Below are 144179 nucleotides of genomic sequence, written 5' to 3'. Positions count from 1 at the left end.
AATAGGTATCATGTTTCTATGGGAACACTTATAAATTTTGCGTAGTTACTTCCCCCCATTTCACTTATTCTTTAAAACATTATATAATTAAAATGTTCCCATTCCTTCTTAATTCAATTCTCTCATATTTCATTTCATTTCTTTTGTTCAAAAAAAAGTTTTACTAAATTACATTGAACATTTTATCCCATTTTATAATCATATGTTGTTCCTATTTTCTAACATTATTTCTAATACAAATACAATACAGTCTTATGTACCTTTGCAGAATCTCTTTTTCAGTTATGTTTTTACCCATTATCTCTAAATAAGTCCTGTTTTTTACATCTTGTTTCAAACCTTTATAGCTTCTCTTCCCTTCCTTCCTCCCTTGCTTCTCCACTCTACCCTTTTTATGCCCTTGTCTCTTCATCTCCATTTCCCTCTTCTGTATTCCTCTTTTCTGTTGCTTTCTGACATTATATCCACTTCTCACCTTATTTTTCACTTTTTTGGTTGTTTTTTTAGGTCTTAAATTCTCCATTCTCTTTCCCCCACTTTCCCCTTTCTTCCCCAGATAAAGTTACTTGTTCATTAAAGATGGCTTCTTCTTTGTCCCAATCTTCTTGTTCTTGTAGTTTCTCATAAGTAGAGATCACCATTTCTAAAAAATGAAAAATGCTGCCAAAAGAGCCCTTCCCTTCTTGTTCCTCTTCTTTATATTTTTTGAATTCCATTTTCAGTTCATCCACAAGTGATGCCATTGTAAAAAAAATTTAAATAGCCACCCAAGTGTTTTTAATCATTCAAATATAATTTCCAAAAGTCCCAAAGTCACCAAGCAGTCCAAATACACACAAGCTGTTTCATTTAACATTTTCTCTTTTTTTCACTTTCTCTTCCTGGGGTTGCAATTCAGTTACAAAGTTCCAATTAAAATGTATCTTTTAGAAGTCTTGTTACAATTTAACTTTAGTCTTTTAAATTCCAAGCAATCTCCTCCAGCCAAATCTTACTCTTATTCTTTTCCTCTCCCTTCCCACTTACAGCAAAAAAAAGTTTTTTCAGTGTTCAGAAATCTTGGCTTTAATTTTCAGTTTGATTACCTGCTGATGCCAAAGCGGGTTTTTCCGATTTCTCATTCATCTGCTGTCACCGTAAGGAAGGAGTGTGAGAAAAAACCAACTTTCCCTTTTCGCTTTCATTCGCTGCTTCCGGATCTTCTTTGGGAACGATGTATCTTTTTAAAATTTAAATTCCAGGATATCTTGAATGTTGCTTCTTATCCTGGTCAGCCAAAACTTTCACTTCTTAGCTTCCTCCTGCACATTCTTTTCCGGATGAGTGCTTCTTTGTGGCAGCCATTTCTGACCACTGCTCTTTACCGCCTTCGGAAAAGGGAGTTAAGCCAGCTGAGGAGGGGAGGTGCGGCTCCCCTCGAACCCTCCCGGGTCTCCCCTGTCTTCAGCCACCTCTACGGGGTGGCTTTAGCCCCGAAGCCGGCTGGCTCGGGGCACTCCAGCGGCGAGCGCAAGCAGAAACCACGCATGATCGCGGATTCCTGCTGCCGCCAAAGTCCTGCAAACTGGAACTCTATAATAATAGAAAAATTTGATCTTTAATAAAGAAATAAGCAAAGAATTTAAGTCGGAGCTGCAAACTGTGAGAGGTATTTTAAAAGAAAGAATGAAATTGCTGAACACAATGATTAGTAAAGTAATGGCATTGCAGCTTGTAGAAGAACAAAGAAAGCTCAGAGATGACGGGTCAGAAGAGGGAAACAACAGCCCAGATGAATATGGAGAACAAGGATCATTGCCAAAGGATATAAAAGGACTTAAAATAGAGACATTGACAACAGAGACAACAAATAAAAGAGATAAGGCTCCCAATACCAAGAAGGAATTATATAAGAAGAAACCCCCAAAAAAGAGAACTGGAAGGGTGGAGGAAAACATGGCTGAAAGGCAGAGGGGAATAAAAATAGTATCAGAAGGAAAAAAAGAAGAAAGACTGGGGAAACTTAGAAAAGGGAAGGCTGGCTAAAATTAAAATAAATAATAAAGCCAAAACATTTAGAGATAAGGGTTAGGGATTCTATAAGGGGGATACCACATGGGAATGTATATTGGTATTTAGTCTAAAACTTGCTGGGAAATATTTTAGGATTTATCTATCTATCTATATATATCTTTGGTTGTTCGGGTTTTCTCCGCGTAAGATTGAGATATCTGAAGCAACGTTTCGATGAAGTCTCATTCATCATCTTCAGGCTTCTGTCTTGGCTCTGTGCTTCTCAGAGTGCGAAGCACACTCTGAGAAGCACAGAGCCAAGACAAGCCTGAAGATGATGAATGAGACTCATCAGCATTACTGTCCGAATCTTACTGAGCAGAAAACAAACAAACGAAGATCCACATACAAATACCCCGAGAACCTCAGAAAACAAACACACACACACACACACATATATGTATGTATGTATGTATGTATGTATATATATATGTTTTCTGAGTTTTTTGGAGTATTTGTATGTGGATCTTTGGTTGTTTGGGTTTTCTCCCACGTAAAATTGGAAGTATCTAGGCGACGTTTCGATGAAGTCTCATTCATCATCTTCAAGCTTGTGTCTTTGGCTTTGTGCTTCTCGGAGTACTCCGAGTACTACTTCAGAAGCCTGATGATGGCAGGTGAGATTCTGCCGAAACGTTGCTACAACTTCAAAAGCACAACTACAATGACGTGGGAAAATACCCGAACAAAGCTGAATATATATATATATATATATATATGATATATATATATATATATGTGTGTGTTTTCTGAGGTGTATGTTCTGAGGTATATATACACACACACACACACACACACACACACACATATATACATATATACATATATATATATATATACATACATACATACACACAGACATATTTGTTTTCTTAAGTTTTCGCGGGTACTTACATGTATGGCATTCAACTTTGTTCGGGTATTTTCCCACGTCATTGTAGTCAACTTTAAAAGCACAACTACAATGACGTGGGAAAATACCCGAACAAAGCTGAATGCCATATATATGTGTGTGTGTGTGTGTGTATCTTTGGTTATTCGGGTTTTCTCCCGCGTAAAATTGTACAATTTTACGCGGGAGAAAACCCGAATAACCAAAGATACACATACAAATACCCGTGAGAACCTCAGAAAACAAATACATACATACATACATACATACATACATACATACATAAATACGAATTGTGTATGAATTATGCTGTTATATGCTCTTTTTTGGGGGAGGATTAAGAACGGGAATGGAAATGAATTAAAATATATAAACTTTGGCAAAGTGGAAAGGAAGAAAAAATATGATTATTAATGATTATAAGTGAAGATAAAATGAGACATATAAGTTATTTTAGCAATTTACTGGGGGGATACTTTAAAATATATACATTTTAAAATATAGGGTCGATTATTTAATGGATATTAGAAGTGTACAATGAGAGTATTTTATTATGATTAAAGTAGGGGAATGGAAAATACCATGTGAATCCTAAATATATTGACTTTATTTTACTTTTACTCTTTTTAAATTGTTAATTATATATCGGCTTAGAGAAAATTAAGGATAATAATGCCGTGTAATGTAAAATAAAATAGGGGGTAAGCTGAAAAATGGAAATAATAGGGGATAAAAAATTGAAAACCTATGTGTGGATGAAATGATATTGATATTGAATTAATGAATTGAAATATGAAATGCAATTTTATTTAAAGATGAGTGAAATGGATAATGATATGAGATGATATTATATAAGATTAATGGAAATGAAAGTATGACTATGTACAAGTGTTATAATCTGGAATCATGTTGCTCACGTGAAGAGATGTGTAAAATTAAAAAATAAAATAAAAAACTTTTATAAAAAAAAGAATCTGCCATGCTGGCTGTGGCCGATCTAAACAAGAGATCAGAGCAAGCTGTAGAAGTAAATTTCAACGTAATGAAATTCAGTCACATCTGGACCTATCCACATCTGAGTAGGCCTGGGATGTGACTGGAACAAAGTTACATGGGCTTCATTTGACACCCCGGTGGGAGTGAATAATTTCTTACAGCAAAAGTTCTGTCATCAGTGGACAAGACCAATGTCTTACTTGCTCCTTTGGGCTGCCAGATGACATGTGTTCAATTTGGAAAGTGGTACATGCCTCTCTGGAAAGTACCAACTCCCTTAAAAGGAAGTGATGGCAAACCTACTCCTGAAGAGGCATGCTTTGATCTAATGATATTAGATACCCTCAACCACTCTCCATTTCCCCCTTTTTATGAAAGATTTGGGCCTACTGAACCTTACGTTCAATACTATAGAATGATAGCCCCCTGGACCAGGAGTCTCCAACCTTGGCAACTTTAAGTCTGGTGGACTTCCAACTCCCAGAGTTCTGGGAATTGAAGTTCTCCAGGCTTAAAGTTGCCAAGGTTGGAGACCCCTCTTCTGTACCATCTTCAGGGGCTGAAAGAAGATTAACTAGAGTACGGGGATCCTACTCCCCCCAAATGGTCTGTTCCTGTCAACAGTACTGAGAAAAGTTGATCAGACAACTGATTTCTCTTTTGTGAAGTGCCGTTGGATTCAGCTCTCCTGTTTTTCAAAAACACACCTACACTAATCCACCAGTTTGAAGTGAGATATCATTTGTCTGCTAATGTTACTAGACCTGGATGTCAATCATGGACCAAACTGGAGATATAGAAGTCTTGACTAAGGGTCTGATGTCTGGGGGGATAGAAGGGGGGGGGGAGACGACAATGTAAGCTGGACCCAGGCAAGATGGAATTATTGCTTGTCCAAAATCTGCCTGCATCTCTGTTAGCTCTTATGCTGGCCCTGAGTGTGTTATATAACTACTTCTTCAAGGTCTTCAACGTAGGCATTTCTTCGAATTTGTGGTTGCCGTTGCCAAGATTTGGTGGATGACCTGTGGCAATCCTGAGGCAGGAGGACTTGTGTTAAGCCTTCAAGGTCAGGAAACAGGAGTGTCAAACTTGATTTCATTGAGGGCCGCACCAGGGTTGTGTTTGACCTGTGGAGGGGAGGCGGAGGGGCGTAGCCAGCTCGACTTAACTCAAGGCTCCATTTTTGGCAGCGATGGCCTTCTGCAACCCTCTGAGTGAAAACGGAGCCCGGGAGAGTTGCAGGAGGCCGTCGCAGCCAAAAACGGAGCCTGGGAGGCCTGCACGTGGTCTTTGAGCTCTGTTTTCGCTGGCAGGGGCACCGCGGGCTGGTCCTTCGCTGATTCCAGGGTGGGCCCAGATCTAAGAACCCTGCGGGCTTTGAGTTTGACACTCCTGCTCTCTAAGGATTGCTGGAACTTTTAATTTATGGAAGCAATGATTGAGTCTTGAATGCCTGAGTTTCTCCCTTCCTCCCCCACTCTTATATCCAAGAGAGATCAAGGCAGAGTAATCCTGAATTTCTTTATCACCCCTCCCCCCTCTCTCTCCTAAGATGGTGTTTATGTATCTGCCTGTGCATTCCTTCTTCAAGGCTCTCTCCACAAGCTTCTACACTTTGCCAAGGGTGACTTGCGACTTTTATCGCCTTCAGGCTAGATGGCTGCAACATGGAGCTGTCTCAGAAGTCTATTTGAAAAAAACATTTATTTTATGTATTCAATTTTTGGAATGGCCCATCTTCGTTTTTGCATTTCAAAACTGCTTATCTTTTGAAACCCATAACTACCACAGAAAGCAGATGACCATATTCTGGCTGGCCAAGTAACAAATCGCCACAGCCATGTGATACAGGCAATCCTCAACTTACAACCATTCCCTTAGCTGTTGTTCAAAGTTACAACAGCACTGAAAAATGTGATTTATGATTGGTCCTCACACTTATGACCATCACAGCATCCTCGTGGTCATATGATAAAAATTCGTACACTTGGCAACTGGCATGTATTAACAACAGTTGTAGCGTCCTAGGAGCATGACTTTCCTAGCTGGCTTCTAATAAGCAAAGTCAATGGGGTAAACCAGATTCAGTTAATGATCACATGATTCACTTAACAAAAGTGATTTGCTTAACCACCATAACAAAAAAAAAAAAGGTTGCAAAATTGGGTGCAATTTACTTAAACATCCACCTTGGTAAATGACAGATATTCTGGTCTCAATTGAGGATATAAATTGAGGACTACTTTATCTAGTGTTGTGGGTGTTGAAGCTTTTAAATCAAATTCCAGGTATGAGAACTTTTGGATAGTTTTCTTAGATTGTGCTTCCATTTGGAAATTTAAAATTTATGGGCAAAAATTATCAGGCTCCTCTAATTTCAAGAAAGGAAAAGGATACGGAACAATTCTCAGATCCTCTTTTAAGTTTATCAAGATGCCAGAGAGCATTTGTTTGTCCACTTTAAAGGAAAAAGCAAGGCCAGAATCCCTAGTTAGTACAGTTACACATCTCAAGATAACATTCAAGATTATATTACAATGATTTTGAATGTGATAATGTGGTAATGCAATGATCTTGAGTACAAGTGGTATTCAAGATAGCAGTTCAAACTAATCAAGTGGATCTATTTGATTGCTTGATCACATTTCAAAACCACCCATCTTCCTCACAAAGGGACACTCGGTGGTATACAAATAAAATATTGAAACATAAAACATTAAACCTGTGTATATATAGTGAGAGTAGAGATTGGCCTCAGTTCTGAGGCGGGGGAGAACGTTCCGGAGAGCAGGGGCAACGGCAGACAAGTCAAAATTCTTGAACTGACGGGGTCCACAATATTCCTCCCCTGCCTAACTGGGTGGGGCAGGTTGATGTCATGGATCAAAGAAGCTGTGGCCCAAGCTGAATCAACTATTTTCCAGATAAACAGCACTGTTAAAAAGAAATTGTCTGCCTCCGATAGGTATTTGTTTGTTAATTCCCAGAGGGAAAAAATCCAATTCCCTAGAGGTAATTTTCAGTCAAGGTAAATTTTGTTGTTGTTCGGTTGCTAAGTTGTGTCGGACTCTTTACAACCCCATGGACCATAGCAAGCCAGGCCCCCACTGTCTTCCACTGTCTCCTGAAACTTCTCCTTTGCCTTCAGTCTTTCCCAACATCAGGGCCTTTTCCAATGACTTCTCTCTTCTCATCTGGTGACCAAAATATTTGAGTTTCAGCTTCAGGATCTGTCCTTCCAATGAACAGTCAGGGTTGGTTTCCTTTAGGATTGACTGAGTCCAGGTAAATTACCCAGTGGTATTAACGCAACTGCTATTGGCTAAACAGCAGTGACATCACCCCACAGACCCCTGTGATCCCTTCCTCGGTAGCAGCAACTATTGTCCACAATTAAATGAGGGTGGAAAACAGCTGCAACCAAAATCAAAGAAACAATAGGCCTCACAAGGACTCAGGAGGAAGAAGATAAATCAGGTGAATATTTACAGGATGATCATTATAATGTATGAGGTCCACTCTTTGCCAGAATCAAACCAATCAATCAAACTTCGGTTTTGATCCAAAGACCAAAACTTAGGGAATGGTTAGTAATCTCCTTTGCATTTATTTCTTTGTTAAATTTATTTGCTGTCCATCTCGCCATGGGGCTATACTCAGGGCAGCTTACTATATTATTAGCAGCTCCTGAACTGCTAATTGTTTTTCCAGATGTTCAACAAATTTTGAGGATATTTTAATGACAGACAGCAGTTTTTCCCCCAAGAGGGGGAAAAAAAAATCATTTGCAAACACCTTTTCAGCCGGCCAAAGTGCCGTGGAATGCATTCAGACAATAAAGGGAGAATGCAATGCAGCTAGTCCTTGACTTACAATTGAGCCCAACATTTCTGTTGGTAAACAAGACAGTTAAGTGAATTTTGCTCCAATTTACCTTTCTTGCCACAGCTAAGTGAATCTGCCTCCCGCACTGACTTGCTTGTCAGAAGATCGCAAAAGGTGATATGACCCCTGGGACACTGCAAACGCCACAAATGTGAGTCAGTTGCCAAGCATCCATATTTTGATCATGTGATCATGGAGATGCTGCAATGATCATACGTGTGAAGAACAACGGTCATAAGTCACTTCTTCCAGTGCCATTGTAACTTCAAACAATCACTAAATGAACAGTTGTAAGTTGAGGACTACCTGTGTAAGAAAGTTTTGCAATGCTTTCTACCTGGAGTTGCCTTTGAAGGGTGCTTAGAAACTACAGTTAATGACAAATACAGCCATTATTAATTGGAATGGGCTAGAGAGAGAATATTACACCAGTTTTGAAACAATTAAAGTTATAACTACATTATTTCATGGTCAACTCAACATAACAACATATTCACCCAGCCCTACAACTCCAATTTCAGCACACAGCTTTTCATGGTTAGGACTAATGTCCTTTTAAGGGCTACTTGCTCCTCATTCTTTAATTGTGGCATGTTTTCTGTGGTATTTCTCTTCCTGAGTCATCTGATGGCATCTTCATTTTATTTTCAGTTTCAGGTGAAAACTTGCGCTCTCTCCCTCCCTCTCTCTCTCTCTCATTCATACACACACACACACACACACACACACACACAACCTCCTAAAACAGGGTTTTCTGTTTTTGTTTTTGTTCTTGCTTTGCACTTTAATGTTTTTAATTTCACCCTCTACAATTTTGTCTTTTACCGATTGTAAGAACTAAATCATCTGGGAGACTGGAATGCTCCCTCCTTATCTGCTCCAGAAAGTCGAGGGACTGGATGGATTAGGGTTTAGAAGAGTAAACTCCTCTCCTTGCAAATGGAAATCTTCTTCACCGGGCATGAAACGTAGCCCACGACATTACATGAACGGCGTTTCCAAGTGTAAGCCACTCTCTAAGCCCTTAACTGAAAAGCGGCCATTGGATGACTAAGAATAATGAAATGGGATATGCTGGAGAATGCCATAGATTGGTGAAGCTCCCTGGACAACTGGTAGGAGTGACGTAGCCCTGAACACTAAATCTACTGTATGCGAAGAATCTGTCTCTCTCTTTACACTGCGCCATTTGTGCCAGCTCATTCCCCACTGCCTTCTTTAAGATCCAGATGTTAAAGTAAGTAAGCAAAGAGTTGGGAAAAGTACTAGGTGAGCTATCCAGGTTTGGGAAGTGTGCCAGACAAAAGCAGGTGCTGATGCAACAACACAGCTTTACTGTGCAACATCTTCCCTTTCTTCTTTGACCATTCCTCCACCTGGCAATGGAGATGCAAGAATGGGTAGCAAAAGAGATAAAAAGCACCTGTCCCAGCAAGTGCCTTAAGGGAAGATAGCTCGTTATTACTGGAAAGAAGATACTACAAGTTTCCATTCTACAGTACAGGTATTTCTCAATTTACGATTGAGCGCAATGTTTATGTTGCTAAGCAAGACATGGAGTTTTGCCCCCTTTTGCAGCCTTTCTTGCCATAGATGGTAAGTGAATCATAGCAGTTGTTAAGTTAGTTATGTGTTTGTTAGGTAAATCTGGTATGCCCATTGACATTGCTTGTCAGAAGGTTGCAAAAGGTGACCTTGGGACACTTCAACCGTCATAAATGTGAGTCAGTTGCCAACCGTCTGAATTGTGGACCATGGGGATGCTGCAACGGTGTGAAAAATGGTCATAAGTCACTTTTTTTTAGTAATGTTGTAACTCTGAACGGTCAGTAAATGAACTGTTGTAAGCTAAGAACCACACTTCCTTTTAATCTAAGAGGACATAATCTATTCCATAAGACACAAGTGAAATATGATCTTCAAAAACTTATGCAGTAATAAATGCTTGGGTACCATAAGGCTAGCTGCTGTTTTTGCTGCCAAAGATCTTATGAAAAATACCTCTCCACATATAATAAATGAGGACACAATGAACGAAGACAGTCCTAACATACCACCATTCGTGCGATGACCATTCAAAATTACAATGGCACTGAAACAAAATGACTTCGGACTGGTCCTTACACTTTTGACCACTGAAGCAGCCCACAGTCACATGATCAAACTTTGGCCCCCCTTGCTAACCAGCATATATTTATGACGGTTGCAGCATCCTGGGCTACAGCGCTCGCCATCTGCCACCTTCTCCGATGGCTTCTGACAAGCAACGTCAAAGGGGAAGCTTAATTCCCTGAATGATTCACTTAACAAATTTAGTGATCAGGCGCAACTCACTTAACAACCGTTTTGCTTAGCAACGGCTATTCTGGTCCCAACTGTGGTTATAAGTTGAAGACTACCTGTGAATGGAAGCACTTCAATCATTTGAGTTCTTTCAGGGAATTCTCTTCCCACCAGTCTTGCAACCAACCAATAAGAATTACAGATATTATCATCATGTTATAAGCTAGAGAGGACATTTCCCCCAGGAAGTAATGTTATCTGAGATCATCAAATTTCCATTTTAAGCCATTCTCTTTAGTGGTTAGGTACATTCTTCCAAATCTTACTGTTTGATCTTCCTTCTTTGCCTCTCTGCTAACAATGGTTGGAGAAGGAATTTATTTTGCAGTATTTATTTTGACTCTTCTTTGGTTATCTCTATCAAGCAATATACACCAGCTAAACGGAATAGTTCAGGTTTAAATTCACCACACATATAAAATTCACAGATGAAAAGCAAGAGGAAGCCCAGGAACTCAGAACCAAAAGCAAAACCAATACAAACGTGTTGCACGCAAGCTAGCTTTAATCCCCAAACTCTTGGCCTGCACATTTCACAAGTTAAATTTCATCAAAACCCAGAGTTTTCTTACACTGAAGAAAATGGCAATCAACAGTGAATTCTAAAAGTAAATAGGCTGTCCAGCTGCACCTCTGACATCAAACTCAGACTAAAAAAGTCCGCAAAGTGGTCAAAGAAATAGAAATAGTCTTGCTGTAGAAAAGCCTGCAGCAAGACTTCTCCCTTTTCTGTATTCCCAGCCCCTGGTGTTCAAAGATAGACAGCTTCTGAACACAGAAATTTATCATGGCTAATAAGTGACTTAATTTGCTTACTGCTGGCCTCTGCAAGTGGCCCCTGACATTTCCAGTAATACTGTAAAAGACTTGCTGGATTAGAGCAAAATTTCACTGACTTCAGAAACTCTGGCCAGTATGATGCTCGTCCAAAGTATACAAGCAAGACAAAAAGGCATCACTTTGCACCCAGCAATTGCTCTAATACTATATATTGTATTATGGCTAGAGAAAACCCTGGTCTTCAGCTTCTGTAGCTAATTAATAGGCCGCACATAAACATATACACTTCATTTTTTTTAAAGAAATCTAAATACTTACATTACCAACAAACCCTACAAACTATTTTGCTCGTCATCTCAGCCCACCCATAGGAAATCTGTATAATACAAGCAGTATGGGACACCCTGTGCCATTTATTTATTAAATTTACATGCTGTCCATCTCACTGTCAAGTGCCATCAAGACTTCATGTGTCACTGGGGGATTACTAAAGTCACTCAATTCGAAGTATCAACCCCCCCAGAAACATCCACAGCTTTCATACACACGTTGCTCATTCATTTTACATTGGGTTGGCTTAGCAACCATCTGTATTCACCTTTTTAGCATTGTCTAAAGTTGGGTTAATTTGGGAACAAATCCTGAAAATGATGATTAAAGAGGCTTCTAAACTGATTCAGAACAATGAATCTATGGTGCTAGGGAATAAAAATGAGCCCACTCAGACTTACTTCCAGTGAAATATTTACAGATGCACCGTCACTATCTATGCACGGATGTTCTATAATAACTGTCCACATTCTCTTCATGATTTTTCCCAGTCATCTAAATGGGGGTGTTTTTTTTTTTTGCTGTTTTGCTATGTCCTGCGAGAAAGTGGTGCCAATTCTTTCCTCAGTGTTCATTTGTTTTTGTTTTTTTTTTAATATAGGAAGGAGAGCATGTTGCCTTTGTCATTTTATAAAAAACTTAAAAGCAGGGGGAATTCCTCCTGACTGTGAAAAAAGATGTAGACGGACATGGCTGGGAATGGGAGTATCTGCCCTAGCCTAGAACGAGAGGAAAGTTTTGCCAGAGTGCCATCTCTAAAATACGTTGCAATTCTATTAACTTCCGTGGAACATAATTTCAAAAAAAAAAAAAAAAAAGCAAGGGGTTTTAGGAGAACACCCCACAACCGTCCTGGAAGGGAGGGAGGGAGGGAGGAGGGGTGGGGTAAAAAAGGGGGAACTACAAGGTCGACCAGACTCCTGGGTGGGGGAAGCTTGCAACAGCCCCCCCTTTACGCATGTTTAAAGCGAAGACAAAATAATTACGTGAACAGGAGTGGGGGAGGGGAGGAGAGAGGGGAAGACTTTTACTTTGACATCAGATTCTTTCCGGCTGCAAACCAGATTAAGGGCCAGAAGAAAACACCGATGTGTCCCCTTAAGGTTCCCGCCCCTCCCCCCCCCTCCGCTTTTAAGGCTGATTCTCTCCCCACCCCCCACCCTCACACACCCCAAACTCCCCGAGAGCTGCCTCCGCGATCTCTTCTTCTCAGGGCCATCATCTCTGGAACACAGGACCCCATTGTCCAAACTTGGAGCCCCCGTTCAGAGCCCTTCGCCGGCCTCCCCCAAACGAAGCGGCCCTAAAACTCACACCTGGTTTTGTTTTGTTTTGTTGTTGTTGTCGCAACGAAAGTAGCGGACGGGTCCCACGAGGGTTTGTTTCTGAAACAAGCTACTTTATATAGGGAAAAAAAGGGGTGGGGGGGATCCCCAGTCTTTTTCCCCTTCCCCCCATCTTAGCTCTACACTCGCTTCCCAAGCGTGTGTGATGGTGGAAGAGGAAGCAAGCACGGGCAGCAAAAGGGGGGGAGGGAGCAGCTATTACAACTTTCCGAAACAAATATTTCCCTCCCCTCCCGCATCCACAAAACAAACCAGGAAAAGGCCGGCGGGCTACAGATCAGCCTCACGCTATGCTGCTTTTGTTTTAGAATGATTTTTTTTAAAAAAAAATAACATTATTTCGAAGAGCGAGGAAGAGAGGACAGCCCACCTCCAGATCATCGCTTCTGCTCCCCTCCATTTAGTAAGCCCAGAATCAACTTCCTTGGGAGTCTTTAAAAAAAAAAAACCAAAAACATTTCGAAAGCCGCAGGGTTTACAAGAACGTATTTTATTTCGAGCTCTTCTTGGGGCGCCCGCAAACCTCGGCGACGACGTAGGGAGCCCCAGCGCCGCATTTCACCCCGCTCTTCCAACTTGTCGGGGGAGCTTTTAGGGTCGCGCCAACTACTACAAACCGAACTTGGGAGAGAGAGGCCTCTAAGCCAAGGCTTTTTGACGCAGGTTCCACACCGCCCTCTCCCCCCGCTGTTTCATTAAAGGGGAAAAAAAACTTTGAAAAGGATGCACTTACAAGGCTGCTGGCTCGCGATCCAGAGGAGATCCCGTCCTCTAGAATCCGCTTCCTTTTCTCCCTCTCCCCCCACGTCGTCTCCCAAAATCGTGGGGAAGGGGGGTGGGTGGGGGAAATGTAGAAAAGAAGCCTCCTCTTTTAAACCAGCCGGCTAGATTCCTCCTTCCTTCTGATCCTGCCGCTCCATCGCCCCCTCCTTTACCAAATGCGCTTCTTACACGTGCAGTCGGTCGGAAGAGCATGCGCGCACACGGTGCCTAATTCACTTGGGTTCTTCCCTCCTCCTCCTCCTCCTCCTCCCGGTTAAGCTATTAATTAGATTGCATTGGCAAAAATCCTCCTCCTCCTCCTCCTCTACCACCACCGCCTCCCCCCTCCCTTTTATTTAGCGTAAAATGGAAGAGTTGGAGGCGGAGAGAAAGAGAGGTAACAGTTGGTAGAGTTGGACCTGTAACTAGGCGAGGGTTAAAGAAATCGGCGTCGGAAGGCCGGCCCGGAGATTGGAGACCGGGGAGCTGATGATGCAGCAAAGCTCCCCCTTCTTTCTTTACGCGGCACTTTGGGGCCACGTGGAGAGGCCGGACTAATTGGGCTCACGCAACCAACGAAGGCCGCGGGTGTGTGGCCGGAGAGATTGGCGCTTCCTTCCACGTGCGTAGCTCCCACCGAGGAGAGAAGAGGTGGCGGTGGCGGATGATACGCTCGGCCCTGCTGAGCCTCCTGAAAGGAGGAGGAGGAGGAGGAGCGCCCGCCGTCAAGCCTGGGCAGGGCGGTGCTTCCGAGGGCGCTCCGATTGTGTCCAGGCTGGCCTCGTCGCGAGAAGAGCGAACCAGGGCTCGGAATAGCCCGCGCGGCCTAGTCACAGCCTAGTCGCCGTACCGAGGCGGCGTCGCTTCTCCGAGCGTTTCATAACAGGAGCGCGACGGACTTGCTCGGGGAAGATTTCTTGCCTCCGTCCGCGTTCATCGGATCACCGGCTGCAGAAACTTGAACACGGCAGCCTCTCCGGAACGACCCACCGACAAGCTGCAGAGTCGCGAACGAGCTTTGCCAATTCTTCCGTCAGGCTAGATGGCTCTCCAAGGGCTCTTCTCGGGTTGGGATCTTTGCTGTGTTATTATGCATGGTGGGAGGGCGGGGGGTTCCCGAGTTGTATGTTATTTTAATTTTCGAAGAACCTGGCGGTTTTATTCTAGGAATAGTAAGGACGGCAACCGACATAGACTTTTGTGTTGCTTATTTAACTCCATCGGTGCACGAATTTCACACAGTGAATGGTTAAGCCTGACGACGGATTCTCATAATTTGAAGGCTGTGACAGCGAATGCTGCCCGTGATTTGCATTCACATTTTATGAAATGCCCCCAAATCCCTTGAGCAGTATTCCAGTGAGTATAGAACTGTTTGTATGCCACATCTTTAAAAAAAATCCCTTAAGGCAGTGGTTCCCAACCTTTTTTTCACCCCGCACCCCTAAAGAAATTTCACTCGAACCTTGCACCCCCTGAAATTTAGACTTTAGGAATTACTGAACGCATTAAATATATGGTAGGATTAAATCTTTTCAGCTATGTATGTGACGGCCACTAAATGATACTTAACTCTAAAATGAAAACAAAGTTAATCCATTGCATTATAAATATAAAAATAAATAAAAATTATCTGGACTTTTCTCGCACCCCCTGGAATATCATCTCGCACCCCCAGGGGGTGTGAGCACCCCAGGTTGGGAACCCCTGCCTTAAGGTTAAAAATATTGCGTAAGCTTTATTTTGACCATAAGTAACAGTGTTGTCTCGTACACCTTCATTTGATGTATATATTCTTAAGTGGTGCTTCTGCATTAAAATGGCAAATAGCCTGGAACATTAGTGTTTCATAAGTAAATTTGAAGTAAAGATTCCTTCCAGATAATGGTGAGGAAAGAAAATGGAACATTATTAAAATGGGAATTTTTTTCCCCTCAGGTGGTTGGCATACAAGCGTCCTAACCTGCTTTCCATCACATTTTGTTTAGAACAGTCATTTGTAACATTTTCTGCCATTGTAAGATACCATTGTCCATCCAACTCATCAAAAAATAAACGCGAACTGTAGACCTTTCTAAGCAGAATGAAGTCCCAGTGATAAGAAACTCTGCCCTTAAATCTGTTGAGAGAAATTGTGCAAAACGTGGTCCTTCCAGGAAGAATTTGCCATGCCTTGCTTGACAGTTTTCTCCTTTGAAAGATGTTGGAAAGAGCAGGAATATTATGGAAGAGTCACTGTTAATGCTGGAGTTCTTGATTTGAAGCATACATCTTGGAATGTTAAGAACTGGATTTGTAGCTACTCCAAGTATTTATTAGATTCCGCATGAATCAGGTAACAGAAAAGGAAGATGAAGGTGGAGGAACATTTCTAATGGAGATTTTATTAAAATACAGTTGCAAAAAGTAAAATGGGTGGTTGGTGCTGGTAGTAGACTGTTGAAGAAGCCAGATTTTTTTTAAAAGGACATGTCAGAAAATGCAAGGATGCCAAGTCACAATATGTAGACAGGTAAAATAGAACTGCACAGCTTATGTAAATAAAAGTAAAAATGATCAGGATGTGCATTAGTAAAGGATGCTAAAAATAACACATTGTCATACCAACTCCTCAATAAAAGCAAAATGTTTTAACAGGTTAGAAAGAAATGACAAAAGCGAATCAGTCTTCCACCAAAAACTCTTTCATCATAAAATTGTGATAAACAAGGCCAGAACTGAAGTTTCCAACTGACAGAAACATAATCAGAAAATACTTGTTTACCTTAATGAATGTAATTATCTGGGATCAGAATTGCATCAGTTTTAATCACTATACAATGTCTTTAAAATGACATTAAAGGCAATTGGAGGAAAATATCCCAGCCTTCAAAAGTAAGATTCCCAGATTAAATCTTACCTTATCTTTGATTGAATAGCTTTCTTGATTGTGGGAATACTACAGATATATCTTGATTTCAACAAAGCCTTTGACAAAATGATATCTTGATTAACTAAGCACAGATAGTCTTTGGCTTACATCCATTTGTTCAGCTATTGTTTGAACTTGCAACAGTGTACTTGAATGAGTGGTACTTGGCACCAGTCCTCACAGTTCCAACTGTTGCAGTGTCCCTGTGGTCATGTGATTGTGATCTGAATGCATAGTGCCCGGTTTTCAGTTTATGATATTGCAGCTATTACATGACTGTGATTGCTGGTTTCCCATGAGCAAAATCAATGGGGAAGTGGCAGGAAGTTGAGTCACCTGAAGTCTTTGCTTAATAATGGTAAACTGGGACTGCTGGAGTTACAAGCAGCGTGGTCACATGATGTTGCATTTTATGACTGCATCAGTAATGGCAGTTTCAGTCCTAAATGTCATTAATGGAGGATAGCTTGGATACAGCATGATAGTTTAGGTCAGAGGTCTTCAAACTTGGAAAGCTTAAGACTTGTGGACTTCAACTCCCAGAATTCCTCCTCCAGTCATGTTAGCTCAGGAATTCTGGGAGTTGAAGTCCACAAGTCTTACCTTGCCAAGTTTGAAGATCCTTGGTTTAGGTGGATACAGAGCTGCTTGAAAATTGTATTTAAATAGTGCTCAATTAATGGAGCCTCATCAAGTTGGAGAAGTATTAAATACTACAGGACCAGAAACTGAATTTTCTCTATTTGTATTAATGATTTGAATGAAAAGGTGTGAATATGAAATGTATGGATGACAAGTATATATATACTTCTGTGAAGGAGATGGGTGGTTAAGCTTGAAATATAAACACGTTTAGGTGGGATAGCTACTACTTTTGAAGGCAGAAATAGAATTCCATACCTTGAAGAACTAGCTGGCATTATCAGAATGAAATTTAATAGGAACATGTGCAGCACTGAGTAGAAGTCAAAAGAGTGAAACCCCATTTTAATGAACCGATTGATGGAAGAGGGGTACCTTATTCAGGAATATCCACTGAATAATAGGGCATCTTGGGGATTTCTATCATGCAAATCAAGAAAGATTCTAATTGAAATTTAGAAAGAACTTTCTAACGGCAAGAACAATTCCATAGTGGAACCAATGATCCAGCAAAATGTTATTCAGGGGATGCTTTAATTTGTATTTCTCCACTGAGCGGAAGGTGGGAACTGATAGTCTAAATCAAAGGTAGGGAACTCTGGGAGTTGAAGTCCACAAGTCATAAAAGGGCCTCCTGGTCTAAATGATCCCAGCTTAGTGATTCTAATTAATGAAAATTAATTATTGAAGACAAATTTAACAAGAGACCTCTGTTGGAAGAGAATCCAGGTTCTGGCAGATGAAGAAACCGAAGCCTGCAGAGTAAATACGCTACTTAGCTCAGGATACAGAATGGATATTTTATATGGACTTAATCCAAGATTTTGTTCCTAATATCTCTAGTTTAAAGAAATGAGGAATTTGAAGAATTATTGTGACACATTGCATTGGACTAGATAAGGGCCTAACAGAAAATGAGGCTCTATTGGTGACGTGTAGTGTTTCAGCACTGGTTCTGGCTCACAATTAGTTATTTCCCTTTCTGAAAATATCAGTTGAGGTTTTAAGAATGGATGGGAAATATCACCTGAACTATATATATACAAAAGGCTTAAGTTCTGGACTTGAAAAGAAATTTCTAAATAAAGTATGTGTTCAAAAGCATTTTGTTGATAATTCTGTCCTTTCAAGACACTATTTTCTGTCTGGAACTGATTAATGGACCTGAGTGTTCAAATAAAAAAAATAAAAATTCATAATTGTGACAGTGCCCTCAAAGACTATAAATCCCAGTGATCCAACTTATTAAGACACCTTCTGAAATTCAAATTAGGTATGTTAACTTTTGCTGTTCAAATTACACTCAGAAAATCTTATGCTTTTTAAAAGGATTGAAATTTAGAAATTCCTTGCTCTCAGAAGAATCCATGGTGTTCTTGTCTGACAGCCTGATTGTGCTTTATAATAAAAGGCTCAAACTCAAGAGCACCAATTCAAGCAAAGAAACAAATGACAACTTCTGGGTGCCAGTGATTTCTGCTTTAGGAATGAGTGAATGCTGATGATTAGTTTAATACCAAGACGAGATCCCTGCATAAATTAATCAAAAGGAAATGAGTCTTGAACAGTTAATTATACAGAAGTGTAACAGATATTCTCTAATTACTACTCCGGATGTTTCACGGCAGTCTCTTTGTCCAATATTTTGTACATTAAGTTGGTCTGCCTCTGTCTTTCAGCTACAAGACCTTTCCCCGCTATCTTCATTGCCAGGACTTCAAGATGCTGGGAATAGCACATGAAACTTCTTGAATATCAAGCCAAAGCCAATCTTCAAAAGTGAATGCTGACCCTTTCTAGGTTTTCCATTGATAACTAACCTGAGCTTCCTGTATTGTATATTTTTCAATTATTTATTTAAAAAGTCTTTAATAACTTATTCCCTCCTCATCCCCACTATCTTAGTTTGTTAAATGATTTCCTTTCTAGCAACCAAAGCAAGAACAGTGCAGTACTAAAAACCAGAAATACATCCGATACCTTTTACTGAATGTACTAAATGAGATCCAAAATCATTATAAAGACATATAATTTAATTGCTCCTAAGCCTTGAAATGTCTGCCAGCATTCCAAGGTCCCTGAAGTGTCAAATCCTAGGGCATATTCCTAACATGACATCATATTTGAAGGTATAGGAGGGCATCAGCTGGGTTCTGTTAATCATACTCCCTTGTGGATCAGCAGTAGCAAGGCAGTTCTAGAGGGAAAAGGCTATCTATTTTCACCTAGGGAAAATGAAGAGAGATGGACTTGTTTTGTCCTTTAGTGTAGCAACTACACCAATTCCTTGAAAGTTAAATTCAATAGATGGATAAATAATATCATAGACATTTTCCAGTCTACTCATTTGGTGCAGTGCATAATATTTCAAATCCAAAATCCTTGAAAAAGGGAACGGAGCAGGGAATGAATCTCTTGCCATAATTTTTGCTGTTCCTGAATCTCATGAAACTGAACTCCTGCTCAGCTGGGTCATTTCAGATGTAGTTCCTAACCTAAATAGAATGACCTGGGCAAAAAAACAGTTGAGAGCGAAAGTGCTTTCCAATTTCTTGCCTGCTTCTTCCCCATTGAGTTTCCCTCTAGGAAACTGACAGGAAGAATTAGAAATCTTTCCTCCCTTTGTCTTCTCTCCCTTCTTGACTGCTCCCTCCCCTGCCCTCCCTCCCTCCCTGGTGGCTTCCCCATTTACTTTGCTAGTGGGAAGCTTGCAGAGAGAAAAAGGCAGTGGGGAAGCCAGCAGGAAGTTGCAACCTCAAGGCCAACAAGCAGGTAAATGGTTGCTGCCATGTAGGGGGAGGGAGCAAGGGGGGTGCAGGTTTTTTATTTTTATTTATTTTGATTTGTCAATAGCTTACAAGATAATAGGTATAAATATATACAGTTAGGAATACATGAAATGGGTACATATAAGAAAAATAAAAGAATAGGACAGGGACGGTAGGCACGTTGGTGCGCTTATGCAAGGACATGCTCAAGAGATGCTGCATAGTTGTGAAGGGAGCAGTGGTGTGGGTTAAAAAAGCTTCATGGATGTGTGAGTGTGCAATTGGGGCAGAGGAGGGTGTAAAGGAGGCACCGATAGAGTCCCTGGTGGTGCTTGGGAGCGTGTGTGAGTGGTGTGAATCACTGATGGCATGCTGGGGATAGGGGTGTACAGATGAGGAAGAGTGCATGGGGATGTACATGAGGTGCCATATGGGTTGGGGGGGGCTTACAGTGATGTGCCAGGAAGAATGCACAGGGGAACTTCTTCCCTTTTCCTCTTTCCCTTTCTTCTTTCCTTCCTTCCCTCTTTACTTCCCCACAGGCAAAGAGTGAGGGATTGTGACAGTAGCTGGGAACTGTCATGTCACCACAGCAGCAGCTTGAAGTAGCTACAACTTCCCCAGAATTCATTCCTTCAAGCATCATGAATCCTGGGTTTTTGATGGAATCTGTACATTAGCCCATTTGAGGTACCTTGGTTCAAAATGCTTTACTCTGGCACACCATTTTGCCTCATTAAAGGTTATAGAAATGAGACTTATTGGCTAATGCAAAAAAAAAAAAGTTAAATATAGGATATTTGATTAGCAACTGATTTTAACCTTTATTTGAAATGAAAGGACATCAACATGGATGATCAATATCTGCTGCAGCCACTCTGCATATACACCCTAGGATAAGCTAGCAAGCTAGTTTGTGCCTCAATACCTTATGCATAGCAACAGCACTTACTTCACGGTGCTTTACAGCACTATGTGGTTTACAGAGTCAGCATATTGCCCCCCAAAATCTGGGTCCTCATTTTAACAACCTCAGGATGAGAACCTGAGTTAATCTTGAGCAGGCTAGGATCAAATCCCTGGCAGCAGGCAGACTTAGCCTGCAATACTGCATTCTAACTAGTGCACTACTACGGCTCATCGCCAGATAACTTAGGCATATAGCCAAGTACTTAGATATTCCCCAATCCATCAAGAGAGGCATGCATCTTTAACTCCAGTTCTCAGGGCACACAACAAAACCTCTCTTTGAGATACTTATTTTAAAGCAAATTATCTGCAGAAGCTTTGTCAAGATTTTTGAGAAAGTTTTATTGCACATAATGCATACAGGTCTGTAGTCCTTTTGCTGAATTTGAGAACAGCCAATTACTAGGAGCACCTGAAGTAGATTTTATCTCAAAATTTACTCCTTTTCCCACATCAGTGAATGTATTCAGAGAACACATTAAATCATGGTTTGATTAATCAAGGTTTATTGACTTATATAATTGATCCATGCAGCAAACCAAGTCACAAACAAGCAAACCACATTTTAACATTTTATGTGAAGTTAATTACTGCCTCCTGCTTTCATTTGCTACAAGAAACAAAGTACTACAGAAAATCCTTCTGCGGTGGTACAAAATCACCTTCCCTTTAATTTAAAAATCTCCTGAGAGAAGCAGTTGTCTTGGAAAGCCACCACAATTTTCTGGAGCTACCTTGTTCAATGTTCAACCTTCAGAAAATGAGGGTCAAGCTCAGATAAAGCTAAGATATACTTCTAAAAAATAGAACTTGTGAAGATGCACCAAGATTTTTTGTCAGGAAAGTTCTAATATTCAGTTTTGAACCTAGAGGAGGATATTTTTCATTTTATTAAATTTATTTGCTATCCATTCCATAATAGAATGATTTAAAACCAGGCAACACAATTACTCAGGGTTAATTGAGGCATGGGTTTCCCAAAATCCAGTTCTGGTTTCATAGAGCTACTGAGCCATAAAATATTGCCATGGGCTAAGAGATGAAGAACCATATTAAGGAGATTCATGTGGAGAAAAGCTATCCAGGTTTGGCTACTAAGGGCTGACATTGATGTGATGGCACATAATTGAGCTTGCATAGCATATTAAGCCAAATGTCTCAACCCTGTCTATGAGCTGACAGGAATACAGGTAGTCCCAACATACAACCATAATTGGGACTGAAATTTCCATTGCTAAGTGATGTGGTTGTAAAGTGTGATGCCACGTGACCACAATGTTTAGCAATGGCAATCCATGCAGTTCCTTAAGTTAAGTGGGAAGTAGAGAGAGTCCCAAGTAAAAAGTGCTGGGGGCGGGGTACAGCACAAACTGAACAAGTTGGGGAGGAGGTTGCAATGCAAAGGGAATTTAGGAAGTGCAGGAAAAGCATAGTCTATACAGCTTAGGAATTTCTTGGTGTGCTCCAGCTCTGGGGCTGCAAGACGCCCCTGAGCTGCAATGAAGCAACACGGTGCAAAACAGCCACCCAGGAATCTCTAGCAGTGCAATGAAAGCAGCAGCTGCTGCTGCATAAAACAAGTACTCTGGGAAGCCCCAGCCATCCTGCATCCAGGTCCCTTGCCACCCTGCAGTCCACCATCCCAGCTGACCTTTGCCATCTTGTTCCTGCTGTGCCTGTCCTGGCTGCTGGCAACATGAGGCCATCTTTGCCAAGTCTCATGAGAACAGGCACACGATTTGGAGAATGGCGCAAACAGCCTCAGGAAGGCGGCCTGGCATGGCCAGCAGCCATAGGTCAGGCTGGGTGCACCTCACTAGCAATGGGAAGATGGTGAAAGCCAGCTGGGTGTGGTAGGAATTACGGAGCAGAGTCCCCAAGAGCAACTGCTGAATCCCTGGGCTGCTTCTTCAGCTCCAGCCCCACTACGGCCTCCAAGGAATACTGCCAAAAGGGCACAGATAGAGGGAGATAGGCAGAGGGGGGGAACTGAAGCACCCCTGTTTTAACCGTGAGCAAGGTACTGTAGCTTGATCACATAACTGTGGTGACACTTGTTACTTCAGGGAATGTCAAGAACCTTTTTTCAGTGCTGTCATATCTTCAAACAGTCATTGAAAGAATGGTCATAAGTCAAGAACTGCATGTTTATGAGCACCTTCTTCAACTATGAAGACAGATTGACTTGAAGCAGACTAACATTATGCAAATTCTGTCTATAATGATGAGCCATTGCCATAGTCACAAATTATGAGCATGCATTTTCAGAAAAAAAAATCAATTTTTATTATTCATATTTAAAGCTTTCAAAGGAACAGCCTGCCAAGTGGGGTACCTTAGTGGAATGCTAACAAAAAACCTCAGACTGGATTTTCCCTTTAGGTTATGTTAGAATAGAATAGAATAGAATAGAATAGAATAGAATAGAATAGAATAGCTTTATTGGCCAAGTGTGATTGGACACACAAGGAATTCGTCTTGGTATAAATACTCTCAGTATATATAAAAGAAAAGATACATTCATCAAGAGTTGAGAATCATCAGGTATGACATTTAATGATAGTCATAGGGTACAGTGACAGAAATAAGGACAGAAATAGCAAGGATCACATCACGTGCTTTCCTGAATTTTAATTAATGTGTCCAGAACACACATGCAGAAGTAATAAGTTCTCTAGACAAACTCTATGCTGTGATCACATTAATTTTTGGCAGCCAAGAAATAATACGTGTGTGTGTGTGTTTGTTTTCTGAGGTTTTCGCGGGTATTTGTATGTGGATCTTTGGTTGTTCGGGTTTTCTCCCGCGTAAGATTTCAAATCTTAAAGTATCTAGGCAACGTTTCGATGAAGTCTCATTCATCATCTTCAGGCTTCTGTCTTCGGCTCTGTGCTTCTCTGAGGAGCACAGAGCCGAAGACAGAAGCCTGAAGATGATGAATGAGGCTTCATTGAAACGCTGCCTAGATACTTCGAATCTTACGCGGGAGAAAACCCAAACAACCAAAGATCCATATTTGCTTTGTCCACAGTGGTTAAGTCTAGCCTCCCTTACATCTCAGAATACTTGGAAAATAGACCAGATATTGAATACTTGAATATTTTACCTCTGGTGTGTTAAAATAAAAGTAGCAACATCATACTTAAGGCTAGGGACACAAGTATGCATCAGGTCTTACCCTAAATCCTGTATTAAAAGTAGTAATTGAAACCTGGAACAAAATCTGGTGCTCTTTTAACTTATAACAGTGAGGCAGCTAACCATGGCCTTTCAGGAAGCTGTTATGTGCCACAGAGGTAGCTGCCAAGTATAAAACTTCTCTCCCTGCCCAAAACTGTTCCATTTTTCCCTCCTGACTTTCAATATCCCTCAAATCTTGGGAGGCATTGCACAAATCAACCTAGGTCTGTGTCTGACTTCCTTTCCAAAGGAAGTGTTCTAACTTCCTTTCCAAAAATTCTATTTTGATGTATTTCAAAATTTAAATCAGCAATCTACCTCAGCAGCTGTCAAATGTTTATAAGAAATCATGATACAGATAGTCCTCATCTTACAAGTTCATTTAGTGACATCATCACTGAAGTTACATCATCACTGAAAAAGTGACGACCGTTGCAACATTCTCCATGGTCACATGATCAAAATTTAAATGTTTGGCAAGTGGTTCATATTTATGACGGTTGCAATGTCCCAGGGTAAGGACATTGCTTTGTGATTGCTTTTCACAACCCTCTGACAAGCAAAGTTAATGGGGAAGGCAGATTCACTTAATCATATTACTAGCTTAACATCCACAGTGATTCACTTAACAAGTGTGGCAAGGAAGGTCATAAAAAGGGGCAAAACTCACTTAACCGATAGACTTGCTTAGCAACATGAATTTTAGGCTCAATTGAGGTAAATTGAGGACTACCTGTACTGAGATGCATGAAAATAAGCCTTTCAGAATCACTGTAGCATATCTCTAATACTCTAGAATACGCTAATCTACTAACTGTTTTTTAGATTATATGGACAACTGTGACTTGCTATATACAGTAATGTTAATTTAGTACATCTTTGATCTTTCTAATATAGTTAAAGGAAAGAACTGATGTGTGGAATCTTTTATTAGATTATTTTTAGAAATCTAAACATTTCAAATTTTAAAAAATATCTGCTTAATTATTGACATTCTTAACTAAAAGGGGACTTGCTTGAGAGGATTATTAAATGAACCTGCTTAATGTAATAAGTACAAGTGAATGCTGAGGCAGCAAAAAATGCACTGTGATTAAGAAGGAGCCAGTGACCTAATACAATTAGTACACGTGAGAGATGATGGAAGAGTGGAATAAGGGGGAAATGTTGAGCTCAAAGTCTCATATTAAGTGACAATTAAATTGTTAATTAAAAAGCCTAGTGAAAGACACATAAACAGAAGCATCCTAATAACCTGATTTTGGCCAAGGTTGGAAGTTCAACATGACCTAAATTAGGAGGCAAGAATTCCATCTCAGCCAACAAGTAGAATTAATCCTTGATGCAAATCAATATTTCAGTCTAATCTCCATTTCAAAAATAGGAAACATTATTTTAAAAATAATTTTTATAACATGTTTGTTATAGCAAGCAGCCTTTGTTGGATATGTTCACCGCCTTTTTTTCCTACCGTCTTGAACGTTATTTGTAAAAACAATGGTGAGATATAAATAAAATTGACATTCAAAAGAGCACATGATCCATATAAAGAAAAGAATCACTTCCTCAACTAGGCATATTTAGTTTCTCCTAAGCAACTAAACATGAGTTATTTTAAAGCTTGTTAAGATGCCTTTTGCAATATATACTTCTAAAATTGTTAATTTTGTATGAACACTGATTTCACAAATCCTAAGGGGAAAAAGGCCATAGAAAAGTGGCTCGCACTCAGTGGTATGCTAATAAATGCATAATTATCTCCATTGCTGCTGCCATGCCATGAGCCACCAGGTATCTGACCAGCATGCTAGGTATTGTGGCTCTGCTCTGCTCTAACAATTGGCTCGTGTGAACTAGTATAAGCCAGGTCGAGCATACCACTGCTTGTACCTCATGTTTTAGGAAAACAAAATTCAGAACAGTTATAGTAACTAAAGTAATTGGAACTGTGAAGAAGTTACACAATTAGACTGCCCTTTTTCTGTATTCCATTTTCCCCTCCTGTATGTTTTTAAATTTCATTCTAGCACCCAAATTTTATTTTCTGGATAAGAGTTAAACTGATGCATAGTTTATCAGTCATTAGGATTGAATAGTAAGATTGAGAAAGCAGTTTAACTAGATAATAGAAGGAACTTTGTCCTTGTTATTTCCAATCCTGTCAATTAAGTGTTCCATTGTATGTATGCATGCATGCATGTATGTATGTATGTGGTCAGATCCCAACTTAAGTATTGTGCGCAGTTCTGAGAATCTTATTTTTAAAAAGATTCAGAAAAACAGGAGAAAGGCACTATATAGATAGAAGAAAAAAATCTCTTGGAACTTAGTTTTAAGTTGACAGTGGTAAGACTATTAAAGGTGGAAAGATTTGACTTTACTCACAATTGAGGAATAGAGATGAAAATGATGGAGCTTGTTAAAATGGCCAAACCAATCGCTTTAATTAGAGACAAGGCAAGTTTAATGCTGATTGGAAATCCTTTATTGACTGTGTGAAATTAAACAACCTGAAATTATGTTTTAATGATTAGAAAAGATTATGGTTACATTACAGGTAGTCCTCAACTATAGATCCCAAAATTTCTGTTAAGTAAAACATTTAAGTGAAGTTTACCCATTTTACAACTTTTGTTGTAACAGTTACGTTAGTAATATGGTTAAGTGAATCTGGTTTCCCCACTGACTGCTTGTCAGAAGGTTCCAGAAGCTGATCACATGACCTCATGGCACTGTAAACATCATGAGTCAGTTGCCAAGCATCTGAATTTTGATTGTGTGGCTACAGGGATACTACAACAGTTGTAAACGTGAAAAATGGGCTGCTGTAACTTTTGAAGTCACTAAATGAACTGTTGTAAGTCAAGGACTACCTGTAATTTTTCCTATAGAGTAAGAGGCTATATGTTTAACTGCTGCAAAAGAAAATCAGATGTCATTTCTTTATATAATTTTTCTGCACTTTTGTTTTTTCTGTTTCCTTTTTTATTCTAATATTAGTTTGTAATTTTTCATTTTAAAGTTTTAATAAAATTACCTAAAACAATTTTAAAAAGCATAAAATGGTATAACTCTAGCATTGCTTAAGCCTTGGATCTCATTCAGAAAATCTTTGTCATAAGAACATTCCTTTAAGGTAATGGGTATGAAAATGAGTGAGAATTTCCTAATTTGGTGCCCCCAGAATGTCCCAGCTGAATAACCTGAAAAATAGGGCATTCTCATCACCTGAAGACCCATCCCTGTCATTGTATTTAACAGGAAGGAAATGTCTCACTTCCAGAGCTATTTTAGAAACAAATCAATGGGTGGGGATGTTGTTAACCATTCCATAGACAGGCCTTGGATTTTAGTTCTCATCCAGATGTGATCCAATGGTTATTTCATAGCCATTCATAGGAAAGATTTTATCCAGTAAATGAAGAACTTGAATTTTCAAAACTGGAATTATATTTTTTAAATCAAGAAAGTGTCTCTAAACTATTTTCTCCTGGAACCACTTAGGCTGATCTTTTAAATAAGTTTATTTTGTCCCTAAACATACTTCAGAAACAGGAAAAATGACTTTATAACTGCCTTTCCTTCTTTTAAAGATTTCCCATTGAAACACAAAGTTGTCTCCCCTCCCCCCAAAAAATTATTCATTGTGCCTAAGAAGTTACCAGAATTCAAGCTTGACTCAAGGTAAACCTTACTGTTTTACAAAGCTTATTTCTCAGTAACATGTTGTACAACAAATTCCTTGTATCTAGGATCCCTTCTTTTCCAAAGCATCTTTCAGTTCAGTCAACTGTCCAATTCCTTGTGTCTTAGTGTCCAAAATGCCCAGTAGCTACAATTTCTACACTTCACTGATGTGTACACTCAAGTTTACTCAACTGTTACTGTGTGCAAATGGAATACCTACCTTTCTTTCCCCCTGCATAGTTATCAGTGCTCCTGGCATTTCCATTCATGGTCCTGAATGTCATTTTGCTACCTGTGTTTTCTTCCAGGCAGATATACTTCATTCCATTTTTCATTCTAAATGCATGAAATATACCTAAATAGCCCTAATCCTTTCAAACTTTATTGCACTTGGAACACATTTACCATGAAAGCAGAGGCAATTACCTCCCAAAAGGCACTTTGCATTTAATGGCATCTCTTCCAACTGTTCCGATGAGGTTCTTAAACTAGCTCCCAAGGGAGTTCAGGAATAAGCCTGAAGATTAAATACAATTTTACCTTGCAAAAATACACTCAGATGCTCATTTACATAGTTTCCCCTAAACCTTGTATATTCTTACACAAAAGAAACAACCTGTTGTAATAAGCTTCTAACTATTCCCTGTGTTAAGAAATTAGATTTTGACTGAGATCAGCTAGCTTCCTCTTTTCTCCTCAAATTATGTCAAAGTCAACTTTCAAACATTAATTTCTTCACAGACTGCTGGCATATTTCTCCAAGGTCTTATCCACATTTTGTGCTAAAGTAGTTGTAAGGATAAAAAGTAATCTCAATTTTTCATTATTTAGCAGTCCTTATTTTTGCAATACATTTAATCCAATCAGATTTCCTTAATGGTGATTGCCCCAACATACAATTACCAGCTCAACCAGCTGAATCAAAAATTAGCATATGAGGAATACAACATTCTCATCCATCTTCAAGAAATGTTTATTATCTCATGAACTAAGACAATACTGGCAATTCTCCAGGCCATCACTAGCCCCTTCTTCATTGGTCAGGTAGGAAAAAGATGATTCATCATCACAGCCAATCAGTGTGTTTTGAATACTGCCAGGACTTACCACCAGAGTTCTGTAACAAAGCAGCCTGTTTTTTTTTCCCCAGTCACTCTTTCTCCCCAGCTCTTTTTCTTGGAGGACTAATTATGCAAAAACAGATCAAGGATTGGTTTTAGGTGTTGTCTTGCCTAGCTGAATTTATTCAGTATATTATTAGGTCTGATTTAAGTTAAGCTTGACTATTTATGGATTAGCTGACTGGATCAAATTCTTTTTTGATCCTACTACTTATTAACCCTCTCACTGACTCAAAAATGTGACTTTTTTCTTTATCTGGAATCTAGTGTTAACATGCAACACAATGGAATCAACAGTTATCAAAAATCCTTCAATCTGTATTTCCCCAATTTGGGCAGTCCTATAAATTCCCTTCATTCTGTATGAATACTCTAAGCAATAGGTGACAGTGTTTAAGTTTTAAACCACACATCCCAACAACTTTAAATTTCAGAGCTACAGTATTCTATTCTCTTTTTGGTAATATGTTCTTAACTTAAAAGTAGCAGACTACTACAACAGAACCAGTTGTTAGAAATAATCAGATATTTCTTTAAAATGCTTTTTACAAGCTGTCAAGAAAACAAGTATTAACAAGTAGTGTTTAAATACTATAATTATTAAAACTTGCCTCAAGTCCTTCCAGACCGAGGTGGGGATTGCATAAATAAAATTCCACCAATGTACCTTTTTTTCTTTCACAACACGCTTTTTAAACGTCAAGCAGAAAAGTTATTTCTCAACATATCCATCGCTGATTGAAGAGGGAACATTACAGTATATCGCCTTTTCCCTCTTCAAATAGGTGAGCAAGTTTAGTTGCACATCTTTGTGCAGCTAAAATCTCCCAACAGAAAACCCTTAAAAAAAAAAGTAAAGTAAAGTACTAACCAAACAAGCAACCACTCAAGAAACTTCTGGCATCTTAACTGTCATTCTCCCCCAGCCACCAGTGGTGATCAGATAAAAGAGTCACAGGCCAGACAGGTGTTCCAGATAGGTGTTTAAAAAAAGTTTTTTTCCCAACTTGAGCTTGACCCTCCTGGTGACTTGAGAGAGTCCGTGTAGTTTCTTGTCAACAATATGGAAGCAATTTGGCACCGCCTTATTCCACGATGGTTTTGGTTCCCCCCCACCCCCACATATTTTCCAGGCCAGCCGACGGCCCGAGTATTTCCTGATGGTCGCCCATCAAGTTGACTGTGTGGGCCGAGGCCCGATACGCGCCGCGCTTTAATTAGTACCCTCACCGAAACGTTTCCTCCATCCCAAAATGTGTCCCCCCACCAAAAAAACCAACCCAAGCCTCTTCCTCCCAGCTGAGACACCCCCAACTCTGTCAATCACACGGCTTTCTTTCCGATAACGCGGGACTGGAAGGGACCCGCGCGCCCTCGGTCTCTCTACACACCCGAGGGAAAACTCTTTCCGCCGCCCCCCCCGCCCCCTTTGACTCCGACGACAGTAAGAAAAACAAACCCCATTCCTTTCCCTCTCTTCCCCCCCCCTCAGCCCTATTCGGCGCTCCCCTTTCTCCCGCGCTACCTCAAGTCGTCGACGCCGCCACCTCCTTCTTCTCCAACTCACAGGGCCGGGCCGGGCCTGGGTGGGGGAGGAGAGCGCGGCTCCCTCAGGTGGCCACTGACAGGAGGAGGAGGAGGAGGAGGAGGAGGACGCGGACGACTACGGGGATGCCGTGGAGGGGAGGGGTCACGAGTGGAGTACGCACGCGCGAGGGGGAAAGCCGCGAGAAGGGGGAGCGTTCAAGACGGTAGGGGAAAAAAAAGGCGGGCGAGCCGCTTTCGTCTCGCGCCGAGCGACGCCCCGCCCCATCCCCCCTTCAGCGATCTCCTCAAGCGCTTCCCTTCGTTGGCTGCCAAACATCTGCGCACGCGCGGAGGCAGTGGACCGCCGGCACCTCTTTCTTTTTTTCCTTCCTCCTCCTCTTCTTCCTCGTCCTCGTCGTCGTCTTCCGCGCTCCCATTTTAAAGCCACGCCTCTTCAGAGGTTCGCTGCCCTCTTGGGGGCCACGCCTCTTCCTCCGCTGTCCTTGTGGGGAGACGCCTCCCCTCACGTCTCTTGAGGGCGCTCCGTCCGTCAAAACGCCTCCTTCCGTCTGAAACGCTCCTTCTACGTCAGCCGCCCACCGATCAAGCCACGCCCTCTGTCTCAGAGTTCGCCCTTTCCTGGGCCACGCCCATCCTCTCCTTCTGAGCGCCGCCTCCGCAACCGAGCGCCTCCATTTTCTGGTACAAGCAACGCCCGCTTGGCTCGCCTTCACTTTGATTCGCCAACTTGGTTGACAACCAAAGTTATTCCACCAATGAAAAGTTCCAGACGGCGACGAGGGGCCAATGAAAGGTAGCAGTAGCTATGGGCGAATAGGCGGCAATATCAATCCAATAATAAATAAATTAACAGACGAGATATCAGAGCTTCGCCATGGATTGCTATAATCTGAATTCACACCTTATTTCATTTTACCTCCCCTCCTTTGCCGTGTCATTCATTTCCACTAAAAGAAAACTATTCTTCCTTAAAACTATAACAAACAAACAAAAAACTCCAAATGAACTTTTCAAACGGGAAGGGAAAAATATAATTACCTCCAGTATAATACTTGCTTAAATTGAAGTGTCAAAAAGTGACATGTTGGAGGGGTTCATTTCATACTATTGGGACTGACTGTAAAAGATCTGTGTGCAAAAATAGTAATTTCCATCATAACTAAAATCATCTTATACAGGTAGTCCTCAACCTGCAACAGGTCATTTAATGACCAAAGTTACAGTAGCACCAAAAAGTGACTTATGACCATTTTTCACACTTACGACTGTTGGTCATGTGATTTACATTTGGATACTTGTCAGCTAACTCACATTTATGACTGTTGCAGTGTCCTGGAGTCATGATTCCCTTTTGCAAAATCTTCTGACAAGGAAAGTCAATGGGGAAGCCAGATTCATTTAACAACCTTGTTACTAATGTAAGAATTGCAGTGATTCCCTTAACAAAGATGAGAAAATGTGGCAAAACTCAATTAACAAATTTCTCACTTAGCAACAAATTTTAGCTCAATTGTGATCATAAGTTGAGGACTATCAGTATTCTCAAAATTGGAAGAAACTGATGAGAATTTGAAGCCAAAGAATTCCTGCTGAATTGTGGTGACAGAAAGATGTTTGGTCATAAAAAGAGATCAAACCGCTATAGCTTTATGCCATAGTTACTACAAAATTTACTCTCCAGGATGAAAGTACCAGACTTCTCCATGCATTTCTGGAAAATGAGCAGGCAGCTGGCATTCTATGAAAGAATCTGAGTTTATCAACACTGCAATGGTGGGTGAATATTTATGGAGACAAAGCAGCAACAAGAATAGAGAAAGAAGCCCAAAATCACAAGTTCCTTGTGCACCTTGTATCCTTTAAGTTCCCAACTGAAAATGGGAATAAGATTTTAAGGAAAACATAAACTTACTCACCCGAAAAGCTGCTGCTGTTCCCATAAAAAATTGGATAACAAAAGCCAAAAAACCCTATTACTGTATTCAAAGGAAATTTAAGTTGACCCATAAAGGGAAATTATTTGAGGAAGAAAAACTAGTCCTCCTTTCAGAACATAGTGTCTACTTCAGGTGAGCCTCACTTAATGACTGGTTGCTTAGTAACTGTTTGAAGTTATGATAGACCCACAAAAAAGATTAGGAAACACCCCCCCCCCAAAGGATTGAATTTCTGATTTCTGCCCTCCCCAGAAAATGATTGTGATTGCGTTGTGGGCATTTGGCAACTAGTCCGCTGCTTACAGCCACTTGCAGCATGCCAAAGTCACATGACTGCAATTTATTGGAGGGGGGGGTTCCTGTAACCTTGTGTTTATTTTCAGTTTCCAGCAAAAAAAAAAAAAATCCATTGCAGACGATGGATTTGTTTAATGCCTATGGCATTCCCTTAATGACTGTAGTGTTCCCTTAACAACTACAGCAAAAAAAAAAGTAAAGTAAAGTTGGGTCAATTATGTGACCAGCAAGATTTGCAACTGTAATTGCAGGCTGAAGTATGGGTGTAACTTGGTCAAGTGTTGGCATGAGATAATGGGAGCTGCACATCTGGGAGTACAAGGTTAGATAAGCCCAATCAAAATCATCGCCAGTAGTGGAAATCCAATTTTTTTCCTACCAAGTTCACACATGCTCAAAAACCTCCCTGTGTTAGTGCTGGTAAGCTGAGCTGTTTTTTAGCTCAGGTGGGGTGAGGCAATCCGCTCTTAAGTGATGGTGCTCCCACAACTTCAGAGGGCAAGGTATTCCATGGGTTGATTGTTTCTCCTTATTTCCAGGTTAAATCTCTCCTTGTTCAGTTTCCATCCATTATTCCTTGTCTGGCCTACAGGCGCTTTAGAAAACAGCTTGACCCCCTCCTCTCTGTGGCAGCCCCTCAAGTATTGGAAGACTGCTGTCATGTCTCTCCTGGTCCTTCTCTTCACTAGACTAGCCAAGCCCAGCTCCTGTAACCGTTCTTCGTATGTTTTAAGTCTCCAGTCTTCCTGGTTGCTCTTCTCTGTACTTTTTCTAGAGTCTGAACATCTTTTTTATAATGTGGTGAGCAAAACTGGATGCAGTACTCTAGGTGTGGTCTTACTAAGGCTTTATAGAGTAGTATTAGTGCTTCCCCTGATCTTGATTGTATCCCTCTGTTAACACAATTTAGGATTGCATTAGCCTTTTTTGGCTGCTGCTGCACACGGCTGGCTCATATTTAGCTGGTTGTCCACTAAGACTCCAAGATCCCTCTCAAAGTTACTGCTATTGAACCTGATTTCAACCAGTGCACTTTTGATTTTTCTTGCCTAAGTGTAGGACTTTTCTCTACATTGAATTTCATTTTTTTAGATACGGCCCAGTGTTCTAGTCTGTCAAGATCCATCTGGATCTTGAGCTCTGCCGTGCAAATCAGCTGAGCTAAAAAACAAGGATAGGAAAGGGCGGGGCCGGCCAGAGGTGGTTTTTTGCCAGTTCTCCAAACTACTCAAAATTTCTGCAACCGGTACACCAGAACCGGTCTGAATTGGTTGAATAGCACCTCTGATCATCTCCCATTGCAACCTCTTACATGATACAATATAGCAATAGCACTTCGCCTTATACACCACTTTCACAGTACTTTATAGCCCTCTCTAAGCAGTTTACATAACCAGCATATTGCCAACAATATAGATTACCCAAACAAGCTGTATTTTTTCAGACTTATTAAGATCTAGATCAATCTTGGCAATTTTAAGACCTATGGACTTCGACTCTTAACAATTCCCCAGCCAGCCAACCATGCTGGCTGAGGAATTCTGGGAGTTGAAGTCCACAAGCCTTAAGCCCTGGACTAGATTTTTTTCCAGTGATGGTACACGTAGTCCTTGACTTACAACAGTTCACTTAGTGACCACTCAAAATTATAATGGCAGTGAAAAAAGTGACTTATGACCATTTTTCATACTTATTTTTTGCAGCATCCCCATGGTCACATGATTAAAATTCAGGTGCTTGGCAACCGACTCCTATTTATGACAGTTGCAGTGTCCCGGGGTCACGTGATCACCTTTTGTGACCTTCTGACAAGGAAAGTCAGTGGGAAAGCTGGATTCACTTAAACAACTGTAATTTGGGAATACTTTTTTTTTTTCAACCACTTAAATATCAGGCCAAGTGATAAGGGAAAAAAAAACCCAAAAGCAAACTATGGGCACAAGATTAAGATTTTAGACCTATTCTAATTAGGGGTACATTTTTTTTCTTTCTTTCTCCTCCTCTTCTTTTGCATACCTGTACAACTAGATTGTAAAAATATTTTAAAGATGAAGTTCTACATAGCTCTTGCCTCTAGTGGCCTATATACAACTCTGGGTAGAATTGAAGATATGCTTCCCACAGATATTTTCTCACCCGGGATTAGGAAGAAAATTGAGCCTGAAAACAAGACAAAAACTCTACTTCTACTGTACATTTTTTTTTTAATGTTTACACATTGTTGTTAAGAAAGATTAAACACTTTTTGGAAAAAAGGCTAAAAGACAAAAACTGTACAAATTTACTAAAACACATTTTAAGTACATAAAAAGAACTGTTTCATAAAGAGTGTTAATGAACAGCTGCAGGTGTCTCAGAAGTGTGAACAGCAAGAACTCACACACGCGTTGGCAGACTCCACATTTCAACTGTGCAAAATCACAAGTTCAGTGATCTAAATCGCCCACCCTCTATGAGCTAAAATGCAGATTTCCAAGAAGATGGGACAGTGTATATCAAGGGGTATATTCTTTGGGAAGGGGCTGAGAAGGAAATGAGGTATGTGTATTTTAACAAAGACAGCCTGCCTTAGCATCCTGAAAGCTAGATTCAATCTATTGGGGCTATTTCAGATCAGGCCTCTTAGGTCCGCCCAGGTTTGTTAGTAAGGACGCACGTCTTGCGTCTTTACGGTAAGAAACATTTTTTTACTTTTTGGTTTATGCAGAAAAGGAAGTCTTTTCTAAATACGAATTTTGATTGCGTATGCATTAGTAATTCTTTTCTAGAGGCTGAACACTGCTTAGGAAGCGGGGTGGGTGGGGGGAGAATCTGTTAATTGGAAAATATATAGCTTCTGTCCCTCAACTATACATGGAGAAGAGAGCCTAGGAATATGGATAACAGACATCCCTGAATTACGAACTGGAGGAATAAATCAATTTTCACCCCAGACTTGTTTAAAAAAAACAAACAAACTTCTAGCCTTCTGACTTATTTACATCTAGTTTAAAGATGCCGTGGGAAAATTGGGAGAGTCAACTCAATTAAAAAGGTAAATCACTGTACGGATCCAACTGCTTCCCGACCACCTTCCCTACCAACCCAAGCCTATATTTTTGGCACTCCAGAGGGTTTTTAAAAAAAATCCTAAATAGAAGTGAGAGGGGCCCTTTGCAGGGTGTTTTTTTTTTTTTTAAAGATCCCAAACATGGAGCAAATCACACACAATGTATTTCTTCGGGAATAAGTAAACGTTCAGTCTATGAAATAATAAGCATTTGTTGCTATTTTCTGAAGGAAAGGGAAAAGGAAAAAGAGGGAGGGCAGGATTCCTTTTTTGCCAGGATCTGTTAAGGAATGTTATAAACAGACCTACATTCCAAATAATAGACAACATTAAAGTTTAAGAATACCAGCTCTTCCTCTTTCAGTTCTTTTAGTTGCTACCTATTTAGTTACTATTATCCTGAACTTTTCTTCCCCTATTTCTTTCCCGGCATATTGAAAACACCTTTGCTTTTTACACATCAACCTACTTCAGAAAGGAACTGGATTGCATTATTCCTGAAAATATCAAGAGTGCATGATTAGGGGATATTGGTTATAGCTTTTGGATGGTAAAATAATGTTAAAAAATCCATAATTAATAATTCATTGAACTAGTAACAAAATAAACTATCTCCTTTTAAAATTGATCCACCACACACCACACTAAAGCAGGGTTGTGTCCCTGCCTTCAAATAATATAATTTTAAAAAGTAATTGGAAAAGCTGGATTCTAGTGTAATATGATTTATGCAGTTACTTGCATAATGGTTTTGCATAATCATTCCAAATTAGGTACTTTGCATAATATATAATTTTGCTAACGACGGGAAGGCTAAGGGCACAGAATTCCTACCCCAATCATTGGAAAACTTGTTTAAGCTTCCCATTTTGAGTCGGGGATATGGGAAGTTATCTCCCATATCCTTTCAAAGGTATCTTTGCATCTATTAGAGGCTAAAAGATTAAAAGATCCTGAATGCCGAGATTCTCAGAAGCTGAATTCTGCACCAGATACAACTCTCTACATTCTAATTAAAAGTCTTGGAAGACCTGGCTACAGCCTAATCTCAAACAAACCACATAATTCCAGATCTGGCCAGCTGTTTTTCCAAGCCGCCATTTGTCCTTATTTCAGATCCAAGAGTTGAAAAGAGGTGAAGTCAAGTTGCTTTCCAAAAAGTATTTAAAAAATAATAATCATGATTTTTACCCAGATGGGTAATGTGTCTTGAGGAAAAACCAAAGGATTACCCTGGAGAAAAAGCATGCACCTTTTAAGGAACCAAACAGGCACTTAAAACACTGACAGCAGCTGATTACCATAAGCTTTGCTCAAATATGAATTATCTGAAGAATTATTCCGAAGAATGCAGAGCCCAAGTTCCCTAAAGTGACGTAAGGAAGGAAACACCTCCCACATTATTTAACCGATTTACTGAGGTTTTTTTTTCATGGAAAGGTAAGCAAATGGAGCAGTGTTTATCAAACTTAGTAATTTTATGATGTCTGGACTTCAATTCTCAGAATTCCCTGGCCAGCATAGCTTCTGCGAATTCTGGGAATGGAAGCCCACATATCTTGGGAGTCGCTAAGGTTGAAACACACTAAAATAGAGACAGAACATTTCCTGCCAGAGAATGGGGCCTATGCTATTTAGATACACCAACTACAGATACTTTAGAGCAAGTGTGCTCAAGAAGCAAATCTAGCAGCCTGGATAATACAAAGGGCAACAGAGCCTTCATAAAAATATAGGCATTTTCAGGGGCAGTTTTAATTAGCAAGGAAGCAGGCATGGCTTTCTCTATTCCATCTCAACCTCCCTATACCTTCATTATATGGGCTGATTTCTTTCTCTTTTAAATAAATCTTATTTGAAGGGGCCCTTGTTTTATCCACGTCATGTAATACCAAATTCTGAGAAATAGGAAGGGCTACCTCTTACAACCCTGTGTGTTTACTTACATTACACATCCCTGCAACCTAGGTGATCCACACACACACACACACACACACACGCACACGCACACGCACACAACCTTAAAAAAGAGCTCAGAATGGCCATGCCAAATTGTGGGTCTAGGAAAGGTAACCTCAATGCCATCTCCTAGAGGGCTTGGAGAAGTGTTTGCTACCCATCCTTTTCTTTTGTTGTTGTTAAAAAAAAAAAGAAAAAGGCGAGTGTACAAAATGGTTTCCATCTTCTTCCCAAGTGAAGACAGTAGGTTCACAATAGACTGGCCAGGCTGGTGGTAGGTCCATTTTGTGCCTGAAACTGTACTGGTGGAGGCCCATCTGTCCACTGCAGGCAGGAAAACGACAACAAAGAAATAGATGCAGTTTATTGACTGGTGCGTGGTGAGTCATCTGATGACGTAATGCTTTTAAAACAAACACCAAGTTTTAAAGATTCTATATTTCAGAAATATTTGCGCACAACTTTGAAACAGCAACAGGCGACATGCAAATGACTGCAATTTCCATGATTTCTTGTTATTGCTCTGCTGGCTAGGACTGACCAGATAAGCAGAGATTAACGCCCAGATTAATACCAGACCAACTGTCAAACAAGAAACAATACCCCAATCAAGAAACTACAGGAACACTCCCACCAACACTGGAAGGGCAAGCCACTTGTATATAAAATAGAGAGCAAACCTCACTCCCTCCTCACACTGATGATGTTTCCTAGGTGGATAATAAAATGTCTGCAAACAAGCAGACAACCATGTTCAGAGAGCACAAAGAATCCCACAGTTCAACCCTGAACTACAAATGTTAGTTTGTAGCTCTACTGAACAAGGTTAGATTTACTTACTTATTAGATTTATATGCCACCCATCTCATTAACAAGCTACTCTAGGCAGCTTAAAACATCATAGATACCTGGGTGACCATGTTGCCCGACCCAAATGTACTCTGGTACTACTTTACTCTTCTCAGCTGCTTAATAAACCAAAGAAGATTAAGATCTCTTACTTACTCAATTTGTGTACTACTTTTCAACTCTAGGCAGATTTCAGTCAACACCCCTCAAAAAACACGAACCAGAATCCCAAAATAATAAATCCTGGGATTTTGAAGCCTTCCCCCAAGTACTCCTAAAATCATTCATGTTTTGTGAATTTTGGAACTTTGCAATGTTTTGCTGCTTGTGAGCTATATATTAATTGACTCAATTACAATTATTGTAATGCTGGATTTCATTGTAGAAGTTACTCATTGTTTTTAAATATGGGTGTGCCCAGTTGCATAGTTTTTGGAGGATAGCAGCTAAACGTTGTTAAATAAGCCTGTGGTCAAGACCTTTCAATTAATAACACTAAATGGAGAAAAGAATAGGATGGTTTTGATACCCAGAAGAGAACATAAGATCTAGAGCAGAGGTCTGCAAAAGTGGCAATTTTAAGACTTATGGACTTCAACTCCCAGAATTCCTCAGTCCACAAGTCTTAAAGTTGCCAAGTTTGGGGACCCCTGATCTAGAGATTAAATCAACAGCTTTGGCTTGTTTTCTTAACAAAATTAAAAATTGTCAAGAGACATTGTTATTTCTATCAAAAGCCAAAAATATGAGGTTTAACTAACTGCCCACCCAGTCTTTTTCTGTAGTTTCAGCCCATTACTCTCCTAAAACAAGGCGCCCAGTGGAAAAATCAGGAAAAGAATGCCCACAATGTTCTATCTACTGTACAGGTTTCAATACGGGTAGTCCTCAAGTTATGACTGTAATGGAGCCTGCCCACCATGGTCATCAATGGGTCCATCCGCGTGACTGACTCAATTTTATGATCTTTTTCAGGCAGTTGTTAGTTGTTAAGTGACATTAATGGTTTTGCTATAAGCCAATTTTGTCGAAAATTCAGAAATAACTCCTGGATTTCAGCAAAAATGCTGTAAAACATGGTCACGATTGTGAGGTGCTGCAAACAAATGTAAATGAGACAGTTGTGTGGCTGAAGTGCTTAACAGTGGTTGGAGGGCAGCCACTGGAACTTCGGAAATGGGCAGTAAGTACCTTCTGAGAAGTCTGTCGTAACTCTGAATAATTACTAAGCGACCGGTCATAAGTGGAGGACTACCTGCCATATTGAACTTGAGCAGCTGGGGAACAGAGGATCTTTCTCCTGGGATCTTCTGTTTTTCCCACCCCCTTCCCCACGGCGCCCACTCAGGTTAGCATATAGCAGGTGTGGGAAATGATAGCCCCCCATTATGATTCTGGACTTCAACTCCCAGAATTCTTGAGGCGGCAGCAGGGCTGACTCAGGAATTCTGGGAGTTGAAGTCCACAAGTCATAAAAGGGCCATGGTTCCACCACCACTGGCATACAGAGAGCAAGGGCCAGAAGGAAAGAAAAAGTGGCCAACATACAGTGATGAGGTTGTGCTCTGGGAGGCTACAGGCCTCAATGTGATCCTGGAGCAGCTGCTGGGAAAAGTTCTGATGCATTTGCGCTGCTTCATGGGCGTCGATGGCATTCCCACAGGCTTTGTTTAGGTCTTCATTGGAAAGGAGGGAGAGAGAAACAGAGACATTAGATTGCGAATCCTTTCAGTCAAGGAACCCATCCTCTCCCTTTATGGAGCAAACTATCCACAAACAAACAAATTACCCACTGTATTAGATAATATTAAGTCAATGATAAATATTATTACAGGTAGTCCTTGACTTACAACAGTTCACTTAGTGACAGTTTGAAGTTACAAAGGCACTGAAAAAAGGGAGTCAAGCAAAGTCAATTGTAAGCCAGATTCATTTAACAACCATGTTACTAATTTAACAACTGCAGCGATTCACTTAACAAATGGGGCAAGAAAAGTCATAAAATGGGGCAAGACTCATTTAACAAATTTCTCACTTAGCAACAAAAATTTTGGACTCAATTGTGGTCGTAAGCTGAGGACTACCTGTATATTGTTATCATACCTTTTAAAAATGTAGCTACTGGGTCAACCTAAGGCTCCCACCTCCTGTTTTCCCCACCCACAACAATAAGCCTATAAATTTGGCTGGATTGAGTGAGAGAAGGACTGGCCCAAAGTCATCCAGTTGGCTTTCATGCAGTACGTAAGAAAAACCTAAGACCTCATTACTGGTTTCTAAGCTAGGTATATAACACGACTACATCAAACTGACTCTAATAAGAAGTAAATATTATTAAAAGCATTAGGAATTAGAAAAGTTGATACATAACTTTTTTAAAAGAAAGAAGTACCGGTAGAATCTAAATCTAGAATCTAAATCCATTTTATTTAATTACCTACACTTTCAATTTCTTTGAAAAGAATTCATGGCTTTCTAAAACATACAGGATGAAAAGGAAGAGCAAGCATCATAATCAAAGATCTTTATACCAGTGGTGGTATTCTACGGGTTCGGCCCAGTTCTGGTGTAGCACTGAAGATCAGTGGAGACCGAACTGGTACTCTCTAAGGAGCTGCTGTTGGGCCTACCTGCCCGCCTGGGCTCCCATACTGACCTTCATTCCCTACTTTTGAAGTGTAGCTGCTTTGCGCGGCACAGCAGATTGCCGCGTGTCAGCTGTTGAAGCGACAGGGAGAGTACAGGATTACAGGAGGTGAGTAGGAAAGCCTCTGTGTGTGCGTGCAAAGTGCGCATTTGGTGCACACACATGCAAAGTGTGTGTCCACGCACAAAGCGTGCTCGCCAAGCCACACCCACCGAACCAGTGGTAAACTATTTTGAAACACACCACTGCTTTATACTAAGCTGGGTTATGTTGAGATGGCAATGTAAGTTATGATTAAATTACTTTGAATAGCCAAGTTGACACAGGTAAGAGTGCTGAGTAACTTGCATCTAACAAAAATGATATTTAATAGAAAACAGACTGCAGGTGCCACTCATTCAGCGACCATTCGAAGTTACAGTGATGCTGAATGCGTGGTATTCACAAGTGGTCTTCTGTGTTCCCGCATTTCTGTGATCATGATCCAGGTATTTGGCAACTGGCTCACAATTGTGATGTCACAGCACTCTGGTCACGTGATCAACATTTGCAACCTTCACTGCCTGCTTCTGACAAGCAAAATCAATGACCTGTCTTAATGTAAGACAACTTGGCCAATGTGGTTTGCAAATGGTGGTTCATGTCTTAGCACGTTGTGCAACCCAACTCCCTATGGGAGTTATTTCAATCATTAAAGAAACCATAGTTTATCACAGCGTACAAATGCATCCTTTGAATTATGACCCATTGTCGTTAACTGACCTCTCAGGAGGGCCGATGACCACAACTGTACAGACATGTCGGGGATCTTGCTGGCCAGCTGCATGGCTGGGACTACCATGTTGTTACTCTCCTAGAGATAAAAGGGGTCTTGATCAAACAAAAATGGCAGCTGGACGTGGTTATTTCCCCTGAATTTACTGATTGGGAGCACCCACATATAAATCAAACATGGGTTTGCAGGGTATCACCTGTCACCATTCAACACAAATCTCTTGATAATCATATTATACTTAATATCTATGGAGATTCTCAAGTCATCCAGATCATGGTTGTCCCAAAGGTGTTTTTTCAAGAGGCAGGTGGACTTTCTTTGTTTTTTCCTTGAAGATGTTTCGCTTCTCACCCAAGAAGCTTCTTCAGAGAACTGAAGAAGCTTCTTGGATGAGAAGCGAGACGTCTTTAAGGAAAAACAAAGAAAATCCAGTTAGTTGACTCTTGAAAAAGCACCTTTGGGGCATTATACTTAATAGATCTCTCACTGAAGGTAAGGCCCATGTAACACCTTCATTGCATGAGCTCTGCACTGGCTTCCAATTTCTTTCAAGGTGCAATTCAAGGTGCCAGGTATTACCTTTAAAGCCCTACACAGCACAGGGCCAAGTTATCCATGGGACCCCCTTTCCCTAAGGCCATCTACACATCCAGCCAGGTTAGCTAGGCTAGGCACGCTCCAAGTCCCTTGCCCTAAATAGTGCCATGGCAGAGTCGCCCTGCAGCGAGATGGGCAGGCAAACGAATTTAATAACAATAATAATAATACGATGTGAGCTAGGAAGTGTGCTTTTTCTGTGGTAGCCCCTGCCCTGTGAAACATTTTGACCCCTGAAGCTCGGCAGGCCTAGCCTTCCATAAAGCTTTGAAGACCTGGCTTTTCCTGCAAGTCCTGGGATAGCATTAGATTCCTGCACATTAGAAGTTTGACTTGGCACCGGATTTCTGTTATTTTTAATGGTTTAATATGTTTAGTTTTAAAGTGTATATGTTGTTTTAACTTTTGATTGGGAGAGGCCGAGAGTTGCTTATACACTGAATGACTATATAAATGTTTTAAATAAAATAAAATAAAACGTGCCATCCAGATGGCTGCCTTCATTTCCCTTCTCCCCCACCAAAACAATAATGAATTTTTCCTTTCAATAAAGTTTCATCTAAATATGTAAATGAGTAAGAAACAGCCTCTTTCAGAAAAGTTTGTCTGATGTGAATCAATCGAGTCTGTTTCAAACATTTCTCTACTGTCTGTCTGAAAGAAACAAGACAGGGACACGATGGATAATCTCTTATTGAGTGTTCAGCTATGATTGCATTATTTCTTTGTCACCGCATAACATTCAAAGATGCAGCAAAAATCATTTAGAGACAAGGCTAACATCCCGAATCCTGCAGGCCATGTGCGGGGATAACAACTGCAACAAGGCTTAAATAATCTCATTGTAATTCTCCCGGCTTAACAACTGCCCTGTTTAATGACCATTTGAAGTTACAACAGTGCTGAAAAATTAACTTCACAACTACTGTCAAACTTAAAAATAGCTGCACCGTCCCTGCAGTTATGTAATTGCCATTTATTAGCTTCACAGCTTACATCCAGCAAGCAAAGTAAATGAAGGAAGTGGCAGTAGCATCGCAAAATCATGCAATGTCCCACTTAACAACCAAGGGTAATTTGCTTAATGAATAAAGGCAAGTATATGTGTTCCAGGCTGATGTTGCAGGATACAATCTGGGTCGGTCACCAGGACCAGAGGGTTAGTCTTCCGAGCTTTTGGATTCGTGCTGGAGCCCCTGACTGAATTTGTTTAATGACCACAGTGGAACTGATGTCAATTCGGTGCGATTATTTGATTTTTCCCTTAGTGACTATGTCTGGCTTAGTAATGGAATTTCTGGTCTCAACTGTGGTTGTTATAAGAGGATTATTTGCAATTAATTTCTCACTGCAAGTTCACACTTCACTTCAGGGCACCAATTTGACTATTTGCAATAAGCAGATAAATTGCAGTGTTTGTGGAATAATTTAGTGCGTAGCAAAAAAATATAGTAATTATCTTTCACATTTCCTGAGGAGGAAAAAATGGGAAGATTTGTAGTTACAAGTATTTTTCAGAAAGCGTCTGGAGTTTGTTTTTTGATATCTATATGTATGCGATTGCCGCACACGGTAACAAATAAATAAACCACAATTTGAACATTCGATTACTACAGATGCCCTCAAATTTTCCAGCACACCATATGACTATCATCACCACCTGTCAGCCCATTTATACACACATTGCGTTAAGATTAATTTCACACTCTTAATTTCATTGGCAAGAGAAAAAGGGAAGTATCATCAACACCACTAAAAAGGATTTATGACTTACCCTGTGATTCCCTAACACATAGAAGATGTGACCCAGAAGAACAAGAGAGCATGCTGTTAATCGGTTTAGATCTTCTGCATTTGACATTTTTAGTGTCTCTCGTAAAAAACGTCTACCAAAACAAAAGATTAAAAGAAAGAAAACATTTTGGGCAATGTAAGAGGTTTAACCAAAAACTGGCTCTTCCAGCAACTACTTCAGCACCTCATTTGCACATTCCCATAGTATCTATAACTCTGTTTGTTTTTTTTCTAAACATCCTATAGTATCTATGCTTTTTAAAGAAGCTTTAAGTAGCTGAATTACTGTAATTTGATTACAGGCCTTCAAACTCATCCAGTAGTGGCCTGGAGGCATTTTATCCCTTCAATCATGGACTTTTGATATCTCAACAGAATTCAGACAGTTTTACTAACGTTTAACGTTTATACTTATTCAGTTGCAATTAAGGGGGCTGTCTGCTAACCACAAAAATTACAGGTAGTCCTTGACTTACAACAGTTTAGTGACCGTTTGAAGTTACAACGGCACTGAAACAAATGACTTTGGATAGTTTTTCATGCTTATGACTGTCGCAGCATCCCCATGGTCATGCGGTCAAAATCCAGACACTTCGCAAACTAATTCATATTTACGACGCTGACGGTGTCCTGGGCTCACGTGATCTGCTTTTGCAACCTTCTCATAAGCAAAATCAATGGCGAAGGCAGATTCACTTAACAACCGCGTTACTAAACTGAACAACGGCAATGATTCACTTAACTGCGGCCAGAAAGGTCGCAAAATGGGACAAAACCGATTTAAGGGCTGTCTGGCTTAGTAACAGGAATTTGGGGCCCAGTTGTGGTCGTAAGTCGAGGACTACCTGTGCGCTGAGACTGGAATGGAACCAAGTAAGCTACTAAGATGATAAGAGTAGGGAAAGGGGCCCTTGCTGGCATCCATACACTAAACTTGGCCATGGGGCAGCGCTCATTCATAAAAAACGGCAGTTTCCTGCGGAGTCTTAACAGGGTATTTAGCTGTTATCAAACAGCAGTGCAACTGAGCAGAATCCCGCCTTTGACCTGCCTTTTCGCTAAAAAGAAGAAATGCTTTGTGACTCACTTGGCTTCATTGTACCTTCCTTGAAAGAAGGAGAACAGCCCTCGGATGTAGAAAGCGGCAGCTCGAAGACAGTGGGAGCTGGAAGAGACAGAGCAGGCACACAGACAAGTAAGCAAGCATTCATGGCCCAAGGGGGAAATCATGGGCTCCAACTGGCCAAATTGCATGTTACCAGGGAACCCCTATCAACCGATAGGTTAAGTGACGTATTTAGGCTTGATTTCAAGCCAATATTGTCAGACTTTGCCCACAAAGTTTGTGTCTCATTCTACAAAACACCTTTAAAGGGCTGGATTTAGGAATATAGATTCCTATTGAATTGATACGTGTAAAGAGAAGGCCAGACAAAAATTAGCCAGACAACTACACGTATCTGTTGGTTCAATGAGATCATCTTTACTGAATCTCTCCTATCAACACACAGATTACTACCACAACCTGCAGCTATCGACGTTACATCAAACCCTTCATGGCAACTAAGCTGGTTGAATCTTCACACAGCACCAGCCTAGACAAGGCAGGCTGCAGCCCATAAGCACTAAAGTAAATGTCTCTAGAGAAGGGGTGTCAAACTCAAGGCCCATGGGCTGGATAGAACTGGCCCATGCTGCTGCCCTGGAAAGAGCAAAGGACCAGCCCGCAGGGCCTCTGCCAGATAAAATGGAGTTTGGGAAGGCCGCATGCAGCCCTCTGAGGCTCCATTTTCAGCTGTGACAACATCCTGCTGCGCTCTGCCAGTGACAAGGGAGCTGGGGGCGGGAGGAGGGGCGCATGCGGTCTCCCTGAGCTCCATTTTCACTGGCAGAGCACGGCAAGAGGTAATCACGGCTGAAAATGGAGCTTGGGAGCCTGTTTTCACGGGCAGAGCGCTCGGGCCACCACAGATGCTGACATAAGTGACATCAAGCTGGCCATATCCACCTTGGCCAAGCCCCCACCCCCAGGTCAAACACAGTCTTGATGCGGCCCTCAGTGAAATTGAGTTTGACACCCCTTCTCAACCTTGGCAACTTTAAGACTTGCGGACTTCAACTCCCAGAATTCCTCAGCCACCTGGCTGAGGAATTCTGGGAGTTGAAGTCCACAAGCCTTAAAGTTGCCAAGGTTGGAGACCCCCTACTCTAGAGTGTCTCTTAGCCTCATAGCCCATTTCTAAAAGAGGCAACTGGCCCACTCTTGTTCCTGCCATCTATTCTTCTTCCTTATTTCCACTGCTTCTTTGTACCTTTTGCCACTGGCATTGCTTTTCTCAAGCTGAACGGAAATAGTAGCTGAAACCTGATTTCTATGCTTCTCCAGAGGGATTAGCCTCCACATCTTTATGCATATATGGAAAATATAGGATAAAACATCCCATGTGAAACATTTCAATCTCTAAGCAAATCATTTCAAGGGATGTTCTGTGCTGGAAGCGGAAGGGTTTTTTTTTTTAATGTTTACTGTTTTTATCATTTTGCTGAATGCCTCCCACAGTCACTTTTTATGAGATGCATGGATGACCGTATAAAATTGGACAATGAATGTATGTATGTACACATATATAATGGAGAATATTTGTAGCTCAGGGTTGGCATGAGGGATCCTTGGTGCTCTCTGAGCTTGCTGTGTTTTCTTGCAGACTTTTCATGACCCACTCTAGGTAACATCATCAGTGCTGCTAATGTTATCTAGTTTGGGTAATGAAACATCTGCAAGAAAATAAGCAAGTCGGGGAGCACCAAGGACCCTCATGTAAGTATGTATGTTATGTATGTATGAATGTATGTATGTATGGTATGGTATGTATGTTTTGAGGCCTGCTAAACGAGCTCAACCTTATAGAACTGTCCAGCAAATCGGAACAGGCTTTTTTTGAGGTGACAAGTTTTGAAAAACTTGGAATAGAGGCAAAAATTGGTGGGTTTCAAGGCCTGCAGCCTGATTATGATGTACATTTAACACAGGCAACCTCTATTACTTCTCTCTTTAAAGAGCAGAGGATGTGTAGATAGATGCAAATAATGAAGGGCAATTGTCACACAAATTACAAAAAGAGAGATGACAAGTCACTCGTCTCTCTTTTACTTTAGTGTGCCTTAAAAATCCGAAGCTATCCAAGCCCTAAGGTCAGTTTCAAAGGCCTATTCAGAAAGACTTCCACCAGGGAGAACCATTGGCAGAGTCTCTCGATTTTAAGTGGACTGTGAAACACCACATTTAAATACAACCTTTCAGACTAAGCACTCCATTATTCAGTTTTATTGTTTCAGGTTATTCAGGTTTCAGTTTTATTCTTTCCTTATTATGCCTTCATACCAGAATGTGTACGTCACTTCTATTCTTTGAAAAGCAGGATGTAAATGTAAATAACTAAACTAAAAAGAAGGAACAGGGATCGAAGTGCAGACTGACAAGGCATACTATACTGTTTTAAACGTCCACCGAGATTACTATTAGTTTACTGTTGTTGATCAAACTGCCTATCTAAATTCCTGGCATATAAAAATGTTGTGAAACAGAGAGTTCACCAGAGTCATACAACAGTTAAAAGCGCTGCTGGTGCCAAGGAATCATTACAAGCCATCCAATACAATGGCTTTATATTGTTTATATAACATTATATTGTAATGGGAATTACTGATTCACCTACCTCACTGGAAAATTGTGGTCTGGGTTTATCCTTTCCAACAAGCTATAAAGCTGGAGAGGAGGAACACACGAGGAAGTTAGTTAGTTTTTAAATCATGTTTACAGTTATACAGGACAAAGGCAGTTTGACCCAAGCAGTTTATCATGCGAATATTCTCCGAGGCTTCCTGGGCTGAGAGGTTGTCTGAGAAAGCCAAACATTCTCTTTCAGATACAGCTCAGCGTATTTTTTACAAACTGAAAGGATTTCCACATTTACAAATCAGCCTGCCTGGCTTTTGATGATTTCAAATGATTCCTATTTTACTCAAATAAAATAAAAAAAAATTGTATTCACAACTAGATAGTGAGCTAAATTCTGAGCCACACTAATGAAAATTTGGAATTGTTCTATGAGCTGTAGTTTAGAAAGAAGACAAAAGACATAAGACATAAGCTTAGAAGACAAAAGATGCTGTTTACAGAACATCTTGAAATGACTTTTTAAAAACAACATGGATAAAGTAAATGCTCCCCCCACCCCGCCCCCCGTTGTGCTTTATATGATGAAGCCAACTGTTCACATTTCATTTAAGGCCCAATACTTCAGCCAGGACATTTACCTCTTGATGCCGGTTTCCTTCCCTGATATAGACGCTTGCCAAGTTTGTCACGATAAAAGCCCACAATTCCTGATGGGTGGTGAGCTAGAGAACAGACAAGACACATATAACCAAAAAGAGGTTTAAAGCACTTTACCCTTCTTGCACGAAGTCCTCAACTTATGTCGTTGTAACAACCATTTGAAGTCACAAGGTTCTGGGAAAGGGGGTTTTATAGCCTGTAAAACACTACCAGCCATTGTGAAACACTGTGCTGCCCCCTAATGGTTTAGTTTAGTTTAATTTACTTTATTGTCATTGCACCTCGTTTCATGACTACATTTTAAGGATTTGGCAACCAACTTGCATTTATGACCGGTTGCAGCTTCCCAGGGTCATGTGACATATATATGTATATGTATACGTATATGTACCGTGTTTCTCACAAAATAAGGCCGGGCCTTATTTTTTTTTTTGACCCCCGAAAAAACAGCTAGGCCGTCTTTTCAGGGGTGACTTAATTCCCCCCTCCCCCGCACCCTTGGGCTGGCGGGCGGCGACGGCTTGGATGTTGACCTCGGCGTTGGTGGGGAACTTCGTATTGGGAGACCTTCCGCCACCGTTGCTTTCCCTTCTCCCTGTGGTGCCGCAGCATTTAGAGCAACGCCACAGTGTTTGGCGCAGCCACACGCGGCCAGCCAGAGCCCGGGAGACAGGGACAGGGAGGCAAGGCGACAGCCTGCGCCACGTCCTCCTCCGAGCTGAGACCTGCCGAGTGAGAGCCTCTGCCCAATGCCCGTGCCGCTGCAGCATTTGGAGCTCCTGGCGCATTTGGAGATGACTGGGGATGGGGACAGGCTGGCCGAGGGGTGGAAAGGACGGGCAGCTTCAGGCTCTCTCCGCCAGAGCTGCCGGCCAGGGAAACAGCGCTGCCATCACGTTGCCTCCCTGTCCACGGACAGGTGGGCGCTATCACTGCCTCAGGCAGCCTTTCCCAGTGGCCCCTTCAGGTTCGGGCTGGAGGGACTTGGGAAGGAAGCCAAGCTTGGGTCCGCCCGGCTCTTTCGCTTGGCAGGCAGGCGCGTACCCGCAGCTCACTTTCCCGGCTCTGCCCAGCCAGCACGGCTCTGGCAGGATGAGCGGAGGGCCTGGCGGGGAGGCACTCGCTGCCTTGGCGAGAGCTCTGCTGCCGGTTAGGAGGGCCCGCCTGTCAGCTGCGCTGGGCGCCCCAGGTGAAGCTCTTCGCGCTCTGCCAGGCACCAGGCAGGGATGGCGGCTGGGCGCTTCTCCCGGGGTGGGTCGATCCTGTGCTGCAGCCCCAGGAGATTTGCCTCCCCATGTGGGGTTGGGCTGCCCTCTCAGGCAGGGGAGTCTTTGTCATACCGGTAGTAGGGCGTTGGTTTTAAAAGAATTGGCTTTGCCTTTGAAGGTGAAGGGAAGGTGGTGACAGGAGCGCCTGAAGCCGAGTGTCTCCGCCGGGCTCCGGTTGCAGGAAGGAGACCTGGCTGGCCGCGCCAAAGAGTGCGGCGTTGCTCTAAACGCTGCGGCAGCACGGGGAGAAGGGAAAGCAACGGTGGCGGAAGGTCTCCTGATACGAAGTGTCCCACCAACGCCGAAGTCAACGCAGGCAGCACCATATCCGGGTATGCAACAAAAGTACTTCCTAACGGCAAGCCACACCCCCCGCCATTCCTTTCCATTTCCCATATTTAATATAGGCCTTAATTTGGGGGGAGGGGCTTAATTTGATTTTATGCCTATAAAGCATGCTGGGACTTCCTATTGGGGGAGGCCGTATTGTTGGAGAAACATGGTATACGTATATGCATATGTATATGTATATATGTACATATACACTGCTCAAAAAAAATAAAGGGAACACTTAAACAACACAATATAACTCCAAGTCAATCACACTTCTGTGAAATCAAACTGTTCACTTAGGTAGCAACACTGACTGACAATCAATTTCACATGCTGTTGTGCAAATGGAATAGACAACAGGTGGAAAGCATAGGCAGTTAGCAAGACACCCCCAATAAAGGAGTGGTTCTGCAGGTGGTGGCCACAGACCACTTCTCAGTTCCTATGCTTTCTGGCTGATGGTTTGGTCACTTTTGAAAGCTGGCGGTGCTTTCACTCTAGTGGTAGCATGAGACGGAGTCTACAACCCACACAAATGGCTCAGGTAGTGCAGCTCATCCAGGATGGCACATCAATGCGAGCTGTGGCAAGAAGGGTTGCTGTGTCTGTCAGCGTAGTGTCCAGAGCATGGAGGCGCTACCAGGAGACAGGCCAGTACATCAGGAGACGTGGAGGAGGCCGTAGGAGGACAACAACCCAGCATCAGGACCGCTACCTCTGCCTTTGTGCAAGGAGGGACAGGAGGAGCACTGCCAGAGCCCTGCAAAATGACCTCCAGTGGGCCACAAATGTGCATGTGGGTGCTCATACGGTCATGAGGGTGGTATGAGGGCCCTATGTCCACAGGTGGGGGTTGTGCTTACAGCCCAACACCGTGCAGGACGTTTGGCATTTGCCAGAGAACACCAAGTTCGGCACATTCGCCACTGGCACCCTGTGCTCTTCACAGATGAAAGCAGGTTCACACTGAGCACATGTGACAGACGTGACAGGGTCTGGAGACGCCGTGGAGAACATTCTGCTGCCTGCAATATCCTCCGGCATGACTGGTTTGGCAGTGGGTCAGTAATGGTGTGGGGTGGCATTTCTTTAGAGGGCCGCACAGCCCTCCATGTGCTCGCCAGCAGTAGCCTGACTGCGATTAGGTACCGAGATGAGATCCTCAGACCCCTTGTGAGACCATATGCTGGTGCGGTTGGCCCTGGGTTTCTCCTAATTCAAGACAATGCTAGACCTCATGTGGCTGGAGTGTGTCAGCAGTTCCTGTAAGACGAAGGCATTGATGCTATGGACTGGCCCGCCCATTCCCCAGACCTGAATCCAATTGAGCACATCTGGGACATCATGTCTCGCTCCATCCACCAACGCCACCTTGCACCATAGACTGTCCAGGAGTTGGGGGATGCTTTAGTCCAGGTGTGGGAGGAGATTCCTCAGGAGACCATCCACCACCTCATCAGGAGCGTGCCCAGGCGTTGTAGGGAGGTCACACAGGCACGTGGAGGCCACACACACGACTGAGCCTCATTTTGACTTGTTTTAAGGACATTACATCAAAGTTGGATCAGCCTGTCGTGTTTTTTTCCACTTTAATTTTGAGTGTAACTCCAAATCCAGACCTCCATGGGTTGCTAAATTTGATTTCCATTGATAATTTTTGTGTGATTTTGTTGTCAGCACATTCAACTATGTAACAAACGAAATATTTAATAAGAATATTTCATTCATTCAGATCTAGGATGTCTTATTTTTGTGTTCCCTTTATTTTTTTGAGCTGTGTGTGTGTGTTTGTGTGTGTGTGTGTGTGTGTATTATGGTATTCAGCTTTGTTTGGGTATTTTCCCACATCATTATAGTTGGGCTTTTAAAGTTGTAGCAATGTTTGGGCAGAATCTCATCTGCCATCATCAGGCTCGTGTATTGTGTTCGTCTGTGAGTCAGACTTTAAAACAGAAACGGCTGTGAAAGTCTGACTCACAGACGAACACAATACAGAAGCCTGATGATGGCAGATGAGATTCTGCTGAAACGTTGGTACAACTTTAAAAGCACAACTATAATGACGTGGGAAAATACCCGAACAAAGCTGAATACCATACATACATATATACGTGCCTGCTGGTTTCTGGCAAACAACGTCCACTCAGAATGCATTTGTTTAACAGTTGCAGAATTCAACTTACAACCATGTGATTCGCTTAATGAGTGCCATGAAAACAGTGGCGAAATCAGGACTGGTCACATGGATGCCTCAATTTAACAATACTAATAGCAGGGGTGGGTTTCTAGCGGTTCTGTCCACCTCTGTAGAACCGGTTGCTCCGAAGAGCAGCAGACATAGAACCGGTTCTATGTCTGCTGCTGTTTTGGCCCACCTACCCGCCCAGGCTCTTACCTGACCTTTAGTTCCCGCTTTTTCAAGTGCAGCTGCTTTGCGTGATACAGCTGCAGTTGAAAAAGCAGGAAAAGAGGGCTTTTCCAACCGCTGGCAATTGCACGCAGTGCTGCTCAGCTGTCCGGGCAGCTCAGCAGATTATAAATTGCACTCCCGCAACTCGTGCATGTGCACGTGACGCTAATAGACAGACCCGGTAGTTATACCGGTCGGATCCCATCCCTGAGCAATAGCATTTATATATCGCTTCCTAGTGCTTTTACAGCCCTCTCTAAGCGGTTTACATAGCCAGCGTGTTGCCCCCAACAATCTCAGTCCTCATTTTAGAGACCTGGGAAGGCTTGAAGGCTGAGTCAACCTTGAACTGCTGAGGCTCCAACTGCTGAACTGCAGCCAGCCAGCAATCAGCAGAATTAGCCTGCAGTACTGCAACGTGCCACCACAGCGCAACAACCGCAATGACTTACAAACAAAATTCCAGTCCCCGTTATGGTCTTAAGCCAAGGACTGCTGTATCAGCCTTCCAAGTTATTTAATTAATTAGATTATTTGAAGAGGAGACTTACACCCAGAAGCACAAAACAAAAGAAACTTACCCGAAGTGCTGTGGTAAACTGTGCTTCCGCGTTGTCCATGCAGTTCACAGAAATGCAATATAGCCCCTTCAATGGAAAACAGCAGGGAAAGTTCAAGGAAAGGTACTTTGGGTTTTAGGAATGAAGACTTAGCGGAGGAAGTTGAACAACAGTGCAGTGTAGATCTATGTTTCCAGTGTGGATCTATGTTCCTAGTATAGATCTATGTTCCTAGTGTAGATCTATGTTCACATTCCGTTTGCTTTAATAGTTATGAATCTAACTTCTCTTCCCACCTAAGAACCTAGAAGAAATTCCAGTAGGGAAATACAGGTAGTCCTTGATTTACAACAGTTCGTTTAGTGACTGTTTGAAGTTACAAACACATGGTCATGTGATCAAAATTTAGATCTTTGGCAACTGACTCGTGTTTATGATGGTTGCAATGTCCCGGGGTCATGTAATCACCTTTTGTGGCCTTCTGACAAGCAAAGTCAATGGGAAAATCCAGATTCACTTAACAACCACGTAACTATGTTAAGAACCGCAGTGATTCACTTAACAAGTGTGTCAGGAAAAGTCGGAAAACGAGGCAAAGCTCACTTAACAAATTTCTCACTTAGCAACAGAAATTTTGGGCTTAATTGGTGTCATAATTCGAGGACTACCTGTAAACATATTCCTTAACTTTGTAACATGGCATTAAGCTTTGGAAATGATTTTGCCCTGCTTTTTTTTCTCCACACAAATAACTCATTTAAATCCTACTGTGGTCAGTGTTGCTCCCCAATAGAGTTAATCGCAGCAATTCATATTCTGCTTCTTCTTCTTCTTTCCATAGCTTCAATGGACATTCATGATATTAGATCCAAATTTTCCTATTCCTGGCCTTTTAAACTTACCCCCAATTTGACCTCAAGGTTATCTACTTGTCTTGAGGGGAAACTCAATAGAAATGCTACTTTTGGGTGTACACACAGCACAGGTAACCGGGGGAAACCGTACACATCAATTCCTGCTGACGAGAATTAAGGAGGATTTATTGAAGGCCACTTCATCTATAAATCAGGGCTGGGGAATCGTGGCCATTTTATGACAGCGGACTTCGACTCCCAGAATTCCTGAACTGGTTGACTCCGGAATTCTGGGAGTTGGAAGTCCACCAGTCATAAAAATGCCGCGGTTTCCCACCCCCCATCTATAGGCACTGAAAGAATTTCAACAAATTCACAGCAAGGCCAAACCCTTACAAAATGGGAGGAATAGCCAAGCTAGAGAGCTATTCCTCCTGTGTTTATGCAGGGGTAACTGAGTTGTACAGGTGGCCTTTGACTTACAAGAATTTGTTTTAGTGACCGTTCAAAGTTACAACGGCACTGAAAAAAGCGACTTACCTACCACCCATCCTCACACATACAACCATTGCAGCATCCCCGCAGTCACACGATCAAAATTCAAGCACATGGCAATCAACATGTCCTTACAATGCTGCGACATCCCGGGATCATGTGATTGCCATTTGAAAATCTTCCAACAAGCAAAGCCAATGAGGAAAGCCAGATTCGCTTAACAACGGCATGATTAACTGCAGTGATTTGCTTAACGACCATGGCAAAAAAAAAAAGTCTGTAAAAGGGTACAGCTCCCTAAGCAGTTGCCTTGCTTAGCAATGGAAATTCTGGTCCCAGTTGTGACTGTACATCAAGGACTACCTGGCCTTGTTACCAAAGCCTTGTGGGGCTCCATTTGTTTGAAAACTGACAGCTTTCCAAGGAATGGACCTCCGGTTTCCCACAGTGAATAAAATTCCACAGGTTCATGAAAACCTAGATGCACATGCATCACAGAACGCTTCGGGGACTGGGAAGTGATACTCACCAGAAGAGCATGTAGCTGGGCAGCATGATTAGAAAAGAGCCTGGGTGACTGCTGACAGAGCTGGCATACCTGTGAAATCTTGGTGCAAACGGAAGAGAACATGACTTAATATCCCAGGGTGATTCACAGCGATTCTTCTGACTTTACCCAGCCTAGCAGGGTTCGCTTCCTTTTTTTTGCCTTCCTCTTTTCTGACACAACCGCTGATTCCAGCTGCACTTTGGGGATTGCTTCATTATTTTGTAAAATCACTTTTGTGTTGCTGCAACACCCCCCTCCTACTTTAGTATAGAAAAATATCAGGTAAAAGTTTCACTGGGGAACTTTGGCCAGCTTTCATTTCATTTCACTTCACCATACTTTTCAAATAATCTGCAATGCTGGAAATGGCCAGAATAAGCCCACTCGTGACTCTTGGGTGCCCTCAGAATGACAGAGTTGGAAGGGACCTTGAAGATCTTCTAGTCCAACCCAGGAGAACCTATACTATTTCAGACAAAGGGTTGCCCAGTCTCTTCTTCAAAACTTCCAGTGTTGGAGCACCCACAACTTCTGGGGGCAAGTCGTTCCACTGATTAATTGTCCTTAATTGTTTCTCCTTAATTCCAGGTTGCTTCTCTCCTTAATTAGTTTCCATCCATTGTTTCTTGTCCTGCCTTCTGATGCTTAGGAGAATAGCTTGGCCCCGTCTTCCTTACATAATTGAAAACATTGCTCTCACGTCACCACCTCTAGACCTAATAGCAGTCGTCCAATATTTGAGGAGCTGCCCCAAAGAAGAGGGGGACCAACCTATTCTCCAAAACACCAGAAGGCAGGACAAGAAGCAACGGATGGAAACTAATCAAGGAGAGGAGCAACGGAGAACTAATGAGAAATTCCCTGACAGTTAGAACAATTATGGCAGTGACAGTCCGAGGTCTTCCAAGACTGTCTCCTTTTCAACAACCACAAAGAGTGGTGATTTCAGTTAAGCCTCCACACATCTGTTCCCCATCACCACCCGCAGTTCCAAAGGACACCGAATGCCCTAAAGCAGCGCTTCTCAATCGTGCCTGGCTGGGGAATTCTGCCCACAGGCCTTCAAATGGCCAAGGTTGAGAAACCCTGCCCCTAAAGCAATGCGAGTCTTTACCTCTTGCAGGGCTGTAGCTTTGTGCCCTGTGACTAGCCGGCACATGATGATATGTTCCAACAAGATGACTTGGAAAGATGATAAGATAGGGCTGCAATCAAGCACTGGAAGGAAAGAAATGATGCGGTTTAGGGAAAAGAAAAAAAGAGAAAGGGAACAGACAGCTCTACATTTGGTGGAGTGACCATGCTGAATGTACTCGACTTAGGACCAGTTCCGTAGCGACTGTTCGGTGTTATCATGATGGACCCTCTCCAAAGGTACTTACAACCTGGTTCTGAAGTTTCTAATCTCCCCCCCACACACAATTATGTGACCAATTTTGGGTACTCAGCAACAGGCCTAAATTTGTGGTCCGTGGTTGCGCGACTGTAATTTATATCTTTTTAGACCAAAAATCAGCTGTTTATTTCTGGGATTTGCTCAAGAAGCACCACAAAAAGGGTTGTAAAATCAGGTCGTGAATGTGATGATCCACTTTATGACTGTTGTGACTTGCAACCATAATGGGCAAGTTGAGTTAAGAACTACCTTTAATTGTTTTTCTGAAGCAGGCAGTAATATTTTAGGTTTTATAAAAGCAACCGTTCAAATATCTTGGGAGACATGCGACATCAGGCTGGCAAAAACACCAGTCTATCCAATTCTTCCCTCCGTGTGAAGAAAAGAAATATGTCAAAAAAATTCCACCATAAGAATCAAGTGATTCTTTCTGGCACTGCTAAAGTGAAAAGCAAAGTAATATTGGTTCCTTTCCTTAAGTTCAGAAAAGATCTTGGCTGACCATGCAACTCTGATGCTTAGGAGAGTTTTCTGGTGCTTAGGAGAGGACCCATCAGTAGCCCTGAAAAAGGACACTGGTGTCCTGAAAAGGCAACATGTAAAAGGGAGAATGGAGATAAATGTAAAAGGGAGAATGGAGATAAATGGAGCATGCAAGTCAGACATTCAAGAACAGAATCTGTGTGAAGACACACACCAAAGAAGTTTACTCTGCTCACTTTTGAGTTTTTCTAGCTGCATCAAGGCTTTGTCGGTGTATTTCTGGGCCTTCTCCAAATATCCGGCTTGCATCGAATGCATCACAGTCACCTGGCAAAAAATAAAAAATAAAAAAAAAATACCATGTTTGTTTGGCAGACTATTTTGCAACCCTGAAACGAATTGCTTCAATGTTCTCCCTGCTGCAAATTAACGTGGCTCGTTTTACATGAAAAACAAAGACAGGGTAGAAGTTCTAAATGAGAATGCATGCAGTTAGCAACACTGTGAACGCCCATGCTGGCACGCCACCTGTGCAATTAAAAACAGGCACATTCATCTTCCTCACAGCAGGGCACAAGGCACTGCCAAATTGTCCTCATTGGGAAAGCCTTGTGGCCAACAATGCAATTAATGTACAAAAAACACAGAAAGCCTCTCTGCCTTTAGTTTCTAATGCTTTTTGTTAAGGAAACAAAATAGAACTTTTATCAAATTTCAAAAGAACACGGGAGGAGGAAGGGATGGGGGGAAAGCAGGAAAAGGGGGGAAAAGGGGAAAGCAGGAAAAACACAAAATTGGGTGGTGCAGAGAGAAAACAAAATGTAACTCCCGACTCTCTGATATACAGATACAAGCATGAAATGCAAGTAGATTAAACCAAATCACAAACTATTTCTTTAGTTAAAAACAGTTCTACTCATCAAATCCCAAGATTACATTTTCATTTCTTTGGGTTTCAAGCTAAAGTCCAAAAATTGTTTCTAAATTACTGTTTCAGAATTCCTGACACCTAAAGGTTAGACCATTAAAACCATCTAGCCCAGGAGTGTCCAATCTTGGCAACTTTAAGACTTACGAACTTCAACTCCCAGAATACTGGCTGGCTGGGGAATTCTGGGATTTGCAGTACGCAAGTCCTAAAAGTTGCCACAGTTGGACACCCCCAATCAAGCCAATGCTGACAATACCTGATTATAACAATTCCCCAAAGTCTCCAGAAGAAAAACCTCTCTGCTACTAGACATTCTGCTAGCTGAAAGTCCAGCGACTATAACTGGGACATTTCTGCAAGCAAAGAAAGGACTCTATCAATGAGCTATGATGCCCTCAGGAAACCTTGTCATCTTCTGAACCCACTGAGCTCAGTATTGTCCATTAACATGAATGGTGGTTTTCCAAAGCCACATACTGATGTCTTTCTTACCACCTGCTGCCTAGGAATGTTGGTAATTAAACAAAAGACATTAATTCTTTGGAATATATTGTAAACAAAAGCAAAAATTACGCAGAGGCAATTTAAAGGAAAGCCAGTAATGCCCCCCCGCTAACTGCTGCAATTGTAAATTGGGACACTGCTGCAATTGTAAATTGGGACACTAGAGGAGCACTGTGGCTCACGTGGCTAGGGGCGCTCAGTTGGAAGTTAGTAAGCCTGGTGTTCGAGACAGGAGTGCTGCTGTGGGGCAGGGTGAGCTCCCATCCTTTGCTCCAGCTGGGGACATGAATGTCGCCTGGGCAACGGCAATGTCACCAGCTCATCCTTTCAAACGCAAAAGAGGATATTGCCATGATGATGTTAAAGGGGAAGTAGAGAGCTCCTTCTTTATGTGAAAAACACTAGGCCTCTGATCCTAGAAAGCCCCTCTTGGAAGGGTCACTGCAACCAAGTTTGCACAACTTATTTTGGCAAGATCAGATGCAGCATCTCACCAGGTAAACCAGCACACACATGTGCTCCTTGGGCAGCCAATGGAAGAGGTCTGCAGGGTTGCTGGGCAGGATCTCATCATCATGAAGAGTTGAGATGGTCTGGATGCACTGCTGCAGCTGCTTTAGACATGGCTTGACACTCTTCACCTGAGGAAAAGAGAAGCTGCCTCAACAAAGTCAAAACCAAACATGAGGCCCAAATCAAAGGCACCCCACGTCCTAGGTCAACCACCCATTATCTTGATGGCTGTTGTCCTCTTCTCAGTTCATCTTCTCTAAAGATGGAACATTAAATATCTCTGAAGGTTCCTGTCAAGCTTACGTTTTTATCTTCTTCCACTCATTGTTCCTTCATATATTTGCTCTGCAGTTCTATTCTGGAGTAGTCTTTGAGTTATGACTTGTCGTTTTACAACTGTTCAGTGTTACGATGCTTTGTGGCCCATAAAGTACCTCCAACCCTCGTAAAATAGCAATAAACTTAGACTTCTATCCTCACTTCACAGTGCTTCTATAGCCCTCTCTTAAGCAGTTTACAGAGTCAGCCTATTGCCCCCAACAATACAGATCCTCATTTTACCCACCTCAGAAGGATGGAAGGCTGAGTCAACCTTGAGCCTGGTGGGATTCGAACTGCCAAACTGCTGGCAGCAGGTGATCGGAAGTAGCCTGCAGTACTGCATTCTAACCACTGTGCCACTGCAGCTCAGGTGTCCCCATAGCAATCAAGTGATCGCATTTTGAGTGCTTGGCAACCCGCTTACCTTTATGACCGGATGTATCTTCCTGTGGTCACAAGATACCAATTTGGGATTTATTTATTTATTTATTGCTGTTTTCCGGCGAAAAACACTCACTAGGAATAATGGGTTCACTTAACAACCATACCTTTGATTTGTTTAGTGATGGCCGTGAAAAAGGTCAAAGATTTAAAAAGGTCTAGTCACATTGGTGCCTCGATTTACAATTACAAGTAACAACCAGACTTCTGGGCCTGATAGTGGTTGTGACTCATTTCCTTCATGAGGTCACGTTACAACCACCTCAAAAAGATCCTAAAGCTGGATCGATCGCATGGGGGATCCACTCTGCACCTATCGCGGACTTAGGAGTGTAAAGGAGAGGCTTTTAAGTCATAATGAAGCTCCTGTTCTTATATTGCGAGCAACCACATTGTTCTGTACTAGGCTTTCTCGAAAAGCACTAAGCAGGCTCTTTGTCCCGACCAAACACCTTTTATTAAACAAATGTGAATTTCTTGCATTCACATTCAGCTAACGGCCTGGCAAACAGTCTTTCAAGGGTATAATTAGGAGCTCAAACCTTATCTAACTTGGAAAGCTGCCCAATAAATATTTTCCAAACACAGTGCTGACAAGGAAGGACTCAGCACTGAGTCTCTGCGATGCACAGACAGATCTTCACAATGATGGAACAAACGAACGAATTGTTTTCTGCAAAAGCCCCTTCCTCTTTTAATCCTTATGGGAGGGGCCATACATTGTCCACCTGTGGCCTTACTTCCACGTGGACCCTGAGTTTGTAATTGTTCTTTCCTTTTGACAGCTCTGCGCATGCGCAGGCTGGGAACCGGTTCCAGCTGCTCCCCCGCCTCACTGCTGTCTGAGCCCGAAGGCAACTGAAGACTGCCAGCCTGCCCTGGCCCCATCTCGGCTTCTGACACAGAGCCCTCGTCCGAGCCTTCCTCAGCCTCCAGGACTGGCTCAGGTTCCTCCCCAACCTCCTCACTGTCCGACTCTGCTGCCAACTCCGCCAGCCGCCAGCAGGCCACAATACACTTTTTGTCATAAAAGGTCACTGGAACTGCTTCAACTCACCTGACCAGCGTCCAGGTAATGCGTCACCTGCAGTACCAAGAAGAAGACGCGCAATGACTCTTTCTGGATGGGATTCCCCTGCCAGTTCTCAACGATCTGCCCACAAAGCGTAAGCAGCGGGTGCACCTCCTGCAGTTTCCTCTCCATGAGGAGCAGCTAGGAAGAAGGAAGGGAGGAGAAAAGAAATGAGGAAAAGTTTCAGAACGCTTAATAAGCGCCTCTTCCTTAGTCTTGGATTGATTTCCTCAAATAAAGAAGGAAAACAAAAAACAGTACGGTAATCCTCGACTTATGTCCGAAATTTCTGTTGCTAAGCGAGAGCACTGTTATATTTGTTTTACCCCATTTTGCAACCTTTCTCACCACGTACTTGTTAAGTGAATCATAACAGTTGTCAGGTTAGTAACATGGTCGTTAAGTGAGTCTGGCTTCCCCGTTGACTTTGCTTGTCCTAAGTTCATGAAAGTAACATGGTCGTTAAGTGAGTCTGGCTTCCCCGTTGACTTTGCTTGTCCTAAGTTCATGAAAGACGATTACATGACCCCAGGACTTTGCAGCTGTCAAAAATGTGAATCAGCCGCCAACCACCCGAATTTAGATCGTGTGACCATGGGGATGCTGCAACAGTTGTCGAGTTGTGAGAAATGGTCCTTAATCACTTTTTTCAGAGCCATTGTAACTCTGAATGGTCACTAAGCAAATGGCTGTAAGTTGAGGACGACCTGTATTAAGTGTGGGAAGGAGAGTTATCTCTAAGTCCTCAGTTCTGTGATTAATTTTGCTTCTCATCATTTCAACATAATCCCAAAGAACATACAAAAAAACGACATCAAAAATAAGGTAGCAAATTACAACAGGAATAAGTAAAAATTCAACTACAAGTTCAAAGGAGGTGTTTTCTCTCAGTGGTTTTTCTGTATGTACTGCGTTTCCCTGAAAATAACACCCTGTCTTATTATTTTTGCCATCAAAGAAGGCACCAGGTCTTATTTTCAGGGGATGCCATCCACCGAATAACCTCACATGTGTGCGTCGCTCCCGGCCTCCTTTTCACTGTCAGAGGCCTTCAGGAACTACTACTTCTGCGGCCAGCAAGGCTTTCCTGAAGACCTCTGCAGCCAATAACAGAACTCCAGATTGACCCAGAGCTTTGTTATCAGCTACAGAGGCCTTCAGGAAAGCCTTGCCAGCCTTGTGGGCTGCAGAAGAAATAGGCCGGCAAGGCAGGAATCAGGGTGTGCAAGACCTGGCTACAACTATCCAAAGGTAAGTAGTAGGGCAGCTCCACCCCTCCCATCCCCACCCTAGCTTAATTTTGACCTGTGCAGGGTAGGTCGTATTTTCGGGGAAACAGGGTACACCAACTTACAATTTATACCTTCCATGCCAATCGCTTGGAATACATACAGTGGTATTATGCAAATTTCAGAGTTTTAAATGACACTTTCTAACACTGATTCAATCCTTGGAGGTCTATCTCTAGCTATTCTCAGGATCATTTGAGATGTGAAAAGACAATCTACACATTTTGTTGGGGCTCCCAGAGATTTCTCTGACTGCACTGTTAAAAACACACAGCAGTTGCTCCAAACCAGCTGTGTGACTTCCTATCATTCTGAAGCAGAATGTATATGAACTGTCTGAAAATTTTAAAGATGTCCCCTCCAAAAAAAACAAATATTTTCAAAGTTATATGCACAGTGTCAGCTCCCGATCCATCTTGATTCACAGATTTAGGGCTGCCACAGAGGGGGAGAGGCATGCTATGGGAACGGGAGAGAAGTGAGAAGGACGATAGCCACAACAACATTCTTTCGCTAGAGCTCAAGGCCGAGTGGCTGGAATTTGGAGGGGAGTGGCTGGACTTGGCGGGAGTTCAGAATTGAGGTGGATTGGAGAGAGTGACTTGAGGGTCATCAATAGGGGCAGGGTGTAAGTTTTAGGGTAGAGGGGGAAAAACATAGGAATTCGGGTTTTCCCCAGATGTGCCAACATGAATACATTCTTACTTGGATGGAATTAGTCCCGGAGTGCTGAATTCGGAATAGAGAGTTTGGTTGGAATGCTGACACACAGTGGAGTCCCACACATTTTATCCCATTACTTCACCTACCAGTCATAGGTTTTCTGAAGCAATTAAATGCAGCCCAAAACTGCCCACCCTTTGTTTAACAGATGCAAACCTAATTAATCCACACAATATAAAACGTATTTGCTAAATTAATCTGAGATCAGCTTAGTCTAGCATATATATACATATATATACATATATATACATAAATGTATGTGTGTATGTGTGTATGTATATTTGTATGCATGTATGGCATTCAGCTTTGTTTGGGTATTTTCCCACGTCATGGTAGTTGTGCGTTTAAAGTTGTAGCAACGTTTCGGCAGAATCTCATCTGCCATCATCGGGCTTCTGTATACATATATATATATACAAATATATATATATATATATATATATATATTTGTTGTTTTCTGAGGTTCTCGCGGGTATTCGTATGTGGATCTTTGGTTGTTCGGATTTTCTCCTGCGTAAGATTCGAAGTATCTAGGCAACGTTTCGATGAAGTCTCATTCATCATCTTCAGGCTTCTGTCTTCGACTCTTGCTTCTCAGAGTGATGTGAGATTGCAGCTGCTTCTTCCTTTTAACTGCTAGTGGGGTGGGACTTGATTGGGTGGGGGCTTGGCTGTGTTCTGATTGGGTGGGGGTGTGTTCTCATTGGTAGGGGTTTGGCTGTGTTCTGATTGGTTGGGGGTTAGCCGTGTTCTGATTGGTTGGAGGCGTGTTCTGTTCAGGTGGGGGCTTGGTTGTGCTCAGGTTAGTCTTAGTTGCTGGGGATTTGAGCTGGTGAGTTGTGATCTAGCTGTTTGGCTTCTAGTTCGTGGTCCTGCTGCATCTTCATAGTGGGTGTCGGTTTGCTTCATGTATGGCTCGGAGGGGTTTGAAGTGGGTAGTGATGCAGCTGCAGTGCAGCTTCTGGTCCATGGTCGTGTCTCATCTTCTGAGTGGGTGTGAGTCTGTTTTCTACATGGAAGTGTGGTGGTGGCATCTTGTGTGGCTCTCATGGGTGTGGGTCCGGTGTCCTTCTTCATGTTAGGTACTCGTCTGTTCATGAGGGCGGGTTTCCAAATGGCTGGAAGGCGGGAGGTGTCTGCACTGCCTGCCCTACCACATACATTGGACAAACTAACAGAAGAATAAGTGCACGCATTGAAGAACATAAGAACTCAATCAAAAAAGAAGAAACGACCTCTTCCCTGGTCCAACACCTCAAAGCCACAGGACATGAAATTGATTTTAAAAATACCAGAACTATCGCCAAAACCGAACACTTCAACAGCAGAATAATCAGAGAAGCCATAGAGATAGAAGAACGCCCACACAGCATGAACAAACGAGATGACACCTCCCGCCTTCCAGCCATTTGGAAACCCGCCATCATGAACAGACGAGTACCTAACATGAAGAAGGACACCGGACCCACACTCATGAGAGCCACACAAGATGCCACCACCACACTTCCATGTAGAAAACAGACTCCCACCCATTCAGAAAATGAGAAACGACCATGGACCAGAAGCTGCACTGCAGCTGCATCACTACCCACTTCAAACCCCTCTGAGCCATACATGAAGCAAACCGACACCCACTATGAAGATGCAGCAGGACCACGAACTAGAAGCCAAACAGCAAGATCACAACTCTCCAGCTCAAATCCCCAGCAACTAAGACTAACCTGAGCACAACCAAGCCCCCACCTGAACAGAACACGCTCCAACCAATCAGAACACGGCTAACCCCCAACCAATCAGAACACAGCCAAACCCCTACCAATGAGAACACACCCCCACCCAATCAGAACACAGCCAAGCCCCCACCCAATCAAGTCCCACCCCCACTGGCAGTTAAAAGGAGGAAGCAGCTGCAATCTCCATTACTCTGAGAAGCACAGAGCCGGAGACAGAAGCCTGAAGATGATGAATGAGACTTCATCGAAACGTTGCCTAGATACTTCGAATCATACGCGGGAGAAAACCCGAACAACCAAAGATCCACATATATATATATATATATATATATATATATATGTTTGTTTTCATAGATTGGGACCTCGCCGAAACGTCGCCAAGATACTCTTAATCTTACATGGGAAAAGACCCGAACACACCTAGACCTACATACCTGTACCCGTGAAAATCTACAAAAACAAATATCGTACCTCTACAGGGAGGAAACCTTCCGGCTAACCAGGACCTATGAGAAACTCGAAGTCCGAAGAGCCACCATCTTGTGTGATCTCACATTCTGAGGATGGCAAGTGGGACCTCGCCAAGACATCGCCAAGATAGTTTTAATCTTTCACGGGAAAAGACCCGAACACACCTAGACCTACATATATGTTTTCTTAAGTTTTCGCGGGTACTTACATGTATGGTATTCGGCTTTGTTCGGGTATTTTCCCACGTCATTATAGTTGTGCTTTTAAAGTTGTAGCAACATTTCGGCAGAATCTCATTTGCCATCATCAGGCTTCTCTATTGTGTTCGTCTGTGAGTCAGACTTTTACAGTTGTTTCAGTTTTAAATTTGGGGCTGCCAGAATCGTTTTTTCTTCATCCTGATTGGTTGGGAGTCTTGGTCTGTGTTTATTGGTCATGGAGTTTGCTGTGTTCTGCTTGATTGGTGTTTCTAATATCTTCTGTCTGTTTTGTGGCTTTTTTTTGTGTCTTGATTGGCTGGCAACATTGTGTTCCTGTATTGGAGGCTTTTAGTGCAGCTTGGCTCCGAGTGAATGGACGGCTATCATTTGTTAGGAAGCTAGGTTTCATCTGGGTGCCTGATTGGGGTGTGTTTGAGCTGGAGGTATCGGGGGGGATCTGTTGTGCCCAGGTGTTTGCCTGGCTAGTGGTGTGGAGATTTTTTTGTTTGTGAGTGCAGGCTTCCAAATAATTGACAGTCTGGTGGAGTCATCTCTTCTATTCATGCTTTCAGGTCTTTTTTCAATCTCTATGGCTTCTCTGATAATTCTGTGGCTAGGGTTTTCTATAGGGGCTAGGGTTTGGGTGCCATTGAAGTTGATGCTATGACCTGTGGCTTTCATGTGTTGGACTAGTAAGGAAGTGTGTTCCAGCTTTTTTACTGCATTTTTGTGTTCATCCAGGCGGGTACTTATTCTTCTATTGGTCTGTCCAATGTATGTGGCCGGGCATGATGCACAGGGGACTTCATATATGCCTTGGTTTTCCAGGTCAATTTTATCTTTGGGGTTTCTAAGGATGGCTGCTATTTTTCTGTCTGTTTTGAAGGCAGTCTTGATGTGATGCCTGTGTAGTATCTTACTGATTTTGTCTGTAGTACCTCTTATGTAGGGCAGGACAGCTGTTCCATAGGTCTGTTCATCTTCTAGGTCTCCATTATGTTTCAGTGTGTTTTTGTGGATCAAGCCGGTGATTTTGCTTTGTGGAAGCCTTTGGCTGTCAGTACTTTAGTAAGGGTGCATAGTTCAGTCTTTGTGTGTGTCTTGTCTGCCAGGAGTTTGGTTCTAGCACTTAGTGTTTTGGCCACAGAGTTTATCTGTGCTGGGTGGTGGTGGGATTGGGCGTTGAGGTAGCGGTTGGTGTGTGTTTTCTTCTGGTATATGGTGTGTCCTGCCCTACATAAGAGGTCCTACAGACAAAATTAGTAAGATACTACACAGGCATCACATCAAGACTGCCTTCAAAACAGACAGAAAAATAACAGCCATCCTTAGAAACCCCAAAGATAAAATTGACCTGGAAAACCAAGGCATATACGAAATCCCCTGAGATTATTCCACCAAACTGTCAATTATTTGGAAGCCTGCACTCACAAACAAAAAAATCTCCACACCACTAGCCAGGCAAACACCTGGGCACAAACAGATCCCCCCTGATATCTCCAGCTCAAACATACCCCAACCAGGCACCCAGATGAAACCTAGCTTCCTAACAAATGATAGCCACCCATTTACTCCGAGCCAAGCTGCACTAAAAGCCTCCAATACAGGAACACAATGTTGCCAGCCAATCAAGACACACAAAAAAAGCCACAAAACAGACAGAAGATATTAGAAACACCAATCAAGCAGAACACAGCAAACTCCAAGACCAATAAACACAGACCAAGACTCCCAACCAATCAGGATGAAAGAAAAAACCATTCTGGCACAGCAGTAGGCTAGCCCCAAATTTAAAACTGAAACAACTGTAAAAGTCTGACTCACAGACGAAACAATACAGAAGCCTGATGATGGCAGATGAGATTCTGCCAAAACTCGTTTCAACAGACGTCTAGACCAATGATTCTCAATCTCAGCAACTTTAAAATATGTAGATTTCAACTCCCAGAATTCCCCAGCCAGCATGCCAAATAAAGGATTCTGGGAGTTGAAGTCCACACATCTTAAAAGTTGTCAAGTTTGAGAAACACGGCTCTACAAGACCAAAATCTACTTACCATCTATTGCTTCTATATCCAAATAAGGAAAACAAACCAAGACTACAGATTTTAAAGTAATATAAGTAAAATATTATTTTGTCTAAGCCCCAGAAAACTTACCATGCCTTTGCTTAGTAGAAACAGTGCTCTGAAAAAGAAAAGGAAAGTTATTAAGATTCCAACACTGTAGAGATCTCCCTGAAATACAATGTATTCTCACCCTAACCCTAAAACTGCATCCAAAAAATATTTCAGAAAAAAACGAAACTGTAACTTTTCATGATTAGTTATTGTTATTATAGAAATGACCAAGTTTTCTGATGATATGAAACTAAAAAGTTGAGACTGTAACTTTACTTTGTAATGTCTGTACCAGAAAAGGTGGAAGTCAGCTGCTTTTCTTTTTCCTTCACGTCTTTTCCCCTTCTTTTTCTTTTCCCATTTTTCCTATTGTCTTTACTTTCATTTGTATTTTACATTAAGACAGACTTCAATAAAATACTTTAAAAATATTGCAATCTGCAAAAGAGTACAGAACATATTTCATAACTCTTGTCTGTTCAATGTCTCCCTGTGAGAAAAAAAAGCCACCCACCTTGTATATTCTGATCCTACTACGCGGGCATATTCTGCTCCAACTCCCAAAAGGTCGCAGGCGGAGACCAAATCTTTTTCAAGCGTATGAAGTTGCTAATGAGGAATACATAGAGAAACACACTTAAGGTTGAAAAAGCTCTGAAACGGTCCAGATTTATTTATTTTGATTTTGAGAATCAAATTGGGCTGATTAAGGCACCAGGTTAGAAACTAGCAGAGATGCATTCAAAGTCAGTAGCGTGGCCTTGGCCTAGTCACTCTCTCTCAGTCCAACTCATCCCATAGGATTGTCTACGGCAGTGGTGGCTAACCTTTTTGGGATTCTGTGCCCAAAATTGCACGCGTGCACTCACGTGCCAGCACCTAGAAGGCAATGCGTGCGGCCCCCCACACCTCCTGCGCATGCATGCACGATTCCCCCCCTTGCCTGCACTGCACCTCCCAGCTGATTTTCGGCCAGTTTGAGACCTTTTTGAGCCTCCTAGAGGCTCAAGGGAAGCCTCTGCAGCCTTTGAAAGCTGAAAAATGGGCCCGTTTCGTCACTTCCGGTATTTCTGTAAATATAGGAAGTGATGAAACAGGCCTTTTTTTCGGCCTACAAAGGCTACAGAGGCTTCCCTCGAGCCTCTGGGAAGTTGAAAAAAGCCTCAAAGTGGCCGAGAATCAGCTGGGAGGCGCGCACATGCACAGTGAGGTTAAGTTTGCCTGGGGCTCACATGCCCACACAAATGGATCTGCGTGCCACCTGTGGCACGTGTGCCATAGGTTCGCCATCACGGGTTTATGGTGATTCTCAGTCATCCAAGTCATGGTTTGTTTATTTATTTATTGAATTTACATTTCCGCCTATTCACCCATGGCGACTCGAGGCGGCTTACAGAATGCAAAACCATATTTAAAACAAAAAAAATCAATAAAAACTAATATAAAAAAATCAAATAAATTAATAAAGTACAATAGAACAAAATCTGGAAAAAAAAATATCAACCCCAACTCCCACCTTCCGCCCCGATGACAGCAGATCACACGAGCCATTTGATGGGCTCCATCAAATCTGATTGTCAAAAAGGTGCTCTTTTTTGGGGGGGGGGGGGGGACTTTCTTTGTTTACCTTGAAGACATTAGCTTCTCATCCAAGAAATGAAGAAGCTTCTTGGATGAGAAACGAAATGTCTTCAAGGAAAAACAAAGAAAAGTCCAGCTGCTTTTGAAAAAAAGCACCTTTGGGACATTCCATAGTTAGTTAGTTAGTTTACTTTATTGTCATTGCACCTTGCACAACAAAATTAAATGCCATTTTCAGTGTACATTATACATAAAAAACCACACACACACACACACACACACACACACACACATTCACATTCTGTACCACTGAATTGAAAACCTATTTTCAAGTTCAATTTCAAGTTTCAATTTCAAGTTTTCAAACTGAATTGAAAATCTCCTTTCTATTTCATGTTCAATAGGACTGTTGTGGGGAAAATAGGAGAAGGAAGGTGTATTGGATATGTTCACTCCCTTTGTTTGTAAAAACAATAAAAATGGGATTCAAATAAATTTTCAAACAAGACTTTCCAAGCTCAAAATTTTTTTAAGGTTCTGCAAACCTCTAAGGTGATGTTGATGCCACAAACCCATTTATTTTCTGTTAAGCACTGGTACCACAAAGCAAAAAGTTACTAATGTAACTGACCTCTTCCAGAATTCCCCACTTACATTTTTCTCGTAGAACCAAATCTGTAAGGTGGGCGGATGTCAAGACCGGCAGAATGGTGGTCACAGCACAGTAATAAAACTTCCTCCCCTATTGTCTGTTATGCTGACACTACCTACACAGACAAAGGGATTGGGGGTTTGGTTGCAATGCTGCAACCGTGATTTTGTTTCTCTGGACCCACTATGAGGGTGCCATTACTGCTTCGATACTTAGAACTGAGCATATGAACCACCACTCACCTGCTCACCTATACAACTTTGTACCAAAGGACAAGAAGTGCCCCAGTTACAAAACTCTTTCCTAAGGATCAATTCAGAAGGTCTCCGTACTATCTTTTTTCCGAAGAGAAAAGAAGACATGGCTAGGCATTTGTGGAATAGCTACTTCAGGAGCAGACTCTCTTTTAAATTCTCTTATGCTGCTTTTTTGCCTCCGTTCTATTCATACGCCTGCCACTGAGTCTTGTTTCACTTTTTTGTATTTATTATTTTTAAACAGTGCTGGATTTCTTGCACCTTTCTTGAAGGCTTTCTTTATTACTTTATTATAAACAACTTTGGGCTCCCCCAGAAGGAGGAATGCTACAGAAATAAAAGCAATAATAATAATAATAGTAATTTACACAGCTAAGTGCATTCCCGCTTGCTTTATCTCCTGCTGTGGGCAGATACTTGGGGTTGTTTTGTCTCTACTGCAAGGACATTCTGTCTCAGTGGTAAGGTCAACCCTGCAGCCATGTGTTTCCCTCTCGGATGTAAGTACTGTAGAATCCCCCCAAGCTCTATACTGTTTTTCATACAAGTAGTCCTCGCTTAACAACCACTGGTTCAGCGACCATTCGAAGTTACCACTGAACAAATGGTAGTTACATCCAATCCTCAAAAGTTACAGCCATTGCCGCATCTGCATGGTCCTATCATCAAAGTTTGGATACCTGGCGATCTGTCCACATTTGCAGCCACAACATGCACTGGCGGTTCCCGTGGCAAGGTGCATCATCAGCCATGGGAAGAAGAAGGTAATAAAGGTCAGCTGAGAGTGGTGGAGGACAACAGGAGGGAGGGAGTGGGTGGGTGGGTGTGTCAGTGGACAGCAGGGTGACCAAAAAAGCAGAAATGGGGAGAGATAAGTGGGTGAGGGGAGTTGAAGCAGAGGCCATCGCAGCAGAGCAGAAGTGTAAAGTCCTCACTGCAACAAGACTACCATAAACTTCTGTCATTAAATAGTGGAATCACACAATGTTTCACCTAATAACCACTTCACTTAAGTGATGGAAATTCCATTCCACGTAAATTTGTTAAGCGAGGACTAGCTATAACTTAAACCATTGGAGAACAGTGAAATTGAGCTTACCGCAAGCTGAAAAAGAAGGCGACAGTGCCAGTAAGGAGTCTGTTGTGAAATCTGGATGGCTTTACGCAGCAGTGGCTTTGCTGTGTCAACAGAATTCTGAAAAGTATGGACAATAAAAAATCAAATTATCATACAGAGATGGAGGAGGAGGAAGAGGACTCAAACGCAAAATCAACTGGAAAAAGTCACGCTTCGTAAAGCAAGTGGAATACCATTCTATTAATTGGAGAGTGAACAATTTTGCAAAAATGACACATCACTTTTCCCAAAGATACATTTTAGCAAATATATTTGTGTAAAAGCTGTGTGAGGAGGTCCAAAGATCAGGAGCAAAGCAAGCACAGGGATTCCGTTCATGGCATCTATAGTTACAATGCATCCCAGATGGATGTACTGGGCAGATTTTTTTACCTTTCTAGAGAAGGACAGTCAGAATAGATGACTGGAAATTCTGTGAGAGATATTCTGCATTCACCCAAAATTACATCTGCTTCTGAACACCTAACACCTAGAAGCTCCCAAAAAGGGGCATCAAGATGTTAACTCTACTTGTTAGGAGTTAGGAGCCTGGTGGTGTGGTGGTTAGAATGCAGCATTGCAGGCTAACTCTGCCCACAGTCAGGAGTTTGATCCTGACAGATTCAAGCCTTCCGTCCTTCTGAGGTTGGTAAAATGAAGACTTCGATTGTTGTGGGCAATATGCTGACATCGTAAACCACCCAGCGAGTGCTGTAAAAGCACAACAGGGCGTTATATAAATTGCTGTTGGTATTGATTGCATCATCTTACATATCAAAATAATAAAACATAAACAAACTGAACAAACACCCAGTTCCTTTTAACGGAAGTGCTACTGACATGCAAGTAAGTCAGGTAACAAAGATGGATAAAGGGTCTTAGCTCTTTTCTATTTTGTATGGAAGAAAGTCTTAAACATCTTTTGTGTATCGAACCCATTAAATATTAACATTTGAAGAACTGCATAGGAAAGATGCTCTTCTTCTTACCTCTTGACAGTACAACTCAGACAAGAGGCTGGCAGCTTCAAATTTGACATCCTCAAACTGTGGAATCTGGTAGTGTCCGAGTTAAGCTAATATCACTTTCTGTTAAAAGTTAAAACAATAGACCTTCTTGGTTGGAAAAATTCCAATGCTATGTTTAATGTAGAATATGCCAAGTACTGAACTACACTCTTTATAACTACCCAGTGCTCCTCTCTGTAATATATTTAACTGGACATCCCTTTTCCAGGCTGCTTCAATAATTTCAGCAAAGTTAGGCCCTAATATTTTAAAATCAGGGTTCCCCAACCCCTGGGCCTCAGCCCATTACCAGGCCTTGAGCCATTCAGAACCAGACTGTGGAAGTGGTGGACGAACGCATGTGTAATGTAACCCATGGTGTAGAGTTTCCTGCCTAAGCAGAAGGTTGGACTAGAAGACCTCCAAGGTTCCCTCCAACTCTGTTATTCTGTTCTGCCATCTTCTGTATGCCCATCCCCATGTGCACTAGTGGCAAGAAATCAAGCCAAGTTGATGTTAACAACCTACAGAAGTTTAATTGAGAATTGAGAATTCCAGTTTTCATGAGATCAGCAAAAAAAGGATACTTGTTGTGATATCAGCCACTGAAAAAAGAAGAGAGAAAAAAAGTTAATGATACATTTCTGAAACACAATAGATGAACAAATAATTTTTATTATGGTTTATGGATAATCAAGACACAGTGAAGTGACAGTGCTGCACTGTCCTTTTCCTTCCTGCCAAACTGAATCTTCCTGCAGTCTCAAAACTTAGAAAAGACCAATTCTTCTTTAGCCAGACTTTACTCTCATGACCTTCTTGAAATGCTTATTCTGTTATTCCTTGAAATAGTCGCTTTTCATTTTTCCTACACCTCCTTAAGTTCACTCTTAAAATGTTGTATCTGATAAGCTCAGCAGAAGCCCCAAAATTCAAATTCCCAAGTTCCCAAGTTGGATGGACAGGCTTGACTCAGAAAGATCAGTGCTAATCAGTATAAACTATGAAAGGGAAATTAGCTGGCAGGCAAATATACATGTATTCATCTGGGTTTTCGCCTTATTTTCTCTCTTCCACCTGATTGCTGGGAAACAACTAAGAGACTGGAAGGTGGGAATACTGCTACAAACTGTTCTTGGAGGAGAGGCTATCACTGGTATTTCTGAGACTGATTCTGCCCACTGTTGGCACATGCCACCTTGGGCGATTATCCATAAAGGAACTGAGTCCCGAGGCCGAAATGGGATCCCTTTCCAATGTTAGTTTACAACGCAAGACAAAAGTCTGGTTTCATTACAGGTAGTCCTTGACTTATGACCACAATTGAGCCCAACATTTCTGTTAAGTGAGACATTTGTTAAGTGAGTTTTGCCCCATTGTATGACCTTTCTTGCTTACAGTTGTTTGGCAAATCACTGCAGTTGGTAAGTTGGCAACACGGTTAAGTTTCCCCACTGATTTCCCTCGTCAAAAGGTCGCAAAAGGTGATCGCATGATCTCAGAACGCAGCAACAGTCATAAGTATGAGTCACTTGCCAAGCATTTGATCACATGATCATGGGATGCTACAAAAGTCGTGTGAAAAATGGCCACAAGTCACTTTTTCAATGCCATTGTTACTTTGAACTTCACTAAATGAACTATTGTAAGTCGAGGACTACCTGTATAAATAAAGTTTCTATGTTCCTATTTATTTTCTCTTTTTATTCCTAGAAGAGATGTTTTCTTTTCTGTTCAACCCATTATTAACTTATTTAAAATGTCACAATTTAAGAGCTATGCATTTTACTCCACCAAGTTTTTGGCAAAGCGCCTGCCTCCTTTGCTAATACCTACAAATAATTTACCTATAGACTCTTTTTTGTGTATTGTATAACTGCTTTAAAAATCTATCCAGTTATACATGTAGAGAAAAAAAACAAAACCTCAAACTCGTTCATTTATAACAATGTAGCAATATGTGACACAATAGAGAGAAACTGTACAATCTTCCTTAGATTTTTTGCCAAGTTTATGTGCAAAAGCAGCAAACATTAAGCCAGATTCCTTTTGAACTATCTTGCACAACCTGATGTCTTCCAGATGTGCTGGTTTACAATCAACAACACTCCCAATTAAAATATGTCACTTTAATTCTCAAAGCCTCTTTATAGCTCGAATGCAGCACCAGCAAAAGTTTAGTCCACAACAGTAACATATTTGTCCTTCTATGGACAAGAAGGAGAAAGGAGTGCTAAATATACAACCTTGCACTCCTGATCAAAAGGCAAAGATAAGAATCTAATGAGAAAAGAAATATGTTTAAATATTTCAGGGACAGGGATAAAAAGAAAAATAGAACCAAAACATGGATGGAGCTAGCATCTTCACCTCCAGGGTGGAAGACCCAGGTGAAGAGAATAAGAAATGCTATAATGGGCACCCAATGAGTTTCAGGAGAAACTACTGCAGACTGCGTGGCCACCACTGAGAAGGCCCAGCATGTCTGGACAGCAGCAGTGTTGACTCTAAATGGTCTTCATAGTTAGAAGGGACCTTGGAGGTCTTCTAGTCCAAACCCCAGCTCATGCAGGAGACCCTATATCAGTGAAGACAAGTGGCTGTCCAGTCTCTTCTTAAAAGCCTCCAGTGATGGAGTACCCACAACTTCTGAAGGCAAGTCATTCCACTGATTGTTCTCACTGTCAGGAAATTACACAGGTCTGTCTACCTGGGTCTACAAATGCAGGAAGTCTTCTACTTACAACAGTTTGTTTAGTGACTATTTGAAGTTACAGTTCAACCCAAGTTACCGCATGACTTATGACTGTTATTCACCCTTACGACCATCGCAACATCTCCATGGGCACGTAGTCAAACTTCAGAGGCTCGGCAACTGACTTTTATTTACGACCCTTGCAGTGTCCCAGGGGGCTTCTTTTGTGACCCTCTGACCAGCAAAGTCAAGGGTTTCACTTCACAAACCCCTTGCTAAATTAACAACTGATGTGGTTCACCTAACAAATGTGGCATGAAAGATTCCTGATAAAAGGAGGCAAAATACATCACAAATACATCGCATAACAAACGTCTCAATTAGCAACCGAAATTTGGGGACTCCACTGTGGCCAGAAGCCGAGGACTACCCGTGTTTTCCCCTGTCTGGGGCCACACAGCCAAGGCACACGTGTACACAAGCACTGCAGCCCTCCTTCCCTCCCTCCCTCCCTGGAGCAATCTGAGGGGCGCCGCCGGTCACCCCGCTTCCCTTCCACGTCACCCCGGGACGCACCGCTTTCTCGAGGTGCCCGCGGGCCTGCTCTCCGTTGCGCGTGTGGTGGTAGAGGACGGAGCCGAGCTGGAGGTGGGTGCGGGCTTCGACCCGAGCGGGGGGCTTGCGGGGCAGCACGGCCTGGAGGCAGTGGACGCAGAGCCGCACCTTGGGCGGGCTAGAGGTGCGGAAGTGCTCGGCCAAGCCCAGCAGCGCCACGTACCACGACTCGGACGCCCCCGAAGACACCGGAGCGCCGCCGGCCCCGGACGCGGAGGACGTCGACGACGAGGAACCGGCGGAGCCGCCGCCGCCGCCGCCGCCTCCTCCTGCCGTGGTTTCAGCCCCGCCGGAGATCGCCGCCCCCGAGCCGGGCCCGGCGCTCCCTCCCACCGCGGGCTGGGGTGGTCCTGCTACGGACGAGGCGGCTGAAGCTGCTGCCGCCGCCGCCGCCGCTCCCGCGGCTGCGGAGGACGACGAAGGAGTGGAGGAAGAGGTTGGAGCCGTCGTGGTGGTGGCAGCGGTGGAGGAGGAGGAAACCTGCGCTCCGCCCCCGTTGCCCGCCGTCTCCGTCGAGCCGCCCGACGCCCCGACGGCGGCCATCTCGGCTTGGCCTCCGTAAGGACCGGGAGGCAACGGGAGGTCGCTGCGCGGCGGACTTCAGAGACTCACCGCGCAGGCGCAAGCGCCGCAACGCTTGATGGGAAAGTGAGTCCTGGAGACGGTGGCAGCTTATTTCATCCCCATCCCGCGTGAGGCTAAGTTGGGAGACAAAGAATCCTGCACTCCGGGGAAATCTGTATCCCCACTTCTCCCACCCGGGTCAGGAAACGGGTCCTCCTCCTAGAGAGGTTTAATGTCATCCCCTCCTCTTTCTAGACCTCTGTTCTTCCTTTGAAAAAAAATAATAATGTGCATCACATCAAAACAAAAGTACGCCTTCGCACCGCCATGAGATGCTTGTCCAATTCCATCCACTTCACCGGCCCTTATTTCCAAAAGTGTGTTGCAGATTTAAGACTTAATTTTAAAAAGATGTGCACAGCTTATTTTTAGAACTTTAGCAAATTATGAAGAGTTCGGTACTTATTTGCTTTATAATGCCTGCATTTTATTAAAGTCTTGGATCTTTGATTCTTATGGGAATGAAAAGCGATGTTTTTGATCATCAGAGTCATTTCGAAATCAGCCACCTGAAGGGGAGGCACACATTTCAAAACAAACATGCCGCACTCTTTAGTAATAGTGGCCTTTAACTCCTTTTGCATCATGGGAAATATAGTTCCCCCGTTCGTAGTCAGGACTAGAATAGCTGAGGGGAAGTTTTGCAGCCGGTAAACAAGTCTGGTAAAAACCACTATTTTTTCCTTCCCCGTTGCCACACAGCACCTGACGGAAATGTGTCAAGGAGAGAAGCAACCTGAAATTAAGGCGAAACCTTCTAATTTGGAGGCTTGCCTTCAGAAGGTGTGGGTGTTCCATCACTGAGGCTTTCAAAAAGGAGACTGGAGAATAATTTAAAATAGAATAGAATGAATTGAGCTGGAAGGGGCCTTGGAGGTCTTCTAGTCCTACCCCCTGCTCAAGCAGGAGACCCTATCATTCCAGACAAATTATTCTCCAAAGACAGAGTGCAGGACAAGAAACAATGGTTGGAAACTAATCAAAGAGAAAAGCAATGTGGAATTAAGAAACTTCCTAAAAGTGAGGACAATTAACCAGTGGAACAACCTGCCTTCAGAAATTGTGGGTGCTCCATCGCTGGATGTTTTTAAGAAGAGACAGGACAATCACTTGTCTGAAATGGTATAGGTTCTCCTGCTTGAGCAGGGGCTGGACTAGAAGACCTCCAAGTTCCCTTCTAGCTCATTTGTTCTATTCTACTCTAAATGAACCTCCTGTCTCTTTTTTGAAACCCTCCAGTGATGGAGCACCCACAACTTCTGAAGGCAAGCCTCCAAGTTAGGAGGTTTCACCTTAATTTCAGGTTGCTTCTCTCCTTGATTGGTTTCCATCCATTCTTTCTTGTCCTGCCCTTTGGTTCAGGATAGTGCTCTTACCTTTTTTTTGTCCCAGTGGACAAAACAAAACTAGAAATTTGAATGTAACAGTAGCATTACAAACTCCCAGACTTGTAAAACTCCCCCCCACAAATAGTTTTCCAGCCTCTGCAGGTCTACAGACTTGGGGGGGTGGCAGGTTGGACTAGATCAGGGGTCTCCAATCTTGGCAACTTTAAGACTTGTGGACTTCAACTCCCAGAATTCCTTAGCCAGCAAAGTTGGCTAAGGAATTATGGGAGTTGAAGCCCACAAGTCTTAAAGTTGCCAAGGTTGGAGACTCCTGGATTAGATGACCTTAGTCCTGGGTCCCTTCCAAATCTTCTAAAATTCTGTAGAGATTCTCAGTCATCCAGGTCGTGGTTGTCCCCAAGGTGCTTTTTCAGGAGGCAATTGGACTTTCTTGGGTTTTCTTTTGAAGACGTGAATGAGAGAAGCGAAACGTCTTCAAAAGCGGGAAAAAAAACCCCCCATGAAAGTCCAGTTGCCTCTTGAAAAAGCACCTTGGGGACTTCCAACGCTTGTTATCTCTGTTAAAACTACTATACCCGGCATCCTCTTTTTTTTGAGGGGGGGGCCGTCTTGCTCCCTCCTCTCCCACAATGCATCGCGCCGCGCCGCCTCCCGGCCCATCCGGGTGTGTACCCGCCCGCAGTGCATTGTGGGAAGCGCGATAGCGGCGGGGGGAGGGGGGCTCAACCTGCAGCCATGGAGAACAGCAAGGATGCGCCAGGTGAGTCTCGGCCCTCAGGTGGGGCGCCCCTTCCCCCCTCCCTCCCTCCCTCCGCCGCCTGGGAAGGGTTCCCTCCCCGCTCTTTTAAACAATGCCTAGTGACGACGCCCTTTGTCCGGTGGTGGTTGCTTTGTAGGCCTTCGGCCTGCTTTATGAATGGTGGCGAGGGACCATCATCCCCTCCCGAATGCTTTCCACAGGCGCGTCGGACTACAGTTCCCCTCCAGGCAGGCGAGCGACGGCAAAGGGCTTCGTCGTCTGCCTCGGTCTCTTGTGCTGGCGCGGTTGTTGTTTACTGCCGTGCCTGTTTTTTGGGGGGTTGACTAATTCTCTCCCTCCCTCCCGTCCCCGGATTTTAATTGTAAAAGATTGGAGGAGAAGAGAAGAAATGCAAAGATCCAGGAATTGGAACAGCTTCCCTGTGGGAATTATGATATTACGGTGGGGAGGGCAGGGAAGCAAGCCAGCAAGCAAACGGGGAAGAGGGACAGGATGGTTATGTCTCAGGGTGTGAATGTGATGGAGAACCATAGCTCTGGTGGTATTCAAACAATACATGCCATAAGGATGTTATCTTGTTGGGCCGAGTTGGAACAGGTCATTCACCAAAAAGGCAGCAATATGAATTTTCTAAATACATAAAATAAAAAGGTCCCCAAAGAAGCACTAGGTCGCCATGATATAAAAACGATGTTGGGACTCTAGAAGGAGGGCAGAGTACAGCAACAAAGATGATTAGGGGACTGGAGGCTAAAAGATTTGGCATAGACTCTCCTGCTGGAGCAGCGGGTTGGACTAGGTGACCTCGAAGGTCCCTTCCAACCCTGTTATTCTATGAGATGAAGAACAGTTGCTGGAATTGGGTATGTCTAGTTTGATGAAAAGACGGACTAGCGGTGACATGATAGCAGTGTTCAAATATCTGAGAGGTTTCCACAAAGAATATATTCTCCAAAGCACCTGAAGGCAGGACAAGAAGTAATGGGTGGAAACTGATCAAGGAGTGAAGCAACCTAAGAGGAAATTTCCTGACAGTTGGAACAATGAATCTGAGGAACAGCTTGTCTTGTTGTGGGTGCTCCAACATGATGTTTTAAAGAAGAGATTGGATAACCGCTTGTCTGAAATGGTATGGGGCCGTGATGGCAAACCTGTGGCACGCAGAGCCATTTGTGTAAGCACACGAGCTCCATGCAAATTTACCTGCACTGTGCAGGCATGAGCTTCCCAGCTGTTTTTCGGCCCGTTTGAGGCCTTTTTCTGCCTTCCAGAGGCTCAAGGGAAGCCTTTGGAAGCTGAAAAACAGGCTTGTTTCGTCACTTCTTGTATTTCCAGAAATCAAGCTGGGAGGTGCGTGCATGCGCAGTGCAGTAGGGGGGCAGCATGGGGGGGGATAGCGCATGCATGTGCAGGGGGCTTGAGGGGGGCGCATTGCCTTCTGGGCACACACAATTTTTGGCACAGGAGCCCAAAACGGTTAGCTACCACTGGTATAGGGTTTCCTGCCTAAGCAGTGGATTTGGACTAGAAGACCTCCGAAGTCCCTTCCAACTCTGTTATTCTGTTCTTCAAATACTTCTTGATTTAATACATTATAAGTCTTTGTGTAGTCATTTAACCTTTCCTTTGTTTACTGCAATTTCTGTGCTAGTTCAGTGGCTTCTAAGTAACCTGAAAAGCCATATACTGACAAGCACCGGAGGTACTATTGGCATTGCTCAGAACTAACAAAATATGTTGCAAGAGACTGCAGAGATACTCAAATTATTCTCAGATGTATATATTCACCGGGTTACTTCATGCCACTCATTCACTCTCAGATTAATCTACCTTAGAGAGGTGTTGTAAAAGGGGTCATATACTTCTATGGTAGGCAATAGGTAATTGTTGCTATCAGTACTCTTTTCCTCAATTGTCAGTGGCTAGGAAATTGACTTTTACTACACTGGGAAATTATCTCCTTTTAATTTTGTAACATTTTTGTTCTGATTGTTCTGGGGAAAAAATTAATAAAAGTACAGCAGTGCCAAAGATTTTTAGCTTATTGATTGCTGGAAGTGGATATTAGTGGTACAGGCTGCCTGCTAAATAACTGTTCATAAAGTTGCTGCAGCACAGTGCATGTGAACATAGAATGTTTTTAATCTTTAGTTGATGGAAGGTCTTTAGATGACTTGGGACGTCAAATCAATGCTGATTTTCCTTCAATTGTAAGAATAACATGGCATCTTTTTCATGCTCCACCTACATTTCATTATATTGCTAAGGTAAAGTATGCAATAACACCTTCCCCCCCATGAAGAGTGGGAAACCTGTTCATTTCTGACACAAATTTTGGCAAAATACTTAGATCAGATCTCAGTTTCTTAGATTGTTTTAAAGACATAAAATATATTTTATTAGCCTGAAGTCCAGTTATTATTCTTGGTTTACCTAATGGATTTTACACTGACTTTCATTTTAAGTTGTTTTACAGCGATTTATAATAGTATATAAGATTTGATGCAGTAAGATTAAAATGCTAAAGTTAATTGCGGCACAAGAAAAACACAATCCAGAAAAAAGCACATAGAAATTAGTACATTATTGACAGGTGCAACAACTTAAAGCAGGAAGGTGCTACATTCACACTTCAGCACTTTTTAATCATTAATTTTTGTGCTGACATTGCGTTTGTAGAGGGAAAGGGAAACTTGTCATTTTGGATCTCTCTTCCTTTGCAATTGTATCCTAGCAAATCCTCAGCTGCCAGCTTTTAGTAATTCTTGTGTCCCCACTTCTCGCTAACCAGGGAAGGCCAGCCGGTGGTTTGGAGTTGCGATGCCCAAATCGGTGAAGACCAACGTGAACATCCTCCATCAGGAGAAGCTGATTGCTCAGAAGAAGAGGGAAATTGAAGCCAAGATGGAACGGCAAGCCAAACGGAACCACTTGCCAACCCAGCAGGCTTCACAGGGGAGCGAGTATGTAGAATTGATTCTTAATTATCATTCTGATATAACTAACAAACAGGTGATGGTGGGGGCAGCAGCAGAAAAGAATGAATTGGTGATGGAAGACTTGTGTATTGGTAATTGCTTAGCCCTGGTGTGATTAGTACAAAAAAGGCTCAAGAGGATAAGGTGGTGAGAAAGAGTTTTATCTATAACTGGACAAATTTTCTCAGTCAGAACAATAACTAGACTATGTGGATGAGCCTTCAGATTGTAATAGACTATTTCCCATAGCCTCGTGCCATATAGGGCTTTAAAGATCATAACCAACACCTCAAAACACCTTCCCAATACTGGAAGAGGGAGTGGATGGGCTTATATAGAAGCATAAATAAACCCCAATACTGTGACTCTTGCAACTTTTAATACCTTTTCTCTTTTTCCCTTCAAGTGACGACAGTGGTGATGGTGAAAGTGGTGTTTCAAACAAATTTGCTAACGATGGCAGCTTCCTCCAGCAGTTCCTGAAGCTGCAGAAGGAAAAACAAGGTAGTAGCAAGAGGTTTACTTTTGTTTTACCACATTAACACTTGTTGATCAGAATTGTAGCTTCAGCAGAGTTTTTTCACACCACAGAATCTATTAAAAATTGCCCTGATTAGGAGGCAAGCACTTAGAACGGGCAACTAAAAAATAAACTGCTGAAAACGGGCTCCAGCACACGTCTGAAAGCTCACAAGACGAAACCTTTGGTCCCAGGGACCAGCCGAGTTTGGATCTGGCAACGGTATCCTGGGACACGTATATTCACTTCCGTTTGAAAAAGTAAACTTGTTTCTTGTGAATGAGAAATTAATATTCCCGATATATCTAGAATAAAATTTAATTGTCCTCTTGCCCACATTGGTAAATTTTAGGAATATAATTTGTTGAGTGCTACGTGGCTGCAGATTTTGAGCTTGATGGGTTTTTTTGGCCTGATCTAGCAGTGCCATCTTGCTCTCTAAGAAATGCCTCAATCTGCCCATGTTGTGGGATGGAAAGTGAATAAAATATTACTTGGCTAAGGCATCCTTGAGAAATCTGAGCAGGGATCTGGAGTAGCTGATGCTCCTAATGCTGTATCACATCAGTCTTTCCATCTGTTCTCCCCCGCTGCCTCCGCAACTCTTCAATTGTGCAGGTGCTTCTTCCAGTTCCTCAGAGAGATCCCATCTTCCCCCTGCAAGTACAGTGAAGAAACCCCCCTTGAGTGGGAAGCGTCCCAATCTTAGTGTGAGCAGCATGTTGAATCAAGTCAAAAACTACACCCATTCCAAGCAGACCCCAGTAACGAATCGCCTGAGTGTTTTCCAGTCGCCAGATGACGAGGAAGAAGAGGATTATGAGCAGTGGCTGGAAATCAAAAGTAAGTTTCTTGGCGGGATGTCATCTGTTTCTCTAATGCCATCTTAAAAATGTGATTCTTCTGCCCTGAGGTACTTTAGCAACTTTATTGTTTTTTTAAAAAATGTGTGGGAGAGAAGATGCTGAAAGTGCTTGAACGCCTTAAAAAAAAGAGGCCGGTTTTGTTTGCGAGCTAAAAACAAATGCTGAGTGAAATGTAGCATTCACATCCTGCTGGGGCAGTTTTTTGGGGAAGGATAGCAGGGAGAAAATGGAAGGAAATAAGAAAGTGGAATGGTTTCACTGTGATTCAGTAAGCAAGCCAAAAATAGGCTAAAAGGTCCTATAATCAATCACTGAATACGTTTACACAACATATTAAGCCACTGAATTGGTGCAGGACAAAATGACAAATCAGGGTTAGTTGTGGGCTCTTTATTAACTACCGCGTCAGCCAACATCCTATCAGAGGCTGTTCAGTTAAAAAATCCTCTTTGTTTTTTATAAAGTTGTTTCAATATTAAAACATTATACATCCAGAGGGATTTGAATATACACATCTTGCTTGTCATTTGGGGCAGCTCTTGTCTTCTGTCTATATAAAGGGTAGAACAGATCTTGTTTAGATTTCAGTAATGCTCTGGAATCTAGATTAATGTTTCTCACCCTTGGGCATTTTAAGATGGGGACTTCAACTCCCAGATAATGTACATTTATTTCAGACAATATTTTCAAATCATGATGAAGGTGCTCCTCCTTAAGTACCACTTAAATCCATATCCCAGGTTCAGATATCACACCAGGCTCAACCTCATCATGGTTAGCATGGCACATGAATCAAGCCATTGTCAGGAATTGTACATTATGGCAACGTATAAACTGTGTTTGCTAGTACAGTTTCTCAAAATAAATTCAACTATGGTTTACGCTAAGCTAAACCAGCTAGGTATGCTTGGCCTGTGCCACATGCTTAAACTGACTATCTTGTGGATATTCTGATTTTTTTTATGGCTTAATGTGGTACGACAGCAGTAACAAACCTCTTCCATATCATTGCTAAGAACGGAAGATATCCACTAGGTTACTGAGTGTCTTGCACAAGGGTCTTCAAACTTGGCAAGTTTAAGACTTGTGGACTTCAACTCCCAGAATTCCTGAGCTAACATGACTGGAGGAGGAATTCTGGGAGTTAAAGTCCACAAGTCTTAAAGCTGTCAAGTTTGGCACTTAGACTTATATACTGTTCCATAGAGCTTTACAGCCCTCTGAGCAGTTTACAAATATCACAATATTGCCCCCAACAATCTGAGTCCTGATGTTATTGAGCTTGGAAGGCTGAGTCAATCTTGAGCCAGTCAGGATTGAACTCATGGCTGTGGGCAGAATCAACCTACAATACTGCATTGTAACCACTGTACTACCACAGTTTCTAGGTCTAGGTCAACTAAGAAGTTATTTTTATGATATATGAGTCCATCCTTTTTTTGGTTTATTCAGATCATACCAAAAACAAATAAAGCTAGTTCTCAGTTTTTTCCCTTTGTAATGCTTAACAGAACAATCTGACATCATGGTGCAAGGGAATAGTGTATCTTGTAGCAGACAAGGTTACTTTCACAGCCATAACTGTATAGCTTTGATGAAGTTTACCCCAACCACTGATCTGCTTTGAAAACAGATTACAGTTTGAATATCTAGCGGCTTTCTCCCCTGTCCAAAACAATTACAAAATTTGCCAGATGGGTTCTTTTGAACAGCCAACTATGAGAGATATTCAGAATAGGAATACAGCAGGCAGCATTCAAGTATTACATTAAGATATAGTTAGGCTCCTTCCAAATCATAAATCTCATCTCCCTTACATATAACCAGGAGATTTGAACTGACCCTTATTTATCAGGTCATTCTGATTAACCGGTGTTACTTTTAAACAAGCTTTGTCTAATTTTGAAGCTGATATACTTAAACTAAGCTTAGTTTCCATCAGTCATAAATCCTGATTCAGATGGCACAGGAAACCTCAGTACTTAAAAGCAGACGCTAATTTCTTTTAATCCCTTCTTCCACAACCAGGCAGAAAAATGGGGCCGAAAGCCAGTTCTAGCTGAACTTCTGCCAGAAAAAGTGGGCCAGTTTAGGCTCTATCAAGGGGAGAAACAAGACTTCCCCACTTGATTTTTGTTCGCTTGACTAGAATCAAGAAAAGATTGCATTCTTTACTTAATCCGACAGCCGTTCCTGGATTTCAGAACAGGACTGTATAATCTCAAAAACAATTGCCTGAAATCAGAAGGTAGAAGGGTACCAGTAGCCTCAGCCAGCACATTCTGTTTTGGGGATGCTATGAGTTAATTATTTAGCAATAACTGGAGTTGCAGGTTTCCTCAACCTTGCCTTAATGCAGATAGCAAAGCTTCTATTTGGTAGTCTTATCTTTGGGACACTTGAGAAATGAAACTCCTTGTATAATTTTCACAGGTGTTCGAGGATGATGATACCACTAAAGGAGAATGTTTGTAGCTAAGGGTTGAAATGAGGGTTGTTTGTGTTCTTTGGGCTTGGTTATTTTCTTGCAAATGTTTCAGTACCCAAACTAGGCAACATCGATCAGTGCTAAGCACTGATTTCCCTGGTTTGGGTAATGAAACATCTGCAGGAAAACAACCAAGCTCAGAGAGCACCAAGGACCCCTCAAGGGTGATGAATTTCAGCCTTTCTTCCTGCAGGTTTTGGGGCCCTGGGTTCTAAGGTCCAGTCCTTTCACAAGCTCAGATCAAAGATCTGATTTGGTATCGGGTTCTATTGTTGCAGAAGCTGCCTCGGCCCCTGGGTGCATCTAGTAGCTATTACTCCAAACCTGAAGATATATGAACCTCAGCCCTACCACGTGTCTTTCCCACGCACCTTCCTTTTCTCCCCTCCTGGATTAAAAGCGCCCGGCTTACATTGCTGTCCACCATGTCTCCATTATTTCCTCCTCTTCTCACTCCCTACCCTGCCTTCTCCCTGCCAATCATGGCTCTTAGAAGTAATGTGCCTGTTGGGTGTGTGAGTAGAGAGCCCCCTGTACTGACAGCCTGCTTAAAGTTTGCCCCCCAGAGGACATCCGGACCCGCCGAATCGTTGAGAAGCTGGCCAGGGTGGTGGCCGAAGGGGGCCCAGAAATGGAGAAGGTCGCGCTGGAAGACTGCAAGGATAACCCAGTGTTTGCGTATGTTGTTTCCTGTTTCTCCACGCGCAGGGTGCCCTTGATAGGGGATTGGGTCCAAACTCATCACCAAAAGCCCTAAGGTCCTGTCAGTGGTTCCCCTCTCAGTGGTTCCATCCACGGGATCTTCCTTCTCCTCCCGGGGCATATCCAGGACCCCTTATATCATCCTACTTTGGGGACTGGAGATCCATTGGTCTGCAGCCCCCTGTTCCCATCCCCGCAAAACAGCCTTAAATACACCCCTTCGCCCTTCTTTCTTGCTTTCAGGTTCCTACATGATAAGAACAGCCCAGAATTTCTCTACTACAGAAAGAAACTGGCTGAGATGTGGAAGAAGAGCCAAGATGTAGAGGAGACCCCGCCTACTCAGAAAGGTGAGACTGTTTCACAGCTTCGTGAAGTCATTTGCTTTGCTCTACATCAGGGTTTCCCAATGTTGGCAACTTCGGGAGGTGTGTGGACCACAACTCCCAGAATTCCCCAGCCAGCACGGCTAGCTGAGGAGTTCCGGTAGTTGGAAGTCCACATGTCTTAAAGTTGCCACAGTTGAGAAACCCTGGCTTACAGCGTTGTGATCAGCCAGTCAGTCAGCTTAGACTAGGTAGTTAAAATGAATGTGATAGTGTTAACGAGATTGGGTGCGTTTTAATTGGTTCCCCAATTAAGCATGACTTTCACGTAGAATTCTGGGTTCAGTTACAGTCGTACGTCGAAGACTACTTGTACTTAAATTGTACCGGTTGTATTTGAAAGTTCAGAAGAATGGGGTTTTTTTTTCTTATTGTTATCTAAAGAAGAATTCTGTTATGTTCAACATTCATACCTTGCTGTGCCTGGTAGATTTCTTACTACAGTTAGAAAAATGGAAATCAGACCAGAAGTGAAGAATCAGGTCTTACTTCAGACACCTCAGACATATAGTTGCTTGTATTATAGTTTTTTTAAAAGTATTTCTAGGTTGGTTTCTAGGCAAAATATTTCCTTGCAAATTAACAATGTGGTTTGGATATCAAAAAGGAAATGTTTTGTGTTTAAAGTACATAGACTTTTAACTGATTACATTACCACCCTGCGTCCCTTAATATGTCCTGTGCACAATTCAGACCATTAAAGTAGTAGTCATTGCAAGGGAAAATGAGGATCTAGATCAGGGGTGTCAAACTCGCTGGCAAAGGGGTTTAACAAAGGGAGGGGAAGTTGTGATATGTCATGTGACAATGCGAGTTTGACACCCCTGATCTAGATCGAATGAAATAAAATATTTCCAAGCGCTGCACCTTCAAAATGTTGAAAGCTGTTGTTTTATCAAATTAATTCAGGGAAGAGATGTTGATAATTTTTGAATGACCATTAAATTGGAGAGTATCTTGTCACAATGAATATGTGCTGCTTCTGTAATCCAGATGGCATTCATCAGAATAGATTAATCCTTTGCACTGAGGTTTCATTACAGCTGTGCTCTCGATCTTGGCACCTTTAAGATATCTGGATTTCAGCTCCCAGAATTCCTCAGCCAGCCATGTTGGTTGGGGAATTGTGAGAGTTGAAATCCACATCTCTTAAAGGTCCCGCGATTGAGACATAATGTACTAGACTAAAGTATCATTCTTGGCCTTTGCAGCTATTTAAGGACATGCTTGAGAAGCATTTCCTTGGTTTAGCGATGTAATGGAAAACCTCCAAACCACTGCCACACTTCCAGGCTAGCCTTCTCCCGGTCTTTTTTAGAGCAATGTCAAAGGCTAGATCCATTTTTTTTTTCTAACTTGCATTTATAAAGAAAAAAAAAGGGAACAAAGCAAACATTTCAACCCTCCTCTTCCCACTTATTCCAACCCTTTGGGATCCTTAAAGCCAGATTAATCTTGTGACTGTTGGGTGTGTGAGTTGGGGACACCGTACTGACAGCCTGCTTAAAGTTTCACCCCCAGAGGATGAAGAGACCAAGGACTGTGCTGAGAAGCTGGCTCGGTTTGTGGCCGACGGGGGCCCCGTGGTGGAAATGGTTGCCCTGAAAAACCACCGAGAGAATCAGTCGTTCAGGTAAAGAGGGCTGGTGAGAAGGGAGACGCTGGCAAAGACGCCAGCTTTTTCGATTCCCAAATGATTTTTAAATGCTGAAAATCTCACAAAAAAAATTTTTTTTGATGATGATCTGTCTCAGGACTGGAGCTTTCTTCTTTGTGGGTTTCAGGGTAGGTGGGGCCAAAAACAGAGTCAGTTCCTGCCCCCCCCCCCAAATCTGGACATTTGACCAATGAAATCTTAGTTTGATTCAGGTTGAACATCCAAACCCATCCTTCTCTGTTTTTATGTGTACTTAGATGGGTAAATGATTTAAACTTGGATTTCTGAGCCTGATTTTGTATCCTGGTGTGTCAACTAAGTTTAAATCTGAGGGGATAATGATTTGATCAACTTTCTGTGGAGACCATGTGAAAGAGTTACTGAAAGCAAAGTCAAACCATAAACCTGTTTTCTGTGGGAAGGCCATACTCCTATTGCAGTTGCGTTTATCTTCCAAGATTTGAATTCAGAAAGAGCGTGGAGGTGGAGCTGTGTGTGTGTATTGCAGAATTGGCAATTCCTGTAATGGAAATAAAAATACACTCATGGGTTCACAAAACTCTCTTCATCAAGGGAGAGAGACAGCCAGGCCCTCCTGAAAATAGCTGGATAAGCTCTTTGGGTTTATTGTCTCTGTAAATGACAGCTTGCTGGATTTAGAGTGGCTGTGTGTCAGATTTTCCTCAGCTTGATCCTCTAAGGAAGAATGACCCTTAGCTCCATTTGTTGAGAAAGGTATAGTTTACTAGAAGTCAAGTGAATTACAGTAGTGCATAGCCAGAACTGAAAATCACTTGCCCAAATCCTTAAATCCCCTCCCTTAGTTGCCTCCCGTTACCGGGCCCCCTCCCAGGTCAAATCAAATTCGAACAAGATGTTTTTAGAACAATCACTTCAGGCATAGGTCTGGTATGCAGCCGTGTCCAGTTCCCAGCCAGTTAATTTTGAAGCCCACCCCGGAGAGATACCATGACCTTTCGTTTTCCCTTGAAGCGTCCCCCGTCCCATCCAGCCTACCCCCCCACCCCCACCCCCAAGGTTCATGGCAACTGATACTGAATGGTAGCCAGAGTGCAAGCATGAGGTGGCAGCTGACACTCTTGTTTTGTTTTGTGTACGCTTGCAGATTTCTGTACGAGCCCAATAGTTCTGGATACAAGTATTACCAACAGAAGCTGGAGGAATTCCGGAAAGCCAACAGTAACATCGAGGGCATTCCGCCAATATCAGAAGCCAACCTGAAGCGCAAGGCCTCTTCTGAGGGAGGACCTTCCTCTTCCATTTCTTCTTCCTCCTCCTCTTCCTCCTCCTTCTCCTCCTCCTCCTCCTCCTCTTCCTCCTCCTCCTCCTCAACAGCAGCACCCCCGGTTTCTCTGCCGAAGCAGGCGGCCTCATCCAGTGCGAAGAAAAAGCGGAAAAGCCGCTGGGGCCCAGAGGAGGAGAAGGTGGACTTGCCTCCTCCAGAGCTTGCGCAGCAGACGCAGGAGCCGTCGCCAACGCCCTTGTCTGGTTAGCGCTTGTTGTGTTTTAAAGCCAGTGCAGAGCTGGGGCTTGTGAGGGGGGGCTGTTGCGGGGGGTGAGTTTCCTCACCCAGCCAGCCAGTTTTCTTTCAAGCAGAGGGTAAAGTGCTAGAGGAGCGGCTTCAGTATACCGACACCTTTACGACGGGCCACTTACTGACCCTTCAGGGTTACGACGGACCTACCAGCCGCACTTGACTTACAACTACAACTGAGTTCCCCATTTCTGTCGCTTAGTGAGACAGCTGGGAAGCAAGTTTCGACCTGTTTTTATCACCTCCCTTACCACAGTTGTTAAGTGAATGACGGCAGTTATGTTAGTAGCACGGTCGTTAAGTGAATCTGCCTCCCCCCCCCATTGACTTTGCTTCCTCCCCCCCCCCCATTGACAGAGTTGGGGAGGCAGATTCACTTAACGACCGTGCTACTAACATAACAGCCGCCGTCATTGACTTAACTGTGGAAAGGGAGGCGATAAAACAGGTCGAAACTCGCTTCGCAGCTGTCTCACTAAGCGACAGAAATTGGGAGCTCAGTTGTAGTCGTAAGTCAGAAGGTCGCAAAAGGGGATCACATGACCCCAGGACACAGCAACGGTCATAAATGTGAGTCAGTTGCCAGGCATCTGGATTTTGATCACATGACCATGGAGATGCTGCAATGGTCACAAGTGTGAAAAATGGTCATAGGTCATTTTTTTCCCCAGTGACATTGTAACATTGAATGTTCACTAAATGAACTGTTGTAAGTTGAGGACTGCCTGTACCTTGAGGGAACTTACAACACAGATTTGAAGTTCCGATGGTTGGAGGGTCATGTGACCAAACTTCTGAGAACTGGGCAGTGTGGGCTCCTTTACAGCCATTTCCAGAATCCTATGAGCACATTTTGTCCCCCCAAACTGGGCACTTCCACTTTTCGACAAAATCATGCCCATAGCAAATCATCACTGCGAAGAAAGATCACATGACTGACCTGTCTTTACAACCTCCCGACTTATGACCATAATGGGCAGGCTCTATTAGAACAATAGAGTCTAAGGACTTATATGCCGCTTCATAGTGCTTGACAGCCCTCTCTAAGATGTTTACAGAGTCAGCCTATTGGCCCCAACAATCTGAGTCCTAATTAGTATTAGTATTAGCTTACTTAATTGTCAGTGCACCTCGTACAATGAAATTAAATACCATCTTCAGTGTATATATACATGTATGTATGTATGTATGTATGTAGGTCTAAGTGTGTTCGGGTCTTTTCCTGTGTAAGAGTAAGAGTATCTTGGCGACATTTCGGTGGGGTCCTACTCTCCATCCTTAGGCTGATGCATTCGGCTTCGTGCCAGTGCAAGCAGTGTGTGATCGGAGCTGCCGTCTCTCTATAAATACTGATGGTGGGGGCTGGTGTGCTGGCCTGGTTGGCTGCGCTGCTGCCTCTTGATTGGTTGATGGAGTTGATGTTGGTATAATGGGCTGTGTGATGGCCTTGTGAGTTTTGTTGTGGAGATATCCTGGATCCTGAGTCGTTTGTTTTGTAGTGATCTTTTTTCCATTAGCCTCTCGTGTTTTAACGGCTTGGGTAATGGGTTGTGTGATGGGCTTGCAAGTTCTTTTGTTGTGGTATCCTGGGTCCTGCGTTGTAATCTCCTGGGTTGTTTGTGTTTTGATCTCTTTTCCATTAGCCTCTTGTGTGCTTGGTAATGGGTTGTGTAATGACCTTGTGAAACTTATTGCTGTGGTATCCTTGGTCTTGTGCTGTGATATCCTGAGTCATTTGCTGTGTTGCAACTTCTTGAGTTCTTGAGTTCTTCTTGAGTTCTGTGTGATATCCTGAGCGGGTGGCTGTGATGTAGCATTCTGGGTTTTAGTCTGGCTTCGAGTTTGGGGTCTGGGTCTGTGTTCTTGGCGTGTGTCAGCTTGTTTGGTTTTGGGGTCGGGGTGTGTGACAGCTGGCGAGGCAGCCGTGGTCTGTTTTCTGGATGGTGGTTGTCCTTCGTTTATAGGCCCAGGCTTGGGCCTGGGTCTGATGAGGGGGATTGGCAGTGGTGTCCCGTGTTGTTTCGGGTCTGGTGTTGGTTTTCGTGGCTGGGATTCGTTTGTTGGTGAGGGCTAGCTTCCAGATGTCTGATAGGCGGGAGGTATCGTCCTGTCTATTCGTGTTATGGGGGTGTTTCTCTATCTCAACGGCTTCCCTGATTATTCTCTTGCTAGAGTGTTCAGTGTTGGATATTAATTTGGTTCCTTCGAAACTAATTTCATGTCCTGTGGCTTTAAGGTGCTGGAAGAGGAAGGAAGTATTTTCTTCTCTTCTGACTGAGTTTTTATGTTCTGCGATGCGTGCATTTATTCTCCTGTTGGTTTGTCCAATGTATGTGGCTGGGCACATGTATGTATGTATGTATATGTATATGTATATGTATATATTTGTTTTCTTAAGATTTCGCGGGTACTTACATGTATGGTATTCAGCTTTGTTCGGGTTTTTTCCCACATCATTATAGTTGTGCTTTTAAAGTTGTCGCAACGTTTTGGCAGAATCTCATCTGTCATTATCAGGCTTCTGTATTGTGTTCGTCTGTGAGTCAGACTTTCACAGCCGTTTCAGTTTTAAATTTGGGGCTAGCCTACTGCTGTGCCAGAATGGTTTTTTCTTCATCCTGATTGGTTGGGAGTCTTGGTCTGTGTTTATTGGTCTTGGAGTTTGCTGTGTTCTGCTTGATTGGTGTTTCTAATATCTTCTGTCTGTTTTGTGGCTTTTTTTGTCTTGATTGGCTGGCAACATTGTGTTCCTGTATTGGAGGCTTTTAGTGTATCTTGGCTCTGAGTGAATGGACGGCTATCATTTATTAGGAAGCTAGGTTTCATCTGGGTGCCTGGTTGGGGTGTGTTTGAGCTGGAGGTATCAGGGGGGATCTGTTTTTGCCCAGGTGTTTGCCTGGCTAGTGGTGTGGAGATTTTTTTGTTTGTAAGTGCAGGCTTCCAAATAATTGACAGTCTGGTGGAATCATCTCTTCTATTCATGCTTTCAGGTCTTTTTTCAATCTCTTTGGCTTCTCTGATAATTCTGTGGCTGGGGTTTTCTATAGTGGCTAGGATTTTGGTGCCATTGAAGTTGATGCTATGACCTGTGGCTTTCATGTGTTGGACTAGTGAGGAAGTGTGTTCCCAAATTTAAAACTGAAACAACTGTAAAAGTCTGACTCACAGACGAACACAATACAGAAGCCCGATGATGGCAGATGAGATTCTACCGAAACGTTGCTACAACTTTAAAAGCACAACTATAATGACGTGGGAAAATACCCGAACAAAGCTGAATACCATATATATATACATATACATATGTACATATACATATACATATACATACATACATACATACATACATGTATATATTTGGTTATTCGGGTTTCTCCCTAAATTGGAAGTATCTGACGAAATCTCATCATCTTCAGGCTTGTGTGTTCAGCTTTGTGCTTCTCAGAGTAATGTGAGCTTGCAGCTGCTTCTTCCTTTAACTGCTATGGGGTGACTTGATTGGGTGGGGCTTTGGCTGTGTTCTGATTGGGTGGGTGGGTGGGGTTTCTGTTCAGGTCAAAGCGGATACTTCCAATTTTACACGGGAGAAAACCCGAATAACCAAAGATCCACATACAAATACCCGCGAGAACCTCAGTGTGTGTGTGTGTCTGTGTGTGTCTGTGTGTGTCTGTGTGTGTATAGATATAGATATAGATAGATATAGATATAGATATATATGCACGAAATACCACTCAGGCATCATCATAGAATCTCCAGAACCATAAAACCTACAAACTTGACATTTGGCATGTATGTTTCTTTTGGCTTCTAGGTGCTCACTAAGAAAGGATTTTTTGAAATGACCATCAGAGCATTAGTATTAGGAATATCTTTTTAGTTGACCCCTATATTATTATTAACATACTCTGATGCTCTGGAATTCTAGTCCCCCTCCCTACCTGAAAAGAAATCTGTTCCAAATGCAAAACACAAGCAGAGGAGAGGAGGTTCAGTCTCAGTTTTAGTTTCACAGCACCAAGCAGCTTTAGTACAGAACAGTTGAGCTAAGCCACACCAGGCTCCTTGCTGTCTCTTGCTCACACAACAAATACTGTTTCAGTTTCCAAACAGCTTCCTCAACTCTAGCCAGATGAATACCGATGGCTGCTGGTAGGCAGAATTTCCCCCCCTTATTTTCCTCCCCAAAAACTAAGTCCGACCACATAGTTTCATAGCAGAGCACGGGTATTGGGCTACTTATACATAAAAACACACACACATCCTTCACATTCTATACAATTGAATTGAAAGCCCCTGATATTGCATTAATATTGCACTCACTGTACAGTATAATTCAATATAGTTACTGCCCTGGGATAGAAGCTGTTTTCCAGCCTATTTGTCCTTGTCTTTATTGTCCTGTACCGCCTGCCAGATGGTAATAGTTTTTTTAAAAAAGGTGCCCAAGATTAGATGGATCTTTAATAATATTTTGAACTTTCTTAAGGCAGCAGGAGCTATAAAGCTCTTCCAAAGAGGGGAGAGGGTAACCAATGATCTTCTGGGCAATGATGTTGTTAACCCTCTGGAGAGCTGTCCTGTCTGCCATTGTCATCATGGTCATAAGTTGGAGGACTGCTTGTAATAGGACCTTTCATCTGCTCCAGTGATGTTTTTTTAAGCCCCACCATGGCCGTGCCTCTGGCTGTTAAGAGCCTTAGCCTCAGAGCTATTGAGATTAATTCCCTTTATGGAGAGGGTTAACCCTGGCAAGGCACTCAGAGGCTAAATGTGCCACCTGGCTGGGAAAAAAAATAGTATGTTGTTCTACACGCAAACGTTTGTAGCTTTCAAAAACACAATCACGCACGTATCTTCCTAGAAATACTTCGCTCAGTGGGCTCGGTGGATTTTGCTTTTGAGTTGGCGTGTCCAATGTTTTATTCTTCCAGAAGGCTATGCCAATTGCCTCTTTAGGAAAACAAAAGAACTTACTTGATTCTCTTGAACACACCTTGTCAATAGCAGCTAGGTACCACTTTCAAGAACCACCAAAGAAGGAGTAAAATTGTTTTTCAAGAATGTTGAGGCTAAAATGTTGCTTGATGCATAGTAGCCTACCCTAGAGGATAGGGTGCTTTTAAGCCACAATAGTTGGGGAAAGGAGTCCAGTGGAGACTGAGTTAATTCTTCTAATCCTTGTTTCTTTCCAGTCCAGGACCTCAAGGGACTTGGCTACGAGAAGGGGAAGCCAGTTGGATTGGTGGGTGTGACAGAGCTGTCAGATGCGCAGAAAAAGCAGCTGAAGGAACAGCAAGAGGTAAATTAAGGTCACGTTATTTTGGTGTGTGCTTGTTGGGGCTACTGCATTCTTTGGCTTTTGTGTCTCTGCTGCCGCCGCCACTGCCATCCAGTTTTCTGTGTATTGGTCTAGTTCTTAAGACACAGACTTGAAGCCAGGAGTCTGAGTTCTAGGACTCTCTTAGGCATGAAAGCCCTCTGGAGGACTTTGGGCCAACCCCCAGGAGACTTGAGTTCTAGTGCCACCTTAGCCGTAAAAGTCAGCTCTCTCAGCCCAATTCACCTCACAGGGTTGTTGTGGGGAAGTAAGAGGTGGAAGGTATGTTGGATATATTCACTGCCCTGAGTTATTGTAAAAGTGATAAAAGCCGGAGGGAGGGAGAGAATTAGAATAGAATTAGGATAGGATAGGATAGGATAGGATAGGATAGGATAGGATAGGATTAGAATAGAATAGAATAGAATAGAATAGAATAGAATAGAATAGAATTAGAATTAGAATTAGAATTAGAATTAGAATTAGAATTAGAATTAGAATTAGAATAGAATAGAAAAAAAGAATTAGAATAGAATAGAAATAGAAATAGAATAGAAGATTAGAATTAGAATAGAATTAGAATAGAATAGAGTAGAAGAATAGAAGAGAATTAGAACGGAACAACAGAACAGAATTAGAAGAGAAGAATGGAATGGAATAGAATAGAATAGAATGGAATGGAATAGAAGAGAGGAGAAGAGAAGAGAAGAGAAGAGAATTAGAATGGAATGGAATGGAATGGAATGGAATGGAATGGAATGGAATGGAATAGGGCTGTCAAACTCCTGACCCGTGAGTTGGATGCATCATGTGCTGGCCATGCTCATACCTGTTTTAGCGAAGAGGGGGAAGTCCCAATACATCACGTATGAGTTTGACACCCCTGGTATAGAGAATGATCTTTGAAGGGCAGGAAGAGAATCCATTACCAAAGCATCAATCAGATAAAGTAGGTTTCAGCCCAGATCAAGGAAATAGTTTACCAAAATACCTCTGAAACACACACACACACACACATATATGAAAATAAAAAAGAGCGGAAGGGAAACACATTCAGACTTACAAGATCTATGTCAGTCTTCTAAGGTAGACCAGACTAAGAAACAGAAACAGAAACAGACACTGTGTAGACTTAAAGCTACTTTTATTAGAATAGCTATAGTAACAGAATCCTCCAAGCCAAAAACACACAGAAATTCTCTCTTATGGCCACGTTAGCCAGATACACCCCATTATTTCCTAGAGTCTTATAAAGTAGGTTTACAAATGTTTTGCCTTAGCATATTATGCAAACCTAGTGTTTTTGATGTGTAATACCATGCTTGTGACTTACTACATTGTACAAATGCAAGCAACTAATTTATTCAGCAAATGGCATATTATACAGTATGGATGAGACTGGAGCCTGTGTTTGAAAGATTTAAGCAGCTGCTTTCTGGTTTCTTCCTGGTTCTGCAAAGCAAAATTTGTGGAATGGAGCTAATTGGGACATCTACCTTCTAGTTGGGAAGGGTTTGAATGATGCAGAAGTAGAGGCATATGCTTCCTCGGGCTTTCTTCAAACATGGTTTGCCACAAGGCTCATATAAGCACCGATAAGTCTTCTCTGTGTTGAGGAAGAGATCCGATAAGGCACTGTTTCTCTACCTTGGCAACTTTTAAGATGTATAGACTTCAGCTCCCGAGAATTCCACAGAATTCTTGCTCAGAATTTTAAGAAAGCCAGTTATGCTTGCTGTGGAATTCTGGGAGTTGAAGTCCATACATGGTAAAGTTGCCAAGGTAAAGAAACATTGCAGTAATGGATAAGAAGTCCTTCCTGGAGCATCAGGATCCCCGTCCCTACAGAGGAAGTTGCCGGTTCAGGGCTTGTAGCTTCCACATCACCTTGCAGCATAAGGAGGCAGATAATTTTGCTGCCCTCTGCAGTCCAAACCTTCATTATAAATCGCTTCTCTTCTCAGCTTGCTTTCTGGTGGAAATGATAAAAAGGTGGAGAAATGGAAGGTTCTCCAAAGCAAAACACACCCTTTCAAGCCTTTCAGGTGGTCTATTAAAATAGGGTTTACCTCTCTTCCTGAAGTTTCCATCTTAGCCCATTCCTAGGGAAGCTGGTGAGCACTTTGCAGGACTGCACTGGTTTAAAGTTGCCAGTGATTGGCCGCTTGGGATTGGCCGCCATGGTTTTTTTTATGCAAGAATATGAAGGGACAACAAAGAATGTTCTTCCTGCATCAGCTAAGAAAGCTCAGATTGTCCAAGGTTCTGTTTGATAACAGTTCTACAGAGGAATTATTGCATTTGTACCTCAATAACTGTCCAGTTTGGCACAGCAACCAAACAGATTAGGTGCAGAGTTTAAAGGATAGTTAATCAGTCATCAACAGACAAATAGATGTTGACAACATCTATATAGACTATGCAGAAGAGCCCAAAAGAGAACAAAAAGACTCCAGCATCTCTCCACCAGTAATCCGCACTCAGATCAGCGTAGCTTAACTCCAAGGTTAACTTCAGACCAACAATCAAATAAGCTGTCAGCTTTGGAAGCCATATTAGCACCAGATGCTTCCACGCTGCCACATTCTTGAGCCTGGGAAAGTGGGAGGGGGGAAGTTCTTGGAGTGTATGTGGATAGACATAATAGCATTCTTCTTCTAAGTCAAGGTCATGTTATTTCTGCACCTGGGTAAGAAGACGTCTCAAGTTGGGACGGATGGTGATTGGGGCATTTGATGCAATGATGGGTGCAGGGGGTGGATTTGTAGTTTTTACTTATTGCAAGGAAACCCGGAACTTTCACATTCGGGATTTCCCAGATCTGCCAGTTTACTACTCTTAATAAAAAGAACCTTGGAGATGATGTCTGTCTTGGAATTATTTGTTGGAGTGGAGGTTTTCTGGAACGCTGACATAAGCAATATCCCAATCAAGAAAGTGCCAAAGAGCCATCAGTAAACAGCCCAACCACCACCCTCACTCACACAGGCAAGCAAGATACCAGAATATAATCTGACAGCAAACAGCACTCCTTACTACGATAGCACTGATGATGTTACCTGATTAGGGTAATGAAATGTCTGCAAGAAAACAAGCAAGCTCAGAGAGCACCAAAGGACCCCTCATGGCAGTACTGAGCTTTAAATATTCTCCTTTACGATCTATGATATCTATCATTTTGTTGTTTGTATGTACCGTGCACTTAGAGTTTATGTACCGGTAACCAATTCCTTGTGTGTCCAATCACACATGGCCAGTTAAGAATCCTACTCTGTTCTACAGATGCAGCAAATGTACGACATGATCATGAAGCACAAACAGGCCATGCAGGAGATGCAGATCATGTGGGAGAAGACGATCAAAGAGCACCAGTCCGGCTACGACAGCGATGAGGAAATCGACAATGAGTTGGGCACGTGGGAGCACCAGCTGAGGCGCATGGAGATGGACAAGACCCGTGGTTAGTGCTTAACAGGGGAGACAGGGAAGACTTCGTGTCTACCTTGATCTCGGCCAGGGCTGTCAAACTCGCAGCCCAGATGCATCGCACACACTGGCCACGCCCATGCCCAGTTTAGCGAAAGGGGCGGGGAGTCGCGATACATCACATGACAATGCCATGACAACGTGAGATTGACACCCCTGATCTAGACAATACAGATAGTCCTTGACTTACGACCAGAATTGAGCCTGGAATTAGGGTCATAAGCTGTGCTTATGTCATTTGTGAGTTGGGTCACTATGCTATTATGTTATTTGTGCATTATGTTATTTGTGAGTTGGGTCATTACGACCTTTTTTGCAGCAGTTGTAAAGCAAATCCATTGTCTTCAATGGATTTTTGTATTTTTATTTTTGCCAGAAACTGAAAACAAACTAGATGAGTCTTACAATCATTTCCAACCCTTGCTGTCAGGGCTCCAGCAATTACCCCCCCTGCCCTCCCCCCTCCCATTTAAATCATAAGTCTCTAGTCAAACTTTCAAAACTTAAAAAGATTTATTAGGAGTAAACATGCCGGCGCTGCCTGGGTGAAACCGACTCTGAGACACATCATTCATTGGCCATTCATTGGCCATTCCTTGGCCCAGGTTTTCCCCCCACCCGCTGGATGTATCATAATTCATATTCTCCAATGGGAAACATCCATAGCCAAGAGTCATCAATCATCCTCTCCAGTTAGAATTTTGCGCAGCACAAACTTCGGTCACCTAGTTACTATCTTTGGAAACATTTATGGAATGCAGTTTCGGTTTGCAAGCTGCTACACTGCTCCCCCCTCCCTTTCTGTTGGCAACTCTAAAAAGACCATAGAAATATTTTATGAGTTGACACTTAACATTCTGTAAATTTTCCCAACGCTTAAACTCTTCATTACTCTTAACAAAGCCATAACTTTCTCCTTGTAAAGCTTTTATTTTTACAGCAGGGGTCCCCAAGCCCCATGCCTCAGGCCAGCACTGGCCCATGGCCTGTTAGGACCTGGGCTGCACAGCTGGAGGTGAGCAGCAGGCGAGCGAAACGGCACACGCACACACGGGCCCTAGATTGCACACTCCGTCTCCCCAGTCCGTGGAAAAACCGTGTTTCACAAAACCGGTCCCTGGGCTCAAAAGATTGGGAAACGCTACTCTACAGAATCTGGTGCAAGAGGACTCAATTTTAACTCATCGGTTGTGACTTTCCCCTCCCCCATGCTGGCTGGGAATTCTGGGATTCGGAGTCCACCCATTTTCAAGTTGCCCTGCGTGAGAACAGGCTCCCTGCTCCTCCTTAATTATAAGCCTGGTGCCTGGAGTTATATGGATGTTCTAAAGAAATTCTCTTGGGTCCAGCATAAAATTGCTGATCCCAACAAATTCATGGGCTTAATGTGTGTTGACCCTGTAGAGAAAGTCCCTGACTTACGAGCACAGTTACGGCCAAGATTTCTGTTGCCATGTGAGACAGTTGCCCCATTTTATAACCTTTCTTGCCACGATTGTTAAGTGAACCACTGCAGTTGTTAGTAGTTAGTAACACGGTTGTTCAGTGAATCTGGCTTCCCCGTTGGGTTTGCTTGTCAGAAGGTCACAAAAGGGGACCACAACCCCAGGACCCTGCAACCGTCATAAATATGAGCCAGTTGCCAAGCACCTGAATTTTGATCACATGACCATGGGGATGCTGCAGTGGTTGTAAGTGTAAAGACCGGTCGCAAGTGCCTTTTTTTCAGGGCCATTGTAACTTGGAATCCGTGACTGAACAAATGGTTGTTAAATCAAGGACATCTTGTACGTTCTACAAACAACGTCTTGCTGAGAAGTAATTCTGTTCTGCCTGGTCCTTTTTCAGAATGGGCGGAGCAGCTGACTCAAATGGGCCGAGGAAAACATTTCATTGGAGATTTTCTGCCCCCTGATGAGCTTGAGAAGTTTATGGAAACCTTCAAAGCTCTGAAGGTAAAATGTTTAGTGTCCTTCTGTTTAGGACAGCTTATATATATGTGTGTGATTGAATGTTTCCGGAGGAGGAGGAGGAAGAGGATGGGAGCGGGGAGGAGGGAAGAGAAAGAGGATCTGTTTTTCCTGTTTGGAAAAAAAAAATCAGGCAACACATTAGATACATGCAATAGACAAAACAATTTCAAACAATTTCAAAAGTCAGTTTGTTCCAAATGGGTTGGCAATCAACTCCAAAGTATACCAGTTGCAACTGAAAATATTGGCAGGGCAGTTGGAACAGCATTTAAGCCTCCAAGAGGCCCCTCCAAACTTAGAAACGTTTCAGATTCAGAATTTTTCTACTTCATGGTTGTGTGTGTTCACCCCAAAGAGCATGGCCTCAAACCTGGGAAAGGAGCAAAGAAGGATAACCAAAAGTAATGGGAGATTACTGAGGCACCACTTCTCTATAGAGAAATCCTAAACTGCTTAGAGCTTTGCAGTCTAGAAATAGCTATATAAAATTATTCCCTAGAGAATACTTTTTTATACTCCTGTTCTAATAGCAATGGAACTGGAGGATTGTCCAAAAAGGAAAAACCCCACAAGATCTAGAAGACCCACTAAAGCAGGGGTCTCCAACCTTGGCAACTGTAAGACTTGTAGATTTCAACTCCCAGAATTCTTCAAATAGCTTTGCTGGCTGAGGAATTCTGGGAGTTGAAGTCCACAAGTCTTAAAGTTGCCACGGTTGGAGACCCCTGCACTAAAGCAAGGATCTTCAAACTTGGCAAGTTGAAGACTTGTGGACTTCAACTCCCAGAATTCCTGAGCTAACATGACTGGAGGAAGGATTCTGGGAGTTGAAGTCCACAAGTCTTAAAGCTGTCAAGTTTGAGGACCCCTGCACTAAAGGGTCGCTGCCTCCAGACAGGTGGCATGGGCCTTTGAAAGGGGACTGAAAAAGGTCATTGCTTGTCAGTCATAGTGACAGCTTGGAACAGTGTTTCTCAACCTTGACAACTAAAAGAGGTGAGGACTTCCAACTCCCAGAATTCTTTGCTGGCTGGAGAATTCTGGGAATTTTGAAGTCCTCATCTCTTTAAATTGTCACAGTGGAGAGACATTGTTTTGAAGCAGATTCTCATGCATGATTTCTTTTCAAACTATTGTTTTCTTCCTCCACAGGAAGGCCGTGAGCCTGATTACTCTGAATACAAAGAATTTAAACTGACCGTGGAAAACATCGGTTACCAGATGCTGATGAAAATGGGCTGGAAGGAAGGTGATGGTCTGGGATCTGATGGTCAGGGTATCAAAGCTCCTGTGAACAAGTAGGTGTCTGATCCCTCTTTTGTTATATCTTGATTTGGGGGGGGGGGAAGTCCTTCCGTTTTCCCCTGCTCAGAAACACACAGAGCAGCGAACAAGCTAGAAAACCAAGTTTAAAAAAACAACAACCCAAAATATATAGAACGTCAGTGTAGAAAGAAGACAGTTATAAAATTGATAGAATAAAATCTACTTTTTATATAACATCACCAAGATGTGCTTTCTGATATGACATATTGGCTTAGCAGTTGAAAGTCCAAGTTGTTTAGAATAATTTGCTTTTCAGGTGTTTGGTTGCAGACAGATGAGAATCAGGGATGTTTCAGCAGGTGGTAGAAAGGAGAAACCTCAGAGGGAAAAACCAAAACAAGCGCCTGTCTCTCTCTTCTCCCCCCCCCCCTTCATGTGGACAGACTGAATGACATTGTCGCAGCAAGGAAAGTTTGCTTCCTTCTCTGAACAGACAGGAAGGAGTTGGAGTTAGCATCATGTGTGTCACGTGCACTGCCATGAGTCTGCCTATCAGTGGTCATTCTAGATCAGGGGACACACACACCCCCAATCCGTGGATCGGCGCCCGGTCTGCAGCATGCCAGCTACTGGGCCACACAAACAAGTGAAGCCCCATCCACAGGATGAAGGCAGCACACGAAACCATGCCCCCTTCGGTCCCTAGAAAAACATCTCCCCACAGAACCGGTCCCTGATGCCCCAAAAGGTTGGGGGGCCGTTATTCTAGATCCCTGATGGCGAACCTATGACACACATGCCACAGGTGGCACACGGAGCCATTTGTGGGGGCACGCAAGTCCCAGCCAAACCTACCTGCACTGCGGATGCACGCACCTCCCAGCTGATTTTCGGCCTGTTTGAGGCCATTTTCAGCCTCTCTGACACTTGAGGGAAGCCTCTGCAGCCTTTGGAGGCCGAAAAACGGGCCCATTTTGGCACTTCCAGTATTTTGGGCACGGGAGCCCAAAAAGGTTAGCCACCACTGTTCTAGATGATCTGCTTGGAAGGGATGACCTGCTAACCCCTTCTCACACCAGAGTCATTATGAACGTTCTCTCTCTGTCTCTCTCTGTCTCTGTCTCTCTCTCTTTGGCAGTCACAGGTTTTGGCTTGGTAGCAAGGTGTCCCAGTGTAAAAAAAATTAAATGTATTTGCAGGTAGTCCTTGACTTATGACCGTAAACTGAGACCAGAATACTGGTCGTAAATCATGCCTGTCATTAAATGGGTCACCACACATCTGTGCCCAATTTTAGAATCTTTTTTTTGCAGTAGTTGTTAGGTGAATCACCATGGACATTAAGCACTATTCAGTGAATCAGCAGTGGTTTTGTTGTTGGTTTGTTTTTTTTTTTTTGCTGGAAATAAGCTTTTTCTGGCAAAAAGAAACCCCATCGTAGATTGTAGTCACATGACATGGAACAGCCATAAATGTGGTCCATTTGCCAAGCACCCAAAATACAGCTGGACCCAGCCATCAGAACATTGAATCTGGGTGGTGAGTAACCCTGGAGAGTCTGTCATAACTTCAAATGGTTGCTAAGTGCCCCGGTGTAAGTCGAGGACTACCTGTGTTATGTTGGATTTTTACCTCAGATTTCATAAAGTTGCTCAAGGTGGGGTATGTACCTTCCCTCTTCTATTTTTCCTCACAATAAATAATCCTGTGAGATAATTGGGTAGAGAAACAAAGACTGGCCCAAAATTCCCCAGAGAGCTCCTGTGGCTGAGGGGGAACTACTAGAAACTTGCTCTGGTTCTGGCCCACCATCCTCATGATATCCCAGTATAACCACTCCGGTTCTCTTACTTGGTTTGGAAGTTATGGCAACCCTGCTTCAGCTCCAAGAGCAAAGTCCCTAAATCCAGGTAGTCCTCGACTTACAGCAGTTTCTTTTAGTGACCGTTCAAAGTTACAGCAGCACTGAAAAAGCGACTTACGGCCATTGTTCGCCCCTGTGACCATAGCAACATCCCTATGTTCACACGATCAGAATTCAGACTCGTGGCAACTGTCTCATATTTAGGACGGTTGCGGTATCCTGGGGTCATGTGATCACCTTTTATAACCTTCTGACAAGCAAAGTCGGTGGGGAAGCCAGATTCACTTAACAATCATGTGACTAACTTTAACAGCTGCAGTGATTTACTTCACAACTAGGGCAAGAAAGGTTGTGAAACGGAACAAAACTCATTTAGCAAATGTCTCGCTTAGCATGTTGGATTCTGTTGTGGTTGTAAGTCAAGGACTACCTGTAATAAAGTATAAGGAACCCCTACCTTGGAAAGGGGTTGGACTAGAACAGGGGTCTCCAACCTCGGCAACTTTCAGACTTGTGGACTTCAACTCCCAGAATCCCTCAGCCAGCAAAGCTGGCTGAGGAATTCTGGGAGTTAAAGTCCACATGGCTTAAAGTTGCCGAGGTTGGAGACCCCTGGACTACAAGACCTCCATAGTCCCTTCCAGCCCTCTGACTCTATGGTTTTAATCCACCCTATCTTAAAAGGTCTGGTCTAAGGCAGCTTCCTCATGTCCATGCACATAAGATAGACACAGCTCTTTCCCAACCAGGGGGGTGACGGCTGTGGATGGAGCAGGCTTTGGGATCGACCGTCCTGCTGATTTGTCCAAGGATGATGATGAGTACGAGGCTTTTCGGAAGAGGATGATGTTGGCCTACAGATTCCGGCCCAACCCACTGGTGAGAGAAGCCCCACCCCTTGGGGCCCTTTTTCCCCATGTTAGAAATGATGCTTATACAATTGATTTATATCCGAAATAGGTTAGGGATACATTGGAACAGTCTTTTTGAAATAATCTGGCACTTAGACTTATATACCACGCCATAGTGCTTTTACAGCCCTCTCTAAGCAGTTTATAGAGTCTGCCTATTGCCCCCAACGAGCTGGGTCATTTTGCCCTCATTTTGCCAACTTTGGAAGGATGGAAGGCTGAGTCAAACCTTGAACCAATGTCAGCTGGTCCCATTTACCACATCGAACAAAAGAAACTCTTTAGATTATCCAACAGTTAATAGCCAGTAGCTTTATTGAAAAATCTATCTAGGCACGGCAGAAGCAAAGTAAGTTCTGGGATTTTCCCTCAAAAACCCACATAGTTAACTCCTCTTTTCCCCTCCAGCCACCCGCAGTTCATAGTTCACCAACTGAATTCAGTTCTTTTGCTTTGGGAAAAGCTCTCTGCTCCAGTCAAAATATTCTTCATCCCTCGGCCTTGTTAGATAAAATGTCTGTCTAGCAAGAAGCGGTTCACTTGAATTCCATAGCCTCCCTTCACCCTTAGGAATTCACCACCCTCCTCCTGTCACTGTAAGGCAGAGCTGCTGATGAAAGCAGGTACAGGCAGCTATGGAGTTGAGCCAGGTTTGACTGCTGGTCAGGATCGAACTCCAGGCTGTGGGCAGAATTAGCCTATACTATTGCATTCCAACGACTGCACCACCAGGGCAGGCAAGGCAGGCATGAACTTTTAATTTCTTGACATTTTACTCTGAAAATGCCAGGACGGTCTGTTTTCATTGAGATGTCCTGATCTGAGTTGCCTTTGACTGCAATATATATATATATATATTGAAGGAACTATTTGAACGGGTTGCTTGCTTCACTGTAACTGATTGACTATATTGATATAGATTGATCGATTGTATATTCTATTTTTATTCTATATTCTAAACAATTTGCAGCACTATATTGTAAGGATTATTTTACCAAACATCAAAATGAGGTTAATCACTTAAAGTGCTGTATCCAGTGCTGCAGAAAGAATTCGTGTAAGAATATTTAGGAAGGAGATCTTGCTCCTTCGTTGTGGAGAAGATAACTTCCCTTTATGGTGCCAGCCAGCTATCCCAAGTTTTCTTTTTCCAGAAACTCCCTTCTATTCTCACACGATGTGTTGCTAGCCTATTCAAATCTCAGTTGAGAAATCCTTCAAATGTAAATCTTCAAAATTACATGTATCAATTTTCTCTCTTTATAGCTCAGCCTTTATTTAATCTTGCATATGTAGCACAACATTAAGTCCATGTTAACTGTGGGAACAGTAAAAATAGCAGCAGCTGAGAAAAGTATTATAGAACAGGCAAACAACAGTTATAAATGTTGTTTATAAACGGCAGGAACAGCTGCTGTTCTTCATTCTTGGAATGAAGCTTGAGTCCAGGTAATCCTCAAGTTACAACCATTTGTTTAATGACCAGTGTTACAATGGCACTGAAAAAAGAGGCTTATAACCATTTTTCACCCTTGGAACGGTTGTAGCATCCCCATGGTCACGTGATCAAAATTCGGACCCTTGGCAAACTGGCTCCTATTTATGACGGTTGCCATGTCCCAGGGCCATGTGCTCCTCTTTGTGACCTTCTGACAAGCAGAGTCAATAGGGAAGTCAGATTCATTTAACGACCATTTGACTAACTTCGTAGAATGTCAGCCTATTCTGGTTTTTCTTCTCCCTTGAATTCAAAGAACGGATTCACACATTGCACCAGGATGTAGGTTGCTTCATCACGTTTATTGGATACACCAGAATGGATGCAACTTTCTAAGCCTTCGGGGTTAAACGTGATCGGTTCATCCAACGTGTTAAAACCTTGAACAATCACACGCACACCCCATGTGATATCAAACAACGTGATGATCACTTCAAAAAGGACGGTGTTGGGTTGGAGCTTCACATTCTGTTGGCCTTCTCTTACCATGATGATTTGAATTTTGTCTTTTTTTTTTTCTCCTCTTCCAGAACAACCCTCGGCGTCCTTATTATTGATGCTGCAGTGTGTTTCTTCTCACCTCCCACCTACTCCCTGGTCCTCCAGTGATGGATTGTTTACTGTGACAAGTTTATTAAAAAAAATGTCCCATTCTTTCGTTTAGAAGGACTCTGTTTCAGGTTTAGCCTCCCATCTGTTTACCCGCCCACAGATGTTGGACTTTTTCGTTGTGGTTGCAGAGCTTACCCCCTCGTTTATTATTATTATTATTATTTTAAATGTGATCCCATTAAAGAAAGAGAAGGAGCAACTCGGAACTGAGGTGATCAGAGAAAAATGTTCCTGAGTCATACCCAACCATTTGTGAGAAGGGGGTATTGGCCTAAAAACATTTGTTAATGTAACGTGTAATAATCTTCATTCTACTTGGTTTCATGGTTTTCCTTTGAAGCCCTGTTTCTTTCCCCATGAACATAGAAATTCTGGGTTGCTGTTCCTTGTTGATGGTGGGTCCCTGCAGGGAAGGATCACAGGATGGGATGTAGCAGGCGATCAGCAACACAGGCATAAATAAGGAAATTTATTTACCCCAAATATGGTAGGGAGGTTTTCCAGCTGCAGTTCAAAAGAGAAAGATTTGGGTTGCAGTAACTTAGGAAAGGGGAACTGTTTTTAAATTGGGGGTGGGGGGGCAGACAAACTATCCCAGAGTATTGCGTCTCTGTGAGGGTGTCATTTTTACCTCAGTTCTGAGGGACTCTCGTGAAAGCATGCAAAACCACCGTGTATCGGCCAACCTTCTCTTTTTAGAGGACAACTGGCTCTCCTTTTCCTCACTCTTTAGTTATTTCAAAGAGCGAGGAAGTTTGAATTGCTTCTGAGACCAAGCCAGAGGCCAAAACCAAACATATCCTTAGCTCGATTCTCAGCCTTTGCTTAATTCTTAGTAGGTTTTAATAATCTTTCAGATTTGTTCCAAAGGAGAAAGGTGAGAGAAGGGGAAAACCAAAAAAATCTTTTTGTTTTACAACAATTACATGCCCTGTTCACCAAGGCAAACCTCTCTCTTCCATGATCTTCCAACATTAAAACAACTGTGGTTCCTTCAGGTAGGCTCTGAAACGATGCTTATTTTCATTTTTGTTAAACTTTAATGATGTAGAGTTGATACGTTGGGCTTTTGCCAAACATGTTAATAAAGCTAGAGAAATAATGCGAGGAAGATTGTTTTTTTCTTTTGAAGGTCCTGACAATGAGTTTGTTTGTTTTTCCAAAATTCCAAGAATGATGGATGAGTGTACATGACTCTCAGGTAGAGAAGGAATGGGGAAGTAGCCTCCTCCTATGCATCATCCTCTTCATTTAACGACCCCATAATCCCTTGCAGGGTGGAGTCTGGGCAACCGAATGGAGCTAGCAGAGTGTTTTAATGGCCGGATGCCCTTCCTGTCACCAACGCAGAGTCTTGTTCAGCAGATATATTCTCGGTATGCCCAGAGAGAGAAATATCTGCCTCCACCTAGGATCGAACTCACAGCCTCCTGATTGTGAGGTGAGAGCTCCACCTCTAGGCCACCGCACCACTTTCAGCACCCCTCAATGCAAGTTTTGGGGGGGAAAGGGACTTTCTTACCTGCCAAGGTTGGGAGAGGATGCACACAAGAAACCCTCCGTGCCAGGGTTCCTAGAGATAGGACCACTGCTTCCAAGTATCCCTCAGTGCAAGTACAGCTAGTCCTTGACTTACGACCAGAATTTCCATTGCTAAGCAAGACAGTTGTTAACTTAGTCATGTCCAATTTCACCACCACTTTTTTTTGTCAAGGTTGCTAAGTGTGTAGCACTACAGTTGTTAAGTGAACTCATGGCCGTTAAGCGAATCTGGCTTCCCCTCTTAATTTGCCACCTGGGAAAGCCACGAATGGTGATCCCTGAATGCTACAACCATCATAAACGCCTCTTGGTTGTCAAGCAGCCAAAAATCTGATCATGTGACTGTAGGGATGCTGCAATGGTCATATGTGTGAGGCGCTGTCATATTTTTTTCAGAGGCTGTGATGACCCGGGGCCTGGCACAAAGGCAACACAGTCACATAAGTAAGAAGAGTCCCTTTAGTACCTCCAATGTCCAGGATACCTTTGGTTCGAGAAAAACTCTCCCAGGAACAGCCTTTAAGTGGAGGAAATTCAGTCCGAAAACATACAAACTGTAAATTAAAATCCACACAAATCACGCTGCAGTAATTAACTTGACATGGCAGGATAAGGAATTGCAGACTTGAAAGGCCAGAAAAACACACACAGTTGGGAAGACACCAGGAACCCAGATAAGCCTTGACAATAACGATAACTTATGATTTGCTCTCAATAAGTTTGCTGTGCGCAACTTCCCTTTTTAAACACTGTGTTCCCAGCTGTAGCTAATGGAGGGAATCAGGGCCCTTTCCTTCCCCGTAAGCCATGCAACTCACATTGGTCCCTTCTCCGTTCCTCCCTGCATGCCCTAGGATGAAGAGGGTGGGCCTGGGTCTTCCTCTGAATGCCCAGCCGGACTTTGCCCTTCCCCAGTTTCTTCCACAGCCAATGGAGCCACACCCCCACTCCCTGTTAGCTGCTCGGCCTCCCCCTCCGAATCAGATTCCAACAGGGGCATGACAGAGACATTGTAAATTTTAATGGTCGTTAAACGAATGCCTGGACATTCTCATAGCTTTTGTCCCTTGGGGAACAGGTGGGTGGGACTATTAACTTCTTCACCTTGGTTGGCAGGAGGAAACAGCTGGTCGGTAGAAGTGGTCCTTGGCCACTAAGAAAAGTTACAACGGCATAAGTATTGACCTGCTGCTATCACCTCATCTTTTAATAATAACACATGGGAGGTTACCAAGGATCTTCAGCTGTTTATGTATGGATTGTCCTCGACTTAACAGCCATTCATTTAGTAACCATTTGAAGCTATAGCAGCACTGAAAAAAAATGATGATCTTGGCAACCGTAGCAGCCTCCCCCACCGGTCACGTGAGCAAAACTCAGGCGCTTGGCAATGGGTTCACATTTATGACAGTTGCAGCGTCCCGGGGTCATGTGATGTGATCCTCTTTGGCAACCTGATAAGCGAACTGAAGGGGGAAGCCAATTTCTCTTAACAACCATGTGAGCTTAAGCTAACGACTCAGTGATTCATTTAACAACCATGGCAAGAAAGTAGTAAAATGGAGCAAAAACAGAGGTGGTATCCAGCAGGTTCTGACCAGTTCTGGAGAACTGGTAGCGGAAATTTTGAGTAGTTTGGCAAACCGGCAAATCCCACCTCTTGACTGGCTCGGCCCCCATCTATTCTCTGCCTCCAAAGTCCCAGCTGATCAGCTGGGTCTTCTTTTGTTGCCCTGCACAGGAGAATGGAGCTGGAAAGCAGGTTAGTGGGGTGGGGAAGGAATGGGGATTTTGCAGTAACCTTTCCCCTGTCACGCCCACCAAGCCACGCCCACAGAACCAATAGTAAAAAAAAATTGAATCCCACCACTGAGCGAAACTCACTTACCTGTCTTGTTTAGTCATAGAAATTTTGGGCTCAATTGTAGTTGTAAGTCGAGAACTACTGATATTTATGAAACAAATCCATATGGCTGCCCATCTCAGGGTAACTCCAGGTGGCTTACAACTTTTAAATTTCATGAACAGAATCCATAAACCCGCTCCCCACTCTCAAAAAAAAAAAAATCAGTTGTTTTCTCATTGATGATTACTTGACTCTCAATCCTGTTATCAAAATGTGCCTATAAAGATACAAGCATCCTTTATATTTTTTTTGTTCCCTCTCTTTGAGACTGCCGTCCTTTATAGAAATTATCCAAAATCTTCCAGGGCAGCTTAAAAAAAGTTATTCTCTTGATAAATGTCCCAGTTGCTAACAAGAAGCAAATTCTCTGTATCCTTGCAAGATGAAGAAAATAAAAAAAAAATTACAGTGTGCACTACATTCATCATAATCCTTTAGAAGTGGGAAAACCAGCGTTTTATAAGCACGTAAGAATCCCACTGGGTTTAATTTTCATCACTTTTCATTTTTGGCAGCCGTTTTTATGTTTTCTGGAGCAAGAAAAGCAAAACCATTGTACTTATCCTTTATATTTATTGGTGTAGAAAATTCTAAGCTGGACTAATGGTTGGTGTGAAAGTGGCTTTCTATCCGGGTAGTCCTTGACTTACAACATTTTCTTAGTGACCGTTTGAAGTTACAACAGCACTGAAAAAAGCAACTTATTACCATTTTTTCCACACAATCCTTGCAGCATCCCCGTGGTCACATGATCAAAATTCAGATGCTTGGGAATTGACTCACATTTATGACAGTTGCAGTGTCCTGAAGTCATGTGATCACCTTTTGTAGCCTTCTGACAAGCAGTCAACTGGGGGAATCAGATTCACTTAACAACCGTGTTACTAACTTAACAACTGCAGTGACTCACTTAACAACTGTGACAAGAAAGTTAGTAAACTGGAGAAAAACTCACTTAGCAACATAATCCTTGGGCTCAGTTGTGGTCGTAAGTCGAGGACTACTTATATTAAGTATCTATTGCACTTGGACTGCAGCCTATCTTTTAATGAAGGCAAAACAAGATCCACTGAACAATGGCCCTTTGCAAAAATGATGATTTCATGGATCGGTTTGGTGATTTAAAGAAGGCCTGTCCTTCTGGCTCTCTGTTGCTCACCAGGTTCATTGGTCAAGTGACAGGTTGCTTTGGTGATGATTCCCAATTTATGGAAGGCCCTTCAGGTATTTTGAAAGTACTTATTTAGCCTTCCAGTGAAGTAAATGGCACCTTTGATGGACCTGAATATTTATTTATTAGAGCAGGGGACCTTCAAACTTGACACCTTTTAAGACTTGTGTCAGATCAGGAATTCGGGGAGTTGAAGTCCACAAGTCTTAAATTTGCCAAGTTTGAAGACCCTTGTATTATATTCTAACTTTGGGGGAGTTCACTATTTTTCCCCACAACAACATTCCTGCAAAGTAGGCTGGGCTGATGGGGGGGGGGAGACTGGCTGAAAGACAACCAATGAGCTTCCTAGAATATGGAACCTGGATCTCCCCACTCCTAACCCAACCCCCTACTACCCCTGATACTGGGAGGGAGGGACTAGCCCAAATTCAGCCGATAAGCTTCTATGACTGAGGAAGGAATTAAAATCTTGGTCGCCCCACTCATAATTCAACACCTCCACTACTGCATCATCCTATATGTCAGCGAAAACCTTTTTACGGATTTCTATTACGTGTTTCTGTTTTTAATTAATTTTGGGAAGGAATTTTGCAGTACTCTGCTCAGAGTCCATCGTCTGTGGCAGGCTCTAAATACAGTAAAATCAATCAATAAAACAAACGAACATATACCAGCATAACCTGTTCAGGTGCCTGCCCCATGCCTGGATGGGGACAAACCAGCTGTGACTCAATAAGATGGTTGGGAGTTTGGGGCACCTGGAGTCCAACATCTGGAGTTGTTGTGATGCTGACTGGGGGATTCTGGAAGTTGATGTCCACATGTCTTCCAATGTACCAGATTTAAAAAACAGTCCATTAAGATCTTTAAAGACAAAAAGAGCACCGTGAATGAAAAAAGAAACAGCTTTCTGAACTCAAGAATGGCCCAGACAAAATAAATGCAAGTAATTTGATTGCTTATTGTACCCTATGACTATTGTTAAGTGTTGTACCTTATGATTCTTGACTCTTGATGAATGTATCTTTTCTTTTATGTACACTGAGAGCATTTACACCAAGACAAGTTCCTTGGGTGTCCAATCACACTTGGCCAATAAAGAATTCTAATCCTCGATTTACAACCATTTCTTTAGTGACTGACTGAAATAAGTACAGCACTGAAAACTGGTCTTCGCATTTACAACCGTCATAGCATCCCCACGGTCACATGATCAAAATTCAAGCACTTGGCAACCAACATGTATTTATATGTTTCCAGAGTCATATGATCACCATTTGCAACCTTCCCAGCTGGTTTATGACAAGCCAAGACAGCTGAGGAAGTCAGATTTGTTTAACGACTGCCTGATCCACTTAACAGCAATACATTTAACAGCTGTGACAAAAATGGGGTGTAACTTTGCTTAGCAACAGAAATTCTGGTCCCAGTTGTGATCATAAGTTGAGGGCCTCTTGGAAACACAAGTCAAAAGGAGCTTTTGTTATTTTAATTCCATACACTGAATTTAAGTCTGCCCAATTCAAAATGACACTGCTCATCATCATAACAACATAAAAATAATTGGCACATCAGTTGATGAGGAAAATCAACATTACTGATTTGGCATGAGAGAACAGACACAAAGCCTTAAAATGTATTCTAATCTAAAAGAGCGGCACTTAAATTGCCACAGCCAATTATCCCTTTTCCTCAAATACTATTACACCCATTTAAAACAAAAATAAAAAGACTAGTTTTACACAAGCGTCTCAGCCACAGCAATCCCAAAATGGATCCTCAACTCACAAATAAGTAATTACCATCTGCTCTATTACTCCCCCAGGATGTGCCCAAATTTCTCCCTCTGGGAAAATTCCCCCCCAATTTTAAGAATCACTGTTCTAAATTTAGAGTCAGGAAAGCATTATAGGGTAATCTAAAAGCTAGCCAACTTATAACCATGCAGGTTCTCCTTTTTTAAAAAACGGATTCGCAACCCATTCTGGCATATATTTTATATTTTATTTTGCAATTAACAGCAATCTGCCAACACAACAAAAATTGAAACAGGGGAAGCTCACTGGAAATGATGGATTAATAGGAAAAGCTCTGCCAGCTACCTACATTTCTGCCTTGATAAGTTTCTTGCCAGTAAACTGCACAAGTAGAGGAAATATATACCTGGTGACCCTGAAAAAGATGACAGGCTGCTCCTAAATATGCTCTTCCATCAGAGATGCTGCAGCAAATCTAGCAGTGATGGGGGTGGTGGTGGTTGGATTGGATGACCTCTAGGGTGTCTTGCCACTAAGGCTTTATGCCTCTTTCTTAACCCCTGTCTTCTTTTGATCCTAGCCACAGGGACTGGCAAACTTGATTTGCTGAATTCAAAACATCTCAATGACAGACAGGCAGTCTTGACAACATGAAACCACACAGGCAGGTTTCCCATAAAGATGCTTTTTCCCCCAAGAGTCAACTGGCCTTTCTTGTTTCTTTCTTGGAAGGCATTTTGCTTCTCATCCAAGAAGCTTCTTCAGCTCTGACTGTATGGCAGGGAATGGAAGGATTTATTCTCCTTGCAGACAGCTGGTCCTTTTTTGCATTCTTGTAGGAGTTGTTAAAAGAATGCAAAAGAATGGGCAATCCCAGATTCGAGACCAAAGTCCCCCAGTCAGAGTTGAAGAAGCTTCTTGGATGAGAAGCGAAACGTCTTCAAAGAAAAAACAAAACAAAACCAAGGCAGTCCAGTTGCCTTTTGGAGAAAAAAAGCACCTTTGGGACAACCACGACCTGGATGACTGAAAATCTCCAAAGATGCACAGGCACGTTTGTTTTGGACTTTGCAATTCATTGCGCAAATCTTAGGATAAGGTTTTTTTGGCGGGTGGGGGGGAGAGGGGGAAGTAAGCCCGCTGCTAGGGCTTCGTTATGCCAGCCAGAGGCTGAGCCACACTTGGCATGAAGTCCGTATCGGATGGTTATTGACCCCATTGGCAAGATACCATTTGCAGCGGTTGGTTACTCAGCGTCTCTCCCGGGTTAGGAATCAGCGCGGAAAAAGCACTTTTTTTTCTCTCCAGGCCGGTTTGCAGGGAAGGCCAAATCCACGATCCTCGAAGGGGGGTGCTGGGGGGGGAAGCGCGGGGGGGGGGAGAGAACCAACAAAGGTGTGTCTTGCACTTTTAAGAGGTGCGCCGCTCTTTTCCCCCGGGATCGCTTGAGCAAGAAAGCTGCCAACAGTCACGACCTTTGGATAGAGGAAGGAGGGGGCGGAAAGTCCTCTTTCCCGCCCCCCCTTTTTGGGCGAGAGGATCGCATGAGAGGCGAGGAGGTTTGTGTTACGCCCAGGAACCCGCCGCTTGGCCGATCGCCCCTTCCCTGCTGGAGCGATCGCCCCTCGTCGCCCTTTCCCACGACCCTCTTCTTCCAGGTTTGCTCTCCGCGCCGCTGGCCATGCGGCTGCACGCGCTTTGGGCCGCCGTCGGCCTTTACCTTTCCGCCTTCCCGTTATTCTACCTCTTGAACACCCTCGCGGCTTTGCTCAGGTACGTGTGTCGTGTGAACGAAGCACGAAGGACACGGATTTGCCCCGGGGTTGTTGGTTTCCCTCCCCCTCCTCCCTTGACCCTCTTAAACCTCTTTTCCCCACGACTTCTGGGGACCAGGAAGAAGGTTTGGCACGGCCGGGGTGACTTGTCACAGGTCGAGTTGTGGGAAGGGAACACACAGGATAAACAACGGGAGAGAACATAGAATAACAGAATAACAGAGTTGGAAGGGACCCCGGAGGTCATTTAGTCCAACCCCCTGCTGGAGCAAGAGAGTCTATTCCAAATTGCAAAGATGGAAACCATCAGTGTCTTTGGTAGCGTAGAGCCCATTTATGGCCATGTTAGTCCCAGGTTGTCCCAAAGGTGCCTTTTTTTCCCCCCCACAAGAGGCAACTAAACTTTCTGGTTTTTCTTTGAAGACATTTTGCTTCTCATCCAAGAAGCTTCTTCAGCTTCTTAGTTTTTGGTAGGTTTTTCGGTAAAGGCACACTCTCCTTGTAGGGCTGGACTGTTTTCTGGTGGTCCTCAAATAAGCCTGAAAAAAAACCCACCTCCTGAGTTTTGATTGTTTTAGTAGCTTTTCAATAGCTTTAATTCCAATTTTACCTTGATTTAAAGCGCTTGTTTTGTTTTAGTGAATTTCAGTGCTTTAAAATGTAATGTAAAGTAGACCGTTTAAAGGCAGGGGGTTTAATGTAGGAGGGTTGAAATGAGATAGTTTAAAATTTAATGCCATTAGGGAAAGATTTGTTTTGCATAAGGATAATAACAACAGCTATCATAATGATGGGGCCCTGTTTGACATAGCTACAATTTTGACTGCCAATTTGCCCTAGTGCCTTCTCTACTCCTGGCAGGTATAAGTGATCGCGATGATCCTATTTAAAATCATAATTTGGGAGGGGAACCCCTAAATTTTGGCAGGCTGAGCCTCTATTAAAATCTGCAGGTTTGTGTCTCACCTGATCTGGTAACGTTCTCCAATTCAGAGGTGGTATTCAGCAGGTTCTGACCAGTTCTGGAGAATCAGTAGTGGAAATTTTGAGTAGTTTGGAGAACTGGCAAATCCCACCTCTGACTGGCCCTGTGCCCATCTATTCGCCGCCTCCCGAGTCCCAGCTGATTGGCTGGGTTTTCTTTGGTTGCCCTGCACAGGAGAACGGAGCTGGAAAGCAGGTGAGTGGGCTGGGGAGGGAATGGGGATTTTGCAGCAACCTTCCCCTGCCACGCCCAGCAAGCCACGCCCAGAGAACCGGTATTAATTTTTTTTGAATCCCACCACTGCTCCAACTGCACCTGCTTGTCACTTGCTGTGCCTCAAAATCTGCCCATGAAAAAATCATAGGACAAAGGGAAAAAGCACTGGGTCTGCAAGACTTAAAAATTAAATGGCAGTTATTAAAACAGAAGAGAAGTCAATATATACAGGTAGTCCTTGACTTACAACAGTTCATTTAGTGACCATTCAAAGTCTCCCCATCACTGAAAAAAGTGACTTATGAACCATTTTTCACACTTACAACCATTGCATGGTCCTCCATGGTCATGTGATGCAAAATTCAGATGCTTGGCAACTGACTCATACTTATGACGGTTGGGTTCCTCAGGTCACGGGATCCCCTTTTGCAACCTTTTGACAAGCAAAATCAATGGGGAAGCTACATTCCCTTAACAACTGTGTTACTAATTTAACAAGTACAGTGATTCACTTAACAACCATGACAAGAAAGGTTGTAAAAAGGGGGAAAATTCACTTGTCAAATGTCTCACTTAGCAACAGATGCTAACACATGCAGCCCCTCATCCGAGTCCTCGCTGTCAGAGACCTCAGCCGTCCACACCTGTTGCCAGAGAACCATAGCATTTATTATTTTGTGCATTTAATACTTAAATGAAAGGCCGGATGAAACCAGGCTTAATAGCAGTGACTGTGAGAGGGATCTTGGAGTCTTAGTGGAGTTTCTGGTGAGTTACGTGATTCTTATTTTTTGGGAATTAATCCCCTCGGAGGCTGTGTTATCTTATTTTCTCAATGGCTCTCCCTCACAAGTGCTGAGTGGATTGTTTATCTAGCTTGCAACACTTTTACCAGGTGTGAAATGCTCTTGGCTGAATGCCCAGAGGTTCAATTAAGCCTATTAAGAGCTTTCCTTTGCTGCTTGTCTTTCTGAGGTTATTGGGGGCTCTCCGAGTGCCGCAGAGTCTTAGCTAGGGCCCCTGCGAGCCCCCAGCAGCCCACCCCTGCTTGTATACCATTTCACAGTGCTTTTATAGCCCTCTCTAAGCAGTTTACAAATGTCAGCCTATTGGCCCCAACAATCTGGCTCCTCATTTTACCCACCCCGGAAGGATGGAAGGCTGAGTCAACCTTGAGCCTGGTGGGATTCGATCTGCCAAATTGCAGGCAGCTGGCAGTCACCAGAAGTAGCCTGCAGTACTGCATTCTCTAACCACTGCGCCACCACGGCTCATACCTTGTCCCTTTCCCCACTCCAGGCACTCTAGGGGTTAAACTGAGTAGATGTTAAGGGAACCGCTGTTTTCCAAGACGGCCTAAGGGACTTCGATCTGGTGATGGGCTCCGCATGCCCTGGGGAATAGGGAGGGCCTTGCTGTAGAGAGCATCCTTGATCATAGAGCAAGAGTCCAACTCAAATCCAGGGATCAAATCCCAGGATTCAGTGTCAGGGTTTGAGTCGAAGGTTGAACACTATGTAGTAATTAACGAAACGCCACTGTAGACAACGATGATCCATTTGATCTTTAGTTTCCCTGCCTCTCGCCAAGCCGGCTTGCCAGGGCTCCTGGCCTGTCTCCTTTGGCAGGAAATAGGGAAATCATTAATGATTGTGCCTAAAAATACATTCCGGGGTCTGCCAGGTAATCTATGCTGTGGCAATTTGCCCGTTGCTGGTGTAAAGCAATTCCAAAGGAATGCAGGGCAGCGATAGCTCGGATTTTATACTATTAATTAGAGCTTGACACTGAAGGCATTTCAAAGGAGAAATTTCCTGACAGAACAATTGATCAATGGAACTACTTGCCTCCAGAAGTTGTGAATGCTCCAACACTGGAAGTTTTTAAGAAGATGTTGGATAAAATGGTGTCTGAAATGGTGTAGGGTTTCCTGCCTAGGCAGGGGTTGGACTAGACGACCTCCAATGTTCTTTCCAGATTCTATTCTATTATTCTCTATTCTATTATTCTCTATTCTATTATTCTCTATTATTTCTGTTCTATTATTCTCTAGTATTATTCTTTTCTAGTATTATTCTATCTAGTATTATTCTATAATTTGTCAGAAATGGTGTAGGGTCTCCCGCTTGGGCGGGGGGTTGGACTAGATGACCAATAAGGTCCCTTTCAACTCTGATTATCTGTTATCTGTTATTCTGTTCCATCCCATCCCATCCCATCCCATCCCATCCTATCCTATCCTATCCCCATCCTATCCTATCCCATCCCATCCCATCCTATTCTATTCTATTCTATTCTATTCTATTCTATTCTATTCTATTCTATTCTATTCTATTTTATTCTATTAGCATTTGTCTCTCTTCCCAAATAGCAATAGCACTTAGACTTGTATACCATTTTACAGTGCTTCAGTGCTTCTTCTAACCCTTTCTAAGTGGCTTAAAGAGTTGGCATATTGCCTCCAACAATCTGGGTCCTCGTTTTACCAACTTTTGAAGGATGGAAGGCTGAGTCAACCTTGAGCCCCTGAGAATCAAATTGCAGGCAGCCTGCAGTACTGCATTTTAACCACTTCACCACCAGGAGTCACGCTTTCATTTCTACCCACAGAATATATTTTGCATGGGACCCAGCCTTGGGATAAAAAAAAATCCCACCAGCCTAGGTATATCAAATAACCCAAATGCAACCCTTTCTTGCCCGTCTGGACTGCCCCACAGTAGGTGTGGCCAAAATGTTGCTATGTTTTTGTTAGTTTAATGTTGGAGGCTTTAAAGAGCAAAATTAGGACTCAAAACTTTGCAGGTGAAGAAGTCACTCGCTGCAATCCTTAAAACATATGATAGCCTCCCCTTCTTTAATTTAAACAAAACAAAAGGGGGGAAAAAGCACTTTTGAAGTGGCCGTATTAAAATGCTACCCCTGCATTAAATCCTACTCTGGATGGATGCCTGAGTTTGCATTAATGCATTTGCAACTTGAAGATGTGTTGACTTCAACTCCCAGAATTCCCCCCCCCAACAAATATAATTCCACACTTCCCCTTGAATTTTCTATCCCCTCGAATTCCCCTTGAATTTTCCATAGAAAGAAACATTCTGGGAGAGATGAATCTTGACAGACAAGACAAGTCGACAGACACAGACTTCAACGGATAATTAGAACCGCAGAAAAAACAACAAAGAAGTTTGCAACTTCTTTTAGAAAGAGAAAAACCAGCATTTGTCTTCAGCATCAGATATGCTGCACTTGAATGTGAAGGTTCTCAAGGAGCTGCTGATCCAGTTCTACAGAGGAATTATTGAGTCTGTCATCTGCACCTCTGTAACTGGCTGGTTTGGTTCTGCAACCCAACAAGACAGACACAGACTTCAGAGGGTAATTAGGACTGCAGAAAAAACAATTACTACCAACCTGCCTTCATTCGAGGACCTGTATCCTGCACGAGTCAAAAAGAGGGCTGTGGAAATATCTACAGACCCCTCACATCCCAGACATAAACTGTTTCAACTCCTTCCCTCAAAACGACGCTATAGAGCACCGCACACCAGAACAACTAGACACAAAGACAGTTTTTTACTGAACGCCATCACTCTGCTAAACAAATCCAACACTCTGCTAAACAAATTCCCATAACACTGTCAAATTATTTACTAAGAATGTATTGGATTACTATTATTCTTTTCATCCTTCCTAGTATCTATCTCTTCCCACTTATGATTATAACTGTGTTGCTTGTATCTTTACAATTGTTTTATTTGTTTCCCAGTATGATTTTGATTGCATATTTAATAACCTATGACTATCACTAAGTGTTGTATCTTATGATTCTTGATGAATGTATTTTATTTTTTCTTTATGTACACTGAGAGCATAGGCACTAAAGACAAATTCCTTGTGTGTCCAATCACACTTGGCCAAGAAAGAATTCTGTTCTATTCTATTGATAGTCCACGGTAGCCCAAAATCCAACATTCCAAGTTTCTAGTTCATAAGGCCACTCAACCCATCAGCATTTCTATAGTCATGATCGGCAAGGCTTTATTTTTGTTTCAGGAAGGAACACTTATCTCCCTCCCTCTCTTCAGGGAAGGGATCATCTGCCAGCCCATCCCAGCCTTTGTACACAAACTGGGGAGAAAACACCATCTTAAAGTTTTGTTTCGGGCAGCTAAATATTTGGGGCTGACGCGAGCAGCTTAGGTGACCCCAAGCTGCCAATTTTTGAATGGCCGGCTTACCTCTGTCTGGATATTGCAAAGATTGGTTGGAGCCGATGACTAGGCGCCCTTTGGATCCAATTCTGACACAATTTGCAGGCTGACACAGCGTCCTGGAAGTTTATAGAGACTGTTTTCTCTGAACTCAGAGTGGAGGTGCTGATATCCTATGTAGTATAGGCCTAACGTTGTCTATTCCAGGTGGTTCTTGACTTAAACAGTTCATTTAGTGACCGTTCAAAGTTACAGCAACACTGAAAAAAAAATGACATGACCATTTTTTTAAAAACACTTACAACCTTTGCAGTATCCCTATGATCACATGATCAAAATTCGGACGTTTGGCAACTGGTTTATATTTAGGACAGTCTCTGGATCATTGTGATGATCTTCCCTGGGAAAACTTTTGACAAGCAAATTCAAGGGAGAAGCCACATTCAGATAACAGATAACCAGAGTTGGAAGGGACCTTATAGGTCATCTAGTCCAACCCCCTGCCCAAGCGGGAGACCTTACACCACTTCCAACAAACGGCAGTCCAATCTCCTCTTGAAAGTCTCAAGTAAAAATTCACTTTACAACCATTTGACTAACTTAACAGAACTTGCAGTGATTCACTTAACAACTGCAGCAGAAAAGATCGTAAAATGGGGCAAAACTCACTTAACAAATGTCTCACTTAGCAACATAAACGCTGGGCTGAAATGTTGTGGTTGTAAATTGAGGATTACCTGTACTTTTATTTGTCCAGACAGTGAAATATAAAAGAAAAGCATCTACAGCAGGTATGTCCAACCTCTGGCTCAAAGGTTGTATGCTAGTAACATGGCCCCACAAAATAATAAAAAATAAAGGAAGTTTGTTATATATGTATGTATAATGACTATATTATATATTTTGTATGTGACCCAAGGCAATTCCTCTTCACCCAATGTGGCCCAGGCAAGCCAAAAGGTTGCACAACCAAGATCTATAGGTAGTCCTCATTTAGTGCCCACAATTGAAACTGGTAACTTTGTTAAATGAATTGGTCGCTAAGTGAAACTACACTTGTGTTTATTTATTAAATTTCTACACTGCCCATCTCACCTAGGTGACTCTGGGCAGTTTACAAACAGTACAATAAAATCAGATATATGAATAAAGGCATAGCTTAAGCAGAGTTTTACCAGAGTTAAAAACACATTAAAACCGACAAGTAAAAATAAATAAGGTTAAAAATTCAAAGATTAGGAGGTTAACAAGTTGTGATCTTGCTTGAGTTTTGGTTTACAGACCCGTGAAGGTTGTAAATGTGAGGACTGGCCCTAAAGTCACTTCAGTATCAATATTGTAACTGGGAACGGTTGCTAAATGAGATGGTTATTAAGCAAGGATTATCTTTGTTCAAGAGGAATCGAGTAGCAGCTTTTCAAATCGATATATTTTATTAAAAGACAGAAGCTTTTGGGAGCTGCAGCTTGTGAAAGTTGATGGCTTTAAGAAAGTGTGTTAACCAGTAAAGATTCTTGCTTAATGTTGGCTATCATAAATAGCATAGCTCTCCTCCTACGATGCCTCCATTAAATAGTAATTGTGCAATGAAGGAAAAAAAAGTGTTACAGTAATTAAAATGAACTCAACATAACCCAAAGTTAATTAACAGATGAAACATCCATAGGATAAATAATATCTGTTATAAAATGAATGCATTTATTAAGCTTTTCATTATATCTTAGGCTGTAGAGCAATATATGCAGAGTGCATAAAGCAATATAGTGCGCCGTCTTCTTATTTTTAAAAGAACATAAAGACTTTTAAAAGGCAGCTCGCTCTTGTGTACAGACTCAGCAGCTGAATGGAAGGAAGGCTAATTTCTTGCAGAGCGTTTTTGAAACGTGTCCCAAAGCTACGAGGATCTAACACAGCACGGGGGATGGTGAGGGACCCGTCATTTTTAAAACCTGGTTATCAGGAGAGAGTCTGTGCAAATGATCCTTGCAAGGAGAAATTCCTCAAATGTTCATCCTTCAACGTCTGGTCAAAACAGCCTTTCCCTAACATTTGACTCAGTGTTGGCCTCCTGGCGACTGCCTAGGCTGGTCCTTGTCGTGTTTTTTGGCAAGATTTCAGAAATGGTTTTTGCCATTGCCTCCTTCCGAGGGCTGAGAGAGAGGGACTGGAACTCAAGGGCGCCTGATTTCTATAGCCCGGTGCCTTAACCACTACACCAAACTGCTTCTCTTCCCTGATACAGAAACATACTGTAAGGATATAAGGGCTTACAAAGGTCCCTTAGAGAACATCTAGTCTAGTGCCTGAATCCATTACAGGGAGTCATACAACAGTTTAGTTAGTGAGCGTTTGCAATTACAATGCTCCCCAGAGTCAATGGGGGAAGATTTGCTTAACAACCGTGTGTTTGGTTTAACAGTAATTCCGCAGTGATTTGCCTAACAACTGTGACAAAGGGGTCATAAAATTGGGCATTACTTATATGGAATGGAAATAATAGAAGTAGAAACAGAAACTAGAATAGAATAGAATAGAACAGAAGGAGCAGAACAACAGAATAAAATAGTTGAAAGGGACCTTGTTAAAACGGCCTTGGATCATAGAATAAAATAACAGAGTTGGAAGGGACCTTGGAGGTCTTCTAGTCCAACCCCCTGCCTAGGCAGGAAACCCTACACCACTTCAGACAAATGGTTGTCCAATCTCTTCTTAAAAACTTCCAGTGTTGGAGAATTCACAGCTTCTGGAGGCAAATTGTTCCACTGATTAATTGCTCTAACTATCAGGAATATCTCCTTAGTTCTAGGCTGCCTCTCTCCTTGATTCGTTTCCACCCATTGCTTCTTGTCCAGCCTTCAGGTGCTTTGGAGAATAGTTTGACTCCCTCTTCTTTGTGGCAGCCCCTGAGATAGTGGAACAATGCTATGATGTCACCCCTAGTCCGTCTTTTCCTTAAAGCCTTGCTTAGCAATGGAAATGTTGGTCTCGATTATGGGCATAAGTCAAAAGCTGCTTGTATTCAAGGAATGATCTGACCATTGCAGAAAGAGAAAGGGGGAGAATGCAGCCAGCATAGCCTTGAGCCACATTTAACATACTTGCTAGAAGCAGTGAAAAAAGCCTTTTTTTTCTAACGCTTGTAGAGAACAATCAAAACTCAACCGGCAAAGAAAAAACCGTCATATGCTTAGCTAAATGCTGAGCTGGCTCGCTTGGCATTTTCCTGCTTAAAGGCAGCTTGGAGTCCATCTAAAAACAAATACTACAACCAGGGGGTGGGAGGGAGCCCTCTGTGTTCCCTCTATCATGTCCTCTTTTGCCTCTCCAGCTGTAACTATTGATCTGGAGACCCCCGTGCAGCTCTGCAGATGCTAAGTGGCCTTTTCTGACCTCTCTAAACCGCCGGGCTCGCTGCATGAATCCTGGATCTGCATTGCAGTTCGACACCAGGCAGCAGCTCTTTTCTGCAACGCTTGCTCAGGGCTCGGTGCATTGGCTGCTGATGGCATAAACCGGCTGAGCAGTTTGCATTCAAAGAGAGATTCCTCTCTGGTTTGGGGCAGTCAAGACAGGGAAGTGGGGATATTATGCTCTGTGCATAAACCATGGCAGGTCGAGCTGTCTCACCTTTTCAGTTAGAAAGGAGTCCCGGCAGAAAAGACCTTCCTTTGCTTTTGGACTCTTAAAAATAATAATAATAATCAGAATTAGTTGGAAACTGCAGTTTTTGGAGTCCTGTAAATGGGCAAGTACGGAACTTTTATGCCAGTCAATTAAGAATAAATAGGTGGGCATTTAGCAACCACACAATCCCATCTGCAAAGCAATTCAGCAGAACACTGATGAAGGGATGGTTTGTTTGTTTTTTTACCGGAACTGTCATATGGCTAAAATCAGTGCTTCATTCTGCAGCCTCTCTCTGTAGTAGGACCTATATATTACGGGCAATGGAGTTACAAACGATGATGACAAACGAGCAAAGTTACACTGTATTGTAAGCCACCCAGAGCTGCTTTGGTTCATAACATAGAAATTTAAGACATAAATAATAAAATATTTGTTTATAAGGCTCCATCTTTCCCTACTCGGAGGCCGAGTCCAAATCACCCCAGTAAAAATTACACAGAAGCAATAATGTTATAAGGATAATAAGTGAGGTATTTTGGTCTGGTGGTTTGAGGCACCACGCTAGAGATCAGGAGATGGTGAGTTCTAGTCCTGTTGTAGGTATAAAAGTCGTTGGGGGACTTCGGGCTATTCATAAGGAGACTGTGAGTTCTAGTCCTGACTTAGGCATGAAATCATTGGGTGACTTTGGGTCAATCACCAGGAGACTGTGAGTTCTAGTCTTGTCGTAGGCATGAAAGCCATCTGGGGGACTTTTGGCCAATCAACAGGTGACTGTGAATTATAGTCCTGCCTTAAGCATGAAAGCCATCTAGCTGACTTTGGGCTGCTGGTCACTCTCAGCCCAACCCACCTCATAGGGTTGTTGTTGTGAGGAAAACAGGAGGAGGAAGGAATATTAGGTATGTTCACCCCTCTTTTTTCATGTGTGTCATGTAAAAGGGGCAGGGCTTTGAGCGCATAGGAGTGGTCTCCATCTAGACTTAGTTGACCTCCTCCCCACCTCATGGACACCTCTAAATGTAAGCCAAGTCCTGGGAACAGTGGTCCATGCTGGGAATGGAAGTCCTGGGGTGATTGCCAGCGTGACTTTGTTAACCCCTCTCCCTGTCAGCGTCTCTGCTTGTATTGTGTCCCAGGGAATTCCATCATCATCTTTTAATGGCCGCCTAATCCCTTGTGGGGTGGAGTCTCGGCAACTGAATGGAGCTGAGTGATTACTGGCCGGATGCCTTTCTTGTCGCCAATGCAGAGTTACGTCCAGCAGATATCTTCTCATTGTGCCCAGAGAAATATCTGCCCCTACCTAGGATCGAACTCACAGCCTCCTTATTGTGAGGCGAGAGCTTCGCCCTTTAGGCCACCACAGCAGTTCCCAGGGAATTCCGTCCCCTTTAAATTTAGTTTAAAATTCCGATGCCTGAATCTCGTAGAGAATATGGAGGGAGCCCGTAACAGTGTACCCAGTGGTGGCTTTTTAATTAACGACTTTAGCATTTGAACTCTGTGCTTGTTCCTTCCTCCCTACAGCCCTCCGATGATTGCAGTCCTCAGTATTATTATTCTGTCGCCTTTGTTTGTTCTGATTTATCTCCCAAACCGTTCCTACGATGATCCTCTTTTATACGGTATGTTCATTTTCCATTTTACTTGTCTGGTTCGTCACGCATGTCGCTTTTCTTCGCCTCTCACTCCCATCTTGGTTGATCCTTTGACCATGAGGGACAAATGGAAATAATCGCTGACTTCCTGATTACCTCAACTAGATCCCCATTGCTCAATATTGGCAGCTTGACCAATATGGGGACTTCAGTTCCCATAATTCCCCAGCCAAGCGTGCTGGCTGGGGAATGCTGGGAGTTAAAAGTTCACACATCGACAAGCTGTCAAGATCGAGAAACACTGGATTTGATCATTGAACAGGAAAGTGTGGTTGAAATATTTTTATGTTAAATCACAACAGTTTGGAAGTGGTTTTTGCATAAATAAGGCCCCTGAAGGTAGCTGAACAGATTGCGATTACAGCAGATAAGCAAATATGTATCTGCCAAATAACTGCAAATGATTGCAGGGTGGATAAATGAAAAGGAGGTTTCTGAACTGTGGAGACAGCTTTTTTCTACATTCCTATACAGGTAGTCCTTGACTTACAACCGTTCATTTAGTGACCATTACAACAGCACTGAAAAAGTGATTTATGGTTGTTTTTCACACTTAATAATCTTTGCAATATCCCTATGGTAATAGGATCAAAATTTGGGCACTTGACAACTGCTTTGTATTTATGACAGGGTCATGCGATGTTTTTGTGACTTTCTGGCAAGCAAAGTCATTGGAGAAGGCAGATTCCATTAACAACGGAAAAGTCATAAAATGGGCAAAAATCCACTTAGCAGCTTTCTTGCTTAGCAACAGAAATGTTGGGCTCAATTGTAGTCATAACTCAGGGGACTACCTGTATTCGCCCACTGGGGAAATGTTAGTCAGAGTTGAACAAGGAAAGAGAGCTAATAATTTTTATTAGAAACTTAATGATGGCAAACCTATGGCATGGGGACCACAGGTGGCACGCAGAGCCATTTGTGTGCACGCGAGAGTCCCAGCCAAGCTTACCTGCACTGTGCATGTGCGCGCCTCCCAGCTGATTTTTGGCCCATTTGAGGCCATTTTCACCCTCCTGGAGACTCGAGGGAAGCCTCTGCAGCCTCGGGAGGCTGAAAAACTGGCCTTCCAGAAATACCGGAAATGCTAAAACGGGCCGGTTTTCAGCCTCCCGAGGCTCCCGGGGCTTCCCTAGAGCCTCCGGGAGGGCGAAAATGGCCTCCCCTGGGCTCCAGAGGCCCTCCAGAGGCTGAAAATGGACATTTCTGGTATTTCCGTTTTTCGGCCTCCCGAGGCTGCAGAGGCTTCCCGAAAGGGCAAAAACGGCCTCAAATGGGCTGAAAATCAGCTGGGAGGTGTGCACATGCACAGCGCAGGTAAGGGGGCGGGGCAGGGTTGTTGCGCATGCGTGCATTGTGGGTGCCGTCCTGTGCGTGCATGCTTTCAGCACACCACAACAAAAAGGTTCGCCATCACTGTTCTATACAAAGCCACCCAGCTGGCTTCCCTCTCAAAGGGAGGACTAGAACTAAGTTCTGCTCCTCGGCCTAGACCTCTCTGACATGGTTGGACCTGCTGGTAGTTGTTTTTATTATTATTATTATTATTATTATTATTATTATTATTATTATTATTATTATTATTATCCTGACTTGGAGTTTTGATTGGAGTTTTGATTCTGTTGGTGTGTTACTTGGAACCCTGACATTTGTTTTAATTATAAGGACAGTTCCTGGCTGGCTGAGGGAATTCTGGGAGTTGAAGCCCACATCTCTTAAAGTTGTCAAGATTGAGAAACGCTGATCTGGAGACTAGCAATAGTACTTAGACTTATTATATACCACTTCACAGTGCTTTATAGCCCTCTCTAAACGGTTTACAGAATCAGCCTATTGCCTCCAACAATCAATCTGGGACTAAATGAACAGCCCTCTTTTTATAGATCATTTTCAGTGGGTTATAAGAATTGCTAGTTCCCCTAAGGCTGGGATCTCCAACTCCCGTCAGAAACTGGCCCGTGCCAACAAGTTGAAGGTCCATCCGCAGGATGCCGGCACCACATAAAACCACGCTCCCCTCCAGTCCGCGGAAAAAACCTCTCTCCACGGAACCGGTCCCTGGTGCCCAAAAGGTTGGGAGGAGCACTGCCTTAAGCTTGCAGAGTTTAGAAGAGCGATTGATTATAAAATGACAATTAATGAATTCGTTTAAGAAATGTAACGGTCTCGCTTCAAGAGTTCAAAGCCTGCGAAAACACACATACCAGTACAAGCATAATGCCCGTTTACTGGCTCTCTCTGTTCCACCAGTGTTCATGGTCCTTTGTTTCATCGCTGGAACCGATGCTGTGATCGCTTTGGAGAAAGACGGCTTCACCAGCAGCTTTGCCGATTTCTACATCAGAGAGGTTGGTCTGCAGGGACCCAGCCTGGGCTTTTGCAAGTAGGGGAAACCTCCCATTAAATGCTGTGTCTCTATAGCCTGCCTCGAGAAGCAGTGATGTACGTAAAGAAAAAAGAAAGAAAAAAGGCAAGCTTTGATTGTGCATTGCCTTTTTTGATCACTTTTAGGGGATAATTAGTCGTTTGGGAGATGCAGTCTCGGGATTGATAGGGTGGGGAGTTAGGATAGTTTCCTTGATCTTCCCCAGATCGGTAATGTGATAAAAAAAAAAAATCAACTGATTTTCCGCCACCATGCTTTCTTTCCAATATTTTTTAAATCCCCCGATCTATGACACAGCTCTGGAATTTCCTAAGGATCTCTTTCCCCATTAGATCTTGTTAACTTTTTGAAATTGTTTCTGAACTATTGGACAAGAAACAAGAAACCCAGCCCCACTGAGAGCAATCTATACCCTCATCCTAACCTTACCCCTTGTGCTCCTTGACTGTTAACTGGCTGGTTCTGGATGCCATTCAAAGTGGTGCAATTCAGCTGCTTTACCCGTCTACAGGGCACCAACTAGCTGATCTCAAAATTCGAAAAGCTAAGCAGGGCTAAAGGTGGTTAGTTTTTGGATGGGGGAACCACCTGGAAATCCCAGACTGGTTTTTTTTTTAAAAAAAAATCATAAAATGGGGCTTGACTCAGTCAATTTCCCTGCTTAGTAACAAAAATGTGGGGCTCAGTTGTGATCATAAGTCAAGGACCACCTGTACAATATCATGGTGAAAATTCACTCGCTGAGTTTTTAACTGGCATGGTTGAAGTGTCCTGTGAGCTCCAATCGAGTTGAAAGGCTACTCAGGGATCCAGAGTTCTGCTCAGGAATCTTGCATCCTTTGGTTTGACCTCAGGTTTGTGACTTCCAATGGAGGAGTCCCTGCCATCTCTCAAGGAAGCTTGTCCTATTGTCTTCCAAAATTTAGCTCAGTTTCGTTTTGATGCACTCTCCAGTCCTGCCTTTTGGAGCTACAGAGAACGAGCTTGTTGCGTTCAGCTGGTTGACTTGTTCTGTGAAGGCATCTGGGAGAGGAGCGAGTTCAAAGATGAGTTTTTTTCTGATGGCGTTCCTGTTTTTTCCCTCTGGGTTGCAGGGTGAGCCTTATCTGGGCACAGCATATGGCATCATGATCTCCTACTGGCATGCTGTGGTGAACTTCGCCATGTATCTCCTCATGGTTGCAGCCATTGTTCAAAGGTGAGGCCAAGTCTCAGCCATTTGAGACAGACCAGGTCAAGAAGTAGACCTCAAAAACTCCTGGGACTCTACCGTATTTTTATAGGGTATGGTAGCTGTGGAGACAAAGGGAGGTGATGTTCTGACTAAGGCTTCCTGAGACCGTAATTAAGCACACACTTAGTCCAAACAACTCTTGTTTTATTTCAACGCTGGGAATTATGTTCATTCCCAGCCTGTAATGAGTCCCAAACAGTCCCTCAAGATAAGCACCCACCTTTATCTCCTTTGAATTGCTGCCAACAACTAAAGTGCCAGAGTAACTATAAAAAACCAACTGAAGTACAAAGTCCACACAGAGCTTCAAGGTTTAATCTGAACAGCGCGATTGATGTTGCTTCCTGCAAAGGTTCCTGTCCCTTTGCACCTCCTTTATACCTTAGGGGAGAGGCAATCACCTCCAAGCCTTACTCCCGAGTTGCTACTTTTGTCTTAACTGCTCTTGCCTTCTGGCAGCTCTGCGCATGCACGCACTGGGAACAGGCTCCCCTTGTTCCTCTGCCTCGCTGCTGCCAGACTCTGGAGGCTCCGGAGTCAGCACCCCACTCCTAGATGGTCCTGGCCCCATCTCTGTATCAGACTCAGGACCCTTGTCCGAGTCCTCCCCAGAGTCCCAGACTGGTCCCCTTTCTTCCCCACTGTCTGATTCCGCTGCCGGCTGCACAGGCTGCTGGTGAACCACAACAGGTGACCTTGATGAAAACATGCAAGAACTATAACCTGGGCAAAGGGGGATGAAACATATTTTAAGTCCGGAGAAACAAAGTAAATGTCAACTCGTAAATCATTCCTATGCCTGTTTCTGAGTTGCCATAAGAAGAAGGGGGGGGAAGGAGGGAGCAGTGCGGCAGATGAACGCCAGAAGCACATTCCACGCTTATCTTGTGGAGATTGTAACCTAGGCTACTGGGTCTTCTGCCACAGAAAATCCTTCATTGGAGAGTGTGATTGATGACACCCAGCCTGTGAACGTGTTTCTTTGGAGAATCTGAATTATGATCTGAATAGACAGGAGAATGGTGGGGATATGAAGGAATTCTGGGCTTGCGAATTGTTCAAACATACTTATGTTCATGGTGTTTGGGGAGTCGGGGTTTTGGGTTTTTGTTGTGATGTTTTTGTTGGTGTTTTATTAACTAGGGTTGTTTTAATTTTTTGGGTAATTGAGGATAGGATAAATCATGTTCAAATGTAAATTACAAGAATAGAGGCTGTGCTGAGCTGGGGCATATCACTAAGGAAAGCGTAGTTTCTTCTTCAACTTCAGATGGGTTAGTTCCGAACATGTTGCTCCTAATAAATCTTTTGGATTTCTTTTGAAGCTTGGCTCGAGGCTCATGATTTAATTAGGGCAATCGTCGGAACCCTGACAGTAATATTGTGAGGTGGCCCAGGCAAACGCCTCCTTGACACACTGAAGTATAAAAGGATGGGGAGGTATAGATAGTCCTCAACTTACAACCACAATTGAGCCCAAAATTTCCGCTGCTAAGCGAGACAGTTGTTAAGCAAATCTTGCCCCATTTTATGAGCCTCCTACCCTCTGTTGTTAAGTGAATCACTGCACTTGTTAAATTAGTAAGACGGCTGTTAAGTGAATCTAGCTTCCCCGCTGACTTTGCTTGTCAGAAGATTGCCAGAGGGGACTATGACCACAAAGTTATAAAATTGGGTGTAGTCACATGGGGACCTGCTTAATGACCACAACCGTAGTTCTGGCCTCAATGATGGTCATAAGTTGAGGACTACCTGTAATGCTTTCCAGGATAGCTGCTTATTAAAAAAAAAAAAAAAGAGTTACCAGAACATTCTGCCTTCTAGAAAGAGTTATCGGAACGTCGGCCTCTATTGGACAGGATCCTTCACTATGGCACTTGTGGTCTTTCTGCTGGGAAATGTGATTGGTGAGTCCTGTTTTTTTTTTTTCCTGGTCTTGACAAAATCCCTCCCCCATTTCCGTTATGAAGAAGTCCGCTCCTTAGAATAAAAGATTTTGGGAAAGTCCTAAAAGAATAGAATGGACTGGCTATTATTGGAATTTTTGTTTTCAAAAATAGCAGAATCCATTTTCAAAATTTGTATTAATTTATCAGAATACAAAATGTAAATAATGGAATAATGGAGTTGGAAGGGACCTTGGAGGTCTTCTAGTCCAACCCACTGTTTAGGCAGGAAACCCTATACCATTTCAGACAAATGGTTGTCTAACATCTTCTTAAAAACTTCCAGTGTTGGAGCATTTACAACTTCTGGAGGCAAGTTGTTCCACTGATTAATTGTTCTAACTATCCGGAAATTTCTTCTTAGTTCTAGGTAGGATCTCTCCTTGGATAGTTTCTACCCATTGCTTCTTGTCCTGCCCTCAGGTGCTTTGGAGAATAGCTTGACTCCCACTTCTTTGTGACACCCCCTGAGATATTGGAAGACTGCTATCATGTCTCCCCCAGTCCTTCTTTTCATGAAACTAGATATTCCCGATTCCTGCAATTGTTCTTCACGTGTTTTAGCCTCCAGTCTACCTAATCATCTTCATTGCTCTTCTCTGTACTCTTTCTAGAGTCTCAACTTCTTTTTTAATATCATGGTGACCAAAACTGGATATAATATTCCATGTATGGTCTTATCAAGGCTTTATAAAGCAGTACTAACACTTCATATTGATTGAATGATTCTGTCCCTCTGTTAATGCAGCCTAGGATTGTATTGGCTTTTTTTTTGGCAGCTGCAGCACATTCCTGGCTCATATTTAAGTGATTTGTCTACTACAAGGGTCTTCAAACTTGGCAAGATTTGTGGACTTCAACTCCCAGAATTCCTGAGCTAACCTGACTGGAGGAGGAATTCTTGGAGTTGAAGTCCACAAGTCTTACAGCTGCCAAGTTTGAAGACCCCTGGTCTACTAGAAGTTACAGTTACTACTGTAACTGTGGTTACTACTATTGAGTCAGGAAATGAAAATGAAAGGAAAATGAAAATAAAGGAAAATTAAGGGAGGAGAAAAGGGGAAAATGTGGGGTGTGGGGGAGAAAAAAGGGCATTGACTTTGATTCTTTTTATCATAGTGGAAGATAATAACTTTACAGTCTCAACTTTTTACTTTTACACAATAGTCATTTCTGTAACAATGAACCTATATAATCAGCAAAATCAAAGTCATTTTTCCATCACAATCTCAAAATCCAGAAGTGGTTTCCAAAATAAAACAAAATTAGATAGTTCTTTTCTTTAAATAAAGCAATCAATTTAACATCTCTACTCCCCCCCTCCCATGGACAATAATATATATTTCTTATTAATCTTTATCATCATTTATATTAACAAAAATTCACTGTACTCTTTCAAATTCTTTAAACTTCAAGGGAAAAACCTTTTTTAACCTCCATTTTAAAGCTCCAAACTGTTCTCTAAAAATATATCAAAAATTTTCAAATCCTGATCTTTACTACTTATAGGGAAATACAGCTCTGAGATCCGGCCAGCCTTTCTGTTCAATCTTCCTTATCTCATCATACCCATCTGGGCAGCCAAAAGATTATTTGACCAGCCCAGGACCTGCCCTCTGCCAACAGCTGATCAGGTATGAAAAATATATCTATAAAGGTAGCCTTAACATACAACTATTTGTTTAGTGACTGTTGGAAGTTACAATGACACTGGAAAAAAATGTCAACTTGTCCTCACACATCATTGCAGTATCCCCACAGGCACATGATCAAAACTGGGGCACTTGGCAACCAGTACAGGTAGTTCTCAAGTTACGACCACAATTGAGCCCAAAATTTATGAGTGAGAAATTTGTTAAGTGGATTTTGTCCCATTTTACGACTTTTGTTACCCCATTGGTTAGGTGAATCATTGAAGTTGTTAAGTTAGTAACAGTTGTTAAGTGAATCTGGCTTCCCCATTATTTTTGCTTGTCAGAAAGGTCCCCAAAAATGATCACCCGACCCAGGGACACATCAACCGTCATAAATATGAGTCAATTCATTCCATTGATTTGTCCCTGGCTTTTCCTATCCACCTCTCCAGGAGCATTTGTCAAGCATCCAGATGTAAATCACGTGACCATGGGGATGCCACAATGGTCATATGTGTGAAAAATGGTTATAAGTCACTTATTTTCAGTGCCATTGTAACTTCGAAGAGTCGCTAAATGAACTGTTGTAAGTCGAGAACTACCTGTATATATTTTAACCATTGTAACGTTGCAGGAGGTCATGTGTGACCTTCCCAGCTGGCTTCCGACAAGCACAGTCAATGGAGGAAGCCTGATTCACTTAACAACTGCATGATTCATTTAACAACTGCAGTATTTGCTTAACAACTATGGCAAAAAGGGGGGCTTAAAAATGGGCGTGAGTCACTTAACAACCCACTTGCTTAGCAACAGAAATTCTGGTTTTCTATTGCAGTTGTAAATTGAGAATTACCTTAGTTCTATAGCGGATGAGAGCTATGCTGGCTGGAGAATTCTGGGAGTTGAAGTCCACAAGTCTTAAAGTTGCCAAGTTTGGAGAGCCCTGTTCTATAAACCATCACTCCCTGTATATTGTGGTGCTTTTTATATAATAAGTTAAGTTTCCTTTTTTTAAAGTGGTTTTCTTGGAGGTGACTTTGAGTCAGTATGGTTTTCTTGGTAAGGTTTTGGGAAGTGGTTTGTTATTTGCCTCTTTCCTAGGGCGGAGAGAGAGTGACTGGCCCAAGGTTCCCACAGCTGGCTTTCATGCCTAGGGAGGGCCTAGCTCACAGTCTCCAGATGATTGGCCCAAAGTCATCCAGCCAGTTTTCATGCCTAAGGCAGGACTAGAACTCACAGTCTCCTGGTGATTGGCCCAAAGTCAGCTAGCTGACTTTCAATCCAAAGGTGGGACTAGAACTCACAGTCTCTTGATCATTGGCCCAAAGTCACCCATCCGGCTTCTAGGGCAGAACTAGAACTCACAGCCTTCCAATTTCTAGCCCGGTGCTTAACTAGACCAAACTGGCTTTTTATTCCACCTTTATCCCCACCTCTAATAACTCAAGGCAGCAGTTACAATAAACATAGTTTTGACCTCTAAGGTATTGGATTTTTAATCTGGCTACTGTGTTGGGTTGACTTGTATATAATAGTGCTTTTTATTATTAAACCCAAATCATCATTCTTTCCATTGATTTGTCCCTGGCTATTCCTATCCACCTCTCCAGGAGCATTCAGTGCGGTTTTTAATTCATTCCTTCTATTTCCAATGCTCAGAGACAAGTATTCTTGCTTACGTAGCCAAAACAGCATAAAAGTGAGGGTTCAGCGTTTTTTTTTTAAAGCAGAAGTATAAAAGTCTTTGGGGAAAGACTCTTGGTGGGGCGGAAGGGAGACAGTACAGTATCTGTTTAATTATACAATACATGGTAAATGTCTGGTTGATTCTTGACAAACCATCCAGAAAACAATTTATCAGACTAGAGCAAGGGTCTTCAAACTTAACAAGTTTAAGACTTGTGGACTTCAACTCCCAGAATTCCTGAGCTAACACAACTGGAGGAAGAATTCTGGGAGTTGAAGTCCACAAGTTTTAAAGCTGTCAAGTTTGAAGACCCCTGAACTAGAGTAATGATTCTTAACCTGGACAGCTTTAAACCCTGGACAGCAGGGCTGGCTGAGGGATTCTGGGAATTGAAGTCCACACATCTTAAAGCTGCCAAGGTTGAGAAGCACTGACTTGGATAAATGAGCAACTGTATCAGTTTGACTGGTAAATTACTACCTCCGTTAATAGCTAGTGAATTCTGGGAGTTGAAGTTTATAAAGCTCCCAAGATTGGACTAGTCAGTCTTTGTTGGGCGTCAGTTTACAGTCTTAAAAGAAATAGAATAGAATAGAATAACAGAGTTGGAAGGGACCTTGGAGGTCTTCTAGTCCAACCCTCTGCTTAGACAGGATACCCTACACCACTTCAGACAAATGGTTATCCAATCTCTTCTTCAAAACTTCCAGTATTGGAGCATTTTCAACTTCTGGAGGCAAGTTGTTCCACTGATTAATTGTTCTGTCAGGAAGTTTCTCCTTAGTTCTAAGCTTCTTAGCTTCTCCCCATGATTAGTTTCCACTCATTCCACCATGTCTGTTGTACATCACAACACTGAGGAGGTATTCAGCCAGTTCTGAGAGGTTCTGGAGAACCGGTAGCGGAAATTTTGAGTAGTCTGGAGAACCAGCAAATCCCACCTCTGACTGGCCCTGCCCCCATCTCTTCTCTGCCTCCCAAGTCCCAGCTGATTGGCTAGGTCTTCTTTGGTTGCCCTGCACAGGAGAACAGAGCTGGAAAGCAGGTTAGTCGGGTGGGGAGAGAATGGGGATTTTACAGTATATCCTTCCCTTGCCATGCCCACCACACCACACCACACCCACCACACCCACCACACCACACCATGCCCACCACACCACACCACGCCCGCCAAGCCACGCCCACAGAACCAGTAGTAAAGTAATTTGAATACCACCACTGACTGCAACCCTATGATTGCGTTATTGCTTCCTGCCAGCTCACAATCTGGCTGCACTTTCAAAACAAGTTGATAGGAATGATCTTGTCTAGTCAGGTCCCCGTTTTCAATCCACCCCAACCCCCTACCCCATTTTGAGAACAAGACGCTTTAATCCTACCTTCTGCTTTTCTTTTCTTGTTTTGGGAAAGGTTGCAGAGGAACAAAACAAGAATCTGCTCCAGCGCCCTATGGATTTGGGATTGGTAGGATTTCTCCTTCTGGCTGTGATCTACACACTCTTCCGTGGACTGGTAAAGATAATTGTCTCTCTCTGTCTGTCTAGCTGTCTGTCTATACTTTGCTGGCTGAGGAATTCTGGGAGTTGAAGTCCACAAATCTTAAAGTTGCTAAGGTTGGAGACCCCTGGTCTGTCTATACCACTGTTTCTGAACCGTGGCCATTTTAAGAGGTGTGGATTTCACCTCCCAGAATTCCCCAGTTAGCCATGCTGGCTGGGGAAGTCTAGGAGTTGAAATCCACGCCTCCTAAAGTGGCTAAGATTCAGAAATACTCTTCTGGACAGACTTTTATTTCCTACTGGTGCACGGGAGAGGTTGATGACCTGATCCAACTCATGCAATTAATGTGGACTTTCCCGATCCCTGATTGAACAGCAGGTAATCCATCAATGCTGGACTGCGAGTACTGATGTCTTGTGGCAATAAATTCTGCCAAGACTGCAGTGTGTCCAAAATGTTGAGATCAGCAGATTCATTTTCGGTCCCGATCTGCATTTTGTAAGCATCCTTAATAGAGGGGTCACGATCTCCTGATGAGTTGCATGGTCAGGAGACTGTTGCCAGGCCTGCTGATGCCCAGGGCCACCCCTATCTATCCACTTATCTATCCTTGTTTTTCCTTTCAAGGTACTGTTTTCTGCACATAGAATGAGACCTGATGCCTTAATTTGGGACAGCTTGCCCTTAAAACAGCCCTTGAACAATTTTTCCAGTTGGACCGGTTATTTAAACCTTAGATGTTTTGCATAAGGTAGTCCTCAACTTACAACCATTTATTTAGTGACCATTTAAAGTTACCACAACACGGAATAAAAATGACTTACAACCCATCCAGAAAAAACAATTATTACCAACTTGCCTTCCATCGAGGACAGTTGTTAAGTAACTAAAGGTAGTTTAGCAATAGCACTTAGCAGTAGTACTTAGACTTATATACTGTTTCACAGTGCTTTACAGCCCTCTCTAAGCAGTTTACAGAGTCAGCCTCTTGCCCCCAACAATCTGGGCCCTCATTTTACCCACCCTGGGAGGATGGAAAGCTGAGTCAACTTTGAGTCGGTCAGGATCGAATTTCTGGCAGTCTGCAATACTATATTCTAATCACACCTGGAACCAACAACTTGATTGTTTTTTTTCCTCAAATGTTTTTTTTTTATTTTATATTTACAATAAATCCATCTTTCCTTTAAACAGTGTGTCGACTGGGTACATATATCTTGTGCTAACAGTTGTAATTGTTATATTTCTAACCAATATAACAATAATTACATTTCCTTTATAAATTGTTATCCCTTACATTTATCACCTCTATATCAATATTCACTTATTTCTCTATATATCCATCTGCTCAGTTTTAACTTGTTTTATTTTCCAACCATTGATAAAATATATCCCATATCTTATAGTATTCATTTTCTTCTTTTTCTTTAATTACTAATGTTAATTCATTCATCTCTGCACATTCAAATATTTTCTCAATCACTTTTCTCTCCGTGGGAATTTTATCGCTGTTCCAATTCTGAGCAAATACAATCCTACGCCCAGGCATGGTTTTACTTAGCAGCTGCTTTGCTTAACAACTTGATTGTTAAGCAAAGCATTACTAAGTAAAACTAAGACTGAGCTTACAATTTTACCTCAACTTTGCTTTGCAGACTTGTAAATGCGAGGATGGGTCATAAACTTATTTTTTTCATCACTTTTGTAATTGCAAGTGGTCACTAAATGAAGCAGCCAGGAAATGGCAGTCAGGAAATGAAGACTATCTGTACTCTAATCCATGATTCGTTCCTGCTTGAATCTCTGTCCATTAAAAGTAGCGAAACCAAATGAGGCATTTTGGGAAGTCTCTTTTGATACAGATGATGCATACAGTGTAAAATAGGATGCCAAGAGTGGTAATCCTCCCATTTTAGAAGCATGGAGTATTAAGAGTCGTTCGTGATTTTGGGAGGGGTAAAGGAAATAGATTTACAAGCAGTGTGTGCATGTTTTTGTGTCTCTGTGCAATTACAGGTTGTTCTGGACTGCCCAGCTAATTCCTGCTTTGATTACATTTACCTGCAAGAGCCGTACCTGAGAGATCCAGTGGCCTACCCCAAGATTCAGGTGCATCCAAATTGTCTGGGAAGGGAAAATTCCCTGCTGAATATCTTCGCCAACTTCTCTCCAATCTGTTGCCTTTCTGATTTTTGCATCTTGAGCTCTTGACTGCTTCTTCTTCTTCCTTTCATTATGATGACAGCACCTGTTACAGCAGGGCTTTTCAGAGCACATTCATAAAATCTGGATTAATGTGGTTGCCTCTGAATCCAGATTTGGTTGTCATTCAAATCCCAGAAGTACTTGGTTTTTTGTTTTTTTGTTTTTGCTTGAAAACATTTGGCGTCTCATCTAAGAAGCTTCTTCAGGTCTTAGAACTAAAGAAGGCTTCCTGGATGAGAAGTGAAACATTTTCAAAAAATCAAGTTGCCTTTTGGAAAAACACCATGACAACCATGATGTGGATGATTGATAATCTCTACAGACATTGTCATTCAAGAGATCTTCTATTCTTGATCTGTGTTGGAATCTAATATTCTGTTGGGGGTGGGGGCTTGTTTGCAGATGTTGGTGTATCTGTTTTATGCCCTGCCATATTTCTGCATCTCCATCTATGCGTTGCTCGTTCCTGGATGCACGTGGATGGGAGACTGGGCCTTGGTTTTTGCTGGTGCTATTGGACAGGTATGTAGCAGAGCTTGAGAATTCTGCCCAGTTCCATGTCAGGAGAGATCCTAACATTCAGAACTCTCATATTCTTTGACTTGCAACACCAAAGAATAGCACTTAGACCAGTGATGGCGAACCTTTTGGTTGTGGTGTGCCAAAAGTGCGCACGTGCCGGCATCCACAATGCAATGTGCCTTCCCCCCCCCCACATGTGTGTACAACACCCCCGCCCCCCTGCACTGAGCATGCGTGCACCTCCCAGCTGATTTTCGGCCTGTTTGAGGTTGTTTTCACTCTCCCGGAGGCTTGAGGGAAGCTTCTATAGCCTTTGGAGGCTAAAAAACAGGCCCATTTTGTCATTTCTGGTATTTCTGGAAATACAGGAAGAGATGAAACAGATCTTTTTTTCAGCCTCCAAAGGCTACAGAGGCTTCCCTCAAGTCTTCGGGAGGGTGAAAGAGGCCTCAAACGGCCAAAAATCAGCTGGGAGGCGTGCTCATGTGCAGTGCAGGTAAGTTTGGCTGGGGCTCGTGTGCCCGCACAAATGGCTTTGCATGCCACCTGTGGCACGTGTGCCATAGGTTTGCCATCACAGACTTAGACATACTGTTTATTCTGCTTCGCAGGGCTTTGCAGCCTTCTCTGAGTGGTTTTACAGAGTCAGCCTATTGCCCCCAACAATCTGGCTCCTCATTTTACCGGCCTCGAAAGGATGGAAGGCTGGGTCAACCTTGAGTTTGTCAGGCTCGAACTCCTGGCAGCGGGCAGAGTTAGCCTTGCCATACTGCACTCTCACTACCACGCCACCACGGTTCAGTAGTTAGAATAGTGCAGAAACTGGACACTTTAAATTTTTACAAATGTCATACGGCAAAACTTTATTGGAAAGAATCCTTATAGGCAATCCTCAACTTATCACCATAATTGCGACCAGAATTTCTGTTGCTAAGCATGACGGCTGCAATGTCTCATGGTCACATTAAATGCCACTTGAGACTTTCCCCGCCAGCTTCCAACAAGCAAAGTCAATGGGGGAAACTGAATTTCCTTAACCACGGTATGTTTCACTTAACAGCTGCAGTGATTTTCTTAACAACCATCACAAAAAAAAGTTATAAACTCTGATGTGACTCAGTTACCAATCATCTTGTTTGGCTCTGGAAATTCTCCTCCTAGTTCTAGTTGTAAGTTGAGGCCTACCTGTATTTTGTGAGACTTCAAGAAGGAAATAAACTTTGGAGAGATTTTGGCAAAACTGCACTAGACTTCATAAAATCTCAGCGTTTCAGGCAAGATTCAGAGGCTGAGACTGTTGAAATCTCAGTAACGTCATTTGTTTTTAGTTTTTGCCAACCACTGGAATACACTCTTCCATGGAGGTTGGTTAGATGACCTCAGGGGTACTTTCTGAGTCAATAATTTTGAGTAGGGCACCCAGAAGATGTAGAAAAATGTATCATTCCCCCTGTGGCATTTCTTTCTGGTCCTCTACATTTGCATTTTGCTGTGTTCCACTCCTCTAACTTCAGTTTACCCAGCAGAATTTCCAAAATTATTCCTGGAATTATTGAAGCATTTGCCAATTGGCACACACGCCTGAATGAGACTGCCTGAAATAAAAAGAATCCTTTCTGATGTGACTCTGCATCAGTGTTTCTCAACTACTGCAACCTTAAGAAGTGTGGACTTCAACTCCCAGAATTCCCCAGACAATGTGCTGGCTGGGGAATTCTGGGAATTGAAGTCCAGATATCTTAAGGTTGCTGAAGTTGAGAAACACTGCTTTATATAAAAGGATATTGTGATTCCTTTTAGAAGAGGCTTTGCTAAGGCATGGTTGTGCTCCTAAGCATCAGTGTGTTGCAACATACAAAAAAAAAATATCTGTATTATGTTGCCTCTCTGTGCCAGACATGAGTGGAAAGGAAGAAGGCACAAATGCAATAAATAAAGCTGGAAATTAGAACACTATACAAAAAAAATTACGTACATTATTTACTTTTACAAAACAAAAACAAAAAACCACACAACCAGACCAGACAATTCCTAAATGTATATTTTCCACTTTGAAAATAAAATCAGAATAACAGAGTTGGAAGGGATCTTCCACTGTTCAAAATCCTTTCTGTCTCTTCCATTTTTCAGGCTCAGTTTTCTCACGTTGCTGCCTCCATTCACCATCGCACTCCTTTTCCGTACCGCATCCCAGAAAGAGATTGGTGGTTTGTGGTCCTATGCAACATGGCCTATGCGGTGGGCCCACAAATCTTAGCTTACCGTTGTCTCTACAAACCTGCCTTTTTCTGTAGCTCCGTTTCCCAGTCCAAAGAGAAGAAGAACCAGTGAAAAAAGAAACCTTGTGCTCACTGTTGCTCACACATCCAATGGTGTTACACACAGCTGTTTCCTTGGGAGAACCCCAGTTCTGACAGTGTTTTAAGTAACTTGGGGATGAGCGACCCAATCCATTCTGGAGTTTTTGTACAACCTCAGCCATCCCTTGGCTTGTCTGCGTGATACACTTGAAGCTGATTTGAAACAGTGAAGTCAAAAACGTTCATTTGTCTATAGCAGATCCTTTTGATGTGGCCAACAGAGTTAAAGGCATGATGGTTTTAGGTCTTTAAAAAAACTACACTGAGATTTTGCGGTGGGAGGTTCCTGGGAGATGTGAAAATAGAGAAGAACCGGAGAGATTTGAAAGCCTTTGAGGGATGTGAAGACGCTGGCTATCTTGTTATCCATTTTCTTATTTTTCACCTGGAAAGGAGGGGTGCTAATTTGTGAACAAAAGGAACCTGTTCATAATGCAGAAACAAGGGACCTGGAACAGTACCAAGAAGTCACTGTTTACAGAATTCTAAAGTTTAAAAAAAACACACAGATTAATATATGACTTTTAAAGAACTTGGCTCTTGTGTCTTTTGTCTGTGCTTGGCTAAACTGACCGATGCTATCTAGGTCCATACTGGCTGTGTCCACAAGACAGCCCTGGGAAGTTTGGTTGATTTGGCTTAGTGCGTTGTGTGAATGTAACCGCTGGGGTTTGAGTTATTTAAATAATAGTAATGAAGGCAGGGTTTTAAAAAATGTAAAATTAAAAAAATGGTTTTTACCTTCACAAAAGCTATCAAATACAGAGCAGTTGTCGGCTCCAGTGACGGGATTTAATAATGCAGTACAAGTTCAAATTCACCATCTAGTGCAGGAGTCTCCAACCTTGGCAACTTTAAGCCTGCAGGACTTCAAGTCCTAGCTTTGTTGGCTGGGGTATTCTGGGAGTTGAAGGCCTCCAGGTTTAATGTTGCCAAGGTTGGAAATCTCTGATCTAGTGAGTGTCCTGTTTCTTCTAGCTGCCAATCACCTGTTCTGGGAAGCATTTAGGCTGGGCAGAAAGCCAACAATCTTCTTCTTTTGTTATACCCCATATATTTGGGTAACTGGAGGATTCTTTTTAGCAATAACAATAGCACTTAGACTTATATACCTCTTCACAGTTCTTTGCAGCCCTCTCTAAGCGGTTTTAGAGAGTCAGCCTATTGACCCCAACAATCTGGGTCCTCATTTTACTGACCTCGGAAGGATGGAAGGCTGAGTCAGCCTTGAGCCGATCAGAATTGAACTGCTAGCAGTCAGCAGAATTAGCCTGCAATGCCACATTCTAACCACCACACCATCATGGCTCTTTTGTTCTTTTGCTGCTAGAATAATGTTCCACCTCTGCAGAGCCCAAAGATCAATCTCATCTAAAAATCCTGCTTTCCATTATGCAGCAGATCAGTGGTGGGATTCAGATTTTTTTTTACTGCCGGTTCTGTAGGCGTGGAATGGCTTGGTGGGCATGACAGGGGAAGATTACTGCAAAATCTCCATTCCGTCCACACCCCACTAACCTGCTTTCCAGCTCCGTTCTCCTGTGCAAGGCAACAAAAGAAGACCCAGCCAATCAGCTGAGACTCAGGAGGCGGAGAACAGATGGGGGCGGGGCCAGTCAGAGGTGGCATCTGCTGGTTCTCCAAACTACTCAACATTTCTGCTAGCGGTTCTCCAGAACTTGTCGGAACCTGCTGAATACCACCTCTGTAACAGATGCGTCTGAAAAAGTACAGGCGGTCCTGGGATTATTGAGTGATGGATCCTTCCTGTTATATTCATAGGGCGTCGTCACAAGACTGAGGACTTTTTTCCCCAGCGGCCATTGAGCGAATGCAACAGTCATTAAGCAAACCATTCACTATGTGGCATTTTTGCCAAAGGGGAAAATAAATGACAGTTTTGGACAAAAACATCATAAATCATGGTCACTCCCAGTTCCTGAATACGGTCGTGTGATCATGGGAGAGGGACAGCCATTGGAACTGGGTGGTAAGTACATTTTGGGGGGTCTGTTGAAACTTCAAACTGGTGGTTAAACAACCTGTTTCAAGTCGAGGACTACTTATACGCTATTATAGGATAGAGATATTTGTGTCCTTCACCCCTCCCCGGTTATTTAATTCCAGAAAGTAATATTCACAGGTAAACTGCCTGGAAAGCAGAGGTGGTATTCAGCAGGTCCTGACCAGTTCTGGAGAACCAATAGTGGAAATTTTGAATAGTTCGGGAAACCGGCAAATATCTCTGACTGATCCCCTCCCCCATCTATTCTTTGCCTCCCGAGTCCCAGCTGATTGGCTGGGTCTTCTTTGGTTGCCCTGCACAGGAGAACGGAGCTGGAAAGCAGGTTAGTGGGGTAGGGAAGTAATGGGGATTTTGCAGTATCCTTCCCCTGCCACGCCAACTAAGCCTCGCACACAGAACCGATAGTAAAATTTTTTGAATCCCACCACTCTGCTGGTGGCCATTCAGCTGAATTGTTATTGCTAAATGACCATGATAGAAAGGGGCTTGTGGGAGACCGTTTAACATAATGTGCTAGTAAAATTTGCTTATCGTGCAGCTTAGCGTGTTTATGTGAACCCAATTAGTTTGCTTTGTAAGCCTGGTTTATGGTCAGAGTCCTTTGTAAGCCTGGTTTATGACTGAATCCTACCAATTATGGCTTATGGTGCCTGTGGGAGTGGTTCAGAAAAACCAAAATGTTGGTGATCTAAGCCCCGCCCATTTTCAAAAGTTGCTGTGTGTCAGGGAGTCGTCGGACTGCATACTGTACAAATTTTAATAAATTATTACTACTATTATTTTTTTATATGCATCATGGTTGGAACTACACAGAGTGGTGCGATGGCCTAGAGGTGGAACTCTCGCCTCACAATCAGGAGGCTGTGAGCTCAATTGTAGGTAGAGGCAGATATTTCTCTCTCTGGGCATGATGAGAATATATCTGCTGAAGTAAACTCTGTATTGGCAACAGGAAGGGCATCCGGCCAGTAAACACTCAGCTCCATTCAGTTGCCCAGGCACCACCCCCCGCAAAGGCTTATGGGATTGTTAAAAGAAGGTGATTATTGGGACTACACCTCCCAGCATTCTTCACCACTGATGTTCCTGGCGTAGCAGAGAGGTCACACTTATTTAAGATCTGCAAGGCACAGAGCGAAACAACTACGGATTTCAAGCCAATGTATGGCTTCGCCTGATACAGAAAGTCAGAGTTGGTTGCTTATCAACAAACCATCATTTAACAAAGCAAGGCCTAATGTGCTGCATTAATTCATCCCCACCCACCCTATAGGTATTCCTTGATTTTCGTTTAGTGACCGTCCAAAGTTACAACCGCACTGAAAAAAGTGACTTATGACCATTTTCATAGTTACCCCCTTTGTAGCATTCCCATTGTCATGTGACCAAAATTCAGGTGCTTGGCAACTGGCTCCTATTTATGACGGTCATGTGATCCCCTTTTGCGACCTTCTGACAAGCAAAGTCCACAGGGAAGCCAGATTCTCTTAACAACCAGGTTATTAACTTATGAACTGTAGCAATTCATTGAACAACTGTGGCAAGAAAGGTCATAAAATGGGGAAAAACCCACTTAAATGTCTCAGTGAACATCAGAAATATTGCACTCCATTGTGGTCGTAAGTCGAGGACAGCCTATATTTTGCATTTTCATTGATGCAACCTCACCCCCAATTGCGCTGCGGTCACACGGGGGCTCACCAGAAACGTATGTGCTGGAAGTGGGTGTCCATTGTGTAATTGAAGGAAAAAAGGAGAGAGTGGGGACCTCTTTTGTGCACGCACTTTTGTGCTGCAATCCTGCATTCTCCTATCCAGCAGCCTTGCCCAGAACAGGGGTCTCCAACCTTGGCAACTTTAAGACTTGTGGACTTCAACTCCCAGAATTCCACAAGTCTTAAAGTTGCCAAGGTTGGAGACCCCTGGCCTAGAACCAGGGGTGGGATTCAGCCGGTTTA

General features: G+C 42.8%; 4 protein-coding genes across 28 annotated transcripts in view; 2 read left to right on the top strand and 2 right to left on the bottom strand.

Annotated features, from left to right (window-relative positions):
• GATAD2A (GATA zinc finger domain containing 2A) overlaps positions 1-30784 on the bottom strand; it is a 107193-nt gene extending 76409 nt beyond the window's left edge. For 10 of the 21 annotated variants that reach the window (XM_087920807.1, XM_087920914.1, XM_026699013.2 and 7 more), the window contains exon 1: positions 13361-13569. The gene's annotated coding sequence lies outside the window, so the exon portion shown is untranslated. Of the gene's footprint in view, positions 1-13360; positions 13570-30192; positions 30308-30565 lie in introns of those variants that run through there. The other 11 variants (XM_087920811.1, XM_087920926.1, XM_087920859.1 and 8 more) reach the window with 7 other exon arrangements.
• A 3852-nt stretch (positions 30785-34636) lies between these two features.
• On the bottom strand, positions 34637-75656 carry MAU2 (MAU2 sister chromatid cohesion factor). The gene is made up of 19 exons (XM_026699011.2): positions 75011-75656; positions 72327-72344; positions 71722-71787; positions 70715-70810; positions 67640-67734; positions 67165-67192; positions 60575-60730; positions 58737-58883; positions 57044-57134; positions 56043-56146; positions 54908-54985; positions 53051-53116; positions 48437-48520; positions 47836-47885; positions 45207-45284; positions 44100-44211; positions 41716-41806; positions 39855-39982; positions 34637-37781 (listed from the first exon to the last, which is right to left on the bottom strand). The coding sequence occupies exons 1-19, from the start codon at positions 75590-75592 to the stop codon at positions 37707-37709; spliced, it is 2145 nt and encodes a 714-aa protein (XP_026554796.1). The 5' UTR covers positions 75593-75656; the 3' UTR covers positions 34637-37706.
• Positions 75657-77707: 2051 nt separating this feature from the next.
• Positions 77708-106971, top strand: SUGP1 (SURP and G-patch domain containing 1). 2 transcript variants are annotated; one of them, XM_087920799.1, is made up of 14 exons: positions 77708-77782; positions 80574-80745; positions 81167-81264; positions 81899-82123; positions 85189-85312; positions 85580-85686; positions 87244-87355; positions 88506-88888; positions 94130-94236; positions 97537-97714; positions 99589-99695; positions 100866-101011; positions 103593-103722; positions 105783-106971. In XM_087920799.1, exons 1-14 carry the CDS (start codon positions 77758-77760, stop codon positions 105807-105809), a joined length of 1941 nt encoding a protein of 646 aa, XP_087776925.1. In that variant the 5' UTR covers positions 77708-77757; the 3' UTR covers positions 105810-106971. The 2 variants fall into 2 exon arrangements, with proteins under 2 accessions (XP_087776925.1, XP_087776919.1); XM_087920793.1 differs by having other exon boundaries at positions 87232-87355.
• A 6462-nt stretch (positions 106972-113433) lies between these two features.
• TM6SF2 (transmembrane 6 superfamily member 2) lies at positions 113434-140175 on the top strand. 4 transcript variants are annotated; one of them, XM_087921026.1, is made up of 10 exons: positions 113434-113509; positions 124591-124688; positions 126972-127069; positions 128202-128305; positions 130166-130248; positions 131797-131921; positions 135019-135120; positions 137125-137217; positions 137716-137835; positions 139966-140175. In XM_087921026.1, exons 2-10 carry the CDS (start codon positions 124598-124600, stop codon positions 140164-140166), a joined length of 1017 nt encoding a protein of 338 aa, XP_087777152.1. In that variant the 5' UTR covers positions 113434-113509; positions 124591-124597; the 3' UTR covers positions 140167-140175. The 4 variants fall into 4 exon arrangements, with proteins under 4 accessions (XP_087777152.1, XP_087777147.1, XP_087777162.1 ...); XM_087921021.1 differs by having other exon boundaries at positions 113499-114016; XM_087921036.1 differs by lacking the exon at positions 113434-113509 and adding an exon at positions 113614-113802.
• The last annotated feature ends 4004 nt before the right edge of the window (positions 140176-144179 follow it).

Source organism: Pseudonaja textilis, chromosome 1, assembly GCF_049901715.1.
Source record: "Pseudonaja textilis isolate UNSWEBS1 chromosome 1, rPseTex1.2, whole genome shotgun sequence".
In the NCBI taxonomy this organism is placed as follows: Eukaryota; Metazoa; Chordata; class Lepidosauria; order Squamata; family Elapidae; genus Pseudonaja; species Pseudonaja textilis.
This window is presented reverse-complemented; position numbering and strand designations above follow the sequence as displayed.

Coding starts and splice junctions, on each gene's coding strand:
- MAU2 (XM_026699011.2), bottom strand. CDS start 75,592: ATGGCCGCCGTCGGGGCGTCGGGCGGCTCGACGGAGACGGCGGGCAAC. Junction 58,884..60,574: donor ATTACCTGGACGCTGGTCAG/GTGAGTTGAAGC, acceptor TCTTTTCCTCAG/GTGAAGAGTGTCAAGCCATG. Junction 44,212..45,206: donor GGAAGGTACAATGAAGCCAA/GTGAGTCACAAA, acceptor TTGTTTTGGTAG/ACGTTTTTTACGAGAGACAC.
- TM6SF2 (XM_087921021.1), top strand. CDS start 113,925: ATGCGGCTGCACGCGCTTTGGGCCGCCGTCGGCCTTTACCTTTCCGCC. Junction 127,070..128,201: donor CCGATTTCTACATCAGAGAG/GTTGGTCTGCAG, acceptor TCTGGGTTGCAG/GGTGAGCCTTATCTGGGCAC. Junction 131,922..135,018: donor CTCTGCCAACAGCTGATCAG/GTATGAAAAATA, acceptor GTTTTGGGAAAG/GTTGCAGAGGAACAAAACAA.
- SUGP1 (XM_087920793.1), top strand. CDS start 77,758: ATGGAGAACAGCAAGGATGCGCCAG. Junction 81,265..81,898: donor GCTGCAGAAGGAAAAACAAG/GTAGTAGCAAGA, acceptor TCAATTGTGCAG/GTGCTTCTTCCAGTTCCTCA. Junction 85,313..85,579: donor AAGGATAACCCAGTGTTTGC/GTATGTTGTTTC, acceptor TCTTGCTTTCAG/GTTCCTACATGATAAGAACA.